Source organism: Argiope bruennichi, chromosome 9 (genome assembly GCF_947563725.1).
Source record: "Argiope bruennichi chromosome 9, qqArgBrue1.1, whole genome shotgun sequence".
Taxonomy (NCBI): domain Eukaryota; kingdom Metazoa; phylum Arthropoda; class Arachnida; order Araneae; family Araneidae; genus Argiope; species Argiope bruennichi.
This window is the reverse complement of record NC_079159.1, coordinates 71,504,409-71,648,587: the sequence shown is the minus strand read 5'-3', so window position 1 is coordinate 71,648,587 and position 144,179 is coordinate 71,504,409. Positions and strand designations below refer to the sequence as shown.

General features: G+C 29.7%; 6 protein-coding genes across 7 annotated transcripts in view; 2 read left to right on the top strand and 4 right to left on the bottom strand.

The window, feature by feature from the left end:
• The window catches only part of LOC129985135 (uncharacterized), a 21,140-nt gene extending 5,346 nt beyond the window's left edge, over positions 1-15,794 (bottom strand). The window contains exons 1-5 of the mRNA XM_056095052.1: positions 15,676-15,794; positions 11,282-11,721; positions 7,401-7,499; positions 5,060-5,122; positions 1-95 (exon numbers count right to left, since the gene is read on the bottom strand). The exon at positions 1-95 is cut by the window's left edge and continues 97 nt beyond it. Coding sequence (XP_055951027.1) covers positions 1-95; positions 5,060-5,122; positions 7,401-7,499; positions 11,282-11,660 — 636 coding nt within the window. The 5' untranslated portion in view covers positions 11,661-11,721; positions 15,676-15,794. The remainder of the gene's footprint in view (positions 96-5,059; positions 5,123-7,400; positions 7,500-11,281; positions 11,722-15,675) is intronic.
• A 19,150-nt stretch (positions 15,795-34,944) lies between these two features.
• LOC129984973 (uncharacterized) lies at positions 34,945-79,255 on the bottom strand. Its single transcript, XM_056094911.1, has 5 exons — positions 79,197-79,255; positions 44,118-44,238; positions 43,870-43,974; positions 41,936-41,995; positions 34,945-35,150 (listed from the first exon to the last, which is right to left on the bottom strand). The coding sequence occupies exons 2-5, from the start codon at positions 44,227-44,229 to the stop codon at positions 34,945-34,947; spliced, it is 483 nt and encodes a 160-aa protein (XP_055950886.1). The 5' UTR covers positions 44,230-44,238; positions 79,197-79,255.
• Positions 65,442-104,258, top strand: LOC129984530 (amiloride-sensitive sodium channel subunit alpha-like). Its single transcript, XM_056094431.1, has 12 exons — positions 65,442-65,920; positions 67,321-67,597; positions 71,446-71,585; positions 72,871-73,125; positions 82,856-83,077; positions 86,596-86,717; positions 93,048-93,307; positions 95,493-95,631; positions 98,489-98,561; positions 101,196-101,324; positions 103,887-103,959; positions 104,052-104,258. Exons 1-12 carry the CDS (start codon positions 65,832-65,834, stop codon positions 104,208-104,210), a joined length of 1,938 nt encoding a protein of 645 aa, XP_055950406.1. The 5' UTR covers positions 65,442-65,831; the 3' UTR covers positions 104,211-104,258.
• Positions 104,259-106,659: 2,401 nt separating this feature from the next.
• Positions 106,660-110,431, bottom strand: LOC129983854 (dnaJ homolog subfamily C member 16-like). The gene has a single exon (XM_056093519.1). It carries the CDS (start codon positions 110,429-110,431, stop codon positions 108,080-108,082), a length of 2,352 nt encoding a protein of 783 aa, XP_055949494.1. The 3' UTR covers positions 106,660-108,079.
• Positions 110,432-110,459: 28 nt separating this feature from the next.
• LOC129983855 (mediator of RNA polymerase II transcription subunit 31-like) lies at positions 110,460-122,665 on the bottom strand. 2 transcript variants are annotated; one of them, XM_056093521.1, is made up of 4 exons: positions 122,415-122,665; positions 115,079-115,153; positions 114,278-114,374; positions 110,460-110,798 (listed from the first exon to the last, which is right to left on the bottom strand). In XM_056093521.1, the coding sequence occupies exons 1-4, from the start codon at positions 122,425-122,427 to the stop codon at positions 110,576-110,578; spliced, it is 408 nt and encodes a 135-aa protein (XP_055949496.1). In that variant the 5' UTR covers positions 122,428-122,665; the 3' UTR covers positions 110,460-110,575. The 2 variants fall into 2 exon arrangements, with proteins under 2 accessions (XP_055949496.1, XP_055949495.1); XM_056093520.1 differs by lacking the exon at positions 122,415-122,665 and adding an exon at positions 121,748-121,802.
• A 427-nt stretch (positions 122,666-123,092) lies between these two features.
• On the top strand, positions 123,093-136,931 carry LOC129985313 (zinc finger protein GLIS1-like). Its single transcript, XM_056095297.1, has 4 exons — positions 123,093-123,608; positions 126,437-126,549; positions 130,918-130,996; positions 134,627-136,931. The coding sequence occupies exon 4, from the start codon at positions 134,721-134,723 to the stop codon at positions 136,581-136,583; it is 1,863 nt and encodes a 620-aa protein (XP_055951272.1). The 5' UTR covers positions 123,093-123,608; positions 126,437-126,549; positions 130,918-130,996; positions 134,627-134,720; the 3' UTR covers positions 136,584-136,931.
• The last annotated feature ends 7,248 nt before the right edge of the window (positions 136,932-144,179 follow it).

Here is a 144,179-nt window from a genome sequence, read left to right as displayed (position 1 = left end):
ACTTAACACGTTGACGACAGCATCGACAACGCCACTGACAACAATGATTACAGGAATGTTGGGTGAGACAGTGCAATCAGTCACTCGCGTCATACCTGTAGGGGATATAGAATATTATTAAATATTTTATTATAGACTTAGAAAGGAATGCTTAGTTAAAATAAGCAAGACACTTTCGGTAAGTACAAGACGGTTATCTTGAGACTGATATCTTGTTCATATGATAATCACAAATTGACGACTCCTACCCGCGCTAAAGCACACAAAATAAACAGAATGATCGGACCGCCACAACAGCAACACTGGCGGGAACTATGGTTGAGTCCTAAAGGCCATCACCGGCCGCGGTACAACCTTCCCCGTGGGAAGTATGTTCTCTTCATCGATAGGGGATAGTCACTCCTATTATTTCTGTACCCACCAGAGTGTCGAGAACCATTCACCATTCTTGAAGCTTCTCATCCTTAAGTCTGAGGTTCCTCCTATGATAGAATAAGGAATCTGCTTTCCTCTCCAAAGTTCCACTACGCACCTGCATTTGAGTTTTGACTTACCTGTGCTTCAAATTTGACTTGCCTTGAACAAATTTCTTACAGAAAAGTAATAATTTAATTGAATGTTTCTGTTTATTACTTTGCACAAATTGGTGTAATAAAAACTTGAAGAATATGTAGAAATAATTTTTAAATATTTATAAAATTAACGTTTCAGTTACATAAAAATTTGTTAATGATCTAAAAACAAATATAATCGCTTAATAAACTTATAAAATACAGTTTGATATGTACTTACTAGAGTAAGATGGAAATCTATGATTTTTATTTCATTTTTTTATATGTTTTATAGCAAATTCTTTATCATCATAATTTAATTTTTCAGCTCTCTTGTGTCTAATCGATAAAATGTTCATGGAGATAAATTGTTAAAGCGTTTTATCAAATAGTTTTGAATAACTTTTAAATCCTTATAAATATTTTACTGAAGTATGACATAACTGTTAAGATAATATCAATAATTTTGGTTTTATTGATCTTTAATTGATAAAACTCATTAAACTATTTGATTTTTTTACTTGAATTGTTTAAATGACGACGAAATTTTTGGTGCAAATTTGAAATAAAATCGATAACATCATTATTTATGCCCTGTTGAATCAATGTGCTCCTTGAATATAACCCAAATAATATTTTGGATAAGACAGCTCTGGTTAAAAATGGTTCCAAAAATGGTTTTTAAGAACGTTCAAAGATTTATCAATATTTGCTCAAATTCTTTGACAATTGTGATATTTTTACATTGTATACTTCCTATAGGAGAAACTAAGGAGGGAAGAAATAGGAATTGAATATCATACTGTACTTAAAACATTCTTTATCATGCCCATACATTAAATTAATATTTAGTATGCCAATTGATAGCATCTACTGGTTACAAACGGCATAAATAGACAAAAATTACATTCCTATACCACTGAAAGTTCGTAACATATATGCACATATCGTGGTCGGCATCCTTGCATAGGGGTAGCGCATCTTCCCCGTGATCTGGGCGTCCCGGGTTCGAATCCCGGTTCGGGCATGGTTGTTCGTCATCTGTGTTCTATCCGTGAGGTGTGTGAATGTGCCCCCCCCCCTGTAAAAAGGAGTTGTGCAAGCGAATGTGCGAGTTTCATCTTCATATGAGCTAGAAGTCAGACTTCTGCTCTCGGGTGCTCACTCTCCGAAGGTACTGCACCCCCTTTCCGTGGAACGCGGACACGACATCATCACCTCGGTCGTGACTGATCGGTTTCCACTTTGATTTGGACAGATGGGTGTCGGCTCTGGTGTTGAACTCGTCAACTGATCATGATTCATAGATATGAAATCCATAACAAATTAACTTTTGTATTGTTTCAAAATGAGTTATTAATCTAATTAAAGTCAACCTAACCGTTGTTAAATTTCATATATATTATTGGAATATCCTCGATTTTTTTTCTTTGGGAAAAGGTTTTTTTCTTTGTATTAATAATTAACAGCATTTACCAATGTCCACAAGGTAAATCTCATGTTGAAGATATTATAATATTAACTTTTTAATAAATTTCTATACTGTCAAAAATAAGTTAATTTTTTTTAAAAAATTATCACAAAAAATTATAAATATTTGGAACGATCAATATATTGTATACCACGATCTAATGGGTAAAATATCTCAGGAGTCCAAAATATTTAAATAATTTTAAAACTTTTAGTAATTAAAATTATTAAGTTAAAATATGATATAGTCATTCATATATAAATGATATATGGTATTTAAATTATTAAGGGGCCATTGTTCTTAAAATATGAAAAACTAGCAATTTAAGTCATTCAATAATATATTATTCTGGAATCAATCAGTGTATATTATGATATTTCTCCTCTTTTATGAGCCACTGATAGAAATCTAATTCAATTCAAGTAGACAGATTTTTCTTATAAAGTTCATTGGCCTTATCTATATAATAAGTTTCTATTTTATTCATGTAAATTCTATTTTATTCAATTCAATTCTATTTTATTCATGTAAATTCTATTTTATTCAATTCAATTCTATTTTATTCAATTCAATTCTATTTTATTCATGTAAATTCTATTTTATTCAATTAAATTCAAGTAGACAGATTTTTCTTATAAAGTTCATTGGCATTATCCATATAATAAGTTTCTATTTTATTCATGTAAAATATATAAAGCTTTTGCTTCGCTTTCGCATTAAATGAAAGGAAAACGAAAAAGACCTGAATATTTTACTTATTTATTTTAATGCAAACAAAACAAAACCACTTGCATTCTTAGAGATTTTATATAAGCTTATTTTCAAATTTCGAAACTAACAAATAGTTTTGTTATAATAAGTTTATTTTCAAGTTTCAAAACGAACAAATAGTTTTGTTATAATAGGCAAACCAGTTCAAAATGCTCCTTAACTATATTGCGGAAGCAACTATACAAAATAACCAATTTTTCTAATTAATTTTTTCCTATTTGAAACTAAAGCTATTCTACTACATTAAATAGAACAATATGAAAAGACTTCTAAATGTAACCTACATGAGCTGGTTTAGAGAATTTGACGATTATGAAAATAACACTAATAGAATCGAGTTTTATAATCATTTCTTGAAGTTATTTATTTCCAATAAAACCTTCCTTTTCATTTTTTTAAACATTTCTTCTTTATTTAAATTATTTCTTAATGAGTTTTTCTTGAAAAGGGTAAGATAATAATTTTTAATTTATAAATGAGTGATGATGGAGAGTAAAAATATATTGGAAAATTTTTTATTTGAAAAAATGAATTATTCAGAATGGTATTAAGTAATTGAATAACCATAACCACATCGAGTATTATGCTTAATCTTCGCGTATCTTTTTCATCGTTTCCTTTTCCCATCTTTTATTCTATTTTGCATATACATATACATGGGGTTGCCAGAATATAACAAGCATTTAAGTGCTAAATAAAGTATGAAAAAATAGGTAGAGAAGGGAAAATAGAAGCACAGTTATCCAGTCTATTTAATACTTTTTCGAGCTACATCTGTATAGTTGACACCTAATGACACATTTGAAAACTGAGTAAAGTTCGAAAACTCGATAATTTGAAATGGACTGCGCGCAGAAAATGAGAAGTAATGAGTAAGACATCGTTTCATAAAAACATTAAACATTCCCAATAAAACATAAGAGGATAGAGTAAATTATTTTGCAATGTTGGGAAATTTTGTTGAATCCAACCTTCGACGTATTGATTCCACACACACACACACACACACACACACACACACACACACACACACACAAACACACACACACACACACATATATATATATATATATATATATATATATATATATATATATATATATATATATATATATATATATATATATATATATATATATATATATATATATATATATATATATATATATATATATATATATATATATATATTTAAACTTTCATTTTAAATTTTTCTAGCTGGCAAACAAAGTTTTGGAGTTCGAACGATTTTGAGATGAAATAACAGCTATGATGTCATAGCTCTACGTCAACCTTTTAAAAACGTATCTGCTGTCAAAGAAGCATGCATAAAAATAATGCAATACTGGTATAAACAGATAAAATAATATATGCGATTAAAAGATGATGGTGAAAATTGCCATTTATGCTTTATTCATTGCCTACGCGATTTCTAGCTTCAAAGCCCCCTAACCAAAACAACATCATGTTCTCACATGATAATAATAATTTATTTAATATATATTGAAATATGAATTTTCCATTTAAAAGGTTATGCTGTACTTCGCTTGGTAAGTCCTGTAAAATAATAATTTTTAATGCAGTACTTGCTTGAAGTTTATATATTAAGTCCATATAATTTATCATAATAATTAAATCTTTATATTTGGAAACAAGGAAATTATTAAATTATAATTATAATTAATTCTTCAAGAATGTAAACTCTTTATTTCCATAATATACATACTAAAAAATGAATCATTAACATGTCGATTAAGTTCACAATTTCTAGATATATGAAATTAAACTGACCAGTTTTAAAAGAAGGATCTCATAAAGTTCACTGCCTGGGCGATGTCTGCAAGACAAAGCAGCAAAGTCTTCATCATAGTGACTATATAAAAGCTATAAAATTTCTAATCTATAAAATTCCTAAAGCTATAAAATTCCTATAAAAGCTATAAATTCCTAAATCTGCCATTGCGAACAATGACTTCCAGAAATATTTGTAATAATACACTGTTACCGAATGAGACCATTGATCCCATATAATTTTTAGCAAGAAAATAGGCTTGAGCAGTGTTAGAAATAAAAATAATAAACGCTTTGTACTTTTAAATGGTTCATAATGCATAAATTTTTTGTTTCTTATGCTCTTTTCATCATCTACGTTTCAAATAAGTCAATCAGTTCCACACTATCCTATACTAAACCAAAAAAAGAAGAAGAAAAAATGATTTACTTACCTTAGAACGGAATATGACTGGACAAGAAAAAAAAAGCTTACCTACTGATGCGACTCCAAGTGAGAATACGAGGAAGACTATATCCAAAAGCAGTATTTTCTCAACTACAAAATAAAATAGGGAATATGCTAGGATTCAAAAAATTTAACTTCTGTTAAGTCATATGTCAAGAAAGCCGCTTGATGAATCTTTACTGATATTTTTAAGAGAACAGAAATACTCTGCCTATTTTATTCTCACTTTATTGATTCAAATTTAGAATTATTTAAATATCAATACAGTGTATTGAGATAAATTAGTATAACATCGTGAAATTAACTTTTTTTGTATATAATAGAGGGTTATTTGAATCGTCATTTATTACAATACTAAGATTGAAACCAGTGGAACTTTCTCGCATAATCTCTAATAAGCTTGTCATGCCACGGAACGCATTACGCGGCATTGGCGTACAATAGTAACAAAAATTTACTTTTGGCGTGAATTTAGCATTTTTACTGAATCTACTGTTTTATCTTTGGCGAATTTTTTAGCAATTAATCCCTAGAATGCGGTAAACAGTATCCGAAAATAGAATTTCTGCTTTAGACATGTTTTTCTCAATCGATTGAAAAAACACTGATCTGAGATAAAATTGCACTTGTAGTCACAAAATTCAGTACCTATTTGATATATTTAGGCCAATGCGTTTACATGTTTCTTAAAGTGCAGACGAACAGACAGTGAACCCATTATTGGTTTTGACTCAAAATGTGTCATCTACACTATAGATGTTAAATCTGTGTATCAAATCTTAGCTATCTAACTCTCTTCGTTTTGTAGTTATCGTATTAATTTATTTTATCCATTAAAAAGTTCCTGTTCGTTATGGGCTTGTCATTTTCCTAACCTCTATTTCAGGAGTTCCCAAATTGTAGGTCGAGACAAACTAATCACTTTCTAATGTGGTGGATCGGGAGTAGTGTGTCAAGATAATATTTTGAATCGAGATGCATCTTTTCACAATTTGAAAAATGTGATGTTGGCTTAAAATCTTCATTCAGTCACATATCAGAAAGAATCTTCTTTTTGTATGATTATAATATCTTTAAACGAGCAATTCTTGTGTATCTATTTATTTCGTGTATCTCGGAAACGGTTCAAACAATTTGGATCAAATTTTATATTTAGATAAAATTTTGCTTTTTAAGTTTATCTATATAGGTGTCTTTCTTGAAAAAATTCGATTTTACACACAAAAACATTTTTATAACTAACTATTAGAATCCAAAAGATGGAGCCACCAGTTCAAGCTGAATCTAAACAAACCAAGGTAAACATCCGAGCTTCAGTAAAAATCTTGTAATTTTAAACGAGCAACTCTTGTATATACATAAATTTGTTTATTTCATGTATCGAAATGGTTCTAACATTTTTTTTTATAATTAACTATTAGAATCTTTTTCTATCTGCTCTCATGCTGACAATGTCAAATACTGCCAGGTCGGACATGATTTCATCATGTTAAAACTGAGTATAAATTCAAAAATATAAGTAATGATGGATAAACTGTAAAAAAGAATGCTGTAATATAGCAGATTGTTCCGAATAACATATTAAACTAAGTGCATACATGATTTTTTTTTATATGAAAGATTAGTTCATTTGTAGGTAAGATTGAAAAACATTCATATGTAATCAGTATGTGATTCGTATATAAATACTTTCTCGGGGGAAAAAAACACAATTTTACAGAAGAAAAAAAAAAAAAAAAAAAAAAAACGAGATAAGCTTACTCACACTGGTACTTATATTTAATAAAACATATTTTTCTTCACAAAAATTCCTTTTTTTTTAAGTCCATAAAACCTCTTTTGGAAATAAGATGTGTTGTTTGTCTCTGGAAAAATTCAATGTGTCGAAGATGAAGTGGGTCGTTACAAATTAATAAGAAGTGATTATATGTGTTTGGAAGTTTTGGAAATTCTTACTCTATCTCATTTGGACTGCATTTCAAATTTTGCATTTCTTTACTGTTATAGCTTGATTTTGTGCTTTCTAATTCCCTTCAAAATTTGTTTATTGAATTTTGGATCATCTCAAAGAATAAGTCCCATGATCTTATAGTACATCAATACAGTCATAAACATCATACAGTTATGATCACAGGAAAACCAATTTGCATTACTTGCACGATGATATCATCTGTCACAATATTACATCGTGAAATCACTCCAACATACTGCGATTTATTGGTGCTTTATAGAGCCATCCTTGGAATTTTTCGATATGTATTAGTGACTAAGAAGCATACATGATTAAGACACATACTGGATTAAAATTTCATTCAAAATACAAATAAATTCATAAATAAAAATCAAATCAAAAATTCGCTTTTTTTACCTTCTTGATAAACCTCTTCTGCGGCATAAAAAGCATATGCTATAAAGGGTAATCTTCGTTTCTTGATTTTCAGCCGGGTTCTTAAGCTCAGGATATCATCTGCAATATATGATAATCGAAATAAATATACAAGGCAATATAGATAACTGCAATAAATATGCACTGTAAACGATGCAATCTATACATGATATAGCCTAATATATACGCGTGAAAATACATTAAAAAACTATATTTAATAATGTTTGAGTCAAAAAACGTACTATTAAAGGAATTACGTAGACAAAATTTTTATACAGTCACTCGTCTATTAGTCATTAGTTCGATAAAATAATCTTCGGAGTAAAATTTTAAATTAAAAAAACCCAACTCTTGATCCGTCAAATCAAAGCAATTTCAAATTCTTTGAAAGTCATCTTTTTAAACCAATCACAGATTATTTCTAGGATATATGTTTAATAAGTTTTAATTGCAGGAAAATAAATAAAAAAATTGTTTAAAATTTGACCTGTTAAGGTTATTTTATTAAATAAATACGATATAGCGAACAATGTTTAATATGACCGTATGTAGTGTTATTATTCGCTTAATACGTATTATCAAACTCCTAAGCCAACATATTTAAATGTACACAAAAATATTATTTTATTATGATCACTATTTGTCCATTGCTATCAATTTTGAATTAAAGAATTAATTGATCATTCATTTTCAACCACCATTCACTACTGATGTTTGAAATTTCTTGCTTTGCTTGTAAGGAAATATCTGGGAGTCATTTTCCCTCATGGGATGGGGTTCATTTTCTTTTATCTGGACTAGAGCGTTCTGGATTGATTTAAACTGATAACTAAACTGACAGATCTCGTTTGAAATCTGAGCAATCATTCACCACTTCTATCTCCGATTTAATTACGAAATCCAAATGGATAAAAAGAATTGATTTAAGTATTAAAGATAAAAAAAATTTTGAAAAATTGTTATTTTTATTTATTTATTTATTTATTGAGCAAGAGCAAGAAATAAATGTCGATGATTCTCACGAGGACGAATGTGTTGAAGAAAATACTCCAACAAACACCAAAATGAATCAAGCTCTTGATATTTTAAAATGCGGAGTGCAATATCGTTCAACAAATTTTAAAAGTATAGTACAAGTAAATTGTGTATACATGTTAAAACATAAATGCCGACAAGCAAAAATTAAAGAATTTTTTGTGTGTTATTTTTGAAATACGTGAAAGATTGTCCTCAGTCAAGTGCTTTTATTCTTTTTGCTTGGTGTGATAAAAATACAGTTGAATTTACCTAATTCGGTTGTTGTTATCAATTGCTAAATGTTACCAATATTCTTGAGTTTCAAAATGATCACATTACTGTAATATTAATAAGACAAGGGAATGTATTAAAATTTAGATTTCATTATTAATTCAGCAGAAAATTTATTCAATTCAGTAACACATCTTATGTCATTAAAGCAGTTTTCCAATGGAAGCATATACCTAGTTTTAACAGATTAGAAATTACTTAATGGGCCACGATCAGAGTTACCACCTTGTATGAGTGAAGCATTATTTGTATGTCAAGGGACTTGCATAAAGCGACATAAAAATTGGAAAAGACAAATAAGTTGAATTAGAATAAGCATTCTGATCAAATTAAATCATTACAAATTTAATGCTACCAATACAAATTCAATTAAAATCAATGATTTTAAAATTCAAAAGTACAGCAGCTTTCTATTATTATGTAACATTTAAAAAATAATTAAATTTTAAAATTAATTACTTACAAAGTCATATTTTTAATGCATATCTTGAGATTTAATAGCACATTTCTTAATATCTACGATGTATGTGCATACAAGCAGGAATTTAATTAACACTAGAAGGAACTTTCAGTCATACTCTCGAATAAATGTCCTTGTTTGTTACTGACCGCATACCAATGGCGAACAAAAATCACGAGAGAATCTATCAGCATGCGTTGTTTGGTGGTAAATTGCTGCTATGCGGTTATTTCGCAAGCTCCAGAACACTGAATGTCCATTTTGGACGTCTTTTTTCCAACTGATTGAAATCAAAATTGGTCCAAAATTGCAGTTGTTGTCACAAGATAACATATAAAATTTCATTTATTTAAATCATCACGTTTTTGAGTTATCGCGTTTGCAATCTTGTGAAAGGACTTGGCCGATAGAGGTCGACTCCTTGACGGACTAGGTTTCAAATTTGATATATCTTCCCTTTAGGTGTTAATTCTGTACACTAAATATTATCATTTTTTTTTTGCCTTTGCTTTGTAGGTATTGTATTAACTTATAATCATCTATTTACAGTCGATAGAGGTCGACTCCTTGACGGACTAGGTTTCAAATTTGATATATCTTCCCTTTAGGTGTTAATTCTGTACACTAAATATTATCATTTTTTTTTTTTTTTGCCTTTGCTTTGTAGGTATTGTATTAACTTATAATCATCTATTTACAGTCAGTTATCCTCTCTCATTTGGTATCAAATTTTAATTTCAGTTAAACGAATTAATATTTAAATTCTGATTATATTAAAATAGTTTATTTCCTTTGATAACAAACAGTTGTACAAATTAATAGAATTCTCAGAAATCACGAAAAAAGAGTGAAACACCAACCATAGAATTTCTTCTTTAGAAACCTGAAACAAACCCAATTATAGTAATGGCAGTTGAAAGCCAAATGCCATTGGCTTAACCATTGACCAGCTTAAATTCAAAATTGCAATTTTTACGTATGAATAGAAGCAAATTTTTATTGATTTGCAATATGAACACATGGTTGTATCACCGTGTTTGCTATTGTATCATCCTTTAAAGCGATACTATTAGTCGCATCCATGAAATATGACAAAAATTTAATGCACGCTCATGGATCATATATGAGTTAGGTCCTTTCATATATCATCTATGCTATGGGCTATATCATCTATGCTTCGCTTTCATATATCATCTATGGGCTAGGTTAGTGAGCTTTCGTGGGATAGTCATGGGCTATGTCGGTGTGCTTTTGTGGGTCATCCATGGACTAGATGTGTGCGCTTTCATGGGTCATATATAGGCTAGGTTAGTGAGCTTTCGTGGGATAGCCATGGATTATGTCGGTGTGCTTTTGTGGGTCATCCATGGTCTAGATATGTGCGCTTTCATAGGTCATATATGGGCTATAATGGCGCACTTTCATCACTCACCAAGGAGAAAGCTGGTATGCTTTCGGGGACATCTATGGGCTAGGCTAGTGAACTTTCATGTGCCATCACTACAAATAAAAATATTGTTCCGAAATTTCCTGGGGGTTCGTTTGGATAATGGGAAGCGACAGAGTAGAGTCGTCGTGAATTGAGGAGTCACGAACCAGTGGAGTCGAAGAGTAGTCGGAAGCGAAAGAGTAGTCGTCGTCGTGAACCAGTGGTGGACAGAGAAGAATAGTGCGAGAATAGTCGGAAGCGACAGAGAAGAGTAGGCGGGATCGACGGTGAAGAGTAGTCGGAATCGACGGTAAAGAACTGGCCTTCCAGAGATAAGCGAGGCAGCGACGGAGTGAAGCTAGTGCTGAACTAAGCTGTGTGCTACTGTCTGCAGTAGAGTCTGTTTGTATGCTGCTGTGTATGCTGTTGTATGCTGCACGTCTCGGCTGAAGATAATCGTCTTCTGTGCTGTATATAGTTGTCGTCTTTGTGCTGTCCTGTGTGTCTTCGTGTAAATAAACGTCTTTGTTTTTTTTTCTACCACCGCCTGCTGGTTGAGCGTTCTCCACACCATATAACTCCCACTATCCAAACGAACCCCGGAAATTTCGTAACAATATATACAAATTATACGAGAAGAATGAATTATTTTTAAGCAATACCTACCTGATATATCACCATCGTATCCTATATTGTTCGCAAAACGGGGCTCTACATCTTCCTCCTGCGGACATCTGCCATGTATGAAATTTTCGTACTGAATGACTTCTGCGTCTTCTACAGTGCTGTACGTATGGAAAGTAGAGGCCTGCCTCGATGTGTAAGGTTCCTCATCGAAATGTGACCTTGATGTTGAAGGCCTTTGCATTCTCGCTTCTTCCATGGATATGTAAGTCCCAAATTCTGTTTCAGAAAACTGTGGCGGTGGCTTCAAAACTATTTCTTGCTGTTGCGCTTCGGATACAGTAGTGAGTTCTAGTATTTCTGAATACTCAACATCCGTTTCGAGGGTTACCAATGTATCAGGTTCTACTTCTTTGGACATGCCGGTACAAACAGGAATGACACTTTATTTTGGTGAATGGCGGTTGCAAATCAGTATCATTCTGAAAAGGTAAATTGAAGTCATAATTATTAAGAGTTTTATTGTGACTAACAATACAAGTTGTGGTATCTGCAAGTTGCAGAATATCATTACGTTCTGTTAACCCTAAAATCAAATCAAATGCTTATCATTTACAGCAAAAAAAAGTTTAAATTTTAATGAATTAAATGTCTTGTATACAATGGTGCAGTGATAGCATCCGAAATACTCTGATTTTAGTGATATTATTGAAGGGGAGAAAAGAATGGAATATGTGATAAGGAGGGTCAGCAGGAGAGTTAAAATTATTTCTGAAAATAAATTGAAACCAATAGTTTTAAATCAAAGAAACTTTATGATGGCAAAACAAAATAAAACAAGAAAAAAGTTCTCAGGTCAGAGGATTTTAAATGCTTATCTAAAGATTCATTTACAAGGATACAAAATATCTGAAAAAATATCAGATAAAATAACTGCCCTTAAGCAAATGAACTATGAGTAAAAACTGTCTTAAAATATCTCAAGGGTATTGGAAAAATTTTAAGATAACTTTTAAATCAGAGATCCGTCTCATTCACACGATGGATAATGCATTTTATTTTTTAAATGCGAAACCATCTATAAACAGTGCTAAATAGCATAACAATATATAGTTTATTTTGTTAAAAAAAATCTCTTTAGCATTTCTTAATTTTATATAAGCAAAATTAAGTTATATTAGGGCCTTGGGGCATTCTAAATTAGAAAGTGTTCTTATTCTCCTCTTCTCCAAATTGATTATTCTAATTTAAAATCCATATAAGCAGATTTTAGAAATAAATATTGAGGAAAATTAAAACGACAAAGCATTTCATTTCAGTTAGCATTCAAGAGAATTAAATACAGTACATACCGGGTATAAAAAAAATTAAAATTTTAAACGTAAAACAAAAATGATAAAAAAAAATTAATAAAACTTTTAAACTCATTATAAATACTTAAAAAAAAGAAGCGAAGGAATCGAAGATGTGACTTAAGTCAATCGATCAAAATTGAAAATTATTAAGAATATTGTTCTGAAATTTAAGTGACAATTATTTTTTATTCAAATATATTCGAGTATATAGCTCTTGTATATCAAATTAAAACATAAAATTATATTAGTCTGAAAAAAATACTTCCAAAATCGGGACCTTAAGGCTCTTAAAACATTACTGGGCTCCTAAATAGTTGCCTGCTTTAATTAATACTTAGTTGATAGTCAGATTCTGATTTTAGGTAGGGATCATGGACATGTCTGGACGAAACTGAAAACTGGATGTTAATCACTGCAAGTTTATAAATAACTTTGACACTTAAAAAAAGAGCTTGATTTAAGAACCTTTATGTAATTGTTTAAAATGTAAAAAAGATGAAAATTACAACTAGTAAAACTATGAAAGAATAAAATTTTGATACTGAAATTCGGTATGCTCGTATCATACTTTATCATTTATATTCATCTTATACTTCTTGATAAACTTAAATTTCGGGACTGAAGTATTAATTTATTCTCGGTGACATTTTCGCTCAATATGTTAAAAAATATGTGTGATTATTTATCTGAACGAATTAAAGATTCTAAACTGATATTTTTTAGAGACCAAAAATTATGAATACAACAATTGAGACTAGGATACTATAGCGGTATAGCGATGAGCGAGGATGGAACGTGGGGGACCTTGTGGTTCGCAGCCCAGTAACATGATCACCATACAAAAGCAATTGCTAGAGTAGCGTAGCCGTTAACTGGTTTATAAGCTTTCCCTACAAACTCTCCGTCCAGTGAGTCGGAGGTGAGACGAACAATATGGCTGTTGAGTGGTGATGTATTAACAGTTGATTCTAATGCGCCTGTACCCATTTGAGCTGCGGCGAGCATGTGTGGATGAGTGGTTGCTGATGCTGTTGCTGCATCAAGTGAGTCTGACGACTTTGGTTTGCTATGGGTAGATGGCGCTACAGCAGCTGTACGAAGATTGAAGGTTCATCGTCCGAGGTTACAAATGTGGCGAATTGGTATGAACGAGGATAGAACCTGGGACCATGTGGTTCACAACCTAGTAACATGACCACGATACAAAAGCAATTGCTCGGGTAGCGTAGCTGTTAACTGGTTTATAAGCTTTCACTACAATACAAACTGAAGGAAAAAATAATACAACCAGCAGAAATGGACTGCCCGAAGTATGCGTGCATACTTTCAAATAAAAATGTCATTCCTTCTCTCAGCCGCATAAAAGAATAGACCTTGGCCTAGGTTGCTTTTTTTTGTTTTATTTTATGAGCACGTTAGAATATGCATTTTTGATGCCTTTTCACGACCGACTGAAAAAATCCAAATAGCACACAATTTCAGTAATACAAACACATACCGAATTTCATTCATTTAAGTCGTTATGTTTTTGAATTATCGTTTTTATGCCCATGAAAGAGTACAGACAGGCAAACGATAAACACCTGATATGATTTGGTACTGAATTTGAAATAAATCAGCCTTTAGATGTCAAATTTTATTCATCTAGCTCTTTACGTTTTGTAGTTATCGAATTTATTCATGTGTGCTTGGACAGCCAGACAAATGACTTTTTTTCAGCGGATTTCCTTCAAAGTTTGGAATATATATGTGAAACATATATTTTGTTAGCAGTAGTGTGGCCGAATAGAAGAGGAAACTTTTGAATACTTTAAAACTTCTCCTTATTCCATCCCGGGAGGTATAATTTATGTACAAGAAGCGATGATGAAACTGACCTCCGTTCACAAACGATACAAGAGCAGGAGAGTGAAAGAAACTGAAATTTTTTCTTCGATTATTTTCATATGAGATTTTAATGGGGAATTCTTTAATACGTGTAGACTTAGGTAAGGGAAATTTAGGTATCTTTAAAAGAATGTTGCAAACATTAAGGATTTTTATCCCTTCACTCGGAGCGTGAGAACCCGCTGATTTCAGGAGTTTTGCAGAGCTGGAGTAGGATTAATTACATAAAAAAAGTGGAATTGGATTAGGAAATAAGAGACCATTTTAGAATGAAATTAATATGGGTTAAATTAAAATAAAAATCAAGAAATTAATTAGGATTTAAATTAGACTCAGAGATATCCATAATATATATATGTAACATATTTTGATTGATTGAAGTAGAATGCAGGTTCAAAACAGTGAAGAGACTTGGTATTTTTAATTTCGTTTTATTCTATTCCGAGTGGCAGGCATGATTATATACAAGAAAACGCAGCGCGGCACACGCAGAAGTAAGAAAAGGGAAAAAGGATGATCACTAGCCTTATATAACATTTTCTGGCCAGGCGCCAATTCAATACACGTGTGACCTTTGACATTTTTTGAAGGGTAAAAGTATCACTCATTTAATACGTAGTACTGATGGCGCATTATTTTTACAAAGGGATTAATTAAACCGAAAGTGGAATTGGATCACGAAATAAGAGAATATTTTAGAATGAAGTTACTATGGGCTAAATTAAGATAAAATCTTGGAAATTAATTAAATTGAAATTAGAATTAAAATATCATTACATATATATATATATATATATATATATATATATATATATATATATATATATATATATATATATATATATATATATATATATATATATATATATATATATATATATATATATAAATTTAGTGTAAAGACTACATCTAAAATTCTTCAACATGTTTTTGAGGCATAGTATTCACACACAGACAGATATAATTCTAAAAATATGTTTTTCGAACTCTAGCAGGTCTAAAATGCTGAAATTCGTCAAAATCTTGCGTTCGAATTTTTAATTTTTTTTGCGATTACAATAATATTTTCTCTTTTTATGGTTCGTACGAGAAAGTCCATAAAAATATAAATGCATTAAAAAACACTAAATGCATGTAGAAATTTTAGAAACTAACAAACGCAAATAAAATATATCAAAAAACGACATGTCTTACCATGTTTGCAATTCTGTATTATCCATTGCTCTTGTCAGGACAAATGCAAATTCTTGAGGAACTAATGAAGTAAACATCCGGAGGCAAATCGAGTTTTCTCGAAAATTCTATCGCAAAACGAACTCTTAAATCCAATCACGGCGAGCAAATTGAAATTGCTGAAATAAAATAACAAAAAAACAGACAGAAACGCTTTAATGGGAAAAAATAAATAGAGTTCAGCAAAGATTGCTCAACACTTTTCATGAAGAGTCGAGCATCCTTTAATTCGCGTACCAGGTTTATGGTGGTTTTCAGAATTCCCGGGCATTGCAGGCTCCGTCCAAGGTCATTTCATCTACAAAAGGGTGGTCTGGAAAAGAAAAGAAATAAAATATTCCTGCGAAAAACAAGCGCAAATTATTTCCGAGAACAAAGCATTTGTTTGTTTAATTTGTTAGATACTCGTGAGAGAATATCTTTGAAAGTTGGAATCAAAAATGGGTGAAAATAAATGATTTTAAAATACTCTAAAAGAAGAATTTAGAATTCTCCATTATAAACTAATTCGCAAGAATAAACGATTTTACAGACATCCGTATTTTAAAGGTTGCTTTTATTAAGTCAACATTGTTATTTTACTCTTATGAAGGGAAATTAGAAAACTATGAGATTCTCTTGCTGTAATACAATTTAGGACGTTTGTATTTCACTTCGTAAAGTACTAGAACCAATCGAGTAAGCGTTTTGGACGTCGCTTTTGTTGGTCGAGAGGGAGAAAAATATGACAAATTTGATGTAACTCTGTAATTTTGGTAATGAGAACATATAAAAAATTTTTATATTTTGTTCACTGTGTTTTTATTTTTTTTGAATCCAAAATGAATACATTATAATGTTTAAGAAAATTAAACTTATATTTTGACGAATTTGGTCTCCCCGAATTCGAAAAAACCGTTTTGGGAATTACAACTACCTCTGAACATAATAACTCAAAAATTCTTTGAATCAGACGAATGAAATTTCGCATGTAATCTTCACATCGAATTCATTGATTTCTGTTAAATTTTGAAAGAAGTCGAGGAAGTTTTTCTCTTTTACTATTACAGCTACAGATTTCTGACTCGACAATGTTTTTTATATGCTAATACATGTCATACAGATGTTCACAATGTAATTTATCAATTTTTCCCTTTTCAGTCAGAAATCTTATTTCCTTGTAAGTTCAACCATAGTCACCATTGGTTTATGCATTCTTGTCCCCTCCATTTAGTTATTACTTCCCCAAAAATTGAATACTTTCGTGTAGGATTTGACACCGATGGGATTCTCTCTGGAGATCCCTGGATGGTTTGTCGTCTCTTTCTTTCTTTTAACATTTTTTTCCCTTCCTTCCGTCTTGTGCTCTTCCATTTGGTTAGATAACTTAGTGTTATAAGCACCGGGGCTCAGGATGACATTATGTTATGTCTGTTCGAGTGCATGAAAACCTCATTAGTTAAATAAAATTTGATATACAGTTTACACGTAAACACTGATATATAATGCATGTGTCCAAAATTTTACATATAATAAAATGAGTTTTTTTAAATCAAATTTTGAGTCAAATCCATAAATGTGTTGACCGTCTATTTGGTCTATTCTTCGCATGAATATAAACGCGATGCACAAAAGCGTAACAATTAATCAAAACCAAATTTGGTATGTGATTCTGCGATTAAAATTGTAGTTCTATATCAGATGTTGGTTTCTATCGGCCCAAAAAACTCTCTAAAAGTGCAACATAAGTTTCCTTCACTATACCAAGAAGTAAAAACACTCATATGTGTAACTCTATAAATAAAAATATGAGTATTCATGGCGTTCACATCTTTGTTGAAGCTCCATAATTTGTATAAAGAAAGAGAGATTACACTTTAATTAGATTGCACTTGAAAAAAATTCAGAAGTTCCCACTGTTTGAATTAACATATTCACACATTCTAAATTTCCATCTATTAGCTATGGCATCAATGCACTGATGAATTTAGTAAAAAATTTAATACACATCTGCAAGTTTAGTTATAAATCTATATACTAAATTTTATCTATCTAGTTAATTTTGTTTTTCAATTATTGTATTTATATGCATATTTTTTATCGAAATATTTCATTCAAAATTTAATATAAACATAGCTTTGTGGTGTATATAACTACAATAGGGTGGATATTTAGACCATACTACATCATCACTAATACTTTCATTTCCATTCACGTTCGAACAAATGCAGAGGCATTATTCAAAATTGTTTTTCTTTCCTTAAGCGAGATTTAAACTCAGATATTTATCAAAATGTCGGGATTGAAATGATAATTGCAATAATTTCTCAAATAGAAGAAAGTAGTAAGTAACACACAGAAATTTGAATACACCGCCCCGCCCGAAGGCACATGAATAAAACTGAATGATTGGACCGCAGCGACAGCAACACTGGTGGGATTTGCAGTTGAGTCCTAACGGCCATGGCGCAACCCTTCTCTTGGGAAGTACGTCCCAAGGGAACCTCCCCGTCATCGCTGGGAGGTAGCCAACACCATCTTTCTCTGTACCCACCAAGGAGGCGAGAACCAACCACCAAACCGGAAGCTTCTCATTCTCATTTTTGAGGTACCCTTACTAGTGGGAGAGTAGTTAGTAGTAAATTAGCTTCAAATAATATTCGGAGGGAAAAAATGGATAAAACTAAAAAAACGTCATAATGTATAAACAATTATGCCTTGGCACTCAATAGAACAGATCGTACACTTATTAACTATGATAGAAATGTACTTTGAAGGATAAAAATTTTAAGTTTAAGCAAAGTTTTAAAATTTTAAATAATTAAGAAATTTAATTATCAACTAAATTTCAATGTGTCTTGCTGATAATTTTCGAAAATATTATTGCAAAATAATAATAATAATAATTTTCTCTCCACTTTAAAATTTGAAAAAATTGCCCTTTCATTAATGCCAATTCAGTTATCATAATTTTATACTATTTTTAGTGAACTTTAAAAAAACACTTTAATAGATAATTCTGCAACGGAACTTTTCGTCGTTGCAATAGAATTTAAGTAATTTTACTTGCTTCTACAAATATTGAAGAGCGTATTTCTTTTTCATTGTAGAAAATTATGGAATGATGTTTCTGTTGATTTTATTTTTATATTATTTGGCGATTTCGTAACGAATTCTACTTTCTTTTTTTTATTATTATTTTACCATTTTTGGGGGGAAATCAGTACTGTTTATTTCAATATTTCGAAATTACCATTTTTAGACCATTCTATCTCCCTAAGGGGTAAGATGGAAGGATGAGTGCATTTTTGGAATTCTTTGGTCTTGATTTCCGCCCCAAAAGATACTTTTTTGTTCAGTTGTTTTCCCATGTGTATGTGAGAATCGTGTTGTTTATGGCCGTACTATTTAATTTTAACTCAAAATTGCATATTGATTGCTTGTAAGGCTAGTCCAATTGGCAAAAAAGCTTTCAGAAGTGGCACAAAGTATGGGTACGAAACTTACAAATCCACTACTACTATTAAGTTCGTAAAGTCACCTGGTTCGCTTGTAGTGGGTGTATGGTGTGAAAACAATCAGCAGGCCTCTGTAGAGAATAACCACAGCGTTTAATAAACGCGAATACACAAACACAAAGACGACAAATATGTACAGACGACACGAATACACAGCAGCTCACTACAACACACAGTATCCCACAAGTAGAAATCGATAGCAATAACGACCACAACAAAGAAAGCGACCAGACAGAATTCAGCAGGAGATGGAATCTTCGTAGCTTCACCTTATGGTCTCTCCAAACGGCTGCAATTTTCCACTGTCTTCTCGTTTTAGCTGTATCCAACTGTCGACACACTACTACACGACTGGCTACTTCTCACAGGACTCAATGCTGCTTCCACAATAAACACCAGAACTAGGCACAGAGCTCAGAACAGCAATCGCTTAAGCTCCATACAACGCTTGTTCTTTGTTGCTTCGTTATCCTCTCGACGACTCGATACTTGTCTATGATTCCGATCGATTACGATTGAGACTGCCAGCCTTTTATAGTTCCCGGGAGACGGGTCGAGAAGGTTCTGGACCAAGACGGTTCTGGCAAATCTCGATTCCTATTGGCTGAATGCCTAAAATTCTTGAAGTTTCCAGTAATGTCTATTTTGCCACCAAAGTAGCCAAATTCATCACCAAGTCACCAAAGGGTCACCAAGTTTGTCGCCAAGCTCTGAGATCATTGACGCGGCACTCGATCAGCACTCAACAGAACTGATCATAAAATGGTCTTTCCACAGATTTAACTAACCATGCTGGGAAGCAACATTACTGGTTTGTAACAATATATATAATATCATTAAATGTGATCGAGATTATCTACCGTTGTTAATTTTAAAATATTATCAAAAGAATTCAATAACAAATAAAAAAGAGTGTTTAAACTTAAAAAGTTATTATTGTTTTGTAGAAAAGGATTGTTAAATTTTAAAAACTGAAGTCTTCCATTTATTCATTAAAATTTAATGTTTAGGCCTCTTACAGTAAATAAAAGTTGTTCTAAAGTATTTCATTGTAAATTAGAATAATTCTTCCACAACATTACGAGTTATCCGCAATTTTTTTGATTTCTAAATCCGCGAATAATTTGAGTTTACTTTATTGTTAAATGTAGACATCCCCTTATTTAATCTTCCCTCTCACCCCTATTTTGACTAAATAAACACATCCTTGCGCAAAACCTCGAAAGGTTTTTCGAGCCGTCAATGAACAACAGTAAACAAAACTCTCCGAGATATTAAGCGTATTATGGAAAAGTATCCGGAAAACTCAACATTATGATTACTACTCATTAATTCCTTTTATTAATTATTTTTGATTAGTCGAGTATTCAAAATATGTTTCACCATTTTAATGTTGGAATAAAATGTATATTTTGCACATTGAAGAAGCGCGTACGGTTGCATCACGTGACTTGAATCCATTAGGGATATTCATATAAACAATGAATAGAGCAGATGTAATGCTACTTAAATAACATGGCTTAAATATCTATCGAAATTGAAATATAATAGTACTCTTTGAAACAAACCATGAATATTAAATTATATATAATAGATTCAATTAAATTGAAATGTAATTAATAATCTTGATGAACTAACTGACTGGTGATCAAAAGAGATAATTTTCCATGTCAGTTCGATTTAGTGTTATTAAAAAAATATTTCGATTAAAGGAGTGTTTCGACAGTACTTATTCACTAACACATATAAATAGTTATTCATCTTTCCAGTTATAGAATGGCATATTTAACATATTTAAATAAAATTTTTCATAATATGTTTATTTCTTTCCCATTCTAAATAACAATTCATTCTCTTCTTTTTCTGCACATGAATAATCTGATAATGATAATTATGGGGAAAAAAGAAAATGCAAAATAACAAATACTATGCCAAGGGTGTTTCTTTTGAGCGAATATTCAAGATAAATAATGAAAATTAAACCCGAGATAGACATATGAGATATGAGAAGGCTGTACAAAATAAATAAAAAAAATAAAGGAGATAGATAGATTATTATTTTCCTTGTGATTCGGAATAGGTTGTTAAATATACAGTACCTGTATGAACATAAAAAAATACATACAGTGGGTTAAAAAATTTCCGTACGCAGCTATGACTGTTAATAAAAGTGTAATTTTTGGCACAAAATATTTTGTTATGAAAATGAAAATTTTAAAATTGATTTAACACAATTTCATTTATTATTTATGAATATTATAAAGGAAAAACTATGAAGAAAATTAAATACTTAAATTGAAAGGATAAAAAAATGCCACTAATAAGGAGCAAAAAAGTTTTCGTACGGTATTTACATAGTACATGAAAAACCTTTTTTATGCTGACCAACTTGCATTTAATGATAGGTAGGCCTTCCTTTGGCCTTTATCACTTCTCTCAAATGTTGTGGAATAACCCCGATCAGTTTTTTTGTTTTTTCTGGGGAAATAATACTCCAAATGTCTTGATTGACCCTTTTGTGTTCAACCTTTTTCTTTGTGTCATATTTTTTTAGTTCACGACCGATTTCTTCAAATAAATGTCTTATAAGGATTAAATAGGGAGACTGGAGAGGACTATGAAGCTGTTTTTTAACATTATAGAGACATTACTCTTGACAAATCTTGGAGGTGTGCTTAGGATCGTTGTCCTGTTGAAAAGTAAAGTCCATTCCAAGGGACAGTTTATCTGCATTGGTTAAAACGTTTTGTTTTAGAATGTCCAGATGCATGTACCTATCCATATTTCCATTTATAAAACATCAATATCCGACCCCAGCAGCACTTATACACCCCCATACCATATTCCAACCATCACTGTGCTACAAAGTTCCACATAAATTCTTAAGTAACATATGCTGTTTTGATTCCCTCCTGATCATAACTCGGCCATCTGACCCACGGATATTAAATTTTGATTCATCACTAAAAAGGACCGATTCCCAAAAAGACAGAGGCTTAGTTATATGCTTCTTTGTAAACTCGAGACGCTTTTTCTGTAGCAGAGACTTATAACTGGCTTCTTACGGGCCCCACATCCATTATAACCTTTTTTTAAAATGACATTTCTCACAATTTAAGATGCAAATTTAATGTTGTAAGTAACCATTAAATTAGTTGCAAGTTGAGGTGCACTAATCCGAGGGATTATCTTGCACCTTACACATAATATTTCTTTTATTTAAGCGATTTAGCTTCGGAGTTCTTCCGGATAGATCTCTATCCTCAAAAGTTTACACATCACGGTATCTTTCAATAATATATTGCACTGTAGACTCTGGTTTGTAAGTCATTTCACTGATTTTTTTTTCATAAATAATCCATTTTTTCGTAACCGAATCCTTAACTCACGAATGGATTTCTGAATTTCTATTTTTAGACGATCAGCGAAACATTGGAATTAAACAACTGTTGTTATGTCGTATTCTTCACTCTGACAAATCATCAAACTTCGAATATTTACTGTGGATTAGTTGTAGAGTATGTCAGGAGGAATTTGGATATTGCGTACGGAAACTTTTTTTGCATGATACTTCGCCATTTATCTTAAAAAATGCGAACGGACTTGCTGAGAGAGAAAGAGAAATTTATTATGAAACTGTCTTTTAAAGACTCATATTAACAATATAGTATAAGTAGTTTATAAAGATAAAAAGCAAAGATTAGAAATTATGTTAGTTTATTTTTATTTTAGTCTTCCGTACGAAAACTTTTTTTACCCACTGTATTCCCCTTTATTTAAGTATTATTTTACCATCCACGATAAGTTATTTCCACCACAGATTCAAAAGAACATCACAAATATTAATTAACACTCGTGGTGAGGCTTCTTTAATAAATGAATAAACAAATTATTGAAATATTATTACCACTTTGTAGTATTTACTGCAAACTACCACTATGTATTTTCACCTTTGGTCATTGGAAATATTAGTTGAGTATAATTTCAAATAAATATTACATGTATAACATAATGTGCATGACTAGCCGCTTTTGGCGACAAGTAGTTCGTTCCAGGTTATTGACTTTAAACTGTTAAATGGTTAATGTAGAATGAATTTTTGAAAAATTACACTTTGTAATTTGCTACGACTGTAAAAAGTAAATTTAATTTAGTCAATTTGCTGCGAATTATTGTGGATGCAATTAGAAGGAGTTACACACTGAGAAATAAAAAAGGAATTGAAGATATTTTTTCGGAGTTAAAGTTCGAAGGAATCAATTTTTTTAAATTTTGATTTTACCATTCGCGAAAACGCACAATTGAATATTTTGATGGATGAGTTTGAATTTCATTATAACATTAAAAGTATTGTTACAGAATGTATATTAAATTCATTTAAAACATTAATTAAAAATAAAGAAAAATGTACTAAAATGAAATTAATATAATAAAAAGATATTTTTTGAGTTTTAAAATTATGCAGAAAACATTTTTGTGAGATTATACTTTTGGAAAATATGGTTATCATTTTCCTTTGATAAGTTATAGTGATTACAGATCTGGTGACAATTAAACCTATTTTTACGCTTAATTAAATTTCCTGTTTCATGCCCATTTCTTGATTTCCAATACATCTGCTTTCCTCTAACCAAATGGAATTTTGGGGAACATGGCAAGCTCTCTCCAGAGCATTTCTAATAATATTTTGTTGCTCCATTCATTAGTGAAACGTTGAATTAAATGCAGCTGAAAAAAATGATTTGTACAATTATCATTAATGTTAAGTTCTGTTTTGTCTATTTTTATTAAAATAGTATTTAAATTTATTTATTAATTGAAACCATAACATAGCGGCAATGCTCGTGAGCTAATTCTAAAATGGTACTATTTGTTTGACTTCTTTATTTTTCCAATCAATTTCAACCAAAAAAGTTCTGTTGGCGAATTTTGAGGATCCTAAAACTTTACCGGCGTTTCAATTTGATTTGAAGGATCTGAAAAATTATTTACTGAGCTAGAGATGCAAATCCTTCATGGACGTTACCTCACCCACAACTAGTTCAATTCTATTGTTAGTGGAGTTGAAGAAAGTGGTTTTCTTCTTCGTATAACATCCTCTCTTCCATTTCAGGATTGTACGGAGCTTTTTTGGAAGGTGAAATGAGCATGACACCAATCATTGTTTATCTCGGTTAAATCCCAAGCCTGAATAAACCAGGTGAAATCATCATACAATAGTATAAAGGTTTATTTTAATCTGAGGATGAAATTCATTCTTTCATAGATGCTTCAAGATTTTCTCGAGTCGATAAAGATAGCAGCTTAACTTTTTAAGCAGCTATTTCCGTTGCCCAAATTTGATTAGGACTTTTGAATAATTGTTAGTAATTTTTACTGATATTAGTACCTTTCAAGCCTACCAATAAATCATTACTTTTATCCTTTGTTAAAACGATGGCTTTGACTAATAATTTGAAAATAATTACTCTAGAAACACACATTAACTCTAAATAACGCTACATATCCGCATTCAAATACATGCTGCTGTGCAATGCGTGGTCAAACACCTCGTTTCTTATTGCCTGTTCTAGTACGTAGGCTCAAATGGGAATTCATTTACATATAATTAACCTAAATAATCAAACTATGGAAACATCCGTTGAAATGTTTCATTAAGGAACATAATTACTCAACTTATTCTGTGTAAGATTATTAAATAAGATATTTGATTGAATTTTAATATTTGAATTTAATTGAATAGGAATTTAATTGAAGAGAACAAAAACTGGCCAGATAGATTTTTAATTAGCCGTCTTTGGCTACCAACCATTTTGTTACCGGAGTCAAATCTATAATATCATAGTTATATCAAAAATCTAACTGTTTTAGTTCAACAATCTTTTAATTTTCTCGTCACTTTAACTAATTATATTCCACATTTAAACTGTATAGATTTTAAACAGATATCTTTTTTCCTGGTTTTTAACAATGGAAGAAAATCACGCGATTAAAAATTTGATGAAATAATGAAAACAGGTTAAATTTGAAAACAACAGTCAAATATAATGTTTAACCCTTTCTAGGGCCGTGGGAGTATGCTTCTCACCAAATTTATCAATCTTTGTATGAAATTATGTAGGTTGGCATCAGTTCTGACAAATTTTTTTAGTAAGTCAGAAACTTAGATGCTTCAGTTTTTTATCTCAGACAAAATGATGTGTCTTGATTTGTTACTTAATTATTAATTAACTAAATTAATTAATTAATCAAATTAAATTTATCTAATAAGCTAAATGAATCCCTTTTCTTATTCTAATTTCAAGCTTAAAAATATTTTAACATAATATGACTAGAAAAAAATGGCCCTTTAAAGGGTTAAAGTTCTGGAAAAAAAACACATTAAAACTTGCCAAAATTAAAAAAAAAAAAAATCACGGAATTAAATTTGGTTTAAAATATGTATTCGGAAGTAATAATGGAAAAAAAACGCCAAAACTTTGCTTAATTTTTATTTAATTAAAGTGCCATGGACATCTCTTCAAAGTACATATATGTACTCCAAATTTGAGGGCTCAATACTAAACGTGTTTGTAGAGCGCCAACACTCACAAAAAAAAATTCATCCTTATTAAAAGTAGAAATTGATAATTTACTGTGCAAAATATTTGAGTATGTTGAATTTTAATCCTAATTTAATTCTTTTAATTATATTATGAATCGGAATTCTACTTTCGTTTTGGAATCATTTTTTTTTTTTTTTTTTTTTTTTTGCATAACACAAGACAGAAAATTTCTAGAGGCTATTTACATATGGATGATAGAAACTGGTCAAAGTATTTACAGATAAAGTAGAGTGAAATTCATCAAATTATCCGTGCATCAAAGAGATGAATAACGTAACGTAAAAATTCTTTTCTTAAAGTAAACACAACATAATTCTATTTAAATCAAAACTCAATTGCCAGATTCCAAGATGGAATAAGATGCGATGCAAACTCTAAACTGAAAACAAACAGGAAATATAAAACTTATTAGGAGTGGCAACAAATTGTTTATTATCATTTCCAAAACTTATTCTCGGTTATTTATTAATAAAAAAAAAGCTGCTTGCTAATCGTTTTATCGGCGTATGACTCTGCTTTTTAATGTGCAGATTGTAAACGCTCGATACATAAAATAAACATTTCTTATTTTAGGATATTACGACCAACGATTTAAAGTATTTTAAAGAAATTAAAATAAAAACACAAACTACGTCAAATCCAAGCAACGGCGAGCATCTCACTCGTTCTATTTATTTTTTACAATATAAATCTCGTTGCCAGATGCAACAGCAGAAAAAATAGTTTCATTTAACACAAAAATAATATATAAAATATTTTTGATGCAATTACTTCAAAAACAAACATGAACAATTATAACAATTAAACAAATACAAAACATTAATAATTATTTATAATATTTAGTTACGTGTGAACCACAATAACTTGCGATGATGAGTTGCGTTACTCCCAACCTGTTCCTACATCACTCCCTTGCCAGTAACGAAGTTACGTTAATTAGAAAAAAAATTGAAAATGACATTTAAATTTAATATGAATAGAATGCACTAGAACAACATTTTATGCATCGTCTGTAAAACGCACAGGTCGTTTTATTTTTCTTCCACAACGTGTTTGTGTGGTTAAAGCAGGCAGTTTCTCGTCCTTTATTGAATCACTTAATGCATTCTTATGTTGCATCCTTTCAGTTGAGCCACTTCTTTTGGGTTCACAAGATGCAGGACTGTTAACAGTTGATGGCAATGGAGCATCAGAAGTGTCAAAATATGTTAACTTATAGGCTGGTTTAATTCGATCAATAGAAATATTTACATGTTCACCTTTGATTAATAACGTGAAAAATTTTTGCGTTCGTTGTAATACTAAAAATGGTCCTTCATATGGCGGTTCTAAGGGTTTTTTTACGCGATCAATCCTAAGAAATACGTGAGTAGTTGTATTTAAATCTTGTGGAACAATAATGTGTTGTTTACATTTTTGCTTGGGTATTCTTGGTTTTATTAACTGCATCTGTTTTCGCAGATTATCAACAAAAGAATCTGTAATGGACACAGTTTTCGAATCTTCAAAAAATTCACCAGGTAATTTGATAGATTTACCAAATACCATTTCTGCTATTGTAAAACTACAATCGTCTCGAAGAGAAGCTCGTAAACCCATGAGAACCGTAGGCAACGACTCAGTCCATCGAATACTGTTGTGGCATCTAATGGCTGTTTTTAGCGTGCGATGTAGGCGTTCTATCTTTCCATTGCTTTGGGGATGATAAGACGTCGTATGCCGTAATTTTACACCACAAATGATTGCTAATTTTTTGAATAATTCTGAAGTAAACTGAGTTCCTCGATCCGTAACCACGAGAGAAGGTACTCCAAATCGTGTTATCCAGCATTCGTAAAAAGCTTGTGCAACAACTTCAGCAGTGATCTGTCGTAAAGGAACCACTTCCATCCAAGATGTGTGTCTATCGATGCATGTCAAACAATAGATGTATCCATCCGATGGAGAATACGGCCCAATCAAATCAATATGAATTACACTAAAACGATCATCTGGCGGTTTAAAAGTTCCAAATTCGGATTTTGTATGCCGCGAAATTTTATTTTTTTGGCAATGTAGACATGCTCGTGTCCAGTTACGAACTTCCTGTTTCAGTGAAGACCAAATGAATCGTGATGACATTTCTTTAACTGTTGTACGAATTCCAGGGTGAGATAAACAATGGATTTGTTGAAACATCCGCATACGGAAAGGCTTTGGAATAAAAGGTCTAACCTTTGATGTAGATGTGTCGCACCATAAAGATTTTCCGGATGGAAGTTGACACTGCTTAAATTTCAAGGATTTACTGTAAAGTCGCAGTTGTTTCAGTTCGTCATCATCAGTTTGGGCGTCAGCAATTTGATCATAGTCTATAGTTGGCAGGTTAACATTAGCAATTCTCGATAATGTATCTGCGACAATATTTTCCTGACCCTTTACATGACATATACTTGTGGTAAATTGAGAAATATACTGTAAATGTCTGAACTGTCTTGGCGACGCTTTGTCGTTCTTTTGCTTAAAAGCAAAAACCAAAGGTTTATGATCAGTGAAGATTTGGAAATCTCTACCTTCCAAATAATGCTTAAAATGTTTTACGGACAAATAAATAGCCAAAAGTTCACGATCGTACGTCGAATAATTGGTTTGTGCCTCATTTAACTTTTTTGAATAAAATGCGATAGGTTTCAACCCATCAGGTTCGTGTTGTTGCAAAACTGCTCCTATAGCCAAATCCGATGCGTCTGTGTGAAGAGACAGAGGATAATCGGAATTTGGATATGTCAACATTGCAACTTCTGCTATATCCATTTTGCATTTTTCAAATAATTTTACAGTTGCCTCACTCCAAGGCACTTTTCTCTGATCTTTCTTTTTGGCACCTTTTAAAAATTCATGAAGAGGGGCTTGAGTTGCCGCAGCATTTTTTATGTATGGACGATAGAAGTTTAGCATACCTAAAAATGTACGCAATTTTTGAAGGGTGTTTGGCAATGGATACTCTAATATGGCCTTTACTTTTTGCAGGCAGAGGCCTTGATCCTTTAGCCGAAATTTTATAGCCCAAAAATTCAAGTGAATCAACTCCGAAAACTGATTTGCTGACATTTATGCGAAGCCCGTAATCATTTAAGCGTTGAAAAACTATTTTGAGATGTGAACGATGTTCTTCTGGACTAGAAGAGGCAATCAATACATCATCTAAATAAGGAAACACAAAGTCTAAATTTCGAAATACTTCGTGAATAAATCTTTGGAATGTTGCCGGAGCATTCCGCAAACCAAAACTCATTCTGTTAAATTCGTAAAGTCCAAACGGAGTAATAATAGCTGTTTTTTTCTTGTCCTCCTCTGCAACAGGAATATGAAAATAGGCCTTAAAAAGATCAATTTTAGAAAATATGACTTTGTTTGGCAAAATGTGCTGAAAATCTTCGAGTCTAGGAATTGGATATCTATCTGGGAGTGTTTGGTCATTCAACCTTCTGTAGTCCCCGCATGGTCGGAAAGATCCATCTTTCTTCGAGACCATATGCAGTGGACTGGCCCACTCTGATTTAGATGGACGAATAATATTATTGTCCAGCATAAACTTAAATTCCTGTTTGGCAGTTTCTAATTTCTTCGGATCTAATCGTCTTGCCTTAGAGTACACTGGTGGTCCCCTAGTTTCTATGTGGTGTTTTATAGTATGCTTTACATCAGAAATAAAAAAATTAGGTTTTGTAATAGATGGGTACAAATACAATAAATCTGAATATTTACAGGCACTGTACATTGTATTTACACTGACGTTTAAGGCAGGTGCAACTTTACCTTCAGTAGAGAGGTTAGTTATTCCATCAATTAATGTTTTATTCTTAACGTCAACTAACAAATGGAAGCGATTTAGGAAATCTGCTCCTAAAATTGGCTGTTTGATATTTGCTATGACAAAAGGCCATTGGAATTCACGACGTAATCCCAAATCAAGGGTTAATACTTTCGTTCCATATGTTTCAATTTCAGTTCCATTTGCAGCATATAATTTATAATCACTAGTTGAAATTTGTTTTGCGGTATTGGGAAAAATGCTAACATCAGCTCCACTGTCCACAAGAAAACGCAAACCCGTTGTTTTGTCAAAAGACAAATAGACGATATTTACGGCAATCTTGATTTACTTCCGCAGCAGAACTCGCCGTTAAGTCTGCTGCTGATGCTAGTTTTCCGAATTTGCATTTTTCCACTCGCAAGGTTTCTTGCATTTATCGGGATGACATTTTGCTCCAAATTTATAATGATAAAAACAGTACTTACCAGCAGGATTAAATCGTTTACGAGACGCGCTGCGCCCCCGATTGTTTTGATTAGCAGCTCTGCTCCTTGAACGACTGCGTTCAAGTTGTAAGCGGTTGATTTTACGCTCTAAAGAAACAATCTGCGAACGTAAACTATTTATTTCACTATCCTGCTGTATATCACTTCTAGATGTAGCATATATTTCCCGATTCGGATGCATTTCTACAATACGGTCAGCCATTTCGGGAAGTTTCCGGATATCTTCATTGCTGACGATTAGGATATTTCGGATGGAATCCGGCATTTTTTGAAGAAATAGAGTTTTCAACACATTATCCGAAATCCCATCTGTCGCCAAACTACGCATTTTTTGAAGTAGTTGAGTTGGCCGTAAATCGCCCAACTCCATTTCTGACACGAGACGCTGAATACGTCTATTTTCGCTTTCTTTAAAGGTATTCAGCAATCTCTCCTTCGCAGCGGTATATTTATTTTCATTAGCATCAGTGACTATATCCCATAAATTTTCAACAAATCTTGGTTCCATCTGCGCAATTAAATAATGAAATTTTGTTTCCTCCGATTTAATACCACTAATGGAAAATTGCGCCTCCACTTGGTAAAACCAAATTTCTGGCTTTTCTGTCCAAAATGGAGGTATTTTTATACTAACCTTGGCTACTTCACTATTAGCTGCAGTTTCCGTTGCCCTTAGTTTCGGTTCGTGTTTTTCGCTGGTCGCCATTGCAGTTCTGTTTCCGGGTCACCACTTTATCGGCGTATGACTCTGCTTTTTAATGTGCAGATTGTAAACGCTCGATACATAAAATAAACATTTCTTATTTTAGGATATTACGACCAACGATTTAAAGTATTTTAAAGAAATTAAAATAAAAACACAAACTACGTCAAATCCAAGCAACGGCGAGCATCTCACTCGTTCTATTTATTTTTTACAATATAAATCTCGTTGCCAGATGCAACAGCAGAAAAAATAGTTTCATTTAACACAAAAATAATATATAAAATATTTTTGATGCAATTACTTCAAAAACAAACATGAACAATTATAACAATTAAACAAATACAAAACATTAATAATTATTTATAATATTTAGTTACGTGTGAACCACAATAACTTGCGATGATGAGTTGCGTTACTCACAACCTGTTCCTACAGTTTCATCAATCTGACGGAACTAATTCTTCATAGATAAGGAAAAATTCAGATGATGAAAATGAATTCCAGTTCGAAACAATAATCATTTTTTAATATTTCTTCATTCTTGAATTTTTATCTCAGAGAACAAAACGTAATTATCTTTACAAACATATATTTTGGATTGTTTTATTATATTTGATAAAAAATTTTAAAATTTATTCTTTTTGTACTAACTATTTTGCATCTGTTTTTCTTTTTAAGAAAGTTACTAAGAAAATTCTCAAATTTTAATTTTCTGTTTCAGAAAAAAAAATTGTTGGCTTCAATTGTCGTGACAATTGATTTTGGATTTTAATTTTATACATGTGAATCGGATTTATATCTTTGGTTTTATTTCTCTCTAAACTTTAAACAATGCACAATCGAATAACTAACTGCGAAGTATAATGATTTTTTTAACACTTGAAAGGATAGGAAATTAAAAGATTTCACTGAAATTGGAACTTAAATATTTTACTATGCAATGGATTGAAAGGGATTGAATTTTCCATGACAAATCGCGCACATAAACATGAATAACATTCGGTCATTCAGGTTTAGTTTGCAATAGTGAATCCAAAAAAAATCGTTACGAATTTGTAATATTGCTTATTTTCGCAGTTAGTTCCATTCTTAGGAATCCTGAATGGATGACCCCCGTCCTTGGCGACCATTTGAAGAATTTGGCGATTTAGCGATGAAAATAAAAGTTAAGAAAGTGCTGGAGTTTTGGTGGCATATCGAGTAAGAGCGATGTTACAATATGATTTTAGATTCTTTTTTATCCTGTCATGGAATCTATAAAAAGCAAAGACATAGATGAAAGGAGTGGGTTGAGGATAGCAGACGTGTCGAGAGACCTGAATAGTTGGGCGAAGTCTTTCTGTTGATACTTCTCTCTGTACTCTTTATACCGTTACGCTTATTTACTGCCGATTTGCAGCTTGTGTGCTGCTGTTTACTGCAAGTACTGATCTTGTATGTATTTCGGCTGTGTTTTGCTTTCTGCGTGTTCGTGTTTTCATCGTTTTTTGTCATTCTTATTGAGCCTGTTGAACATGAACGGATACAAACATGAACGGATTTTAGAATTTTCCGTAACAATATAAAGTGATCGTTACTTTTTATTTCATTTTCCATTCATTTATATTACTTAACTGTGTTTAAACTGAAACCGGAAGTACAATTTTTGGTGATTTCTTACTAGTAAAAGTGCTGAGACTTTTATGAAACAAATTACATTTTAATTTTAAAGTCTCAAATTAAAATCTAATAGTCCACATTGTGAAGAATTTTTTGGCTGTTTAAAGTTTTATTATTCTGTTTATTTATAATTCTTCTTTTAGGTTTATAAGTTTCAGATTTAATTACAACACAAAAATGTTTATACATATCCGAATATGTGCATATTTTCTTTTATATACAATATTAGTTTTTGAGAAGAAAATTTTCTAAGGACAAAAAAAGTACTTTATGCTTTCGGAAATTTAAAAGAAAAAGTAAATCCTATTTGTTAATAAAGCATTTAAAAAATAAAAATAGAATACATATAGAATAATAGAATTTATTATCTATTTCTATTGCAATTTCGGTAAGATCCATTGAAAAAGATTTACATAATAAATGTGAATACACAAAAAGATCATTAAAACATGTATATATCTATATGCTGATAAAATTTCAGACATTTTTAAAGTAACAATTAGTCAAATGTATATAGTGTTTTATGACTAACAATAAAACGTTTCTCAATACATGGTATGCTTTAATATTAATCAAAAATAGTTAGAATGCATCCCTTTATTCTGTTGACAACTTTACATCATATTTTATCCTACATTATACCCTTGATTTTCATATTAAGTAATACACAATAGACATCATTAATAAATTGAAGATAATTGCATAAACAGCGCCTGCACAGTGAAAGCAAAAAAATGCCAACCAGTACAAATTAAAATTACAAAAATATTCACTTTCTCGATCCATAAAATCTGTTCTGAAGATAGAGTACAGATGAAATAGTCCTAAAAATGCAGAAAAATATTCATTAAAATGAATTCAAACATAAAGACGCGGGAAAGAATTAATCTCCAGGGTTTTTTTATATTTGAAATGACATCAGAAAATTTCTAATAATGCCAATAATTCATCTCACGCCAAAGATGCTGAGCTCAATCAGTTTATGAATCTAATGCCAGGTTTACACTCAACCAGTAGGCATGCGCAGAAAGGGATTGATTTATGTTTGCCACAATTTCATAAGACTGGTTCAGGGATACCAGGCTTGGCTATAAATTACCTTTTTGGCGTCCCTGAATTTTTATTTTTCACTCCGTTTCACATTAAAATGATAGATACTTACACAAAGAAACGCGGTAAAATAAAAATAAAAAAAAGTCAGCATACTTAAATTTGAAAACTATTGAAAAAAATGGCAAATAAAACGAACAAAAAACACAACCTCGCACCAGAAAGAACAAAGAACAAAAATGTCGGAATTAATATATGATCAATTTTTTCGCGCCAAATAAAGCGCCAAATTCCACAAACGCATGCACAATAATAATAATAATAATAATAATAAAATACAGCAGCATGTTGTTTTCTCGTCGGGACAATTACTTGCCATCGACCGAACAACATTTTTCAGCCTTCCTAAGCATGCGCTACCTATTGGTCATCTTAAAACTAGCTGAGTGTAAACCCGGCATAATGCACATATTGCAGAAAAAAAAATAACTAAACATCACCACCTGCATAACATGCTGGTTTATATTTGTCACGTGACTACGATATCATCAGAATCGACTGCATTTTGTTGTAATTCTGATAAGAGTGTAATTAAATTCTTGTTTATATGAAATGGTACAAATTTATTCGATCATTTCTATTTTAAATCCTTCTTCTAAAATGCAAGACAACGAATGTTCAACTAAAACCTAAATAAACACGCGCAGTTATATTTTCATGTCATTCTGACTTCCTATGAATTGATTCTATTTTAAATAATCATTTTCTTTTTTCATAATTTAAAATATATTGTATAATGATAATTTATATTTCATAACTAAAAGCGCGTTGAGAAAAGTTATGAAACTAAATTGAATAATCTAACTTATTTGACAGCGCCTGTTACTTATAAATGATTGGAACAATATATTACTTATTATAATTAAATAACTATTTTTTTTTACTAATACGAAGTATCAATATGCCAGTGCTATATTTAAAAAAAATGTTGTAAGTTACTTTTAAATGAATTTTCATTGGTAGTTTTAAATTTGTATGATGAAATTTTTTTAATAATTTTCGAATATAGGTCTTTTAATTTATACGTCACCTCTGTCAGTCTCTTGAAAGCCGTATAAACGGAGCTTTCTAGTATGTTAAATCTTAAAATACATATCTTTTCATTACATCAAAAATTTTCCAAAAATCAATTAACGTACCTAATAAGATATTTCTTAACCCTTCTTTAATTTTTAAACTATTATTTATCCAAAATGATATTTTGTTTTTGATCACGGAATGCATAAATAGAAAACTAAAATAATTTTCCTGAATGTACAAAATATGCTGTCTAAAAAATTAACTATGCATATTTTTTAATGATACAAGAAGAAAAAAACACATTGGGTTTAATTGAGAAATATGGGTTCATTCACTTGCCTAAGAAGTTGTTAATAAAGAGTACTCCTTGAAGTAAATTTTTGCCTTTTTGAACCAACTTATTGCTTTTTCCGCTCACGAAATAAATGAGATTGATGGTGTTGACAATACATCCTAGAAAACCAGATTCGATGAGGCACAATGAGAGAAAAGGATCGGACAAACAATCTGCACCCCTTCTAATCTCATACTGAATACCTGGAATAAAATAACATATTATTTGTTTCTGAATAACAACGCAGGATGTTTCAAAACACTTATTATAAACTTTTTAACAGTGTCAAGATTTACCTAGATAAATAAACATAAATTATCTTGATATTACAGAAACACGTCTTTTAGACTGGATAACGGTCACTAGGGAAAGAATAACGACGCTTTATTCCACAAAAACAACGAAACACTGGTAGCAAAAATATAGTCGAGGCGTACATAGCAAACAGCACTTGTAGATACTAAAAGCATAAACAGACTACAAATCGCTAAATAAACTGAACGAACAATTAAAGAGTTCACTCTGCGATCAACACTCCAAAGAGAAAATTGATCGCTTCTGGGTTTTATGATTTCGCAACTGGGTAAAGACTTGCCTAGTAGAATCTTCGCACCTCGGGTCTTCATGGTGATATCACCATAATTCTTATATTTTCCAGAATTTTTCATTTTTTTTTTTTTTTTGCCAAATTGCCACCACAGTCAAAGGTTATTGACCAGATATCAATTTAATATCCCTCAAAAATATTTACAAATATCTTTTCCTTGCAAAAAGACTAACTGAGCACGGAAACAATATTCGTAACAATATAATGTATGATTTAAAAACAACTCTTAATGGTCAGAGCATATCTCCTACAATATTTTTTCCTGAAGTATCAAATAAATGAAAAATTTGTTTATGATGATATTTCAATCAATTCTGATGAAAATATAACAAGAATTAACCCGATTTGAGAAATGTCTAGTGTTTTTGCCGATCACTACGCCTACTACTTGAATTCTTCATCAATCATGGCAGTGTTTACTGCTTGTAAAAAAGATCAAGCAGTAAACATTGATGATTTCGAAAAGAACGAATATCTTGAAGAAAACTCTCCAACGAACGCCGAAATGAGTCAAACTCTTAAAATGTTGAAACGTGGAGTGCAACATCGGCCACAAATTTTAAGAACAATATAACTATGAGCAATATATAAGTGAACTGTTAAGGAATAGTTGCCGATAATCACTATTTAAATCCCTGTTTGTTTGTGTTTTTTTAATTTAGCGATTTTTTCATTCATCTCTTGCTACCGTTATTTTATCGTCATTCCAGTTTGCAGCAATCATCACTTCTTGACTAATGAGCATGCATTTTGTGGGGATTGGCCTTTATCTAATTTTTTAGATTATCTTTTTAAGTTCATACGAGAATTTTAAAACACTCTGTATTCAGCAGCAACTCAAGTTAACACTAAACAGAAAGCACCAAGCGAATGCATTACAACGTTGCATGACGTAATGCATTGCAACAATAGCACCATCTGGCGAAAAGGAAAAAAAAATCGAAGCTACCATGATTTAGTGGCAGTTTAGCGAGTCGGAGATTTTGATTGCGTGCTGACATCTTTGATATAATGGCAAACCCGCGATATATTTCCCTCGAATTTTTTTCGATTCTTATTTTAGTGGATGGATGGGTTCTTTCCGACTTCAGTTCTTAATCCACCCTAAAGATGTTGTGCTTGAAACACTACAGTATGAGTAATAAATTCATATAATAAAAAACAGCAATAGCTAAAAAAGCAAGGTAATAAATGAGGATAATAAACAGTTGGTCAATCAGTTGAAAATAGGTTTTAGATCATGATCCCATTGGTTAACTGTATTCTAGAACGAAATGGTTCTAGAACTACCGAGACTGCACAGCAAGTTGTAATAAAATACCGAGCAAAAGAACGTCGGGGAACAGAGAGGAATTAAGCTGAATAACGAATTAGAATTAAAATGGAAACTGAAACTGCAAGAATGTTGAATTCGTGATCGTTTATATTACTAGATCATTCCTATTACTTCTCTTTATTTCTTGCCCTCTCATTGCCACCATATTTCAATATTATGATATACGATTTTATGTTCTTGTCTGTATGCATTTTACCAGAGTGGTAAGTAAATAAAAGATTTACTTACACTTTTCTCCTTTACAGGAAAGGCTCTATAAAATAGAAAAGCTTTCGTTTCGAATTCATACTAATTTCAGTTCACAGACTATCAATTATCCGCAACGAAAGCTTTCAACGAAAATACCTAGTTTATTTTTGATTACATTAGCAGTATATCCAGGATTATTTTCTACATGCAATTATATTCTTAGCATTTTTTATACTATATACTTAAATCCCACTTCATATAGTAATACCTCATATACAGGGATGAGACGGTTTCAGTATGGTAATTGGTAATCGCTACCTGATTGGATACATTAATAGGATAGAATAGGATAGGATATCTCATACAGAGAAGTTATGTCGTGGTTAGTGATGGTCATTAGGACTCAACAAAGATTCCCACTTTCATAATATGACTATAATAATTGTGACTATAGTCATTGTAATTTATGTTTCTTAGCCATCTTAGACCTGCAGAAAAGCTTATAAAATCAAACAATCTTACCAGTCTAAAGCGTCATGATATATAAAAGATTTCTGAAACTGAGGAATTTCGCTTTGATTCAGAATTACGACAATAATAGCTTTGGATAACCAAAAACTCAGTTAATATAGATTGAACTTTAAACTTTGACTTTTTTCCTTCTTACAGAGATTTCCAAAATTATTCATTTGAAATTATAAAAATAAGTCCAAAAATACTACCACGTGTTAGCCAATGAATTGTTTGAGCAATTTTTTTCTTCTTGCAGTCATGAGAAGAGAAGAGAATACAAGACACATTACTAAAACAGTTAAAGGATCCATCTCTTATAAAAAACATCACAGAAAAAAAAGATTGCTGAATGATAGTAATTTTTGATGTTCGCTTCAAGTTTTTCAATTAGATTGTTTTCAAACGAATATTATTTTTCTTAATCGGCAATGCGGAATTTAACGACGCAATTAATGAGCTTTTTTTCAAGTAAATGATTGGAATTTGCTTACACCACTATTATTTAAATACTTAAGACTGAAATCATGTTTTTTATCATGTATATTACCAGTAAAGTTTGAAAAAATGCATTCTACAGAATGTTTAGAAATTCTATAGAATATCGAAACTAGCCGACAAGTATGGAACGATTCCTAGGCATGCTACAGAATGCCAAATGGCAAACCGGCAAAATATGAAATACATTTCCGATGACACTGTTTTACTTTATATATCTATTTATAACAAAGAGGAATGTGTGGTTCTGTCTATATACACGTGTAGAGAGTCTGGGTATATGTCTATCTGTCTGTGTATGCGTGTGTTAGAGAGTCTGGGTATATGTCTATCTGTCTGTGTATGCGTGTGTTAGAGAGTCTGGGTATATGTCTATCTGTCTGTGTATGCGTGTGTTAGGGGGACTGCGTATATGCATGCATATGTGTGTAAGGGGCAGTGTATGTATATATATATATATATATATATATATATATATCTGTTTGTGTATGTGCGTGTATGGGATCTGTTATTAGCGCTGTGCAGACTAAATCGTTTAATATAGAGCTGCCAAATTTCATATATATATAATTTAGAGGGCGGAAATACATATAAATTTTAATTAATTAAAAATTAAACATTTGTCGACAGTAACTTTCGGTACGGTTCAAAATCGGGTATAAAAATGATTTTTTCAACACCTTATGATTTAAAATATTATTCTTAAATGATATCTATTATTTTACTGCATAATTTTTTTCAATTTTTATGTATTAAAAAAAACATTTTAAGCAAATTTTCCAACAACATATTTCATATAAAATAGAAATTAAAAACTCTTTATGTTTACATGAAAAAATTTAGCTTTTATCAATACGCTGCCATGTTGGCAAAAGCCCAAATTATAAAATTAAGTTAATTCTTCCTGCAAACTAAACCTAGAAATTTGTAAATATTAGCACGTATCTATACGTAATAAAATAAATATGATTTAAAAAAATGAAATTTTTGTGTTAATTGACATTTAATCACCACCGTTTCAACTCAAAGTTCAAATTTTGGAAGAAACGACAGAGAATTAGTAAAATATGTAACATAATAAACAAAACGGGATATTGCATATTTTGTACAAAAGTTTTTTAATAGTACTCTTTCATTATTTTTTCAAAATAATATTTTTACTTTTGTGGAATAAACGTTTTATCATGATCTTTTTTTAATCATACTCTACCTAAATAGTATTTGTCATTTTAAAAATGTCCTAATTATTATCTGCAATACCTACAGAGACTATATAATACTTCATGTATTTTGTAGCTTGTCTAAAATCATCAAGCATTTTGTAAAATGCCTTAGATGCTCTATAGAATGGCGGCATTTCATGCATTGTCGGTAATATATATATACTAAATTACTTCTTAAGTTATAATAAATTATCTTTTAAATAACAATCTTTAGTAATATGCCTTTACATCAAAAATCGCCTCCAATATCAACTTTGATCATCTTTCCTGGAAAATTAGAGGACCATAATGAATTGGTAGCTAGTTTTCGGCTTCGTGGCCGGTAGATGCCAGGTTTGAAACCTGATTCCACCAAATAATCTTCGAATAAGTGAAACCGGTGCAAGTCAAATTCAACGGGGTAAAGTGTTTGCAGATGTGATACGAATGGCTGGATAGAAGGTTATCGATTCGGCGTCCTCTTTATTTAACAAGTCTCAAAATTACGACTACTGTTCCAGTGTCCTTGTGATACTTCAAAATTGGATGTAAATATAACAAAGATAACTCCAAAAGATTCTTTGACCTCATTAAAAATAAAAATGGGGCCCAATGAGGGAAATTAAGTCAAAGCAGTAATTAAACTAATCATCTTGTTATTAAATTATCATCTTGCTATTAAAGCGTAAATTTTCCTACCAAATTACCAATCGTTTGAAAAAGGAATTCTAAATGAATATCAGGTAAATTATCTACAATTTTGATGATTTTATTAATAAAAATAAAGTTTCAGGAAAATGCAAAAATTATGTCATATCTTTCCTAAGAAATGATATGAAGACTCTACTGGAAAATACCATTTGACACACGTCCTATCGGAAACCCTTTATAATTCGAGAGGTAAAGCGATTAAGTTTATTTTCTCTTTGAAGTATTGATCGCAAGACGAGCTCTCTATTGCTTATGCTGAGTGCTGTTGCTGTTTTCACTTTACCGATTTGTAATTTATTTACATTGTCGATACCTACAAATGTTGTTCTTTGTGTTTATATAGCTGCTGTTTTCTTGCTTGTGAAGCGAGCTTTTCGTATTATTTCTAGACGAGAGTGTCAATTATCATTATCCAGCTTGTTAAATTTATTTCATCGACACTCATCAGATTATTTTAGTAATTATATATAGGATTAATTAAAGAGACGTTATAGTATACTACATACTTCTTCATCTTCTGTCAGCATAAATTGTTTATTATATAAGAAAATAAAATGCAAAATAATCCGTAAAAATAAGCAAATAAGATCTAGAGAACAAAGATTCTAGAAATGCAAATTATAATAACTAGCTTGAAATAAAAAGATATGATTAATTATCGGGGCTTGGTAACTGGAATGAATGCTCGAAACAAACAGAGAAGACTTTGTGTTGGAGATGTGGCACTGGGAATGTAAACCAACAAAAGAGAGAAAATATGATTTATTATAGCAGGAGTGTAACTATAATTAATTATTAGAATTGCACATACAAGGTGGACTGTCAAAAAGTAAAACTAGAATAACTAATTTGACGTAAATGAATGATTTTCTGTTGGAGGGAAGAAAATTGATATATGAACTAAGAGATATCTTTGTAACAGCTTCTTGGCTTAAAGTTTGTGATTAATGTGTTATGTATAATTAAGTATCGAAGTAACGTTTCATCTGTCTTCAATGCAATGTGTTCGAAGAAAAAGGAAAAACAAAAAAATCAACATACACCTTCTTTTTTTTAGAATAGTAAATGTTAAATTCATAACACACTGCATCTAATATTATTTTTTACGCCATAAATTTAGTTTTTATTTATTAAATGCTTTATAAATTAAAAAATAATCTGGACTTTTATAAATAAATGTAGTTATAAATTTCAAATATCAATAATGAAGTTATTGTAGTTGCATATAATGAAGTTATTACAGTTATTAATTTTTAATATCAGTAATAAAGAAAAAAATGCCATATTATTATATAGGATAAAGCAATTTATTTAACATTGTTTAAAGAAACAAATTAAACAATAAAAAATATTTCCACAGTATTTATTTTTTGTTAGTGCAGTGAAATATTCAAATTATGATATTTAACAAGAAATTGCTGCTATTTAAATAAATTTAATTCTGCACTAAACTAATATAATTTTTATGTTATAATGCTGCACAAAACTGATTTTAGATTTTTTTTAATATCTTCTGCATAAAGGATATTAATTTTCATATTTTAGTTCCAAATTCTGATAGTGATAAAACGATAAGTACCAAACTCATAACGATGAAAATTGAACGTTTCTAATTAAGGAATACTTTTAAAATTACGAAAACTAAAGAGTTTATTTCTCTTTTTCTTTTTTGCTTATTTTGGTCTTAAAATTAGAAAACATATTTTTCCTATCTGTCTTGAGCAATTTGTCAATTTTCTTAAAAATCGGAAGGAATCAATGAGAGAGTGCTCAGAAATATCCAAATTTCACGATAACAAAGAACAAGAATAACAAAGAACAAAGATAACAAAGAACAAGAATTCTTCTTAATAATACAAGGTATCTTATTGGATTAAAACCTGTAAATTTTGAACCAAAATTATTCCCAACCCAAAAAATATTAATTCCACTCACCAACTATGAGCATCAACAGAAACAGCAGCAGATAAAAAGAACAAATGAATGTTGATTCAACTGCAAAAAACACAACAAAACTCATAAGAAAAAAAAGTAAAATAAAATGTTTTGAATAAGCAAAATGAGATATTTATTATATATTTCATATCTGTGTGGTTTACCAGAAGACTGAAAACAGCAAAATTACGATACTGTGAAATTTAAAAAATAAATGAATTAAACAACTATGTTTTTAAAAGCGATATAATATCATGGGCTTAGTCTCCATTAAGAAGGTTCAAGCACACAGTGATATTAGAACATACGTAAGATTCCTAAAATAACACCACTTTAATTTCTGACAATGACGGAATCATGAATATGAAGCAATATCTAAGAGATTTCATTGGGATTAAGTATAACCATTATTCTCAATTATCAATTGGTCGTTAAAAATTTACATTATATCAATTGGTCGTTAAAAATTTACATTATATCAATTGGTCGTTAAAAATTGACATTATATCAATTGGTCGTTAAAAATTGACATTATATCAATTGGTCGTTAAAAATGGCTAACGTATAATAATCCATTACTAGGGTGGCATCAACTATTTGTCTAGAACCGAAGTCCATAAATTTTAAAGCGAGCTTGTGCCTCTGAACAGCTTATAATCATTTTAAAGCCAGAAACAAGCAGTAAATTCCCAAGTTTCAGGAGAATTGAAATGGCCTGTCAACCGTGGATGATCAACAAAATGTCCGAAAAGAAATTCAAATCAGCACAAAAATACATTTGAACAGTTTTTATTTACAATAGGGGGCCTATACATATAATTATAATTTAATAAATATTATCAAATTTGTTAGTTGTACTTTTTACAGTTATATTTGGAATTAATAATCGTGGATGAACAACAATTGTGATATATCACAAATAAAAATATTTCTGTAATAATTACACTTAAAAAAATTATGAAATTATGAAACAAACAATTGCTTTTATCCATTTTAATCAGTTTAAACAATATTAATTTTTTGGAATATTAATTATAGCTACAGTAATTATGCAGATGAGGGCAAAAAATCGTTTTCATTCATTTTAATCGGACAGTCGTGTTTTTAAAGAAACATTTTTATGTCTTGTGCATACTCACTCCTATATTTCGAATTGAAGGTCGAACATATTACTTAGCTCTTAAATCATCGATATAGACTTGTCTGACGTCATTCTTTTCTTACGTTACAACGCGTACTCACAAGAGTTAAATAATAATCTATGCTCACTTCTTTCACCGACCTCTGTGCTAACTTGCCGGTATCTGTGTGAACAGTTTCAGATGAATCTGCCGGGGAAGACCGTCACGAAAAACAGCAAATATCCATCTGCTATAAATGCTTAATATTTGATACTGTTTCTTCAATTCTATTGAATACCTGTGTAGCGTCCATTGAGTATGTATTTTGTGTTTTTCTTAGTGTTTTCTGTATCAAGTTTTAATAAATGTTATGTGAAGGTATCTAATACTGATAGTAGCTTCTAATAGCTAAAAATCAATGGCGTTGGCTTTTCCTGTTTTCCAACATATTTGTATTTATTAACAATTGCTGTTCGTTTCAGTGTCCCGAAACGACCACTTTTCGACGATTCGATCTCACTAAGGGATGAAACACGGAAGGATGTTCGTATTTCCGGAATTAACTTTATTTCTAAATGTAAACATCCTCCCTTTTCATCTTTCCTCTCACCCTTATTTTGTCGATTTAAACTCCTCCTAACGCATGTGCAAAAGAGAGGTGGGTTTAGGGTTGGTAAACAATATACAGTGATGGATGTGTGGTTAATGTATTATGAATTTGCGTTTATAAAATTCCTGTCATTTATTAATAAAAACACAAAGGCTTATTTCGCCACAGTCACAATATTCAATTCATGACTTCATGACTTATACCTTCTCTGATAACTACTGATGAAGCAAATTCCAAATATCCGCAGAACTTAAGATCCTTCTTGGCCTTACGCAGCTTCCAGAATAGAGGTGTGAAGTCATCTATAGCTGAGAAAGAAATAGTATTTATTTAATACACAAAAAATTGCTTTCTTATTGTTTTGTGAAAAAGAATCAATCTTTTAATTTAAAGATTAACACTTTTTTTCTTAATCGTTGATCTTGGATCGTAACATTAAAATGTTACCTACCTTTCTCAGTAATTATTGGTTGATTTTTGTCTAAAATCAGCTGCCCAAGCAAATCTAGTTTATCTTTTATAAGGCCTTTGTTGTTAATTATCTTTGCTGTATTTTCATCCATCTTATTTATCTGGAAGAAAATCAAATATCAGTAAACATTACTGAAAATAAATTCTAAAAATATCATTTTTTAAACTCGCTGACGGAGTTACACAGTATAGAGTCCCAGATAAATATTCATTCTGGAACTCACGTTTCAATCTTAAAAAAATGGAAGTTACAATGTCTAATTTTCTATGCAATTCAATAGTTCCAAATTCTAGCATGGCCTGAATAAACAAGGTAAAAAATTATGTGAACTGTAAATAAATAAATAATCATGTAGTTTTATAGAAAATTAGGTTTTTTTTCTAAATTGCAACATATAAAAGGTAAGAACATTGTTGAAATTGAGGTTTACTTTCATAATCTTAACCTGAAAGTCTTGTCTTCTTTGCTACTATTTCTTCTATTTCCAAGTATATCTTGTCAGCAGGGATTAATTTTCAAATGAACATAAAATGAATGTCAACAGTTCTGAATCTAACATGAGATTTATTTTCTTTCAGAAGTGAAAATAATTCCTGCGCACTCCAAAGTACTTCCAAAAATGGAAATAAATTTGTACGAAATTTTTGAATGTTTTCAACCCAAGCTAGCAAATATAATTCAGGAATTCTAACTTCTATGAATCACACTGCATAGGATTTCGATATTGAAGAACATTGAAGGAAAAAGAAGAAAATTTGGTAAAATGTCTATGATTCGTCATTAATAATATTGTATATTAGGAATTTTAAAAACTAAGCTACGAAATTTTTATTGAAAATTTGGTTACATACCGTTATATTTACTGGACAGCCATGTTGTAATCCTTGAGGAAGTAAGTGTGCCTAATTCCGCGTCTCGTAACCAATTAAGATAGCAAATTTGGGTCGTTCTTTAGCCCTGCCACCTTATAGTGACTCTACTGATTTGATTTCAGATATGATTATTCAAACTGTAGTAAATATAGTAAAGCTGATTATTCTGCTCAAAACAATGTGATCTACTTTGGTCAATGCTCAGTTACGAATTTCTGATTGTGCATAGACTGGAGCGATACTTCTTTAGCTTCCAGTTTGAAACCCTAAATGAAAACGATTTGATGTAACACCATGACAAGGTCATTTGTTCATCATATTTTCCCAATCAACTCATCTTATAGCAGTTATTCCACTGATTTGGGTTATGTTCATACTGTCTACAGCAAGCATGGGATCAAAAAACACTTTTCTCAGAATTATGCGATGTGCAAAAGTCGGTATTCACTTTTTGTATCCCCAAATTACCATAAAGCTGGTAAAGAGTACTGCAAATTATATAGTGACTAGTGAACTCAATGTATAACGGTAATAAATAGCATGGCATTATTTTTTCGTCCTCTTAATATTTCTCTAAAAAAAAGACTTAAATGCTCTTAATTTTGTTTCTATGACGCCTTCTAAGAGTGGTGTCCGGGATTATAGATACCTCCTTCCTCTCAGTCCTCTACTCCTATAGCACTGAAACACTAAACCTCTTTATTTGCATCCCCAAATTACCATAAAGCTGGTAAATACCTCTTTCAAAAGGGATTACTGAAATTATCATTATTTCTGTAGATCTCGATTAATTTGAATGTTTTTTTATTCGAATTTATCGGTTATTTGAATTTTTGCCCAATCCCTCCAATTTCTCGCTGTTTTTTTTTTTTTTTTAATTAAACACTCTACATTTTTAGGTCCTCAATGACAGAAAACATATACATTTTTAAGGCATTTAATTCGTTGGCGAATTTAACTGTTGTTGGATGCATTCATTCACAACAGCAATGCAACAGTAATTTTCAAAATTCAAACATTGAGAACAACAGATTCTTTACATTATCCTGTCGGTTTATAATTAGTCTATTACCACTGCTATTCATTATTTTATTGTGCCTTTGTTGCATTAATTATTTGCTTATTAAAATGTGATTTATTTTAAATGCATCCAAGAAAATTTGTGCAAATGTACATTGATACATTTGCACAAATTTATATATATATGTAGTGTACGGAGCGTCCCCCTAGCGGCGTTAGCGGTATGGAGCGTCATCCTAGCGGCGTTCGCGGTACGGAGTGTCATCCTAACGGCGCTCGCGTCGTCTCTCAACAGCCAATAAGAAGCTATCTGATTCCCGCTCTAAGAACTGTGTTCGGTACTGTACTAGCGTCCCTCGATGTAAAGCGGTCCAGCCGTTCGTCTAGTTCATTAAATTTGTTTATGTTTAATTAGTGTGTGATTCTCTTAATATGAGCCATCTCTACGCATTAATCTCAATCGGGCTTTCCCCTAGGGCCCGTGAGAGATATTTAATTTGATATATTATCCGATTAGTAGAGGCATGTTTTTCGAGCCAGAGTTAACATACCTCTACATGTGGGGGCTCGGTCCGGAGTGCAATGACCTCGGAAATAGAAAAATAATCTTCGATCCTGTAAGAAGCTGGGAATTTCACCATTAGTTTTCGTCGAATTATCTTCGGATCGGCAGTGGCCGACAAAATATTTCAAGAAAAGTCTTCGGATCGGCAGTGGCCGACAAAAATTTTCAAGAAAATCTTCGGTTCGGCAGTGGTCGACAAATTTTTCAAGCAAGTCTTCGCTTCGGCAGTGGCCGACAAATTGTGAAGTTCCTGCATATTATCTCAACGGATATAATTGAAGAAGAACAGGTAGGAGAATTTTCTATATCATTTTGATTAAAGAATCTTGCAAGCATTTATTTTAAGATTTGTATATTTGTGAATGACTTTTTCAAGAAAAAGAAACTGCTTGAATGTGTTTATTTTAGAAATTTCTGTTTTGAAGAAATATTAGCATTATTGTTATTATCGTTATTATATTAGCATTTGTTATTAGGAAAAATAAAGGCATATTCAAAATGTTTAAAAATACAAAAAAGAAAGATTTAATTATTGTCGCTGAAGCAATAGGTGAGGTAGTTCCGGAAAAAACAAATATTGTGAAGCTTAAACAAATTATAGAAAATAGCCAAGCGGCTAAAGATGATTTGGAATTTGTTAAAGACATTATCATTTCAACTGTAGAGGAACGCGAAAAAATAGAAGCAGAGGAACGCGGAAAAATAGAGGCCGAACGAGCGCGTGAAGAGGCAGAAAGAGCGCGTGAAGAGGCAGAAAAAGCGCGTGAAAAGGAAAGACAGTTTGAATTAGAAAAATTAAAACTAACTTTAGCTCATGAAGAAAGTATGAGAAACGTTCAAGCGACCGGAATAAGTAGTCCTAACGGACCTCCTCAAGAAAATCATGCGGAGTCCATCGAACAAATAATTAAAAGCATCCGCATATTAACAATGCCAATACCAACTAAATCAGAAAATTTCAATTTGTTTTTCAATATTTTGGAACGTGCTTTCGAAACAAAACAGGTTAAAACTGAATACAAAGCCGAAGTCCTTCTAAATTTGTTAGGTGAGAAATGCCGACATGTTTTGTTATACGCGAACGAAAGCGAAATAAAAGATTATGACGAAATCAAAAGAATAGTGTTAAGAGAATTCCAACCATCTGCTAAAGAATGTTGGGATAACTTTCAAGCCGCCAAAAGATTTAAAGGGGAAAATCACGTGCAATTCGTCTCAAGATTAAAAGCAAATTTAGAATATTATTTGGAACTAAGAAAAGTGAAAGATTTCGCGACCCTTTGTGAACTAATTGTAACCGATAAATTAACCAGCACTCTTGACAAGGACACATCCGAGCACATTTTGATCAAACAAGGCTCCGACTGGTTAAAACCGCTGATGTTAGCAAAAGAAATAGACATTTACTTTCGCGCAAGAAATAAAAGTTTGTTTTGGGAAGAGAGTAGATATACACATGACTACAGCTCAAGGCCGCGCGTCAATAATTCCCGCCAAAATAATGATCATGTACACGGTGGAAATATTGATAGGAAAACTTGTTTTAAATGTAATTCTACATCGCATTTAATAAAATTCTGTCCCCAAAATGTTGATGCTAGACAACATAACAATCAGGGAAGATCCCATAACTCAAATCCTGTAAACTCCATGTTAAAATCAAATGAAATTCCACAAGAATTAATAATCGCTGAGTTGGAATACGCAGATATTATTGTAAACGACGTTCCTATTAAAGCTTTGGTTGATAGCGGAAGCGTATTAATGATTATTAATCCTAAATATGTAAAGAAATTAAATTATGTAGGACGTAGCACAAAAATTAAATTAGCGAACAGTTCAATTGTCAGTCTTCCGTTAGTGGCGATAGATATTAGTCATGTTAATAAAAAGTCAGTAACGAAAAGAGTTTTAGCAGCTGTTGATACTAATATTTCTTTTGAATGCATTTTACCATCTAATAGTTATTTAGATCTTAAAAATACTTTTCCCAATAAAAATGATAATAATTCAACTTCTCCCATAAATGAAAATAAAAAAGATTTCGATTATGAGATAGTACATCGCTCAGGTAGTCAAATGCGTCACGTTGATTCACTTAGTAGATACCCAACAGTCATGACTGCACTTTGTGATGATTTAACAGCGCGAGTGCAAGTGGCACAGATGTCAGATGAATACATAAAAAAATTGAAAGAATTATGTAAAGATAACAACCAAGTTGATTTCGTGGTACAAAATAACATTCTGTATAAATGTCAGGACAACCGTCGTTTGCTTGTAATACCTGATCTAATGAAACACGAAATAATTAAGAACGCGCATTCAAAAGGGCACTTCGCCGTGGAGAAAACTAAAAACATTATCGAACGTGACTATTTTTTCCCGAATATGCAAAAAAGTATTGAATCGGTAATACAGAACTGTGTCGAATGCATCCTAGTCAACCGGAAGCGTGGTAAACCTGAAGGGTTCTTACATCCTATTCCGAAGGAAAACTTTCCTATAAGTACTTACCATGTTGACTTTATTGGACCCTTAGTGTCAACCAATAAAAATTATAATCATATTCTTACTATAATAGATGCATTCTCAAAGTTTGTTTGGTTATATCCTGTTAAAGGTGTAACTGCAAATGATGCAATTACGAAACTGCAATTGCAGGAAGCAGTGTTCGGAAATCCTATGCGCATCATCACGGATAAAGGTTCCGCATTTACCTCCAAGGAATTTACAAACTATTGCGCGAATCAAAATATTAATCACATTCAAATCACCACAGGAATACCTCGAGGAAATGGACAAGTGGAAAGGGTTCATGGAACTCTTATCCCCCTGCTTGCCAAACTTTCCATCAATGATCCCACGAAATGGTACACTCATGTTCAAGCAGCACAACGTGTATTTAACTCTACTGCTCCACGGAGTACAAAATTTACTCCTTTCGAACTCATGATCGGTGTGCAAATGAGGCATAAAAATGACCAGAAAATTCTCGATATCCTACAGGAAGAATATGAGCAAATGGTCATCGACAGCCGCGAGGACATCCGCGAAGAAGCGCGACAGAATATCTTGCGCCTTCAAGAAGAGAATAAAAGAGCTTACAACAAGCGCAGGAAGAAAGCTACTCAATATAATCCAGGTGACTTAGTGGCCATACAGAGGACCCAATTCGGCAGTGGTTTGAAGCTTCGCCCGAAGTTCCATGGTCCCTATCGCATCACAGCGAAGAAGCCACACGAGAGGTACCTAGTGGAGAAAGTGGGAATCCACGAAGGCCCCAACCATACTTCTACAGCAGCAGATTATATGAAGCCTTGGTCTACAACTGCATAAAGCATCTACTTTACAAAATCTAAAAATTTTGCAAAAATCTAAAATTTTCTTTTTTGAGTTTTTCAGATTCTTTCTCAGATTGACGAGGACGTCAAGATCATCAGGACGGCCGATTGTAGTGTACGGAGCGTCCCCCTAGCGGCGTTAGCGGTATGGAGCGTCATCCTAGCGGCGTTCGCGGTACGGAGTGTCATCCTAACGGCTCTCGCGTCGTCTCTCAACAGCCAATAAGAAGCTATCTGATTCCCGCTCTAAGAACTGTGTTCGGTACTGTACTAGCGTCCCTCGATGTAAAGCGGTCCAGCCGTTCGTCTAGTTCATTAAATTTGTTTATGTTTAATTAGTGTGTGATTCTCTTAATATGAGCCATCTCTACGCATTAATCTCAATCGGGCTTTCCCCTAGGGCCCGTGAGAGATATTTAATTTGATATATTATCCGATTAGTAGAGGCATGTTTTTCGAGCCAGAGTTAACATACCTCTACATATATATATATATATTTTAAATTTTTAGATAAAAAATAAGAATACTTGTTTCTGTTTGAACATAACCTCCAAATGATATTAGACACCACGTTTCAATACTTATGCATATCAATTACTTAAATAAATATTTGTTTTGTTAGTCGGCAAAACATATTATTAGAGTTTAGTTTCTTTCTTCCCCCCAAGGTGTAAGATGCTCGGAACGTTTGATGACTAATCTCCACAAATTCGGCTTATTTTCTCATAAGTGTTACGCCTGTGGAAGCGAAGAACAGCATTTTGTTAGTCTAACAAAAATATTTCATTTCATCAAACCCAGCATGAGATTGATTCGTTGCTAAAATGTTTCTAAGAAATAAAAGATCATAGTATCAATAGTGAATATTATGAAGCTTTTATTAAAGCGAAAAAAGGATATCGTCTTTGATTAAAAATGACTTTAAATGTCTTCAATGAACCACAAACATTGTATTTTAATAACATTACAACGTTCACTTTTTTTAGTACACGCTATATGGTTACCTTTCTTTTTCGGAGTCTTTTCTTTCTTATATCCTGGATTTTCCCTATGCCGAGAAGGCATTGTTTGGTTATAAACATTATCAGATCGGTTTCCTCTCCTTGGTTCAATAATGATTATGTTAATACTTGATTAATGATGTTTATAAAGAATTTGTTTTAATGAAAAGAAATTAATTAAACGAAGCTATTGAAATCAATGGCATCTTTAAAAATTATTTTTAACTAGAATACTATTTTTTTTTTAAATCTGAAAAAAAAATCACTAGAAAAAAAGATTCATTGTTAAAGGATAATTTAAAAACTTTCGACTTTTCAAACTTATGTAAATTATACAATTCTATAATCAGTGAAATATATTTTATTAGATCAGTATTTTATTAAATTAAAATTGAAAAATCAACTTTTTGAAAGTACAAATGTTACCTGCTCTCATCAGATTACCTGATTAATGATATTTATAAAGAATAAATTTTAATGAAAATATTAATTAAAGGAAGCTATTAGATCAAAGAAACATTTAAAACTTATTTTTGTCTAGAATATTTTTAAAAGATCTAAAAAAATGATCATAAGATTTGATGATTTCTATATGTTTCCTTGATATCGCACTTGGAGTTTTTAAGCATTGATTTAAATCTTTGAACAAAACCAATAAAGATAAACTGGCTTTAATGAAACTGCCGTCCAAATATAAATGCCATTTCCTATGAATAAAAAATGTGATGATCTATTCAAAGCTGTATGATATTGGGTGGTTTGACCCAAATGGTGAAATATCACACTGCTCCTCTGGATTTTGTTTGCCTGCAATAAGTGAATCAAGTTTTACAAATAAATATACATACATATCATCTAAGACTTTAATATGCCTTTTCTCAGAATTGGAAGTGGCAATTCATTTACATAACTGTTTGTTAAAAAAAAAAAAAAAAAAAAAAAAAAAAAAAACCCTAAGAAATTTAACGACTAGTCTCAATAATATAAATCAGTTTTGTCTTAAGTCTGATAGTTATAGATAGTCAATTAACTATCTGCAGCTATCAAATATCCTGCAAGCCATTTTTCAAAAAGCAGTTGCTGTCTTCAGTTTGAAATATTCCAATCAATAATTTACGTAGATTTCTCTTTAAATTATTGCAATATGCGTGAAAAATAATAAAAAGAAATGGGCTTTTATTAATATCTGACATATAGATAACAATATTTTCTTAAACATGATAAATTATATTTCAGTTATTTTCCATGCCATGTCGTTGATCACGTTTATGGATAACGCTATTTTTTCCCAGCATATTAGAATATAGACATTATGCATGGAATGGTGCTTTTTACAGCTTAAAGATACGTTCACATGCCACGCCCATCTGTATTCAAAACACGAAATTGGTATGCGATAATCTCAGAACAATTGATGAAGCCGTCAGACATTGATCATGATTGATGAAGGATTAAACATAGATCAACAGTGCTTCATCAGGAAGATGATCAAGTTTTTATACTTACATTAAAAGATAAGAAAGCCTCTCTTTAATCATTTGTGGGAAAATTGAAGTCTAATATTTATTCAGCTATTGGTTTTAATTAGAATTTTAATGAAAATAAAGCTTAAGTGAATCAAAATGGCAAATTGATAAAGAGAATTTTTATCAAACAACCGTCTTTTCCGTATCTCTCTGTTCTCTGTTATTTTGATTATCGTCTGTCAAATTGTATCTCTTAAAAACGGATACATCTTATTACTTTAAATAAAAAGTTATTGGTCTTTGCAAAATTTTTATCCGAAATTGAGAATCTGTCATCCAAGATAAAAATGTTTTTAGAAACTTATCTACCTTTATATTATTTTTAAAAATTTATTCTTTAGGTTTAGGAAAGATGACGTATTAACAAAATTTATATTTATTATAGATACAACGTACTTATGTATAAATGCAATTATAAAACAAAAAAGGGTTTTGTTGTAAAACGTACTTCAAAATATTTTGAAAAATTTATTTAAATTTAAAAAAATTGTATGAAAATTAAATTAAATTTTTAAAGTGATATAAAAATGGTTTTTGTGTTATAAAATGTTCCGAAATTAACGAATGTTCCGAAATTGTTGTAAAACTTGCTTCAAAATATTTTGAAAAATTTATTTAAAATAGAAAAAGTTGTACGAAAATAAAATAAAAAATTTAAGTGATATAAAAATGGTAAACATTAACATTTTGATTAATTTTTTATTAGAAACCTAATTAAATTAAGAATTTTTTTTAGTGAATGCTAAATCTCCATGAAAAAAATGCTAGCAAAATTTAATAGGTCTTGCTGCATATATATTCTCTATAAAATGTTTTAGACAGCTATTAAATATGCATTTTAAAAGCAGAAATTAGTTTTAAAAAGTAGAAATTACTGTAAAATTCAATACTAAATTTCATAATTGGTAACAGTTATAAATTTATAATTTTCCGAAATACATAATTTCACATAAGGTTATTTTCGGAGAAAAAAAAATTACTTAAAAAAAATTTTAACGCACATTTTTAAAACTTTTGAAGCCACATCTTTGAAATTTTTTTCATTGCTGTATTAATTTTTTTCAATACATTGAATTTACGGTCAATTTTGCTCATCAAGGTTTGGTACTGAAAACTGAATAATTAACTGAAAATTCATAACAAAGTACTTAGTCCATGTTGCGCAAAGTTGATTTACTGATTATATTTTATAATATTAATATCTAAGTATTACAAATTAAGAAATGTATCATAACATGAGGACATTTGAAAGCTTTCACTCTGTCTAGAATTACAATATGCATGCACGAAATCCATTCAAGAAACTGTACATGTAATTGCAGGGCAGAAAAGATTACTCCCTTTGATTTAAAGTTACCAAATTTGAACTTATTTCTTGGGTAATTAAAAACATTCAAAAGTTTAATTAAATTTATAATTAGGAATCGGTCAAAATTCTGACGTTTCCCACAAAAGTTTCAAATATTATTACACAAAGATCATTTTTACGGCGATTTAAATTTTGAAGTTAATCATTGATATTAATTTTATTTTTGTGCTATTTTTCATTGTTTTTCTTATTGGATTTATACCAGCATGCACTGCAACTATGTTAATTCATTTTTTATGCACTTCAGTTTTGTTATATAATTACAGCAAATTTTAAAAATAAAATAAAGTACATGAATAAAGCATAAAGCATAATCATGTTACTATAATTCAGACAAGGGGTCATTCAGACAATTCAGTCTCTTCAAAAAAAATTTATAATAATATTTCCAAATGTTTTACTTTAAGAAATATGTTTTATGATTTCATCTGTTTAATGATTATTTCCCATGAATTATTAAAAAAGAAATTTGGTAGCAACTTACTTGGTTTTTACTTGAGAAAATAAATACAGCTGAATCTTTCAGAGATTCGGAAACGAATGGAAATAAAATTTTACCAATCTCAACAGAAAGCTCAAAATATCCCAACACATTAAGCCAAAAATTTCTCAGAAATGAAACGCTAATGAATAACGAAATAGTCGCAATCTAATGTAAATATTACTCAAATCAAATTAAATGAGCATTTCAATATTTCATAACGACATTTTTTTACCTAAAAGTTCAGTTTAATTGATTTTGTTTTGTTTGCTTGATCAAATAAAGCCCATTGTATCGCTGCTCATTATGCAAAAATGAATGCAATATTTTCGTGCTAAAATTACTTCCTCTCTTTCATTATTCCAGGATATTGTCAAGTTGCTTTTATTATTTCGTAAGAGAAGGAGAAATTTTGTGATTGTAAAAAAATTCAACCTCTGGTTTTCAATTAAGCTCTCTGTTTTAGACTTTTCCAAAAAGTATTTTTGAAAATATGGGTGATTGAGAATGGTACATTCAAGCCAAATTTAAAAATTGTTAAGCGATTTCTTCACCCCATTTTTGCTAAATTTCGGTAAAAATCTATCTGAACATGTATACCAATGCATGGCAACATGATGATTCAAAAAACACAACAAAACTGTTGATTGAATTTTTTCATGTGATATTTACACCACAATTATGTGTCTGTATCGTATTTTAAAAACCAACAGGAGTAATTTCACCGAAATTTTTTCGTATATTTTTAATAAAGATCTGCCCCCCCCCCTAAAAAACAATAAGATTGAGTTCGCTAGGCAAGGCTGTGAAAACCACAAGTGCTCAGTTTTATTTGAGTCTTGTATTTTCTGATGGAGAAAAGATCTTTACTCTATCAGAAAATACAATAACAGAAAAGAACAAGTAAAGTTTATCCAAAAACTTTACTTATGTATCAAATTCATTACATTGTTGAACAACAGAAATGAAATATTGAACTTTTTAGGAAAAGGACTATAATTAGAGTGAATGTACTGAATCTAGGGTGTGATATTTGGGGATTCTATTACGAAAATTAATTGTTGGTATGCAATTAATGCACAAATACTAGAAAATTAAATAAATATTTTGGGCATTTTTTTTCAACCGACTGAAACAAAAAATAGGACACAGAACTACAATTGCAGTCACAAAATCGTAGACTAAATTTCATTTATTCAAACCTTTCAATATTTTGTGTCATTGCATTTGACTGCATACAAAAATACAGGACTACAGAACAGTTTAGATGGATTCGCTTTAAAATTTGATACTTATCTACAAGTATCAAATTTGTAGATAAGTATCAAATAGTGTGCAAATTAATTGGAACAAGCCTCATTTTTCATAAAATTCGCCTTTTCATAAACCTTTCATAAGGATTTCCTATCTGAAGCAATTTAAGCTGCATTTTTTTTACGAAGCGAATTGTCCTAAATTAACCAAAAATGGTTTAATCAAATGATCATCACACGTATAGCATTTTCGCATCAGATACATTTCAATTACTGTTAGAAGTGGTTCATTAAGTTAGTTGTCTGATTTTCATGTTTTGGTAAAGACAAGAATTATTACCCTAAGTTAGTATACCTTTATGATTGTGAGGATTATAACTGCGGCAGTTGAAGTTTGAAAAGCCGGTACGTCTTTGCCAACTTTAGGAAAAGAGACTCTGGCTTTTTGGTGTATTGGTGTACAGAGCTTTGCGTTTTGTACTTACCGATGTTCAATTCGATGCGCCTTCAGTCGATGCACCAAATTTCATCCGCAAAGCTCAAAACTCTTGTTCATAGACAGATTGATATAATGACAAAAATTTGTTTTTCGATCTCAGGATTCAGTAGATAGTACATTTTTAAATATTTTTCCTTTAATTTTCATGGTGATTCGCAAGAATTTCGAGTTTGAGTTGTTTTTTGGCAATCAAAATACTTCCTCTATACTTCATAGACGAGAAAGTAAAATCGGGTCTAGTACAAATTTTAACTCGCATCCCATCTAAATTACCAAGTGTATCACGTTTTCGAGGTGACTACGTTGTAAAGTCGATTTTTGGCAAAAGTATCGATTCTTTTATTTTTTATTTTTTTTATTCACTCTATTTTATTTCTGGGCATTTTTTTTATAACGACTTTTGAAACTTGTTTCTAGGTACATTCCTTATGTAGCTAAATTCTTCTTATTTGCATAATCTCTATTTTAAAGCCATTTTACATCTTTTGTTTTTTTTAAATTTCAAATTTGGGTAAAATCTTCTTAAGTTTAATTTCACATTTTGTACAAGAATTTCTTAATATGTTCTGTTATTCATAAGTTGCAAAATAAGCAAAAATCATTTTTTTTTAATTTACAATTGTTCTAACGTTTCACACTGCGAAAGAAATTGATTATTTCCTGGATTTTATCAATCAAATCTTAGTATTTTTTTAAGGATGGATAGAAATAAAACTTATTTCTTAATTCAGGAACCAAAAATTATATTTCTATCTGCAAAATTTTGGGAGAAAAAAATCAGTTGACGAGCTTTCAAATTACAATGTTTTTGCTTTATACCGCCTTTTTAGATTAAAAAAAAATTCAATTTTAAAAATACTTTTAGTTTTTAACTGATAAACTTTTGCTTCATAGTTGTAGTTTTTGAAATTTTTAAGTAAAAATTTAAATATATATATATATATATATATATATATATATATATATATGTTACGTTTTTCGAAAAATTCATCCCGAAAATAATCACATATTTTAACCTTAGTGAGTGGGATCTATTAAAGAGAACAATGAGTAATTTTAGATCTAAAGCTCTTAATGGAGTATGTAAAGAAGTAGAAAAGAAACTGTGGAAAGTGAGTAGGAGTAACTACTAGATTAATCTTACAAATATTATTAACAAAATATATATTAGTGTAGAAAGTTAGTTAAGAAGAAAATTATCAAAAGGAAAGTTTCATAAATTACATTTTAAAACAATAGTTTATGTAAAAATCTTACTTGTGTTATGTCAAAATCATTTAAAAACGTGCGAATAGCTACAGTATTTTAGATTTATTTTTTAAAATTTATTTGATGATCTTCTCAAATTTAAGCTTGGATTAAAAAAATGATGGATATTTGAAATAGTAAGATTACGCTACTAATTTTATCTGCTTCGTTGATTATAACTTAATTTTTGTAGAGCTAATCGACAGACCGTTGAACTTCTCTGCCTTATGCTTCAGTTGTTGCGGAGTGTACTTTCTTGCGGCAACATTGCACACGCAAATAAAACTTCACCTATGAATTTAAATCTCAAAATAAATGAACTTTATATTGAAGTTTCGGTGTGAAAAATATAGATAAACATTTGGAAACTTCCACCTGATTTTCAGTGCTAAGTAGTATTTAACCTTTCTTCGCTTAGAGCATTTTTACAGTAAGCTATAGTAAATAAACGAAAACATATCTTAAAACGTTATCAGATTTTATATGACTATTATATTTAATAACTTTCGCTTATAATAACCCTTATAAAACTATTTTTAATTCTAAAATTGTGAAATTTCTACTCATATATTTGATAATATCTAAATATAAAATTACTTTTTTTATTTATCAATAGCGATAATACAATAAACCGATATGATTTTATTTAACAGAATAACGGTATAGACAGTTTACAATTTCCACCAAAGAAGTATTGCGATTAAAATTCCATGATTTTTTAGTTTCTAGACCTCTTGATTATCGAGAATTCAGTCCTCAATTTTTGGGGATTATATCTACTTCCATGTCTCTCCAACGAAGATTATAATTCAATAAGATTAATAAAAACAGTTTTTTATTTTATTATTATTCAAAAAAGGTAAAAATTCATTTTTATTTTAATAATATTTACTTTTTTTACTCTTTAATTTATAATTCATTATTATTAATATAACGGAAGTCCGAAATCAATTTTTCTTCTATTCAGTATAATGACTTAGTATACTAATTTTTAATTTTTAGACCTCCTGATTTTCAAGAATCTAATCAGGAGGCATATGTTTGAGATTATATCTGCTTGCATATTTGTCCAGCGAACATTACAATTCAATAAATTTAATAAAAACATTTTTTTTTAAATTTTATTAGTATACAAAAAAAAATTCATTTTTTAAAAATATTTTTTTACTTTTTTCGTCTTTAAATTATAATTCATTATTATGAATATAATGGAATTCTGAAATAATTTTTTCTAATGTTCAGTATAATAACTTAGCATGGTAATAATAATTTAGTTCAGAAAAAATGCTATTAGATCGAACATTTTTTTAAAAACTGTCTTTACATTTTTAATATTAATTATACGTCTCTGAAATCCATCTAAAATGTGTAAATGTGTAAATACTTCTGTAATTTTAAAATTGAGTTTTTTTTTTTTAAATAAGTAAAGCAAAAAAAAAAGTATTTTGTGCACTTAAAAGGATGGAAGTTTCGAACCTTACAGAAAACAAACAACCTTTACTTCATAAATTCTAGTGTAAAAATATTTTTGGGGCAGATTTCCTGAACTAAATCTTACACGAGTTATAAGTAATAACATCTGCGTATTACTTCTAAAATATCAGATGGTATTTGTTCATCCAAAGCAAGTTTAAAAGTCATACACAATTTTTTTCATACTCCTTTCTTGGCTAAGAAATAAAACATATATGCCTTTAACAATTCATGAAGAATAAAAAAATACCTATCGGCCGTTCTTTGAGAAGCATAAAATGATTGACTTATAATTCTTTCAATCATAAAAAATACTTTTCTTTAATTCAATATGTTTTATTTTTTGACAACCACCATTATCTTTTTCTTCTTCAACTCTCACCTTTTAACACTATCAAGTGGGGAAAAAAACTTTCTCATTCTCATCAAATGTCTTTGGAATTCTTTCTTAGCCATCATTTGCTTGGAACAGAAAGTTCAAAGACATTTTATCCTCAAGAATGAAAGAGAAAAGAATGAACAAATCTGTTTTTAAAATCGGTACAAAACGGCCATTTCTTCATACCGAACTCTGCCCCAGAGGGTATACGGTATCTTCGATCCCACAACCTTTCAAGATAGATCCAAATTAAAATTAATGTGATTCAATCTCTGGATCATCAATCTTTTCATTCTTTTTTTTTTCTAGAAGAGATGTTTCGATCTCTGTTTTAGAAGAAAAAAAATTCCCCTAGGGAGCAATTCGGACAGTAGAAAAGGGGCCTTGTGGGGTTCGATGTCAACGATCGGATTACAGTTAAAAAATTTCTCACCACAATAAAGCCTACCGTTCTTTTTTTTATTCGCTAGCCAAACAGGAAAAGGTTCAGTTTTAATCACCGTACCCTCGGCGAACCGCGTAAGTGAAGTAGCAACAAGTAGGCAAGAATGGAAATGAAAAAAAAAAAAAAAAAAAAGAGGCGAAACAACAGGTATTAAGAGGTGGTTGTTTAAAAGAACTTGATGCATGATGGCGGTTCAGATCTTGTGGCGCAGATGAAACATTACGGCGAGAGTGAAAATTAGTCGATGATATCGATGTAATTGAGTGAAAAGTAATTTTTTTTTTCATCATCATCTCACGTTAGAATGCGTTTAGGTTCTCTCTTCCTGAACAAAGGCTTATCAGAGGGGTTGATATGAGGTTTCTCAACAGTAAGAATAGGAAGTGAGAGTGTAACGTTAGATTCCTTCGACCTGCTTGAATGTATATGTATTTCTCATTGTATTTTTTTTATGTATAGTTGTTAATACAACAAAAAAATAAATTTGGCTTAACAAAAGGTCACTCTTTATTTCTTACATGAGTATATCTAAAGTACCCCCCCCCCTCTTCTGTTAAGAATAGAAGAATGGCTGAAGTAGTAAGATAGTGAAAATAGTTTCGGAAACGTTATTTTCCTTTAACTTGTTTGGATACTTTTGTATTTCATAATTGTGTTGTTATATGAAGTTGTTGATCAAGGAAACAAACAATTTAAATTTTATGAAAGGTCATTATTTAATTGCTATATTATTTTATATAATGTTTCAAAAGGCAAACAGAGTAGAATTGTTATTCAAATATCAGTTTTCTTCAACCTCATTTTTTACTTTGTCGTAGAAAATAACCCCCGGCAGCGGGGCACCTCGTAATGAGGATGAGATGCTTCCGGTATGATGTTGGATCTCGCTACTGTGGTGGGTACACAAAAAGGTGGGGGATTTGGCTCCTCTCATCAATGATGGGACAAACTTCCTTAGGGAAGGGTTGTACCGTGGCTGGTGATGGCTCTTAGGACTCACCCACAGTTCCAGCCAGTGTTGCTGTTGCAGCGGTCCGGTCATTCAGTAATTTTATCCGTGGGCCTTCGGGCGGGGCGGAGAGTCAATGATATGACTTAACGTAGAAAGTACCCCCGAGGGGAGCACATAGAAATGAGGATTAAATTCTTTCGGCATGGTGGTTGGATCTCACCATCCTGGAGGGTGCACGAAAAGATAGGGGTCTGGCTAGTCCCATCGATGATGGGACGTACTTCCTTAGGGTGAAGTTGTACAGTGGCCGGTGATGGTCCTTAGGATTCAACTACAGTCCCCACCAATGCTGCTGTTGCGGCGATCAGGTCATTCAGTATTTATTATCCGTGCGCTTTCGGACGGGTCGGAGAGTCAGTGATATGACTTAACGTAGAAAGTATTGTAATTGTCAAAAAAATTCAATATCGAGATTTTGACGAATCTACGTTTCGGTACTTCCTGAATTCAAAAAATATATATTTGGAATTAGGAATCTTATCTTATATCTTTGAGCTAGGCGAATGAAACTCGCAATGCGGTTTTTACAGCAAATTCGTAAATTTGCTTAAAATGTTGAACGAAATCTATTTAGAGGAAGTCTGTTTGGCTGTTTGAACGTAAATTAACACAATAGAGAGATGAATTGAATAAGATTTGTACTCAGATTTAACATCTAAATATCCACATTAAATTTGGAACGAAATTCGTCCACGGATTAATGATTGTCAGCCTGCATTTTTTCATACATATATACACAATAATTCAAAAAGGTTTGAACTTAAATTAAGGAAATTTGATTCACAATTTTAATATCTAAAGTGTTGATTTTTATAAAATTTTGAGCTGCATCTCATGTGAACCATATGTCGATTTGTACATTTATAAGCCTGTAAAAAAATAGCTCAAGAATGCAATGACTTAAATATTTGAAATTTAATATATGATTTTGTGATTATATTTTCAGTTCTCTGTTTAATTTTGGTTTAATTGGTCAGAAAAATTACGTCCGAAAATCATATTTGGTTTTCTGATGCTTGTGTGTTAGCTGCATTCCGACAATTTATTGCCTTTCCCCTTAAAACTCGCTGAAGGTGGCACATCAATAGGCTCTTTAGTAGTTATTGTTCATCAATTGCATGCGATTATAAATATACGAGTCACCTATGATGACCAGCTTGTTTGCCTGGAATATTGCCGTTCCTGGAAGTTAAATTATTAATATGGAATACATTTATTTAAATTCTCACCTTGCTATTTGATAAGACAGAAAAATATGAATTCCTCGCTTGTTAAGCTATTAATATGGAATGAATATATTTAAATTCGCACCTTGCTATTTGATAAGACTAAAAAATATGAATTCTTCGCTTGTTAAGCTATTAATATGGAATGAGTGTATTTAAATTCCCATGTTGCCGTTTGAAATGTATGAATTCTCGCTGTACAAGTATTTAAAAATATGAATTCCTCGCTGTTAAGTTTTAATATGAAATGCATTTTTTAAAATCTTTTTAATATGGAATGCATTTATTTAAATCCTCATCTTGTTGTTTGATAAAACTGGAAAATATGAAATTGTTGGAATTAATCACCAACAAAAAAAAATGCACGTGCAAATTAAAAAACATACATTCTTTAACATAAAAGAGGTAGTAGAAATTTTACTTCAAAGTTACATAGAAAGCAATTTCTTATCTTAATTTTAACACCGACAAAAACACATGATAGAATTCTTTAATGAAATGAGGAAAACACATTTCTTTAGTACTTAACAAAATGTAGAATTTTGTATTTTTTTAAGAGAAAAAGAAAATCAGTATGCATTTTGGAGCTCTTCCCTTTGATCGATTGGGCCCAATATTTGATGCAGGTCTGGAGCTTGGCTGTCAAAATAAAAATTAAATTTCATTTATCTTGCTTGTTTGTTTTTAAGTTATCGTGGACTTGGAGTAACATACATACTTCCAAGTAGCGCTAAAATTCGATAGAAATCTACAAATTTGGTAAATGCATTCTAAATTTCATCCAATCATTTTTAGCTATCATGTCTTCAATCAAACTAACAATGATTTACTTCTAAATTATTATTATTATTATTTTTAAATTTGGGGAAGACGCGAAGATTTTTTATAATCTCAAGGCCAAAACTGTTTAATGATTATAATTTGTATTTTTCCTACAATATAGCCTTGAATATCCAGATCATTATTAATTGAAATTTCACACACACAAAAAAAGAACTATGTTTTTAATTAAAAAAAAAACATCTAATTTTTCGTTTAAGGTAATAAATTTTGTATTAGAATAGTTTTTTAACAATGAAAAGCCTTGTTTAAGAGATCGTTCTGAGGAGGTGATCTTTTATAATACAGGAAGTTATTTAGAGAGAAAAAAAATGTTTTTTAATCATTCTTGAGCTTTTTATTTGTAATGTAAACTAATTTTACGTATTTTCTTAATAAAATGGCACTATAAATGAGGCAAAAATATTACACTGTTGAGAAAGAGAAAATATTTCATAGAAAATTTACTAACTAATACTTGCAGCCTGATTTTTATAATTTCAAACTAACAGCTTTTAACCACCAGCTATTTTTCAATCGTATTAATAGATTTTAATTAATAATAAGAATCCATTAATTTGTCAAATGTATCAACAACTTTGATTAACTACATCTTATCACATCAAATAAAAAAAAATATTTGAAATCATACTTTTGCAGTAAGCATACAGCCTTGCCATTGGTTTATGTCTATGCTCAAACTAACGATATTAATTTTCGAATCAGTTCTAGTTGTTGAGGTGTGGGGGCTTGTCAAGGTTTTATTTTGCAATATCTCTCAAAAAGGAAGGACAGTAGGGAAAGTAAATGACCACTAATGATAGATATTCAAAGATATCAAATGATATAAAAATTGTGAAAATCAAATCAATAACTAAGGCTGGAGAACTGGTTTCCTGGAATTTCAATTATTTTAAATATATAGATAAACAATTTTGGAATACCGTGTTAACAGAAAAGAGGTTACAGTTTAAAATTTGATTTCTACTAAGCCAGTTTTCGATTATCTGACAATAAGCCCGGACGATCGATATTCTACTTCATATATAATATACCAGAAAGTAAAAATAGTCTGCATAACAAGATTATATCAAATTTATTGAAATTCATTAAAAACTAGTTATTACTGAATAAGATTAAATTAGATCATAAAAAAAACAAGTGAAACAAGAAAAATCTATAAATGTTTTATGGTATCTCCATTATTGATGTAGAAATATTTTGGGAGTTTCTTTTAACAAGAAAAAAAAATAGAATAACCTTATTAACTAATCTTGGAATTGTCACGTGATGCAAATATATATATATATATATATATATATATATATATATATATATATATATATATATATATATATATATATATATATATCAAACTGACTTGAAATTTGTTGAATGGCGAATGGAACTCTACCTTCTTTTGCCTACAATGGTGCGTTTGTAGTTGTTTTTAATTGAGTTTCCTAACTCATTCATCAAAAAAATGGAGGTAACTTCCTTTTGGAATGACTTCGCGAAAACACCCATTTCTTAGACACCATTCACGAAGTTTTTAATCATTTTTATCAATTATTTGCATTTCTGTCTCTCTTCTAATGAATGTGAGAGTCGCGTGATGTAACACAAAATTGTTTGTGAGGCAATCAATAAATATCAAATGGCGCGAGGAATACTGATATAAAGCAAATCAAAATGTATTGTCATCAGTAAAGCTTGATTATTTCTTTGATAAAAATGCATATAGAAGCAAATATTTTGGTCATTTTAATTAATCAGAAATTAGATAAAACATGGCAGCTTTTTCCATAATAATTACCACATATATTGTCGCACAAAAATTATTTTTGCATTTTTCTTAAAACTCAAGAAAGCTATCTTTGCAACTTGCTGTTGATTACGCCTGCTTTACTTTTGGAATTGTCATAAAATATTTTTATTTTCTAATGAATGAAAAGAAATTATACAAATATTGTATAGTGTAACACAGAGAAAGTATTATTTGAACTCGAAATTTTGACCAATCTCTACGTTTGGGATCTCTCTGAATTCGAAAAAGACCTTTTTGGAACTATGCCTACTTGACTATTATTCTATAAACACAATTACTTAAAAATATTTGAATCAAGACATGGAATTCGGTATATAGTCTCTAATTCAAATCTATAGATTTCTATTAATTTTTCAACAAAATCCAGTCAGACGAAATAAGCTTCTCCAGTTGTCCAAATAAAATTTAATACGATAACTACAAAATGAAGAGAGTTAAAAGGATAAAATTTGTTGCACAAATTTTGACATCTAAAGTGCAGACATGTACCTAAATTGGAACAATTCCATCTAAGAGTTGATTGCCTATAAGTCTATATTTTTATGAGCATGCAAATGTGATAACTTTGCATGCTCATAATAAGATAAGAATTAAATATTTAAAATTGGATAAGTGAATTTTGTTACTACAACAATAATTCTGTGCCAGATTAAGCTTTTAATCAATGCACCTAAAATACATATTTTGTGTTATGGTGTTTAACCTTACCCCGGCAATTCATCACCAAAACTCGCACTCTAGTAGTCCCTTTCATAAATATTATTTGCCAGCAAAATGTGATTGATAATACACAAGTACATTTATTCGAGCATATGCGAGATGATTTCAGAGAGACCATTCCCGCTTATGTATTTGTACTTATACTTATTTATTGTACTTATTTTCAAAATGCAATATATAGATATATTAATTTGTTTTTATCTTTTCAGAATATAATATTTCTTGCTGTCTAATTCTTAACCATTATTACATTAAACATGGTTTAAATTCGAGAAAGAATCCATTCATGTAGTATCATTGTCATTTGAAAACTTAATTATGCATTTTTTACATTGTCCTGTAATTTCATATGGGCTAAGGATTCCAAATTCAAACTGCCAAACCACATTTTGACTAAGTCACGTAAGCATGAAATAACTCCACTTGACTCGGAAACACTTATGCCATTTTTCCATTGATAATCTTAGTTTCATTCGTCTTGAGTTGTTTGGCACACAGGAATTGGCATTCTCTTCTGAAGCATCACAATTGCTCAAACGAAACGTATCTTTATGATTTGCATGTGATATCTTTTACGAGAATAGAAATTCCTTGAAAAGAGCTTTGTGCCCTTATGGAGTATGAAAGACAAGAAAGATTATTTCCTTCTATTCCATTTTCAGTAGAATCTCAGAAACATCATTCGACGTTTGTTTCACGAAGGTAATTTTTTTTATTTCGATAATTTTCTTAAATATAATATTTTGAGGAAAAAAATATCTTAAATATTTTACAATATCAGTAAAAGGTGCGTAACTATTAGTAATGAAGCGGTAAGAAATTTCAATAAATAACGTGATAATTACATCATTTCTTTAGTTTTTATTTTGCTTGTTAAGAGACAATTTCGTAAAAAAGAGAAAAAAAATTCTTAGACATTTATATGGCTTATTTATTATGCACTCAAAAAGTGGGAAGTAAAATTCGATGCAATTAAGCAATCTAAAATCACACTGCGTATTTCGCTTTCTGTATTACATACTGAAACAAAAATATGTTTAATAAATTAATTTAATAGTTAAACAGAAAGAAATATGTTTTTATCTACCACTGCTGTAAAAATAATGTTTAAAGAGGAAAAATGTTTTACTTGATACTTTATAATATACTTTATTTGATATTTTTGTTATTTGATACTTAATAATTTTGAGGAATAATATATAATCATTAATAAGTAATCAATAATTAATTTTAATAAATAAAGCGATAATTTTTTACATAACAATTATATTTTCGCTTTTTTATTTTGCCTTTAATAGTAATTAATATAATCATTATTATTATTTCGCAGTTTTAAAAAATAATAATTGTCCTATGGATGTTTGATTCATTACTTCATGTTGCACTAAAAATTTACTAAGAAACTTTAATAAGTTAAGTCAAAATAATTTTATTTTATATTTCCCTTTTAATTTTTTTTATTTTTGAAGATAGTTGTTTGAGCGAAAAAAAAAGAATATTTTATTGGACTTTTGCATAATTTAGAATATACCAAAAAAATGTAAATTTAAATAAAAGCAGCTTAGAAATCTAGAATTAGTCTTTTGTTTTTACTTCGAATTTATTAAAATAAATTCGACTTACAGACAATATTTAAGAATTATATTAAAAGGAAATTCAAAAGTTCCCTTGTAGTAACTTTTTGTTTTTGTTCCATTGTTATTTATTTTTTAAAGCTGCTGCTTCTTAATATGAGTGCTTTTTGGCTGATTTCAAGTTGTATAGCTGCATCTAATCAACAGTCTGTTATTTGAATTCTGAAATATGATCATTTTTCTATTATTAGTACGTTTTGAATTAATACATTTTTGCTCCACTTAAGACTCATTATAAAAAATTGGAAGTATGTATGAAGATGTGAGATCGAACATGCAAGAAAATATTAAAATAATTTCTTGTTTCAATTTACTAAATCAGTTAAACACCGACTGTCGAATAAAGTTGTCAAAATAAATAAATAAAAGAATTAATCAGATCTGAAAAGAATTCTTATGTTTTTTAATGCATTTTGTGTTTCTTGATTTATGGAAGCGACACATTTCACAGTTTTATTTTCTCCCAAGGTCAAAAGTCGTTAGCAATTTCCACAGACCACCCCGACAGGGAAAACTACGCAAAAAACGCAGCAATGGAACTAGCAAGCGAAATCAAGATCTGCAGCAGGTGTTCGTGGGAGGTCGTTTGTCAGCTGCAGGTATCAGCCGAATTTATAGTTCTTTCGGCAAATGGCGAAAAGTCACGTGGTCGCTTATCGTCTGCGCAGCATTCCTATCCATGTGCTACATGACGTGCAAAGTTGTCATGGAATATTTCGAATACAAAAAAATAGTCGAACAAACGGTAATAACTTTTTTTCTTTTCTTTTTTAGTGATTTTGTAAATAAAATTCTTCAATTTTCTAATGGATTCAACAAATGTAGCATCACAAATACAAGAAAAACGTATCACTATTATTACACTGTTCATTAACTTGAACTTGTTTAGGAAACCCAACACTGAAATTCCTGGAGGTCTCTCTGAAAACATCCCAACTGTATGTTTATACATATTGAGTTGTTAATCACCACAATGAATGCATTTAATCATTAAAATTACATTAATAATAGACATTGAATGACTTAATTTTCATAGTTATTTTGTTTTTTGTTGATAACTAAGAAGCTTTAAATTTTTGCAATTTTATTATTGTATCTTAAATGTTAAATTAAGATTGAGGAAATGGTGCATAAAAAAATGCAAATGATTCTTTTTTGGCAAAATAATTTTAACCAATTAATGACCAAATAATTATTTTTTCTCAACAGCATTTAATGTCGTAAATCTCAAAAGGAGATTTAATTTAATTTTTAATATTGAAATATGACAAAATATCAATAGGATGTGACTAATAAAAAAACATTTTAAAAAATTCTCCAATTCAATGCCCCTTGCACATGCCTACCGCATTTTTTCTTTAATCTTAACCTGATCATTTGATATGTTAAGCTGTGATAATGACGTAACTTTAGAAAGATAAAACTGATAAATTTCAGCATGATAAAACCTATGGAAGTACACACTTGAGAAGTTAAAAATTAGGGTTGACCTGTGAACCTCAGGTCACCCTTTTTTCAATGTACAAATGCTGAGTTATTGTCCACTTTAAAATTATGAAATTGATATGCACACATAGCACTAAATTCTACCCATTGGAATCAGTATGACGTTACAAATTAGGGTTGGCCTGTGAACCTCAGGTCACCTTTTTTTCAATGTACAAATGCTGAGTTATTGTCCCCTTTAAAATTATGAAATTGATATGCACACATAGCACTAAATTCTACCCATTGGAATCAGTATGACGTTACAAATTAGGGTTGACCTGTGAACCTCAGGTCACCTTTTTTTCAATGTACAAATGCTGAGTTATTGTCCCCTTTAAAATTATGAAATTGATATGCACACATAGCACTAAATTCTACCCATTGGAATCAGTATGACGTTACAAATTAGGGTTGACCTGTCAACCTCAGGTCACCCTTTTTTCAATGTACAAATGCTGAGTTATTGTCCCCTTTAAAATTATGAAATTGATATGCACACATAGCACTAAATTCTACCCATTGGAATCAGTATGACGTTACAAATTAGGGTTGACCTGTAAACCTCAGGTCACCTTTTTTTCAATGTACAAATGCTGAGTTATTGTCCCCTTTAAAATTATGAAATTGATATGCACACATAGCACTAAATTCTACCCATTGGAATCAGTATGAAGTTACAAATTAGGGTTGACCTGTGAACCTCAGGTCACCTTTTTTTCAATGTACAAATGCTGAGTTATTGTCCACTTTAAAATTATGAAATTGATATGCACACATAGCACTAAATTCTACCCATTGGAATCAGTATGAAGTTACAAATTAGGGTTGACCTGTGAACCTCAGGTCACCCTTTTTTCAATGTACAAATGCTGAGTTATTGTCCACTTTAAAATTATGAAATTGATATGCACACATAGCACTGAATTCTACCCATTGGAATCAGTATGAAGTTACAAATTAGGGTTGACCTGTGAACCTCAGGTCACCCTTTTTTCAATGTACAAATGCTGAGTTATTGTCCACTTTAAAATTATGAAATTGATATGCACACATAGCACTAAATTCTACCCATTGGAATCAGTATGACGTTACAAATTAGGGTTGACCTGTGAACCTCAGGTCACCTTTTTTCAATGTACAAATGCTGAGTTATTGTCCCCTTTAAAATTATGAAATTGATATGCACACATAGCACTAAATTCTACCCATTGGAATCAGTATGACGTTACAAATTAGGGTTGACCTGTGAACCTCAGGTCACCCTTTTTTCAATGTACAAATGCTGAGTTATTGTCCCCTTTAAAATTATGAAATTGATATGCACACATAGCACTAAATTCTACCCATTGGAATCAGTATGACGTTACAAATTAGGGTTGACCTGTAAACCTCAGGTCACCTTTTTTTCAATGTACAAATGCTGAGTTATTGTCCCCTTTAAAATTATGAAATTGATATGCACACATAGCACTAAATTCTACCCATTGGAATCAGTATGAAGTTACAAATTAGGGTTGACCTGTGAACCTCAGGTCACCTTTTTTTCAATGTACAAATGCTGAGTTATTGTCCACTTTAAAATTATGAAATTGATATGCACACATAGCACTAAATTCTACCCATTGGAATCAGTATGAAGTTACAAATTAGGGTTGACCTGTGAACCTCAGGTCACCCTTTTTTCAATGTACAAATGCTGAGTTATTGTCCACTTTAAAATTATGAAATTGATATGCACACATAGCACTAAATTCTACCCATTGGAATCAGTATGACGTTACAAATTAGGGTTGACCTGTGAACCTCAGGTCACCTTTTTTTCAATGTACAAATGCTGAGTTATTGTCCACTTTAAAATTATGAAATTGATATGCACACATAGCACTGAATTCTACCCATTGGAATCAGTATGAAGTTACAAATTAGGGTTGACCTGTGAACCTCAGGTCACCCTTTTTTCAATGTACAAATGCTGAGTTATTGTCCACTTTAAAATTATGAAATTGATATGCACACATAGCACTAAATTCTACCCATTGGAATCAGTATGACGTTACAAATTAGGGTTGACCTGTAAACCTCAGGTCACCTTTTTTTCAATGTACAAATGCTGAGTTATTGTCCCCTTTAAAATTATGAAATTGATATGCACACATAGCACTAAATTCTACCCATTGGAATCAGTATGAAGTTACAAATTAGGGTTGACCTGTGAACCTCAGGTCACCTTTTTTTCAATGTACAAATGCTGAGTTATTGTCCACTTTAAAATTATGAAATTGATATGCACACATAGCACTAAATTCTACCCATTGGAATCAGTATGAAGTTACAAATTAGGGTTGACCTGTGAACCTCAGGTCACCCTTTTTTCAATGTACAAATGCTGAGTTATTGTCCACTTTAAAATTATGAAATTGATATGCACACATAGCACTAAATTCTACCCATTGGAATCAGTATGACGTTACAAATTAGGGTTGAACTGTGAACCTCAGGTCACCTTTTTTTCAATGTACAAATGCTGAGTTATTGTCCACTTTAAAATTATGAAATTGATATGCACACATAGCACTGAATTCTACCCATTGGAATCAGTATGAAGTTACAAATTAGGGTTGACCTGTGAACCTCAGGTCACCCTTTTTTCAATGTACAAATGCTGAGTTATTGTCCACTTTAAAATTATGAAATTGATATGCACACATAGCACTGAATTCTACCCATTGGAATCAGTATGAAGTTACAAATTAGGGTTGACCTGTGAACCTCAGGTCACCTTTTTTTCAATGTACAAATGCTGAGTTATTGTCCACTTTAAAATTACGAAATTGATATGCACACATAGCACTAAATTCTACCTAATTCTAATATTTTATGAATATGTATTTTAAATAGTTATTATATGATAAATAGATGTACAACCTGATATTTGCTAAATTATTAGCAAATTGCAAGCATTTTCATAAGTTATTCAAACATAATAATAAATGTATTACCTGTATTCAATTACCTGCATAAATGTATTCAAATAAATATACTAGAAGGTCAAGTAAAGAACTCACCGATCTTCTCTCAACATCATTTTTATTGGCATATTTTCAGGGAGTAATTTTAGGTAAATTGGAATTTCCAGCCGTCACCATCTGTAGTCCTGCAGCCATACCTAAATCCCCTACGGATATTGTTGGAGTCGAAAGTCTCTTGAAACTTCAGTACTTCTTGGAATCTACTGGAAAACTGAGGTATTGATTGATTGATATTTCATTTCTTGCAGGGAAAGCAATCTGCAATATGTGGATGATAGTCTTTTTTTACGATGCTTATAAACAAGGGGTTATCAAAAAGTTTTCCAAATCAAATTTTATTTCTTTTGTCAAGAAACTACTTTCTTTATTTAAGTGAGTATTCTAACATAGTCAAAACAGCCATTTTGTCCCGCATTCTTGCCAGCTTGTCTGAATGTATCAGACAAGACATAAATTCAAATGATAAAAAACTTATTATTACCAATATATTACCAAATCAGCTATAAAATATGTAAGAAATTGAAACAAAAAAAATCATATACTGCAGTAATTCACATGTCAAATTAAAGGTTTATAAAACAATCATTTTTTTTTAATTCATCAACTATTATTTTTGTGATTGAAATGTTAATTTTATGAAAATAATTTAATTATTTATTATTTCCTTGTATCCCTTCAGTCCCTTTTAGACCAAGTCATGCAATATAATAAATAGCAGAATGCACTAAATTATGTTATAATGATATATATTGTATATAGTAGAATTTAATTTTTATAAGGAATTTATTTATTTGCCTACAAAAAGCATTAACTTTTTCATAACTACTTAGATTATAAGAAGTTTTAGAATATTTTCAAACATTTTATATTAAGATAAAGTTTGAGTTTATGTTTGTTAAAGGGTTAAAATAAACAGAAAAAATTCAAAAAAAATATTTATAGCAATTGTTACGGAAAAATTCCGTCTACAGAGTGAAAAGTTCAGCAGGCTCATTTATGAATAGCAACACTTTTTTCTTAACAAAAACGCGAAGCTTTCATAAAACAGAAACGAAACATACACAAAGTAGCACTTTGAGATATCAGCAAAATACAAGCTGCAAATCGTTATCAAGCAATCACAACAGTATGAATCTTGTAGAAGCGTGTCCTGAAAAATCAACAATCCAAAGAAAGAACTCACTCGACTATTCGTCTGAGCTCAACTCTAATGACTTTAGATCTTTCTCACAGCTTGTTATAATGGAGTTTCTAGATGGATATTGTATCTTCGCTTCTAATCTAAATATCACCATAACTCCAGTAGTTTCTGGATTTTTTTTCTTTTTAACCAATGTTGGGGATCATTAACACGGCATGCATTCAGCATCCATTAGAGCTATTCATTAAACTTTTTTCCTTACAATGAAATTAACCTCACTGGGAAACTTTAATTCAAAATCGTATCATTATTAACAATTTCCATAATAGTTTCAAATTTATTTATTTACTTTATCCTAAGGTTTCCTACAGAAGCAAGGAATGCTTGCGACTACCATCCGGCTTGTGAATGGTCCTGGTTCCATAATCGCTGCAGATGCAGTTCAAATCCCTGTGAAGCCGAATTCTGTGATAATGAAGTTCCGTTGTGCTCCTGTGCCCACTTGATGTGCGAGTATTATCCACAAGTGTGTTTTAGTTATCAAAATAGTTCAGTAGCAGAGGCTGAAGAATCATGTTTTTGCCAGAATGCCGGAAATGACAGTCACAATCCTTTGTAAAAGACTCTTTTTATTCGAAATAACATGTTGCTTTCCAGATACATAGAGAGTCCACTCTAATCGAAACACAATATCTAATTTTTAAACCGTTACATTTATCCATATATTTCCAAATGTAAAGGTGTTGTAAATGACGTAAAAAAATATATTTTATATTATTTGAGCTAATAACTGCATTAATGAAAAAATCACGATGTTTACATTTTCTTATTCTGCTCCAATTCTATTTGCAATTTTTAATGAAACATTTTGAGCACACTAATATTTAAAAAAAAAAAAAAAAAAAAAAAAAGCTCCATTCTTCTGTCGCTAAAACTGACCGATTTGTGAAGCATTATTGAATCATTAAATTCCAGATAGTTAGCGTATCAACGCATAGCACCTTCTCGAAGGAGCCTTTGGTTGGTCAAAGATAATGAAATTCAAACCTTCATAACTCGGCCAGATTTTGTAGTAGCTGAGAGAAACATGTTTTACACGTTATACGTCGAAAATATTTTACTAAATAGAATTCATAGGACACCGAGGGACGAGGATACAAAACTATTTAGATTTCATAATTTTTTTCATCAGAACATTTATTTCATTTCATTATTTAGAGTATTTTTTTCAACTGGAAGTAATCACTACCAATTATGAATTAGTTTTAGTGCCACGATTAGAGTGGATTCTCTTTATATTTAGTTAATGCCAAGATCTGAAATAAGAATTCTTGTTTTTATTCATTTAAACTATAATATATAATAATGTAATTGTATATTATGCTAAAATATACAATAATTTTATTTCTATCTTTATAAAGGCTATTCGCAGTTTTAATCATGTGAACATGATATTGTTTTCGCTTTAGGTTTTTGGAACCTAATGTGAAAGCAACAAATTGTTGAAACCTCAAAATGTGAAGGCAACAAATTTGCTGATAATCTCTTTTTTTTTTTTTTTTTTTTTTGGAGTCGGCTTTCACACTATAGCTTTTGAAATATCTATCGTCTGCTAATGAAGTTTTATTTTGGAGTCGGCTTTCATAGTATAGTTTTTCCATTATCTATCTTCTGCTAATGTAATATTTCCCTTGGAAATCACAGTGTTATTGCCTAACTCGCGCAAAGTTTTTAAAAAATAAACCAAACTAGTTAAAATATAGTTTGTTTAATCAATAAAGATTGTTGTTTCAAGGATAATTTCAACTAATTAAAATAGGGTTATTAAAAAAATGCAGAAGGTTGTCACTTTTGGCGATTCATTGCCAACTAAAGTTACAACTTAATTTCCAAATTATACTTTCTCTGAATTCTTACGAATTGCCTTAATTAATTTAAATAATTAACCAGTTTAAACCGGTTTGAAACAATTATGAGACTATCAGATTACGCATGCGTTGATATTTAAAAAAACGATGGGTTTTTTCATCTCAAAATCGGTTAAGCTCCAAAACTGTTTGCCAGCTAGAAAAATTGAAAGTGAAAGTTTATATATATATATATATATATATGTGTGTGTGTGTGTGTGTGTGTGTGTGGGAAAAGGCAACGACCAGCATTAATATGTGAAATATATTTGTTAAGATTAAAGTACAAAGGACAAAACATTACTACATAGAACATAAAAGATACATGAGCGTGAGCTACACGTCTTGCAGTCTCACTGCCTAACTCTCGTCTGCCAATAATGGCGGGAAAGCATCACGTGATTAATGACGTGACGCAACATGGCCAGCATGGCGCCATACAGGATACGGGATCTGTCAGCGCTTCCCACATCGGCCATCATGACAGGATAGGCGACCTCGCCTTATGGTATACAGTACAATGAAGCAAATATATAAAACAAACAGCAAATACAGGAAAATAATTTGTAAAATTGAAATATTCACAAGATAAAACAAATAAAATAGTCATACCATCCGTGACAGCATAAGTATATAGCAATACAATAGCGTGCACTGGAAATATCGAATAACTAACTAAAAATAAAAATAATATTAGTGTTGAACATATAAAAATATAAAAACACAAAATAAACAGAGAAAAAAAAATCAAAGTCTATATCGTCCAAATATACACACACAAAAAGAAGGAAAATAGTTCTCTTTCTCTTTAAGTAGTGTTCAGTGTTTTCTTTTGAAACACAATTCAAGTGATATGTTCTATATTGCTGGACCATGGTTTCATATATTCTTCACAAGTTGAAGTTTTTGATGGTCCATCGAAGAAATCATACTTTTCAACATCGTATGTGTCGTTTGCTTTAATTTTGATCACTTTATATGGTCCGAGAAATTTTTGTTTCAATTTCAGACCAGGGCCAAATTGAGTGCGCTTGATTGCGACGAGATCATTCAATTGAAATTTTTGAGCATGTTTCCTACGCAGATTGTAGGTACGGCGATTTTCTTCTTGGATTTTGAGGATTTGTTGTTTTGCATCTTTACGGAGCTCATCACGCTGTTGGAGAAATGCAGACTGGATCTCTTCGTTGACGATTTCGAGGATTTTTATATCATGCTCAGATTTCATTTTAGTTCCAAACAGAATTTCGAATGGAGTAGAATTGATACTTCGTTGAAATGTAGAATTAATAATTTGCTGAACGGAAGCAACATGGCTATACCATTTCTCAGGGTTTTCTATGGATAGCTTGGTGAGTACAGATATGATAGTAGAATTTAGTCTTTCTACCTGACCGTTTGATCTAGGAAGTCCAGCTGTAATATGCTCATCTGTCTGTTGAGCTTTGAAAATGTGAAGATTGACACAGTCTTGAATGATCATGCAGCATGGGCTTCGGCTAAGAGCGTCGACATGAGTCATCTTTGAACCGGTTCGATGCTCTATTTCGTAGTCAAAATCCTGAAGGTATAATGCCCATCGCGAAATGCGGGAATTCATTTCTTTTTTATTTAACGTTTTGACGAATGCATTACAGTCAGTGATAATTTTAAAGTGTGATCCGAGGATGTAAATTCGGAATTTTTTAAGAGCTTCTACAATGGCGAGTACCTCCAGTTCATAGCTGGTGTATTTTCTTTCGCTGTCAGACGTTTTCTTGGACATATAATACACTGGATGGAATTTGTTATCATCTTTGGATTTTTGTAGTAGGACTGCCCCCAAGCCATCAATTGACGCGTCTGTATGAATTTCAATGGGACTGCCTTGATTAAAAATAGTTAAAACGGGTTTATCAGAAAGTAACTGTTTTAAGAGTAAAAACGCAGTTTTTTGCTGAGCTTGAAATAGAAAGGGGCTGTCCTTACGAAGAAGATCACTAAGTGGTTTTAGTAGAGTATGAGGGAATAAATTTTCTAAAGTATCCCGTAAGACCTAGAAAACGTTGTACGTCTTTTGCATTTTTTAACTCAGGATAATTAAGAACGGCTTTAGTTTTGGAGGGTGAAGGGAGCAATTTGCCGTGTTCTACTACGTGACCCAAAAATTCAATCTGACTATGCAAAAATTGACATTTTTTAAAGTTTATATCTAGTCCATAATCGCGAGCTACTTTTAGAACAGTGTTAAGGCGTTCGAGAGCCTCAGATTCATTATTTGCGGGAATGACGATGTCATCCATATACGGGAGGACAATGCCTTTTGCAATAAGATCACGAAAAACGGCATTTATGTATCGCATAAAGACAGGAGGACATGAACTTAAACCGAATGGCATATAACGGAATTGAAATTGACCTGTATTTGTGACGAAACTGGTGTAACAACGACTTTTTTCTTTTACCGGCACATGAAAAAATCCGTTACGCAAATCGAGAGTACTGAAAATTTTAGCATTTTGAAGACGATCTAAAATGTCATCAATTAATGGTAGTGGATAATGGTCTTTAACTAATTTACGATTTAATTTTCTATAATCTATACAGACTCTATGTTTTCCATCTTTCTTACGAACTACGACAACTTGACTAGCATAGGGTGAAGAACATGGTTCTATAATTCCATTTTTTAACCACTCGTCTATCTGCGCATTTACTATATCACGTTCGGCAAAGGGTAAACGTCGAGGAGAGTGGAAAATTGGCTCATCGTCAGTAAGCGTTATATCAAGTGCGATGTTCGTGGTTTTAGTTTTGTTAGGTTTATAGGCTAACAAAATCTGTTCAACCTCATTGCGAGTTTGTTTAGAAATATTCGGACCTATATCAAACGTGGGAGTTTCGGCAGAAATAGCCATTATAAAACTGTCAGTTTCAACAGGATCATCAGATTTAGAAATTTTGGAAAATACAACACCGTCAGGTTTAATTGTCAAATTTGCCTGATTTATTACGTCGCAACCTATTATTAGGTCATAAGTAGTACAATTATTAGGTACCACAGAAATAAAAACAGGAAAACTTTGTTTGTCAATAATAATTTCAGATTCAAAGGAACCTATTATTTTAGTTTGGGAAAAACCGAATCCAGTTAGTGTCATCTTGTTATTCGTCAACGGCGGCGATCCTAGTTTAATCCATGCAGAATGTTTGAGAAGTGTCGAAAAACTACCAGTATCGACTAATCCGGAAAGTGTATTATTAAGAATAACAACCTCTTTATGCATATTCGACGGAGAATGCAATAAATGTAAAGTGTTGACATTATCACGTGGGGTAGAACTGTCATTCCGAGTAGTACGGTGACAATCGGAAGATTTATGTCCGAAAAGATTACAAGAAAGACATTTAGGACCACGATTACGATTAGGGCAAGACTTTGAAATATATCCAAAATCGTTACAATTAAAACAACGCATGTTACTGTTAGTCGGATTACTAAAATTCGATTTTGATTCTCTTTGTTGGACAGGGATTTTATGTATTGTATCACGTCTTTGGCCGTCATTAGCATATCTAGAATACGACATCTTTGAATTATTTGCGTTCATTGCACTTACGATAGTTTCGAAAATTCGTAATTTTTCTTTAAACTCAGAATAACATTTTGCACCATAAAGAATAATTTTATCAGAAGGGGAACCCTGTATCCCATTTATTGTGTATTGAATAACAGAACATTCATCAATAAGAGTTTCAGACTGATTCGCAATTTCACGCATGGCAATAAAATATTGCATAAAAGTTTCATTCGAGCGCATTTTACGTCTTTCTAGTTGTTTATGTATTTCAATCGAAGTTACTTTATCGGAAAATTCATTAATTAATGCCCTTTTAAAAGCTTGATAGGAATTTAGATTTCTTTGGGAGAATAAAAAAGATTTAGCAGTACCGGAAACTAACCTCTTTGCAAAGATTAATTTTTGTTGTTCGCTTAAAGAAGGAAAAAGCGAAAAATTCTCTTCAACATCACAAAAAAAACTTTTAATCGAATAGGGATCATTTCCTGTGAAGTTTCTACAACTAACACAGAGATCGCGTAATAAAAAACAAAACTGAAGGTTTATTTCATTCATCGTTTGTTTATTCGAGGGATCATTTTCGAGTGATTCCCTTTTGGCGCCAGTAATTAATGCCTGACTGTTATTTATTAATGTTTCGTCTGAAGTTACGGGGATGGGGAAGGAAGAATTATTACCCGTATTACTCATAGAGTTGTTATTAATAGATGAACTTTCGGTTTGAGAAACCTTTTGAGGAGACAAAGGTTTTTCTTCTGTTTCCGATAAAAAACTAGTATCTAGCGAGTTCTGAAATTCATTTAAATTTGTTAGGGCTTTAAAAATATTTTCACACATAGCATCTTTGTCGGTCTCAGTTACTTCTAAGTGTAATAAATTAGAAACGGAGATAAAATCAGATAAAGAAAAAATCTTCAGCAATTCTTGTTTATGTTTTTCTACATCTAAATTTTCAAATCTTTCAAAATTTCTCATTCTTTTTCGAGAAGAATGGTCAAAATTACTGTAACCTAACACAGAGTTAAGCAATTTTACGGAATTAGTTTTTGCATATTTAAGGGAGTTAGCGATTAATTCAATATCGCCTAGTTTTAAAGACATTGTAATGAATTAAAACAGAACTAATGCACATTCACTCGGGATTAAAATTTAAAGGGAGAATGGAATAAAGTAACGTACTATACTATAAATTACAAACTTGGGAAAAAATTGCGCCTACCTGGTTGGGAGCAGTCGAATTATTCACTCTTAAAAGTTCCTTTTTTTTAAAGCAGCCAGTATATGTCAGCACAGTTGCACAAGAACACGAAGTACTTGAACCTTTAACGTTTCCACTTGAATCATATCCATCCAAAACGTGCACTAACGTCCATTCACCAGTCCAGTAAAATATCCACGGCAAAAATCCACTCTTATCAAAATTTTTAGTATCAATTTAACGTCTTAAATTGTACTAACGTCCACAGCTCTTTCAACAATTTGGCGGGATTTGCTAGAGGTATTCACGAGAAAGGCCGAGCCCCCAAAAATGTGGGAAAAGGCAACGACCAGCATTAATATGTGAAATATATTTGTTAAGATTAAAGTACAAAGGACAAAACATTACTACATAGAACATAAAAGATACATGAGCGTGAGCTACACGTCTTGCAGTCTCACTGCCTAACTCTCGTCTGCCAATAATGGCGGGAAAGCATCACGTGATTAATGACGTGACGCAACATGGCCAGCATGGCGCCATACAGGATACGGGATCTGTCAGCGCTTCCCACATATATATATATATATATATATATATAGAGAGAGAGAGAGAGAGAGAGAGAGGGGGGGGGGAGAGACAAAAGTCTCGTGATTGTTTCAAACCGGTTTAAACTGGTTAATGATTTAAATTAATTAAGAAAAATGATAACTTAAAAAATAATATTGTTCTCACATGATAACTTGAAATTTGCGATAGTAGATTTCATTTTTTTATAATGTTTTTATGAAACACATAAGCGTTTGGCCGAAATATTTTCCAGTCCTTATTAAATTGTACTTATTAAATTATGTAGAAAGTATTTTTTAAATTACGCTTTACAGTACTTATTCAATTATGCAACTATGCCTTCGCAATTTAATTATGAAACAGCGAGAGCAATAAACAAGAAATAAATTTTTAGATTACTAATCGATTGTTGGATTTTTCCCCAAAATCGGTTTTTGAAAATAATCCTATTCTCTGATGTTCTAAATCCATGGAATCACTATGTTTAATACCGAACAAATAAAACTGTTAATAGTGATGGGGAAAATATTCAAAATTTTTCAATTAATTAAAAAAGGAGTCCCTAAAATATCTTTAAAAAATGTTGAACTCGATGTTTTAATTTTTTACGAGAAATATTTATTTCTAATAATTGTAACAAAAACTATTTTTCAGAGTTTCTTTTGAAATCTATAAGCACATAGGAGCACCTGTTACATAAGTAATCATTAGTATAGTCGTCTGTACCATTTTATATAGTGTCAAAATTAGTTGTCAATAGCTTTAGTGTCAGAATCATTAATTTCATTTTTATTAGCAGCAAATATTTGAATCTTATACCTTTGATAAATTCTACACTATAAATCTTATATGCTTGACTTTCCTTTTACATGCTTTTTCCTCACTTATTGTAAATTTTGAATTTTTTTTTTTATCGTTTTATTTCTTGATGTAATAGAATTCAGAAGTTGCATTTGCTTGAATAATTTCGTTGTTAATATAATTTTTTTAATTCTTTAATGGTCAATTAAATTTTGTTTCTGTATTAGAAACGCTTTCAGTCATTGAATTTGAAAAAAAAAAATATTACAAAATTCCTTTACATTTATAATAAGCTATGAAATACATTAAAGAATGAAAAGCAGAGAGTAATAAGCCTGTTTTTATCATAAAATATCTTTTTTCTAAAATCAGAATGTGAAAATCTCAAAAGAATAATTCGTTGAAAATAATATTATGGGGAAATCGAGCTATATTAAATACTAGCCGCCTTTGGCGACCAGCCGGTTCGCCAATCTTAATGTTCGTTTAAATTTTAATAATTAAATAGGTTGAACCGGAGTTTAACCCCCTTCTTCGCCAAGTTGCGATAACGCGCCAAAGCTGGCAATCTTTATTATGCACTATAATTGAACATTTGCTCCTTTGCTTTTGAATATTTCGCAAGGCCGTTGTTGGCGATTTTTAAAAATTGCTCCTAGCAGGGGGTTAAACTCCGGTCATACCATTAAATATTTTACGCAATTTCAACTTTAATAGATTCTTCAGCAAAATATTTTAAAACTTCAAATTTTGATAGTCATATAATGCACTCCTAATATTATAAAGGCCTTCAGTCATAACGTGATATGTATCTCTCTCATTTTCTGTAACCCCTCGTAGAATTTATGCTTTAAATTAAAGTGTAAATGATTAATCTGCAATTAATATAATAATATTTTTTACTGAAACAAAGCATTTTTTTTAATAATATGATTACTGATAATAGAGTCACTGAGCGTTTAAACTTTATGGGCACTAAAGAATATCTTTCTTAATTTATGTAATATCTCAAGAATTTGTCAACAAAAATTTCTCAGATTCATCATGAACAGATCGATTCATTAATAATGTTTAATTTTAAATGCACCAAACACTAAGAAAATAAAATGAATCGTTTAAAATAATCGGTCGAAAACAGATTTAAAAAAACTACTTAAAAAACGATGTACTTAAAACTATAAGCATATACAAAAAAAGTATATGACTAACATAAATACAATTTAATTACAAAAGCATGCAATTAACCTAAAAATAATTTAAATCATCCGTTCGTTGTCATGTCAACAGTCAGAAAACAATGCGCATGCGTGAATTTTCTTCGCCAGTTACGTTAACGCAAATGCATGAATTTTTCTACGCCAGTTGGGGTAACGCTATGCAGATTATACATTTTTAATTTCCTTTATTCTGTGTTATTTTAATTCAAAAGTACTTCAGAATGAATCTGAAACATGGATTAATTAACAATGTTTAATTTTAAATGCATAAAACATGAAGAAAATAAACAGAATCGTTTGAAATAATCCGCCGAAAAATGTTAACCCTAGCCTAATTCTGTTGGGAGAAAAAAATAACTGAAGCCTTACTCATTTGGCGGTGTGGAAAATGGAAGATTTTTTTGGCGGGAAAGTTAGTTTTTAACTAATAATTGAAATTCTAATTAAAATTTCAAAAAAAGGGACCCCAGGTGCACATTCCCGACCTCTAAGGTATACATGTGCCAAATTTGATAGCTGTATGTCAAATGACCTGGCCTGTAGAACGCCAACACACACACACACACACATTGAGCTTTATTATAAGTATAGATTACAAGACAGGAAATTCCCAAACATTCATTAAAAATTAAAAATGTAATATAAATGTGATTAAAATTCCAATTTACGTATAGATTTCTATCAATATCTCGTGCTTTTACTATCTTTATATCACCATCAGATTTTTTTATAAAATATTTTCTCCTACTTTATAGTATCCTAGCAAAATCCAATAACTTTAATGTCTATAAATAATTTATCAATTTAAAACATCATTATTTCTTTAATTTTCACAATTTCCCTTCGAGCTTTTTTTTATTAAATATTGCGAAGTAAAATCTTTATTATATTTGTCATATTACATAACAAAAAATCATTAATTTAATTATATGAAATATTTTTTTAAATATATCTCGACAATAATGATTTTATTTTTGTGGAAATTTAATTATATTCCAGATATTGAATGAATTATTGAATGTCAAATTGTTTTGTCTTTCTTTCTCAAATTCATTATAAAGATATTTTAATATACATTCGTTAATTTTGTAGCTTGACAATTCCATTTTTTTCGAAAAGCGATTCCGTGCTGAGTTATATAGAAGACGCAGCTGTGAGAAATATGTTAGAAATAATCAGAAGCGCCGAAGTCGAAGACCTGGTAGATGTTGAATGGGCTTTCCAACCTAATATGTGGAGCATGGCCAATTTCGGAACAACCTTTGATAATCTTATTATCAGCTGCAGCTTTAACAAGAAACGCTGTGACCAAAGGTAGAATACACCATAAAATATTTGCTAAACTTTGGTGAATATGGAATTTCAAATAGTAATAAATGGATGTTTTAATGGAATAAACAGAATGTACGAGCGTATATCAGTATTTACCTGCTTTTATATTAGAACAGTAGGTAAACAATGTTTGCCATTGAATAAGAACAACATTTCTTTACAAAATTCCTTATCTCTGCGATGCAATTAATCAAGTGACTCACAATTTTTTTTATTACTTGAGGGAAAAGGGTTTGGGAATTGGTCGCCAAATATTGATGCATTGCATCTTTTATATCTGTTCCGTAAAAAGCAATGTTTTCGTAATTCATCTTTAGAAATTACTGGAGTTAATATAGGTTATGAATCGTTGATGATTTGCATCTTACATATTCTATTTTGCAGAAACGCGACTGTCCTATAATACGTCTTTTGAGATATTCAAAGAAATGACGGATGAAATCTTGACTACCAACCATTGATGCATTGTATTGTGTATGATCTGTACCATAAAGAGGTCATGCTCATATAATGCATCTTTTGAGGGTTTTAAAGAAATGGGTGGAGTGAATTCTGACTTGTCAGCCACTATGAATTACATCTTACACGTCCTGTTCCCCAGAAAAGTGACGATCTTATAATACTCTCTTCTGAGAGATTCAGAGAAAAAGACTAGGTGAAATCTTGGCTACCAAACATTGATGCGTTGTATCATGCTCACCTTATTCGATAGAAAAATGATGAGTATATAATGCATTTTTTGAGAATTTTAAAAAAATAAATGGAGTGAAATCTGCGTTATTATCCATTGATGAACTACATACGCCCTATTCAGCAGAAAAGCAACGATCCTGTAATGCATTTTTTGAGGGATTCAGAGGAAAGGACTGGGTGAAATTTGGATAGACACTAACTGATGCAATGTATTTGATACATCTTAAGTGATCTCATATGTTAATTTTAACCTGAAATAATTACAGTAATCTAAAATTAGAATTAAAAAAATGACAACAGCGATATCTGAGAGTGAACAATATTTTTTTTTTGTGCGACAGGGAAGCAATCAATCTGATATACTAATTTTTGTGCAATTTATTTCTTTTCACAAGTCATATACAGTATTCTGATTCTAATGGTTATATTACAGAAATACGTTTCTAGTTTCTAATTAAACTCTTCTTTGGAATGGCATAATGCATTTTCCTATCTGGAAACCATTATAGTTTTGACAAATTTTTTGACACTAAGCATATCCTTATATTTGGAGGATCGTTGAGAAATTTTCTAATAACCCACCATGCTCTGAAAAAACAGATATCGTAACCGGTCAGGTGTTACAGAATAAACTGAATATTCTTCTTCAGGACCAAAACTATACGTAAAAGAAAGGTTAAAGGTAAGGGAAGATAGCTAAGAAAGGCTAAAGGTGAAAAGATGTCCCCACCTTCATATCTGGCCAGGAGTCAAAAACGAATTATTCTGGTATTTTTCATATTCTTACAACACATTTTATTCACCAGAGAAGCGATGCTCATTTAATGCAACTTTGGTGGCTTTCAAATATATAAACTATTTGAAATCCAAGATGTAGGAAGAATGTTCCGTGAATTTGAAACCACTACTAATGGCTGAAAGGTTGGGCCTAGCAGTGAATGGGCCAGCATTAACATGAATCCCAACATTCGACATGGAATGCAAATTTCTCTACTTGATATTGTGGAAGGTATCCAACCGCCTGACTGGAATAAGTAGATAATTCCTCTGTTGCCTTTCTTTATATTTACTGCTAGATGTATAACCATTTTTGCTATAGAAAGGAAACAACTCTGTATCGATCAAATTTTGCTCATGTGACCTCAGATGTACAAATTCTACGCTCTCATCTTAATAGTAAATCTTCCTATTATAACTACATTTCTTGTTGAAGTGCTGACATTTTCGACTCATTGAAGTAAGTTCTATCACCTAATTAAATTAATATTTATCTATTGTTATCAAATGTTCAAGAGCAAATTTACTCTAAAAAAACAATAATAAATACTTTTCCCACTTGCTCAGTGATATCAGCATTATTAACAATAATAAAACAAGTATCGAGGAATATAGAAATTTAGAAGGAGCATAATGAGCCCACCATTTATCCCTCAACCGCAGGCTACACAGAAATCATAAATATTTCATATAAATTGGCGATTTTCACTATTAAAACATCAAGAATATGAAGTGATTAAAAACTAATATAAAGAAAAAAATAAAAATTATTAAAAAAAAGGGAAAAATTGGAAGAGAGATGCTGCTCTTTACTTAAAGTCATCGAGAACTCTTTCATCATTCGTTCCAAAAATAAAAGCGCCATCAAACATTGAAATTACATTGTTATTTGGCAACAGCAGAGAAAAAAAAAAGAAAAAAAATGAGATCTTGTGGCTTTATCATATGTAACGAGATCAGTGCCAATGTACTGTAATTATATGGAGCTGAACTGCGCTATGTGATCCTGTTTTGTCTTAGTGCTTTCTGTCAACTTTGCACTTTCTGAACAATTTCACTGACTTTTGAATCATATTCTAAAAAGCATGAGAAAACATTTTTGTATAAGAAAGAGAGATATTGTTTCTGTTTTTTTTTAATTTCGTTCTCATATTTATACGAGTGTAGAAGATAAACATTTTTCTATCAGTAAGTGTTTGAATCCTTAAATCAAACAATGTAAACCTTGTGGAAGTTGGGTCTATTGAATTCTAAAATGTTTAAAAATTATTTAATAGCTCTGAATTACCCACGGATAAATTTGTAACATTAATTTCAAAAACATACAAAACAAAAAAATGGATAATTATTCGGTACCAGCATACTGGTTTCTGACTTGATTCTGACAAATACACAGCTCTAAAGATAGTTGATTACGTTGCCTGGGGTAATCAGTTACAGTTAATGTTACCAGAGAGAGTACCAACTTTTCCTCTGACTTCAGTTAATGCCTTTTTTAATTACAAATAAATATTAAATTGTTATCCGAATCCTCCGAATTTTCTATTATTTACTAACCACAAAATGCCCGCTTAAATATCATCCATTTAAGTATTTGCAATCATAAGTGTTTATTGTCATTCTAAATGTTCTCCTCCCATTGATTTTACTGCAATTTATAGACCGCGCTACTGAAAAATGTTGCATTCTTATTAATATCTCATATTTTCTTCTAGGAATTTTACTATTGTTTTAACACCAACCAGCGGAAAATATTATGCATTCTTGTCATTCTAAATGTTCTCCTCCTTTTGATTCTACTGCAATTTATAGACCACGCCACTGAAAAATGTTGCATTCTTATTAATATTTCACATTTTCTTCTAGGAATTTTACTATTGTTTTTACACCAATCAGCGGAAAATGTTATACATTCTTGGCACACATTTTTGTCATTCTAAATGTTCTCCTCCTTTTGATTTTACTGCAATTTATAGACCACGCCACTGAAAAATGTTGCATTCTTATTAATATTTCCTATTTTCTTCAAGGAATTTTACTGTTGTTTTTACACCAACCCATGGAAAATGTTATACATTTAATTATGCAGGGAAAACATCCAAAGGCCGAGCAAGAGCTGCAATATCTACCCAACGTTATGGCTGGAACAGTGGTAAATTCATACTTTGTAATAAATATCTTTTAAACTGAATTCTAAATAGCATTGTTCTAAGTGGAAGTTGTGAAAACATTCAACTAATGTATTCTTTCTTTGACTTTTTTGTTTACTTATATATTATAATATGCTTTGCATTTAGATGTTTAGTAAAGTGTAAATAATAGAGGCCGTCTTACCTTTGACTGAATGAGAAATATACAGTTTTAGTGACTAAGCCACACTCAAAATTTCATTTATTTCTCTTGGATTTTTATTAATTATCTCGTTCACTAGCACACGGATCGACAAACCAATAGATAGTTAATCCTTTAATCTGGCCCAAAATTTGATGTGAGTCAACAATTTTGGTGACAAAATCCTATACTAAATTTCACTCATCTTGTTGCTGCGTTTATGATTTACCGCATTCACGTACAGAAGAACAGACAAACACATGGACTGTATTTTGATAGATCTTGCTAATGTTATCGTATCTTCTTCGATAAATGACTGTCTTAATAGATTTAAAAGCCCGATGAAATGCATTAGAAGCTTTTTATTTAAGTTAAATATGAATGAAAAGCAGATGTAAAATAATTTTAAAGTGAAAATCACCCATTGTTTGAATATGTTTTGCAAATTTATATTTCTTGACGTGAATTACTTTTATTTATTTTTAATATATTTATTTTTATTCTTGATTCTTTATATTATTTCTTTTCTTCTTGTTTTAATTGATCATTAATATGATGTTCTTAATCTAGCAACAAATTTCACATTCGTTTATGTTTTACTTGTATTAATGCTTATGACAATAGTTTGTTCATTTCAAAAAGAATTCTTCGCTACTTAAAGCTGTGGACTTTTCTTATTCATAAAACTTTTGTATTCTATGCAGAAATTAAATTATATTTTTGTAAGAAATTTAATTCTGTAGTTCAAGTCAAATATCTATATTCATAATTTTTGCACGGGATTTAAAAAGAACCAATGTGGATTTGTAATGGCATCCAATAGGAATCCTTAATAAAACAGTCAATCGGCTTTAATTTAAACTAACCGCCTTTGGCAACAGTTGCTTTTTCGGGTGAATTGGTTTTGTATTTAATTTGCATCAAATCTATTAATAAATCTATCCAAACTATTATTTAATCTAATCTATTACTTGATGTTCATGGTTCCTTCAACAAAGCATTTTTAAACTGATGCATCAAAAATATTGGCCTGTCTTTAATTTCAATTAAATTTCTTATACATAATCTGATTCTCATGATTCACCTAATATAATATTTTTAGTCATCAAGCTGAAACAAGAATTAAAGCCGTCTTCTATATCTATATCTATACTTATAATAAAGCTCAATGTGTGTGTGTGTGTGTGTGTGTGTGTGTGTGTGTGTGTGTGTGTGTGTGTGTGTGTGTGTGTGTGTGTGTGTGTGTGTGTGTGTTGGCGCTCTACAGGCCAGGTCATTTGACATACAGCTATCAAATTTGGTACATGTATACCTTAGAGGTCGGGAATGTGCACCTGGGGTCCCTTTTTTGAAATTTTAATTACAATTTTAATTATTAATTAAAAACTAACTTTCCCGCCAAAAAAATCTTCCATTTTCCCCACCGCCAACTTTTCCGCCAAAAAATATCTTCCATTTTCCCCACCGCCAAATGAGTAAGGCTTCAGTTTCTTTTTTCTCCCAACAGTAATGAGGCTAGGGTTAATATTTTTCGGAGGATTATATTAAACGATTCTGTTTATTTTCTTAATGTTTTATGCATTTAAAATTAAACATTGTTAATTAATCCATGCTTCAGATTCATTCTGAAGTACTTTTGAATTAAAATGACACAGAATAAAGGAAATTAAAAATGTATAATCTGCATAGCGTTACCCCAACTGGCGTAGAAAAATTCACTCATTTGCGTTACCTAACTGGCGAAGAAAATTCACGCATGCGCATTGTTCTGATTGTTGTCATGACAACCACTTTCAACGGACGATTTAAATTATTTTTAGGTTAGTTGCATGCTTTTGTAAGTAAACTGTATTTATGTGAGTTATATATTTTTTGTATATGCTTATAGTTTTAAGTACATCGTTTTTTAAGTAGTTTTTTTTAACCTGTTTTCAATGATTTCAATTATTTTTAGGTTAGTTGCATGCTTTTGTAATTAAATTGTATTTATGTTAGTTATATATATTTTTTGTATATGCTTATAGTTTTAAGTACATCGTTTTTTAAGAAGTTTTTATAAACCTGTTTTAGACCGATTATTTTAAACGATTCATTTTATTTTCTTAGTGTTTAATGCATTTTAAAATGAAACATTGTTCATTAATCGATCTGTTCATGATGAATCTGAGAAAATTTTGTTGACAAATTCTTGAGATATTACATAAATTAAGAAAGATATTCTTTAGTGCCCATAAAGTTTAAACGCTCAGTGACTCTATTATCAGTAATCATATTATTAAAAAAAATGCTTTGTTTCAGTAAAAAATATTATTATATTAATTGCAGATTAATCATTTACACTTTAATTTAAAGCATAAATTCTACGAGGGGTTACAGAAAATGAGAGAGATACATATCACGTTATGACTGAAGGCCTTTATAATATTATGAGTGAATTATATGACTATCAAAATTTGAAGTTTTAAAATATTTTGGTGAAGAATCTATTAAAGTTGGAATTGCCTAAAATATTTAAATATTAAAATTTTAACGAACATTAAGATTGGCGAACCGGCTGGTCGCCAAAGGCGGCTAGTATTTTAATAACTTAACACTTTCTCTTTTTATTGTGTACATAATCTTCCCTAATAAAGTCAAGCTCGATAAATTATATCACCATTAAAAATTTTAGTGTCTGAAAAATCACTTTAAAATTTCTTTTTTCATTTCACTTTCTTATTACTTATGTAAACTGCCACATCAAAAGATTGTAAATAGAATCGATCTTCTTCAGCTTTCAACAATGGAAAAATTCTGCGATTAAATATTTGAGGAAATAATGAAAGCCTTTGGAGTTTCATAACAATAATTAAATTTATTGTTAAAAATTGTGCAAAAAAATATTTCCAAAAAACAGAAAAAAATCCCGGAAAAATAAAATTGGTATGCTAATAAAATTGGTATAATAAAAAAAGGACATTCTTTTTTCAAATTTAAAATAGTACAAAAATCAGTGCTGCCTTATAATATTTTCGGAAAGTGTAACGGAAAACATCAGTTTCGTTTGATTTTTAATTAATAAAAATTAAAATTTCAAAAAAAGTCTCAAAAAATTCTCACAAATATATTTTAATTTTCTAAAATATGTCTGTGCCAAATTTGGTAGCTTTTGGTCAAATAATCTGCTTTGTAAAACGCCAAAATCTACATATATTAGAAGAAAGGACATGATGGTGTTGAAATAAAGTGATGTAGAATAAATTATATTAATCTAACAAATTTTTTTTAATTTCCAAAATTTTATACAGAATTCCAATTCTGGTGTATATGTTATAGTCTAAATTTCAATCATTAAGCTTTCTGTGTTTTTGTTTACTAGTTTATCTCACATACACTTCATCAAATAGATATAATACGATTTTTCTCTCCGATTCAAAAGGATCTGAAGCGTAAAGATTCATAAAAATCCCAAAATCAAAATTTTCGACCATTATAATGCTTTCTCTGTGTGCTTTTTATAGAAGAATGTAATATATGGATAAATATATAGAGGACACGAAAACTTTAGAATCAAAACAAGTATAAATCTGTCGTGTCAAAGAAAAATTAAAGAACATTTAATTATCAGATAATTGTTGTGTTTAAAACATAATTTCTTTATCCTCATCCTTTAAACTTCACTTTTTTTCGCTTTTAAGGTATCCCATAAACCAGAAACGATAAGCATTATTGCTTTTACTGGACACTTTTATAGCTTCTTCATTCTTAAAGCACGAAGTATGTGAGCCATCAAACCATTAGAAAGATAACGTTTCATCGAAAGCGGGCAATTTCAGATGTCTCTTCCCAGGTTCTATTAAGGAGATGTTCCATTCATTGCAACATTATTGCGTAGGTAGAGATATTTTATGGCATGTGCTATGAAAACATACAAAAAAAGATGCTGGTGCTATGGACAAATATCTTTGCAAAAGCAACTGCCTATATGTGTACATCGATTTCAGTTGCAACATCCCATAACCTCTTTAATGAATCTCTGAATTGTTGTTTCAGTTTTAAAGAACTCGAATCAACAAATTTCTCTCAATGACAATTCTATTTCAACAGTTTTATTTACAAAGATTACTATTATTGTATCCTTTCCAAGTTAATAGATTTTGATGATGATCTTTTTGAGATGACTTAGATATTTCAGTTATATTTTTTTTAAATTAATTAAATTATTATCAGTTATCAAAATGTAAAAACTCCAAAGAATGTTAATTTATGAATTATTTACACAAGCCAGATGTTCCTACTTTTTATTTCCACACGTATCCTTTCTTCAGTCTTTGTTTCTTTTCTGAGTACCCTCTCTGGCATCATGCAACATCCCAACAATCTCTTCGCATCAAGAAATTTTTATAAAGAAAATATAAAAAAATAATCATTACATTATTAATGAAAAGCGCTTAAGCTACGTTAAAAGTCAAACGGTCTCGAATCAATTTAATAACATTTGTAGGATTTATTTTTGATTATCCATTTTTTTACTTTTTCTAATGTGAAGTATACAAAGAAAGTATTGCAATCGTCAAAAAATTCGCACTCAAGATTTTGACGAATCTTCACGTTTCAGACTTCGCTGAGACCGAAAAATACATTTTTGGAATGCTATTTGACTATTTATTTGTGAACACGATAGGTCAAAACCTCTTTGGGTTGGACGGATGAAATTTGGTACATGGTCTTTACCTCAATTTTGTAGATTGCTGTCAAGTTTTGAACAAAATCCATTGAGAGGAAATCTGTCTGCATGGCTGTCTGAATACAAGTGAACCAATTCCTACAAAATGTAATAGACCAGTCAAATAAAATTTCATACACATATCAAATATTTGAAGCGTAGATCAGTCACAAATTTGGTACCAAATACATTAAGAGGTAGTTCTGAACTTTCGAACGCTTGTTAATGCAATAACCTAAATCTATAATTGCTTCGTATGTTGTAATTTTAAAGGATGCCATTAAGACGTATCAACAGATAAGTTCGAGGAACATATAAAGGGATGAAAAAACGAAAGAACACTCCAAGAAACGTTTTTCCAGATGATGATTGTGGAGAAGAAATTAAAAATTATGTTTTGTCTTAAAAGTTATCTGATATCCTACGCTTTCAGTTAGGGCTAAATTTATATCAGATTTGGCTGTATTAGATACAGATTGTCGATAATACCTAATGATTTTACCTCATACTTTTATACCTGATACTGCTGTACTTTTATATGAGATTTTTAAAAATATTTGGTTCTAAAAATTGTACCTGATGTAGCCGATAACCGTTCTCTTTTATGAGCAAATAACCAGCTCTGGAATGATATCGGATCTCCCATTTTCGTCGAGACTGCTAACTGATACTAATATGATTCCAAATTGGTGTTTCGCTTCTTTGAAAAAAAATAATAATGTACCAGTGGTCTTGGTTTTGTATCAGCTGAATCTAAAAATTGATACCGAGTAACTGACACTCTAAGTCTGTGTCAATTTTAGTTGCTTGATATTTTTACTTATCTGATACAAATTGCGTATACAATATCACCCCTTCCAACACGGAATTCTATTCATGGTTTTACATGAAATTGAATGGATGCTAAATGAAGGATCCAGTGATCTCCGACTTTGACGACAAAAATGAAGTTTGAAAATGACCCCAATTTCATTAGAAACCGAGATCTAAAGAATTTTCTGCAGAATTCCATGTGATATAGCGCCCTAGCAAAAAAAAAAAAAAAGTTATATGAAAGGTAAAAATGATAAATTCAATCTTTTTCTGGAATTGTATTCGTAGAGGCGTGCTTTTTAACTGATATTTGCCGAGTGCTATTGCTAATGCTGCTGGAATTTTTTTAACTAGCGATTTGTTGTTTTCTTGTGTTGTTAATTTCTACAATACTCTTTTTGAGTATCTTAGATGTGTTATTATCACCTGTCCTTCGTGTTTTTTGAATTTTTCGTGAGCTAAAATGTCGGCTTATATTATTCAACTCATTGGACGTCATTCGTCGTCCACCTATAGGAGACGATTTCCGTAGCAATACCAATTCTGAACAGTTATTTCCATAATAATTATCTGTAGAAATTCGACATACCCTGCAAACTATTGAAATATTTAATAAATAATTAATCTTTTTAGGTCTGCAGCTGTACATGCAGCTTGATCCGAACCACATGATCAACGTTTTAAACAAAGATATTGGAGTCCGTGTAGTTGTGCACGATCCACTGCAGCCGCCGTACGTCGCTGAGTATGGAATGAGCATCCGTCCTGGAGATTCGACTGCTCTACAGATAGAGAAATATCAAATCAATAGGCTTGGAGAACCTTGGGGCAGGTGCCTGATGTCAGGAAAACATTTGCCATTTTTTAAGTCCACTTTCCCTTATTCTCAGCTGGTAAGAGAAAATAACTAATTTATTTAAACATTTAGAAGTTTGAAATTCTAACTCAACCATCTATCTCTACAATTATTAAAGGTGTGTGTGTGTTGTGTGTGTGTGCGTGCGTGCGTGTGTGTTTGCGTTTTGCGTGCGTGTGTACGTGAGAGAGTGTTTTGGATCTCTACTAGTCAGACGTTTGACCGAGAGCTATCAAAACTTGGCACATGCATACTTTGGACGGTGAGAATATCTACAATTATTAAAGGTGTGTGTGTGTGTGCGTGCGTGCGTGTGTGTTTGCGTTTTGCGTGCGTGTGTACGTGAGAGAGAGAGAGTGTTTTGGAGCTCTACTAGTCAGACGTTTGACCGAGAGCTATCAAAACTTGGCACATGCATACTTTGGACGGTGAGAATATCTACAATTATTAAAGGTGTGTGTGTGTGTGTTGTGTGTGTGTGCGTGCGTGCGTGTGTGTTTGCGTTTTGCGTGCGTGTGTACGTGAGAGAGAGAGTGTTTTGGAGCTCTACTAGTCAGACGTTTGACCGAGAGCTATCAAAACTTGGCACATGCATACTTTGGACGGTGAGAATATACACAATTATTAAAGGTGTGTGTGTGTGTTGTGTGTGTGTGCGTGCGTGCGTGCGTGCGTGCGTGCGTGCGTGTGTACGTGAGAGAGAGAGTGTTTTGGAGCTCTACTAGTCAGACGTTTGACCGAGAGCTATCAAAACTTGGCACATGCATACTTTGGACGGTGAGAATATACACACTGGAGCAAACTAAGCATTAATGAAAATTTATAACTTTAAAACATCTAAACTTATTTTATGTCTAAAATTTACTCCAAATTGTATAGCAGAGATCACGCGCGCACCAAAAAAAAAATGTGTTTAATATCATTGCAATGCGCATGAGTAACAAAGAAAAACATTATTGTAAATAAAATTAAAAAATAATAAATAAATAAATAACAGTAGTGGTCTCGCAGAAATTTTCTCTCCTACTCTTTTATAGAGAATTTATTACAGAGAATGTCTTGCGTAACATTATCATACAATAAATAGTTACTAAATATTAACTTTTGGCGTGAATTACGCATTTTTATTGAATATTTTGTGATCCTCGGCTAGTTTTTTGGCGATTAATCACTGACATGCAATTAAAAATATCCGAAAATCGAATTTGGATTTGAAAGCGTCCTTCCTAATAGATTGAAACAAAAATTCTGACCCAAAACTACACTTGTAGTGACAAAATCCTGTACTAAATTTAATATATTTAAGTCGTTGCGATTTTGAGTTATCACATTTACATGTTTCTGAAAGTCCAGATCAACAAACAGCCAACTCGTTGACGGATTTATTTCTAAATTTTGTAGCTGATCACACTAGGCGTTAAATAGGTGTATTGAATTTTATGTATTTAGCTCTCTTCATTTTATACTAAGCATTTAACTTATATTCAGACATCTGGATAGACAGACTTCTTCAGAACGGATTTTGCTTGAAATTTAATAGAAATTTACAAATTAGGTGTAAAGATCGTATACTGTAACAACTATCATGCATCTATCTAAAAGCGTTTTTGAATAATTTTCGTCACAAACAAAGACAGACAGACATTTTCCAAAAATATATATTTCAAACTCAGGGAAGTCTAAAACATGGAAATTCATCAAAATGTCGAGTTCAAATTTTTCGACAATTACAATACTTACTCTATACTTCATGTACGAGAAAGTAATATATTTAAAAGATATTTTTTTTAATAGAAGAGAAAAATTTATGTAATTAAAATGGATACCACTTGAAAGCTTATTTTTTTTAATTTTGAAATACTGTACAAATTATTTTGGTGCTTCGAAGTTATAAAGGAAAATCTCAATTATTTCTTAACTAAGAAAACTAATAAAAAGTTTTAAAATCTTTCATCGCGAGTATTTATTACTGAAAAATTAACTACGTATCAAATTTGATAGCTCCAAGTCCAACGTTCGATCTTACAGAACATTTTAAACAACTTTCTCCATAGTGTATGTCAATATTTACATGCTTGCCAACCCAATAACATTATAAAAATGAAAACTATATAAAACTTTAAATTTTCTTATTAAATATTTGAAGTTGAGTATAATAAAAATATAATAATACAAATCTTAAATTTTGAAGGTATGAAATTTCTGATTTCCTTTCCACCTAGGGATGCCGAAGGGATTGTCAAAACTTTTATATCAAGCAACGATGCAACTGTGTCAAGCGGGGTCTTCTGCCACCATCTTTCACGAGACCTAGTAAGAAAAAGCTAGATTCGATATGCAACTTCACGAATCCGATGCAAAGTAAGCTATTCAAAACCTATCATTTTAATGCCAAGTTTACACTTGGCCAGTTATAAGCTGGCTAGTAGACAGTGCATGCGTAGAAAGGAAGAAGAATGCTGTTTAGTCAAATGGCAAGTAATTGTCCCGATGGGACAGCAACATGATGCTGTATTGTATTTTTTTTCCTTACTGAGCATACGTTTGTAGAATTTGGCGGTTTTTTTTGCGCGTAAAAATTGATCACTTATCATAGATTAATTCAAACATTTTTTGCTGTTTGTTCTTTCTGATGCGAAGTTGTTGTTTTTTAAATTTTATTTGTCCTTTTTTTTTTATATAACTTTCCAAATTTAAGTATGCTGATCTTTTTTTATTATCATTATTTTATCTTGTTTCTTTTTGAAAATATCTATGAAAAAGAAACATTCAGGAATGCCAAAACGTCAATTTATAGCCAAGCATAGAATGCCTGAATCTAACTTATGAAATTGTGGCAAACATAAATCAGTCCCTTTCTACGCATGAGCTGCCTACTGTTCGTCTTATCACTGGCCGAGGGTAAACTCGGCATAAGATTATATGCTCCGCGTTAACTTATAGCTAATTTCACTTTTAGTTGTAAGTTTACTCGAGTAAACTAATAACTGAAATAAGACTTAAGATATTCCATGTCATGATCATTGTTACGTTTGCATTTCAAATGCATTAATTTTTTTGTTCTTTAGTAATTAGCGAAGAAAATGGAATCAATTCTAGTTAAATTACGTCATGAGCAAGTCATCGAAGTCATGGATGCACGTCGTTTTAATGCTTTGATATAACGACAATTTCTTCTGGAAATGAGCAATCAGCTCCAAAGTTATATAGAAAACAATACATAACCATTAATTGATTACATTATTAAAGGAAATAAGTAATTAAAACATGGGAGTTGATATCTTTTCCTATACATGTTAGCGGTAGAGAATTACTAAACGTTAAAACGGTTTAAACAAATGATAATTATACACAAATACATGTATTTATTGCATTAAAGATCCAGACTGAATTTCATTAAATATCCGGCTGAGCGAAAATTTCTTGTTGTAGCTTACAGCTTAAATTAACTATATATACAAGTATATATTTTTAAAAAAAAGATAAGCCATGTGACAGATTTTGAAAATGTGAAGACACAGGCACAACATTGTTTTGACCTCTCTTCTTCTATTCATCGCCGTTGTGGTGAAAGCTTATAAGCCGGTTAACAGCTAAGCTACCCGAGCAATTGCTTTTGTATTGTGGTCATGTTACTGGGTTGAGAACCATAAGGTTCCAGGTTCTATCCTGGCGCATCTCAATTTGCCACATTGGTGACCCGGATGTGATATTGCCTACTGCTTAACATTGTGATGAAAGGCGAATAGTTTATGAGCTCTACCAGAGTCTCGAGATACGAGGTAAGAACCTCTATTTCCTGTGCGTAAAATTATTACTGATCATTCCACTACAAATAATCAGCGGGAGTAGTCTCCCTAAAACTTTCTGGCATATTTTCTAACAAGCATGTCATTCCAGAGAACGCCTTTTCATGGCTTTGGCGTACAGTACTTACGAAATATTTTTTTGACGTGAATTTGGCATTTTTATTGAATCTATCGTGTCATCCTTGGCGAGTGTCTTGGCGATTAATACCTGGCATACGTTAATAGCATTCAAAAAATCGAATTTCTGTTTTACACATGTTCTCAACCGATTGAAACGAAAATTTGACACAAAACTACATTTATAGTAACAAAATCCCTTACAAAATTTGATATATTTACGTCATTGAGTTTTGAATTACCACGTTTACATGTTTCTAAAAGAATAGACCGACAAACTGTCAACTGATTGTTGGCTTTGGTTCAAAATTTGACAGGTGTTTACACATGTTAAATCGTGTTAATTTATATTCGTGCTGTTAATAAGTTATCGTGTTAATTTATATTCGAACAGCTGAACAGAAGAACTTCCTTTGAACAGACTTTACTCAAAATTTGATGGAAATCTGCAAATGTGGTGTAAAAACAGTACACAAATTTCAACTGTCTAGCTCAAAACGTTGTTGAGTTATCTTTGTCACAGACAGACAGACAGACACTTCCCAAAAATGTATTTTTCGATCTCAGGGAAGTCTAAAACATGTAGATTCATCAAAATCTCGAGTTCAAATTTTTTTTGACAATCACTATACTTTCCCTACACTACGTGCACGGGAAAGTAATAAAAAGTTTAGTTTAGTTTAGTTATATTAACGTCCCGTTGTAAAGCACCATTAGGGCTATTTTGGGACAGACCTCGTAATTTTGAACCGCGGTCAGATGACGAGGACGACACCTGAGCTGGCACCCCCCTCTCCACACCAGCGGGAGGACGTTTGGCATGACGGATTTAACATGCAACAGACCCCCTTACACGACGATTCCTCGGTGGAATCGGGTCTCGAACCTGAAACCCTACGGCTCACAAGCCGAGACCTTACCACCAGGCCACCGCGGCGACGAGAAAGTAAATTTACCTGAATTCATTAGATAAGGTTTAACCGATAATTTACATTCCCCATTCTAGTGATCCAAAACTTTCATTTTTATGAAAGTTAATTTTTTAATTTAATTTTTGAAATTGACAGATTTAATAGTGATATTATAAAGGAGAAAATATCGAAAAAACTTGAGGACTGCTGAAAATAAAATAGAGAATAAATTTACATTAAAGATTCATTATTCAATTTTAGCATACTAATTTAAGGGTCCATTTCAAACATTTCGAAATAAATACCATAGTTAGTAAATTTTCAAATAAAAACAATTTATGCTGTATATATTTTAAATTTTTTATCTTTTTTGCTTAAAAGGATATTGTGCAGATGAAGTAGTGGAACTAATCGAAAATGAAACAATCCGATGTAACTGTTTCCAAGCTTGCAAGTACGTTATTTTGTTCATTTATGATTTCATTCAGTTTCCTTTCTTCTCCATTTTCAGATCAGAAGTGAAGTATTTTCAGCTAATCTTTCTGTTTAAAGACTGATTTGAAGCATGAATATTCCTCATTGGAAAACTTTGTTTCATTTCTTTCTCTCTCTCTTTCTTTGTTTGCCTTGTATATGGTAATGTTTATATGTTTTGTAGGATTATGATGATATGCTATTTACTAAAAATTTAGATCGGTGTACCATTTGTAAATGACATAATACTCCATGTATGATGAAAAAAAAAAAACATTTAAAACGGTATGTAGGACAGATCATTGGTCTTAGAATTATCCGATTTGGCACTTAATAACTTCTTGGGTAGTAGATGTTCCAATCACAAAAGGCTTATTAAAAAGTATATTAGATTTTTAAATAAAAATGAATCTAATTTTTCTTTCTCAACAACTTTGAAGCATATCATTGCTAAAAATTATTTTTACAATACATTAAAATTGAAAATAATAATAATTATAAATTTTTAATCAATAGCTAATTTTATCTTTGTACATTTTTCTCTCTAATGTTTAAAAATATTTTAAGTAAATTTTACAATAAATTTCATTATTTTAATTTCTGGATTTATATTTCAGAACATTGCGACTTTATTAAAAATGTGGCAGTTGCATTTCTCTATCTTCTCTTTTCGATAATAGAAAAAAGTATGAATTAACCCTTTCTAGGGCCGTGGGAAGTATGCTTCCCGCCAAAATTTATCAATCTTTGTATGAAATTATGTAGGTTGGCATAAGTTCTGACAGATTATTTTAGTAAGTCAGAAACTTAGATGCTTCAGTTCTTTATCTCTGACAAAATGATGTGTCTTGATTTGTTACTTAATTATTAATTAACCAAATTAAATAATTAATCAAATTAAATTTATCTAATAAGCTAAATGAGGCAATCCCTTTTCTTATTCTAATTTCAAGCCTAAAAATATTGAAATGACTAGATATGACTAGAAAAAAATGGCCCTTTAAAGGGTTAAACAGTCACTGTATAGAAAAAATTATCAAAATTACAGCCCCAATTGCCTTTCATATATTTTTATATAAGTAAAAAACATTAGCGTATGATTTTTCCAAACACAATTTAAGAAGTATAATGCCAGGATAAAATTAAATGTAATATATAGGGAAACAAATCTGAAGAGAAAGTCAGTACCTTATAGTATATATGACCTTAACACATTTTAGCAACCAGTTCTTTAATGGCCGATATATCTTTGCGGTTAACTTGAGAGACGAGGTTTTTTTTTTTTTTTTTTTTTTTTAGACTTTCATTGGCATGATTCAGTTGAAGTTTCAGTTTGCTTTTAAGACAGGCGCCTCCATCTCAGGAGACACCTGAGCACAAGTCGAATCGGATTGGTTAGTTCGATCACATGACTTAAAACTATAAGTCATGGAAAATCATCTGTTGGCTATTTATCTTTCCTTTTGGCAATTAGATGCGTGTTTTGGCGAAATTAATTTGGGAATAGATATCAGTACTGTAGTATTTTGTTTTACAATTCAGGTTATTAAAACTTTACACTCACATCTGTTTTATAATAAAGCTGATATAGAAGAAATCAGGGTCTGCTACATGTTTCTAAGTGTGCTCTCATTTCTATATTTGAAAAGAAAATATTATGAACTGTTATTATATAGGTTTATAAATGTTGTCTTTCAATAAAAATGAAATGCACAGATCTACAAAACTCTCACTGGATTCATTTTAAATATGTGTTCGGAACTTAAGGCAATAACTTCACAGGGAGAAGCTCTTATTTCTATATTTGAAAAGACAATATTATGAATTGTTTTTTTATAAAATGCGTTTAAAATAACTGCGTTTTTTATAAATTTCAGTGCCGCATAATGCACATTTGAATTCCATGTTTATTCCTTATCCTTGCAATACGAAACAATGCTTACCTTTTCGCAGATAAAAATTGGTTACTGTAAAATTGGCAGAAAACGAATTTGGCGGTTTTCCATTCACTGATCTGACAAACCAATCAGATTCGACTTGTGCTCGAGTGTCTCCTGAGATTGAGGCGCCTGTGCTTTTAAGCATCAGTTACATTGGTAGTGAAAGATTAATTTTGTTTACAAGATTCAGATATAGAAGAAATTTCTGGAGCTTTATTTATTTATTTATTTTTGTGAATATTTCTCTGCAACTTAAGAATACCCGATAGAGCGTGGAGAGATGTGCAGCAAGCAAAATTTGTATTTTCTCTCTGCGATCTCCTACCGTGTGATAATAAATTGCAGTTATTATTATTATTGTTATAAAAGCTGAAAAAAGACGAGGAGGGAAAAAAACCGAGAAAACCGTGGTTTCGCGGAAGTATCACATCTGGGAATATAATAAAATTTGACAAAAGTATGGCCCTATTTCTATTAAAAATTTCAAAACTTTATAATAAATACGTTATATATAAGAAATACAATCACCAAATACTTAGAAATCAATACAAGAATGTTTCAATATATTCTTGTTAATCAATGTTTTTTTTTTGTTTTTTTTTTGTTTTTTTTTAGTAATAGCTTTCCCTGTTTAAATTATAAGATATTTAGAAATTTTATTTGTTTGTTTTCAGTGAAAATTCTTACTACACATCTTTATCAGCCAGCGCAATCAATAATAAATATTTTCACCTCGTGAAATCAGCGAATACAATTGTGAGACTTGACAACGGAACTTATAAAACATCACACCAATCCAACAGGTAAGAAGTAAGAAAATAGCAAATTAATAGTGACAACCATTTAATTACAACCGATATAACATCGGTACTAACTAGATGCCTTTATAATCCTTCCTTGTGACTTTATGTGCAGCTTGTTATAAATGATGTGGAAATCAGAGAATTTTAGAAGTAATACAAATTATCAGATGAAACAATGCCTCATAGTACAGTGTCGCTCTGTTTCTAGAAAAATTCAGTAGTGAACCAGCTATCCTAAAGCGAAAATTTCGTCATCACAGGAGTCAAAATAAAATCACAAAGAGCTTACATCCGGATAAATTAGCAGGCAACTCCATAATACAACGGACGCACAAATTAACCCCAAAATGTTCAATATCCGATCTATAGTGATGGGCGGGTTTTGTAGAAAATGTTGCCGATTTTTTCCTTAAGCTGCTGGCAAAGTATGTTTCAACAGAATAATACGGTGTACTGGCAGTTTGTACTTATGGTATGAAATAATTTTTCAATATCCATCAATTTGGAATGAATGTTGGCCGTTGGTGAATGTATGCGGAGGAAGGATGTGGCGTACTGTAGTAAGGCATGAGCTAATACGGAAAGAAGACACATTTTGTAGGAAGATATCTTACAAAAGAAATTCGTTCAAAATTTGATCAACATCTGCATTTTTGATGCCTAATTACAGTTCAGATTTCATCCATTGCATTTGAACTATTGCGTTCAAAAAAATGTTTTCTTTCACTCTGACTGAGAGAGATCTAAATCATGGAGATTTGTTAGATTCTAGAGGTGTATTTGATAGATCATTGTAGTATTTTTTCTTGTGTATTTCATATGTTAAAATGTAAGAAAAAAAAGTACTTAAATTCTTCAACTCAATTTTTCATCATTTGAAAATGATGTTCAGAGCATGTACCTTGCCTGATCCCAATCTAGTTACATCATTAAAAGCTGGCTCTGCCACTAAGTTAACTTGAAACTGGAATATTAGTGATTGGAATATCTACTTGATGTTTCAGAACAGTTAGATAAAACTGCATAGCAAGAGACAACATCCTCCAACAATCAGTTAAAACTCAAGTTAATAAAACAGAGAAAACAATGGACATATAACAATATGCCTAAATAAATATTCCTAGTAGTAAATTATATATATAAGCAAATATTACAAATAAAACTGTGCCATCCAAGGTAGACAGTATCAGAATAAGGAAGAAAAACGAAACTTTTATTTGAATGATTAAACTCAAAAAGACCAAAGGGGACTTTTATGTCAGCTAAATACTGACTTTATATGGAGGCTCCAGGGGACATCAGGTAGTTTCTTTAGCAAGGATTCTTGCTGCATGTGTAGCTAAAAAATTGGAATATGTGGTGGTACTGCAAAGTGAGACAAATAACAGCAAAGCATAATAGATACTTTAAAGAAATGAGATGCTCAACAGATCGAATAAGAGTAATATGAAGAAAATATTTCAAGGACTCCTAACAACTGAATAGGTTTCAAAATTGAATCGCCAGGTTATTTTGTTATACGAATATGTAAATGAGTCCATTACCAGTATTGCCTGAAAATGGCTGTGCTGCTTCACAAAGGTTTCATTTATTTTGTATGGCATCGATCGGGCCGGAATTAAACCAGAATACAAAAGTTTTCTATAATGTAAGTAAAGAAATATATTAAGTGCGAATGTTACTTAATTTCATTAAATTATTTTTGTCACCTTAAGAAGCATAGATCTGGCCATTTTTAAGAATTATCTGGTCTTTGGAAAAGAAGTCAGGGCATAGGCACAGGGTCCATTTGAAAACACTTTCTAGTAAATTTGCACAGCATGATTCTTTAATCCCTTCTTTTTCAATTTGAAATATACATTTAAAAAAAATGTGGGATTAAAAAATAAAAATAACGCAAAATGGAAATTTCTTTGGCATATTCATTTTTATATTCCTTTAAAAATGAGTTAAGTCTATTTTATTTTTAATGTAATCTGTCAGCGTAGAATTTTGACTTATTCTAATAATAAATAATGCAATATAAATATGTATTGGGAAAATAAGAATAGGTGATTTAGATCAATGTAACAAGAGCCTAAGTTCAGACAGTTAAAAAAGATCACGAATTCAAAATTTCTATGGGAAAAAAAAAGTTTTTTTTTTTTTTTTTTTTTTTTTTTTTAATTTTTAAAAATTTTGAGATTTTTGTAATGCATGCCATGGCTCCACGGAAATTACATCACTGAACTGAACTAAGAGCATACTGCACTTGGAATCCGGGCCCATTTGGTAATAATTAATCCAATCAGCAGGAGACCAACTTTAAAAAGCATAAACTTCCATTTTCTATGCGATAAACCTTTCCTATACTTCGTATTCCTGCTTAAATACTAGTTCAAAATGGTTGAAAATTTCATATTTGATAGAAAAGTTTCTATTTGCTTACTCCTATATTAAAGTTCCTATTATTTTTCCCTTTATCGATCTTCCGATATGATTTAAAAAAAAATTGTTTAAAAAATCCCGTTGTGATTTTTTATGCGTCTTCAATATATTTAATACAATTCTTTAATTGTGCAGAACTCTGTTGGGGCTCAAGGTATACTACAGAACGCTATCTTTGGAAAATATCACAGAAAGGCCAGCCTACAGTGTAAGTTTCCATTTGTATTTATTTTCAAAAATTATAATTTTCTGCATTTCATTGAAATTTTAATATAAATATTTACTTTTTTTTTTTTTCAGTGGGAAACTCTTGTAGCTAACATAGGAGGCAATCTTGGATTTTTCATGGGCTTAACCATCATAACATTTGTGGAACTAGTAGAATTGTTATATGATATCCTTATTGTATTGATAAAACATCACACAACAAAAAGTATTTCTCACACTGAAACTTTTTAAAGCTCTAAATGTGACAATTTTAAATTCATTAAAAACATTTTTTTTAAATATTTTTACATTTTTTTATAGTTTTAAGATATTAGTGCATATACTTTGAATTTTATTTTCCTATGCAATTAATGCTAATTATCATATAAACAGATAAAGTAAATGCTTTTAATTGATAATTTTATGCACACATGCATCTTTTTTTATTAAGACTTATAATTATCTTTTAATGAATAACCTTTTACAATTTTTTCAAAGTTTTCAGCTATGGAATAGATATGCCACCATTAAGCCTACTTAGACCTGGATTTCTACAAGTTATCTGATTTTAAAAAAGGATTAAGTTTTTGATGGCTAATTGAATTCAACAACAAAACAATTCTGAAGTGATGAAATTATATATTTACTTGAATTGAATTTTGTGTACCCAGTTATTTAAATTAATCAAATTAATTAATTGCAAGTCAATCTGATGATCACTGTAACAATTTAATAAACTTGCACATGACTATATACTCAAAAATTGTTACATTTTAATATTTCAATACAAATTCCCCCTAAAAGATATTTTTATCCTCAACTTTTTATTAAAATATATTCAAATCTGCTAAACAAATTTGAAAATATCTGCTTTCTTGATTCAGATTTTTGCTATAAGCATCAAAACTCAATATCCAAGAAAAACTAAATGAAGTTTTAATTAGATTCCTAGTTTTTTATACAAATCTTTTAAAGATCTCGTGCAGTTTTTTTTTTTTTTTTTTTTTTTGAATATTGCGACTTTTCTTGAGATACACAATTGTTTTCTAAAACTACTATTCAATTTTTTCAATTTAATGAATTTAAGATAGTACTAGCAGCCTCTCTAAGCTTATTGCACCAAGAACACTTTATATCTAGATCAAAAACTATTATAAGATTTACTTCTTGAATTCCCAATTCCTTCCCTCTCAAAAAATAAAACAAATGAAAATAAAAATACTTGCACAAAAGGCGGGAGATGCTAACTTCAGTGGTGTTATTCAAATAAGATGCAAAGATATCAAATATAATTATCAACATTTTAAATTATGCATTATAAATTTGATCATTTGAAATATTCTTATAGTGAATAACATAAAAAAACTATTAAGATTCATAATAGCACAGAAAGAAATTGAAATCTTGTTTTTCATACCCAGTAAATAATAATTAAAAAAATAAGAACAAATAAATTTTACTGAAGTTAAAACATAATAATAAAAAATTATAGTAATTTCATCTTGTATTAATGTATAATAAGTTATATTTTACTATTCAGATAATAAATGTTCCTTTTTTTGTATTAAAAACTAAATATTTATTTATTCACTTCATTTATTAGGGAAAGTGACTCGCACCACATTTGAACTGGGAACTCTAAAATTAAAAAGGCGATTCTATATAGCATTGCTTTAAAAAAATTTTAAAGCAATTCTCAAAACAGTATTCCAGAAAATTGTTTCTTTGTCTAAAATTAAATTTTAAACAACCCAAAAAAACAGTACACACGGTATAACTTAAATCTCATCTCTGAAACATTGGATTGAAAATTATCCTATCACCAATGAGCAGAACCTGTATTTGCAAAATATTTATATATCAATCAAGCATAACCAGACAAATGCACATGATATGTCTAATGAACCATGTTTATAGAGATCTATACATTGTCTCATTCCTTTTTTTCAAGTGCTGCTTTACAAGCGAATTTGTTACTTATAGTGAAACTTAATTGGAGCTATGAGTTATTGCTAAAAATTTTTGTTTATAATAAAGTAAATAATTTGCAGTCCTATTTTTATAATCATGACATTTTATGCCTATCATGTCATTTTATCTTCCGGCAAAAATAAATATATATGTATTATTTTCATTAAAATTTTTCTTGATAACTTTTATGTGTATTAAGAAATTTATAAAGGCAATTTTTGATTACAATTTTATAATAAAAGCACCTGTCTTGTTACCAGATATTTTAAATACAGAAAATTGAGAAATTAGTAGCAGTAACATAGATACCCCCCAGAAAGTAAGAAAAAGCAAGCTGCAGCATTAATATGGATAATTTCTGCTTTATAAGAAGCAAATATATTTAATTTAAAATTAAGTTTATTTATTTATTTGTTTAATTTCATTTAAGCAGCAGAATCAACATAACTTAGTATGAATTTGTTCAATTCATTGCATATTATTTTTACAAAATGAAATATAGATTCTAATAGCAGAATTTCAATCTGCATAGCATTAGCAAGAGGGACAAACTGGCCATATAACTGAAGGCAAATCTATATATACAAATAAAAATCTCACTGCGTCCATTCTAAATATATGTTTTTTTCGGCAAATTTTCCTTGAACAAATTAAAATTTTTCAAAACAAATGCATATCTTGATCACTTTAGAAAAAAAAAGAAGAGAGAAAAAGGAAACAAGAAATGAGATATTCTTATTAACAGTTTTATTCATCTCAAAAGGACAAACAACTGCAATATTGCACTAATGCAGTCAGATATACAGGAAAGAGAGAACACAACCAAATTTTTTCTCCCCAGTATAATTAATGAGTGACACATTCCACCAACCACCAAGCATTAATTCTTAAAAGAAATGCATGCAATTTTAAGTATGGAAACAGGATTCATATCTAATGACAAATCTACATGCAAAATATTTGAGACTACCACATTCTTTTCTTTGCTACATTTACATGATTAAACATAATAAGTATTAAATTAAGCATTTTGAGTTCAAAGTTTTTTTTTAAATCAAATCCTTTAACTGGCATATTACATTATAGTTTGATAAGAACAAGTGCACTGAAAAAACTCTGTATTCTAGTTTGGAAGATAATAATTATTAACATTTGTGCACAAAAAGGCCAGATCAAATGAAGGATAGAGAAAAATGCTTTAAAGAAATAGAAATATATTTTTTGAAAAAAAACATTAAAAAGAAATCAGGATATTTTCTTTCTGAAAATATTAATTTGAAAGAGAACATATTAAACACTTGCATAAAAACAAATAGAAAAATAAAAATAGCAGAAACCTTCGTAAAGCCTTATAAAAGAAAAATTATTAATCATATCACAATTGATCTTTAGAATCATAATTTTGATTACTTGAATATATAAAGTGATAGCCATTGTTTAAGTGAAAAGAAAATAACATATTGATAGTGAAAAACGTCAAATTAGTCTAGAAATAGTAACAGAAGAAGTGATACAATTCAGTATTTAGAAAAGAAAATGCAGAATGAAATATCCATTAATAGTTTAAGTAGATTTTTTTATGTTGAATAATATAACACTATCCTTTTAAAATTCTACCAAAGGATTAATATGTTCTCTCATTGTTATATTTATAAAAGGAAATAAAGAATTCATTTGAATACTATTATATACATAGATGGAAAAAAAGTTTAATATAATTTTTCATTTATGATTAATTTCCCCATTTCAACTTTTGTTTTAGTTTTAAAATATGTTATTCAAATATTTAGAAGCGACAAAATTTGATTTCATTCAATTGATTTGGCAACTGAAAGGAATCACATGATTTTATTTTAAAATAAACCTAAGAAAACGTATTCTAAATTTAGAAAATCCACAAGGAATTAAAACAGGAGGAGTGGCCTTTTTCTAAGATGCCCATCTCTAAACTAAAATCCTCTTTTAAAAATATTATTTTCTTTCCAAAAATTACAAATAAAAAAGAAAAATCCTATATTTGATCTGACCCAATGAAGTCCAATACAAAACTGCAAAATGAGTTCAAGACTAGAATAACCACATGTGGTGATGAGTTTAAATGGAAAATACAAAGATAAAATAAATAAATTTCAGATCTATATTGAACAAGTTCATTTCATATTATCTGGCCAATACTGAATATAATATCTTCGAGTGGATCCTTCAAATAGTCGGTCTAACCAATTTGGGAGACCATCCAATAAATGTTCTTCAAAAAGAATGCTTCCATAAATGTCACAATCATTCTTGCTGAGTTTTGCAGCTTCAACATCACTATTCTCTGAATCGCTATTACTTTCATCAAATCCGATGAATTCGCCAACAGAACCTTCCCCCTTTTTAACCTTAGCCTCTCGTCTGCGTGAATTTGGTTCAGCATGTTTGGCATGGTAAACACAAAAATACTTTCGATGTCCATTTAAAGACAGAACAGTACCAATACAGTTTTTAGGGTTTATGTTTAATTCTCTTTGCTCTCCAAGAGTTTGTAGCAATAAGTGACGATACCATTCCAAATTCTTCTCCACCATAAGAAAAGCAAACATTAATGTTTTATTTTTCCTATACGGATAAACAATTTTATAATATATTGGCAGTAGCTTCATCTTTGATTCATTATCCACCAAAAGCACCAATGTTCGGCATCCAGGTTTAAGAAGTCTAACAAGACCATTATAAGTTTCGCCTCGAAGCTCATGAATGTGTAAATGATATTCAGGTTTACTCTTGTTAGGCATTCCTGGTACTTGTTTGCCCTCTCTCTGGTATTTCTGCTGAATGCTTTGTTCTTCTAATTGAACCAAATAAGACATTATGTATCCTACTAAAATTATGAACCCTATAGAAAGTACAACAGAGATAGCAGGTAATATTTCTTGACGCGTAAGGTTGTCCCATATGACATCTCCCATGAGAATCATGCGATTGAGAACTCTTGAAAACAAACCTAAAGCATGTTCATCAGCCAGAATTGAAACACGAGCATCATAAGGCAAAGTCTCTGTACTCTGCATGAGGTGTTTAACAGCTGCATTGAGCTCCTCTTTGGTTACATTTACAATATCATCACTAATATCCCATTTATGATCCAACCATTGGTATTTAACTCGATCATGTTCTTTTCTCCAGATTAAAACTACATGGAGAATAGGATCTTCTGGTGCTCCCATCCCAGATGTTAACGCTTTAACAAATTCTTTTTGTTTTTCTTCAAAAAGAAACATAAATCTTACCCGATCATTGGGCAGATCTACATGTTGAATAAATTCACGCATAAGAGCTCGATATGGATCATGCTCTTTAACGTTCTTTGTGATGAGTATAACACAAAGATACTTTCTTGATCGCTTGGCTTCTGTGGGACATAACTGGTCAAATAAATTTTGAGATGATAATCTAGGCAGAAGCAAAAATTTATTTGCTTCAATTACATCTATCATAGTCTGAGGAGATAATTCTGTCATACTCAAAGTGGCAATAGGTTTAGTAGAATCTTCATTAAAAATAAGCAAAGACTCCATTTTTGGCTGCACATTATATTTTTTACAAATAACTTCAGTATCAGAACTGCCCAAACGTATATGACCAATAGCTGCATTGTTTCGAAATCGATAGGCTACAAGCAAATAGCGCAGACGGATAGATTCTGCTTTGCTAAAAATTAAAACTCTCACACGATTGTCATGCCATCCTTGTAGAAAATCATCAGCACTGTAATCTGATAGAGAGACTACAGTTCTAGATGGGATAATTCTCCTACAAAAGTCAACAACTTTTATAAAGCTCAGCTGATGATCTTTGTAATGGACTGCTCTACCATCTATGACTCCAATCAAATAAGGAAGAGAACTTACACCTATTTTATGAGTTAAAGAAGGTTCTTGTTGTGCATGTATAGCTGCAAAACCCACACCTAGAGGCTCAAGTTCTTGTATCAGTTTTCTCCATATTGGTTCAGCATTAATACAAGCAAAACAAAGTTCTCCATAGAATAAGACTAGATATGGCTGAAAATTACTATTCGGTATTATATGATTTTCAAAAGCTTTAGCTGTAATAGTTTGTCTATGGTAAAAAGATCCTTGAGAAAATTTGTACTGGAAATTAAATCCACCTTGACTGAACAGATGTTCAAATGGATCACCTTCAAAACGTCTAAATTGAGAATAATCAGGGTAATGGCGAAAATTTGGTGTATCTTCTGTAACACCAGATCGATCAAAAAGTCTTTTGCGTTCTGGGTCAGTCAAAAGTTCATAAGCTTTATTAATTTCAATGAATTTTGTTTCAGCATCAGGATCTTTATTTTTATCAGGATGCCACTCTCTAGCCAGTCGTTTATAGGCTTGCTTAATTTCTGTAATTGAAGCTGATCGGGGAACACCCAACGTTGCATAAGGATCTTTTAAAGATAATATAGTATGAAAAGTCATTAAAAATATAAAGAGCTTTAAGGAGCACATGATGAAAGCAGTTTTCTTACAAACAAACTAATTTACATATATATTTATTTAAAAATCAAAACAGGTATTAAAGCCATTTGTAAATATTCATAATATGTTAAAGAGAGAATACAGAAAAAAAATTTCCAACAATTAACATGTAAGTCATGTTGGTTTCTGAGGAGGTTGGGCAGTTGGAGGTGGGGGTACAGCTAGGGGTGCTATTGCTTCAGACTGTGGCTGCAAAAATCTAGTACGTTTCCTAGTGTAATGTTGCCAATGCAGAATCTGTTGATCATCAATAAATTTAGCACACTGTGTACTTGCTATTTCTCTTCTGAAATGCTCATATTGAAGTAATTCCAAAAAATGTAAGCACATAGGATATCTGAAAAATAGTACAGGATATTTAAAAGAAAGTAACAATTATAATGTTTTAAGGTAAATTTAAGAAAAATTGTAAGCATGAACAAAATTGTAATTTGTAATGTTTATATACCTGTAGCTAAAATTTTTAATATGCAAAGTTTACAACATAACACTGATATATAAATTGTGGTCTTAGACATTCTCATTCAATACGATATTGTTTTGAAAATATAAAAATGATAACTCTCTCTTTTGCACATACATAATCAGAGAAAAGAATTTTCATTTTAGTATAATACAAAATATGTACTTTTTTTTTTTTTTACACAATGCTCCAAATATATAAGAAGTGAACTGAAAGATATAATATTGATGTATCTTTACTTATGTGTGTTAGTGCTAAAAAGAAATCATACATGGACCTATTTTACCAATTTAGGACAAATATACTTCAGAAAATAAACAATGTGCACCTCAGAACAATTTTTCAGAAATTAGAATTTTCATTCACGAAAAATGAAGTAAAATCTTGATAGATTTTTGATGATGACATTAGAAAATATTTTCACACAAATAAATATTTAATGCAGACTTAAAATTCAAGCATTAATTCTTTTAATTATAAAAAATTACCATTAACCTTTTTTTCAATTTCAATACAATTTTTTTTAATTATCTTCATGTGAAATTTGCAACAACACTTTTTAAAGTTAAAATGAAACTTTAATCTTCTTTTTTTTATTATTATTATTATTATAATTGCAGTTACATTGTATCTTCTAAATAAAAGATTCAGAATAATAATTTTTTGAAAATTTCCATTATTCTATTAGATGATACCATTTGAAAAGTTTCACACCTAATCAAGATTTCATAAAGCATAATTATATACTTGGAGAGTTTAAGAACACACTTATTCTGATGTTAAATTTTGAACTAATTATACAAATATTACAGATTCTTAACTTCCATATTTAAACAGTTTTAAATTTGTAAATTCATAATACCAAGAACACTAAGTAGCCAATTATTTTTTAGACAGTTTCCCAAAAATGCCACACATATGTTATTTTCAAAACTTCATATTTATAATTTATTTTCACAATATATATGTAAAATATCTTTTTAAAATGTTTGTTCAGAAATTTATTCATCTTTAAAAAAAATATTTCTTATTCGGCATTTACTGCCAGTTTGCTTTTGTTTTTATTACAACACTAATCTACATGTAATTTATGCAGGATTTTATACAACATCATTGTAAGATTCCAGATATAAATAAATTGTATAAAATACTCATAAATTTTCAATTCTGCAAAATTGCTATTGTCTTATTTGTTCCACTACATTAAAGAAAAATCATGCATTTGAAATCATAGGTAAATTGAGATTAAAGAATAATTCATCTCTTTAGAAATTATTTTACACAGGTGGAAACTTAATATTTATTTATTTTGATATAATGGATCTTACTAAATATGATTGTGGTTTCAATCGATCTATATAGTAAAAATCCTCTGGTCCAAAACCATTGTATATAAATAGATCCAAGAGTAATTGTTTATCATTATATTATTTAATTTTATTAGTTTTGAGGTACATTATTCAATAATCCTTCATCTTCAACAAATATTAATAATTGATGCTAATGGAATTACTGGCTCAGCTTATAATTAAATCATTGAGAATAATTATTTTCCTGCAAAGGGTTTCACATCATTTAGTCTGAAATAGAACAATTTGGTTTCATTTAAATCAAATGCTATGCTGCAAGATTCTGGCTTGAAATTTATTCAATAGTCCTGCAAACCACTATTGCCTGTGATTGAATTACGAAAGCAAAACACATCAACAAACTGATTTGAGACTTAAAGATAAAATCGGCATTCTTTACCAGTATGAAAGCCTACCTATAATTAACCAATACAACAACTGTGATACAATTGAAAATTTTTCAACCTGGTTGTAAAATTTTGAAAAATCATGAGCTTTTTAAGGACAAGATTAAGCAATAAATGTTAATGGCTTCGATAGAAATGAATGCAGAGCAAAGCTTTTTTCACAAATGCCAAAAACTAAATATTTTAAAACATGGAATATCACTAAGCATATTTTAAAATACAAATATTAATAATTTATAAGTGAACTGATCTATGATGCTTCGTATGTTTATAATGTATAATATATCAAAGGTAATCAATTGAAAGAAATGTTCAGTTATCCTTAATGATAAGCAAAATGACCACTAATAATAAAAGAAATATTTTGATAATTCATATAATTTGAAATCAAAATCTACTTTTTTGATAAAGATAAATTATATAATTTCCTTTTAAATATGCAACATAAAATAAAGGGGAAAAAATTAAAATAACGAAGGAAAGGAGATAGCATATCTACCAAAAATAGTCATTCCCAAAGAATATCTTACAGGTGAATAAATTCTAATTCTATATGTATTCTAACATATCAAATTAAAATCTGTTATTCAAAATAAAAAGACTTCCAATTTAATTATATGTGAAATATAACAAAGTGAACATAACAAAAGAAGCCTTAAAAAAAATGTATTCTCCTAAAAATATAATCTCAACACAGAAAATTGTGAAGTCAAATAAATTATCAGCAAATAAGTATGTCTTAAGATCAAATCAGGAAAGTAAAATACAATTATGTTTAATAGAATAAATGTTTTGAAAATATATGCACCATCAATACTTCAAAATTTATTTAATTCAATATCTTCCAAATTTGTTTTAACCAAAAATAATATATAAGCAAATAAATTTTAAGATGGAGAAACTCGCAAACATGTGCATACAGAATTAAGTGAAAAGGAATTCAACAAATCAAATTCCTTCACTTAAACCATTGTTATGGAAAGGACATTCATATTTAAAAAGAAATACAAACAATCAAGTTCAGAAACAAAGTTTTCAACAATATTTATCTCAAAGTGAAATGCTTAAAAATGAGAAGACATTCATTGCTCATTTAAAATTTTAAATAGGAGAAAGAATAAGATTGAATTGTTAATTAACACATTCATTCTATAATAATTGAGACAAAAGGAAATTTAGAGCTTCGAAAAGAGATTAAGACTCTCCTTAAAAAAAGGGGGGGGGGGGAATTTCCTCACAAAAAAATGGGATTTCTCATTCTGCTTTTGGGCTGAAGAAAGGTTAAATACTCAATGGATTTAGATATTAAAGCAAAAAGTAAATGAAAACGTAATTAGATTTATAGATTCAAAAAAGCTGGGAAAGCTACAGTCTCGCTGTGGATGCAAATTGTAAATTATATAACACAAGTCGTCCTTGCCTTTTACAATGATGTGAACTTTACTACTATTGATTTAGCAATATAACCATTCTTTAAATATCAAATCAACAAATTTACATAAATATTTAATGTTATTCAATCTGTAAACCGAAATATAATTAAGAATCTAGCAAATATAATTTTTGACAATTTTAATATAAAAAGCATTTTACTTACTTTATAAATTTAGCATATTCAGGCCGCTTCCAGTACTGAAGATACTTTAAGTAATTTATAAAAGCTTTATCCTTTAAGTAGTTCCTCTGAGCTAAAACTTAAATTTTTAAACCAATTAGAAAGTTGACATTTTATTTTTATAAAACACAAATTCATTGAAACATTAAAAATAAATTCAAAACAGTGAATTTTGTTTGATATTTATTGTCACAGGGAATTCAAAAAGAAACTAAAGAATGAAATTTGCAAGAATCTGTTAAAATAACAATAAGAAAGAAAAAATATTTTGAAATTAATATTTGACATTCTTACATGTATGAATATGAAACAAAAACTGTATACAATATAATAAAATAAGAAAAATATTATTTATTCTATAAAATGTATTTCCTTTTTAGGCGTCATTAAATTCAATTTAAAAAAAGAGTTTTGATAACAATTTATATTAATTCAGTTAGTATTTAAATCATTAAGTGCGAAATTTCAGATATAAATAAACCAATAGATTTGGGAATAATTTTTATGAATAAAATGTTAACTGCTATAAGATTTCAATTTAAAGGCAGAAAAATTAAACTATTATAATTTACTATGAATATGTCAATGGCGAATATGAAAGTTTTTTTTTTTTTTTTTCAAATTTTAATTGTATTTTTATTGAATTTTAGAGTTTAGGAAGAATGTTTGAAATTAACAAAGCTTTTATAAAATAAGAATAGAAGCAGAATTATGTAGACTTTTCATAAATAATGAAAAAAGTTTATGTAAAGATATCACAAATTTTCTAGTAGTAATTCTTACAGTTCAAATAATTTGGATTAGCAAGACACTGGATGAATTCCAATTCAATTTGAAATCTCAGACGCTCATCATTTTCTGTAAAATAAAAAAAAATTACTAGCAAATTAATTTGCATGATTTCATTAAAATATATCCAAACAAACCTAATAGAAATCTCATTTTCATTTCTTTTTTTATATAAACTGCAAATAAAAGATTAGAATTCAAAGTGGTCAATTTTAAACAGTATTTTAATACAAAAAGGGGGAGGGGAGTACAACATTTTCTGTTAATGTAAATGTTATTGTTAACTTGAAATTTATACACTAGCATTTTCATGAATTTGTACTCATTGTACAAATTCATGAATTAACACAACATCAAAAGTTAATCTTTATTTCTAATAAATCAGAGATTCAATTATTATTTTTCTAATATCAATGTTTCAAGTGACATTAAGTTAAGGGTATCAGGTTAAAATTCATGACTAAAATTTGGTGACAAAATTTATCGGTTTTATTTATTTAGCAGAGGGAGGAAGGAATAGAATTAATGCAATTATTTTTTTAAAACTGTAATGCATGTATTTTGAATTTAGAAATCTGAACTAATTCCAAATTTAATTAAAACTCTATTCAACTAGTTGAAATACTCCAATTTCTTCATATACAAATTCGGAAAGTAAGAAAAGCTTAAAACTTTATTTTTAAATCTATTTACATCACTAAAGCTTCTTAAAATGCGATTCATGACTCCAAAATGAGTCGCACACAAAAAATACTGAAAGACAAAAATAAACAAACTACCACTTCTATTTTGCATTTTTATAGAGAAAAATAGTTACAAAAATCTTACATTGAAGAATTTTATCAAAATTTGCAGCATAACTATTTTTTCAATAAATTTCCTCTCAATTATCAAACTGTGCTTAATTTTCCTATGCTACTACTCAAATTTGTGATTGCAGAAATGGGTATTGCAATTCCACCTTCCTCACCAATCCAAAAGCGTTTAGTTGTACAAAAAGTTTAGATATAATATGTAAATAAAAAATCATTTTAAAACAATTTTTATGGATGCCTGAAATAGAAAAGCCAATATCACTCTTTTTCATAAATATTAATAAAAAATGAACACATTTAAATTCCTCTTGCCCTTCTATAAATTATTACAATATTTAGATTCCACACCATAAACAATGCATGAAAAATACCATCCTAAAATGTCTATTAACTCATTAATTGCAAAGTAACATACAATTTTTTTTATATATATAATTGCAGTTGACATCTGAAGGCTGAAATAAAAATGACTGAGATAATAACCAACATAAATTTACAAATTAAACAATATTAAGATATTGCACAAATAAAATATGCATTTTGTTTATACTATTTGAGCTTAAAGTAAAATGTTACAAAATATTGAAATTTTATTTTTATAAAGTGAAGGGATAAAGTTTTAATCTTAAATAAAAAAAGAAAAAAAAAAGAAAACTAAGCTTCATTTATTGGTGCTTTTATTCATAAATTGTAATGGACCATATAAAAACAATAGCAATAAGCAAACCTTTGACACTAATAGATAATGGTCAATTCCCTCCTTTTTCCTCTAAAACAATATAAAAATTAAATTATGAAAAATATCAGTAAAAATTCATAATTTCTTTATATTAACAATAAATGCATTGGTAGTTCATGCTAAATCCTCATAGAATTACTATAAGTACTCGATATTGTGTAGATATAATTTAAATAATGAATTATTCTATTTTTACTTGCTGCTAACTATTTTTAATACAGAATTTTAATTACAAAATATAAATTTTAAAATAAATCTATACTTATAATAAAGCTCAATGTGTGTGTGTGTGTTGGCGCTCTACAGGCCAGACCGTTTGACATACAGCTACCAAATTTGGTACATGTATACCTTGGAGGTTGAGAATGTGCACCTGGGGTTTCTTTTTTCGAATTTTTAATTAGAATTTTAATTATTAATTAAAAACTAACTTTCCCGCCAAAAAAATCTTCCATTTTCCCCACCGCCAACTTTTCAGCCAAAAAAATCTTACATTATCCCCAGCGCCAAACGAGAAAGGCTTCAGTTTTTTTTTCTCCCAACAGTAATGAGGCTAGGGTTAAAATTTTTCGGCGGATTATTTCAATCGGTTCTGTTTATTTTCTTAATGTTTGATGCATTTAAAATTAAACATTGTTAATGAATCAATCTTTCAGATTCATTCTGAAGTACTTTTGAATTAAAATAAAACAGAATAAAGGAAATTAAAAATTTCTAATCCGCATAGCGTTACCCCAACTGGCGTAGAAAAAATCACGTATTTGCGTTACGTAACCGGCGAAGAAAATTCACGCATGCGCATTCTGTTCCGATTGTTGCCATGACAACGTTATCAATGGATGATTTAAATTATTTTTGGGTTAGTTGCATGCTTTTGTAAGTAAATTGTATTTATGTTAGTTATATATTTTTTGTATATGCTTATAGTTTTAAGTACATCGTTTTTTAAGTAGTTTTTTTAAAACCTGTTTTTAACCGTTTATTTTAAACGATTCGTTTTATTTTCTTAGTGTTTGATGCATTTAAATTTAAACATTGTTTATTAATCGATCTGCTCATAATGAATCTAAGAAAATTTTGTTGACCAACTCTTGAGATATTACATAAATTAAGAAAGATATTCTTTAGTGCCCATAAAGTTTAAACGCTGAGTGACTCTATTTTCAGTAATCAGATTATAAAAAAATGCTTTGTTTCAGTAAAAAATATTATTATATTAATTGAAGATAAATTCTTTCCACTTTAATTTAAAGCATAAATTCTACCGTTTTCAACCGTTTATTTTAAACGATTCGTTTTATTTTCTTAGTGTTTGATGCATTTAAATTTAAACATTGTTAATGAATCGATCTGCTCATAATGAATCTAAGAAAATTTTGTTGACCAACTCTTGAGATATTACGTAAATTTAAAAAGATATTCTTTAGTGCCCATAAAGTTTAAACGCTGAGTGACTCTATTTTCAGTAATCAGATTATAAAAAAATGCTTTGTTTCAGTAAAAAATATTATTATATTAATTGAAGATAAATTCTTTCCACTTTAATTTAAAGCATAAATTCTACGGGTGCTAACAGAAAATGAGAGAGATACATATTACGTTATGACTGAAGGCCTTTATAATATTATGAATGAATTATATGATAATCAAAATTTGAAGTTCTAAAATATTTTGATGAAGAAGCTATTAAAGTAGAAATTGCATAAAATATTTAATTATTAAAATTTTAACGAACATTAAGATTGGCGAACCGGCTGGTCGCCAAAGGCGGCTAGTATTCAATATTTTTGATAGATTATTTAACCTTGTTTATCTTACAGCTGAACACTACAAAAATTCATTGAAAATAACAAGTTGAAATAAATATGTACATATTTTCAAGTATTAATAGAACGACTCAAGAGTGAAATCTATTTTTTCCAATTCTATTTCCAGAGATAACATCAACAAATCTCACCTTAATATTTGAGCAATTATCAAATGACATGAAGATGCACAGAGATAGATAAAATCCCATAAATGGATACCCAAAATTTAATACAGATCTGCAATTTTGATGTTTAGACTCAATATTTAATTCTATTTCTCCTGTTATATTGACTTTTGAATTATCATGTGCATATACTGATAATTCCTTAATCCGTAAAATCCTGAAGTTGAAAATTCTGGTAATAACAACACTTAAAGTATACTTCAAAACCAAGGTGAGAAAAAATCATGCAGTTATGCCTCTTTCTTGCTGTAGTGAAACTTTTCAAAGTGAATGCACATATAGATACTCTTTAGAAAGTTACATTCATTCGAATTTCCTACATTTTGTTCCAAGTAAATATCTTATATGTTCCTTGAAACCATCTATGTATTTTCGCCTTTCTGTCAGACTTCCTTATTCACAACTTTAAATAGAATAATATAAAATATGCAAGTGACTAAATTTAAAACTTTAAAGATTTTTTTTTCAATATTATAAGTAAAAAGTGCTGAAAATATTGCAAAAAAAAATTATTTCAATATTATATATCATTTTTTTATTATTTCCTTCTAAATAAAAACATTTTCCATAACATGGAAAAGATTCAAAATTTATTTTTTAAAAAGATAAGTACTGTGCTCTTTGCATAATATTTCTTAATTAAATGTCAATTAGAAAAGGGAAAAAACAAACAATGAAAACACACTATGAATGTGCATGCTCAGTTGAAGGAAACTGAGATAAAGGAAAATCACAGCATTCAGAGAAAAATTAAGATTCTACTGGAAAAGAACTTGTAAAATAATTATTTCATGTTTCTTTGCTGCCCATTTCCACATACTCTACTTTTCAACTAATAAAAATACTGAAAAACTATTGAAGAATACTAATATTATATGTGAAATCAAATAAATAAAAGATTGAATTTGTAGCAGAAATAATTGAGGCGAAAGAGTTCAATAATTCTTCTATATAAGCCATCCCTGATAATAGATACACACTTATAAAAGATTTCCATCAATGAAGTATTCCCTACTCCTTGTCAAAATCAAATACAAACTAAGAAATACACTTAAACATTCGAAAATTATGGAGCAATGAACAATTTTTAACATTGTAAAGAAATTACCAAAATCTTATATATTCCAAGTAATAAGCATGATTCAACAGCATTTAATCATCTTTTGAGTAAACTTTTCTTTTTTACAAATTTTCGATGTTTCCAATATATTTAAAAAGTGAAAGGAAGGTATATAATAAAATAAAAATGGCATAACTACGGAATTTCTAACATATATTACTTTTGAAACCATATTTTTATACGTTTCCTGGATGAACAGAATTTTTTAAATCTCTTCTTTCAGAAATTTTTTAAATAAATATTGATTTTATTATAATAAAAACCTCATTCATTTAATCTATTATTTACAAATCTTTACATGTGACATTTTATGCTTTGAAATTTTTCATCTCAAGCTTAATTCCTTTCCATTCCCCCCCCCCTTTTTTCACAATGATTGAAAGATTACCTAACATAATCCAAACACAGATGAATGCTCTACTTTAAAGAGCTTTTAACATAATACTTAACTAATAATATGACAAAATAAGACCTCTTCCATAGCAGCAGTTTTAATAGTAGTTAAAGTTGTAGCATTTATTTTAAGTCAAATATAAAGTAAGAATTACCTTCATAAAAAAAGTTTTCAAAAACTTAATTTGTACAGTAATATTGCTCAACTAAAATTTCTTTGACAATAGCTCCCCATGTGCGATTAATAATATATTTTTTCCTTAGACGTAATTTTATTAAAACTGGTAAAAATTCTGCACCATACACTTAATTCATTTTTTTAAGTATGTATGATTTCTAAAACAGAATGAAAAAACTACATAGTTCTCTCGATAAAATACTTTAAGATGGAAAAAGAAAACAAATATAAATATACAAAATTTTACAAACGTACAATGGGATTACAAACCAACTGATGTAATAGAAGAAAATGATGAAAACAAATTTCTTTACAAAATGAAACAAAGAGTAGAATAGAGTTTACCATGACAAAAAATACTGCAATACATGTATACCACATAGAAATAAATACTATAATCAACTTATTAATAAAAATCCTTACAATAAAAGGATTATTATTTCTATGAATCAGTAGTAAAACAATCATCTCATCTAAATAAATATGTAAAGATGTTTTACTAATTATTTCTTGAAAACCAATTAGCACTACAGCTGGGAATGGAACCATAATATGCAAACCTTTGAGATTTCTCTTTTGGTATAAAGTTTAGGGACAAATTACTAAACCTTCACAAATTATAAGGTATTTCACTTTTATATCAATTTTTCTACATAAAAATGAAATGCCAATTTTTGTGAGCACTATAAAATTCAAACAAACTGAATAGATTTCTTCATACTTTACTATAAAGTACAAAGAAGATTTAAAAAATTTCCCTAACAATTAAAAATAACCATTTTATTGATTCAAACAATGTTTAAACTCTGAATTCAAATTTTCTTAAAGAAAATAATGCATAGTAAAAGAAGTATATTTCATTGTAATAATGGAATTTAAAACCATTTCATTATTTAATCAAATATAATTAATTTAGTTGATTTTGCTCATTACCCAAACAATTCTTATGAGGAGTTTGAAAGTAAAACAGCATTAAAGAGAATATGCAATAGATTACACAGACACTCGAGATTTTTTTTATAGCATAACACTGTTATGGAACTCCTATAGGAGCAATCATGTATACACTAGATACATACAAGTTATTAAAATAAAACAGCTTTAATATTCGTTGCAACTTAATGCTTATAAATGAGGAAACCATGAACATTAAGTCATCATTGAAGATTTAATAAAAGTGAAAAAAAATATTTCCTGTGATCAGCTTGTCAACAAAGATGGCAAAAATTAGAGAGCATTCATCAAATGTTCTTAAAAATATTTTTATTTTTTATCACTACACTGAATCAAGGATAAGAGAAAATTTCTAAGATTAGAACCTTACTTTACAAATAATTAAAGTTAATTACAACATTAACTATCTTTATTAATATTTATTACAATTTTTTTTTTATTTCCTTTAGACACCCGTAAAGTGCTCCTTACCAAGTTCAATACATAGAATCGTTGAATGGCTGATATTCATCTTTGACAGATTATTCTCCAATTAAGATATAGATGCGAATATAAAACAAACTTCATACCTATAGCAGTATAAAGATATTCTTCACAAATTTCGTAATTTATATTGGTTGTCGAAAAATACCATTATGCATATACAATTTGGCAGTTAAATTTTGAAATAGAACAAGCATTCATCTATAAAAAACATTTCCAAACGAATTCTAAAGAGAATTTTAAAACATAAATGTTTTGCTTTTAGAAACAGAATAAATTACAAATTAATTGCACTTGAATTGATCAATTCTACTTTTTAAAAAATTATGGCATGAAACAAAAAAAAAAGGGGGGGGCTACGAAAGAAGCGTAAGCAAAATCTCAAACGCATGGAAATGAAGTAGAGTAAAAAAAGGAAATTAAAAATATGACACAACTATTAAACCAAACATAATTCATAGATATGTACTCCTTTCAAGTAATAATCAAAATTAGTATCCCGCATCCATTTGTTTTAATAAATAAATTCATAGATTGTCTTTCATACAAAAAAAAAGTGTAGCTTTCTTCAAAATATCGGTAATGAATATACTGAATTATAAGCTTATAAACTTCTTAAATAATAATTCAATGCGAAAAATTAAATGGATCGTACCTTTACCCGACATAATTCGATGAAATCAGTACATGGCGGTACATGCTGCCATTAACTATATACATCAAGCATTGAGATGACGAGAAGAAAAAAAAAGGAGAGAAAGAAAGATGGGGAAGAAACAGCGAAAAAAAAAGCTAAATAGTTTAAAATGATTTTTTGCAAATTAGACACAAGTATCCATTGTAATTTATTTACTGGATTAAGTCATTTTCTTTGATTGAAGCTTCGGTATACTTAAAATTTTGTGAATAATGAACAGAAAATGGATGTAAATGGTAGAGTAACAGTAGTAAAGAAGGAAAGATATTTAAAAGGAGAATGAAATATATTAGTTTAAGAAATGTTTTATAGGAAGAAAAAACATATTTTTACAATATTGTTTCCACAGCAATAAACTGTTATACCACAAGAAATTATTTCAATTTATTTATTCTTTTTTATATTCTTTGTGGAAACACTGATTTTTGTTCTTGATTTCCCCCCCCCCCCCCTCTTCGACATTTCAAGAAACCTGTTTTTGCAAGTTCAAGAATGAAAAAAAAATTAATTGAAATTATTATCCTTTATCTTTCTTTATATCATATTTATTTATTTCAATTTAAACACTGGCAAAAGATAAGATACATTGTTCTCAAATGTAGCAGAAAAAAAAAGCATGTTTTTATTTTTCCCGTTAGGTGGTAAAACTTAACAAAACAAAAACAAATTTAAAGCCGCCATCGCCAGGACGTTTTTTTTTCTGTAATTTTTTTTCTACGTGCTTTTAATAAAATATATAGCAAAATTTAATTGAAATTGTGGCTTAATTTCAAAAAGATTAGTAACTAAATTTTATCTTTTTGTTTTGTTTTTGTATAATGTTGTAGCATGACTTATATTTTAAGTGAAATATTATTACACGATATCGTAACATCCAGACAGCGGTTTTTTATTGTATGTCTGCCTAGACCTTTTTTTTTACCACAGCTGTTTGACTTATGCATTCCGTCTGACTGTGACGGTTAATACGGTAGCAACGCTGTCAAAGTTTGACAGGTTTTCTTTTTAGAATGGCGGCTTTAGATCGTTACAAGAAATTATTGGACTTAGATGGAAGATTTTAAAATTGCTTCAGAATTCCACTGGCCTTCCAAGTCTTCAAAGTAGCTAAATTCTATTGCTGTGTACAATCGCAAGATAATTACACGAAAAGTAAGTACGAAACTAGTTTCTTTTAAATGTCTTAAAATCCTACAAGGTTTTGCAAATCTCTATCATTCAGGTTCTTGCAATCGGGAATCACATTTAGGCCTATTTAAATGGTTAACGTAACTAATACATCAGACGCAAAAAAAAAAGTCAATGTAAGGAATTCGTTAAAATGGGATTTCGATTGATTTAATATTTTTAAATTAAAATAGTGAGAACATAATCAAATATTTTAAATATATTGTATGTAATAATATCAATATTTTTTTTTACTTGTCAAATACTGTTATCTTTTAGTTAAGAAATTTATGGACAGATATTGAACTTAACATTCTCTTGCAAATTTTATAAATATTTTATGATTTTAAAATTTATATTTTGTAGTAAAGTGTCCTTATTTATCATATTACTTATTGTCAAAGTTCATATTCCTCAATTTACTTTTTTTTTATTGTATTAAATTTTTGCTATTTGCATACTCTCAAATCAAGGTCACATAATACTTGCTGGGATTATGTATTTTTCTCTGTTTCCGAAATATTTAAATAAAAAGGAAGTTTAACATTTAATGTTAGACATGTTAATTTCATAAAATATTTCTTTTGTATATTGAGATTATTTTTATATTAGAAATTTACTGAATGAAAGATAAATCTTTTTTTTTTATTTAAAGATCTCTGGAATTTGTTAATTTTATATGCAATAAATAAACTGGAAAATGTTCAAATTGAAATTCTTCTATTGTTTTTTTAAAGACATACTTTTTTATGCAAATTATTATTTAAAATTATTTAAATCCTAACTAGTAATTGATATTTTTCAGGTATTCTCCTAATGATTATATACATTTCATTGCAATTAAAATTATAAATTATTTTACTAAAATTTTAGTGTAAGTTCATAAAGAAAGTGCAATCCATGAATTTTTCTACATTTTTCATATCTTTGATATTTTTTATCACTGATATAGTAATTAATAATAGTTAAAAAAGATGATTATGTGATCATGGCCTGTGTGAAGATAAAAATTTTGTATAAGATTGTGTTGAAATCCTTTGTGTTTGTAATAAATGTTTTATAAAATAATAAGAACTTGTAAATGATTATAAATTTTTCTGTTTTATTTGATTTTATAAATTAAAACATTTTGAATTTTTTAATCCATTTGATATAGGAAAAATATATATGAATATTTAACTTTTTAGAATCTAGATATAACTTAATGAGAAATAAATTTGGGTTAGAAAAATCAACATGTAACATGTCAAGATTGACTTCTGTTTTGCAATGTGATTAAGTAATATACATATTGTTGCATTATTATTTGTAAATCTTATGTATTTTTTATTCAAATTATTTTTGTTTTGGCATTGTCAAGTCTCAGTTCACTCTAGTTGCAGAATTTTATTTTCAAACCATTTCTGTGAATTTTTTTCTTTATGACATTTAATTTAATCACAATCTTTATTATTTATATAAGTATTTTATATTTACATCTAGAAATTATGTATTCAAAGGTTTACTCTAAATTCTCTCTAAAGTTAGGCATTGCATATTAAAGCAGAAACATGTTCAGTGTTTTTGAAATGGAATTTTATTATTTTTGACATCATTTCATTTTTTTTTTTTTTTTTGTAATAATTTTACAATATTTCTAATAACTCAAGTACTCTTCGTATAAATTCATTTTATTATTCAATTATTCATACTTATTTTTCTTTCAGTGTTTATATTTGTAACACTTCATTATTTTATGGAGTTCAGTTTTTTTATTCAGTGCCTGTAAAATAAATGAATTATTTGCATCTTCCTCATGAGTATAAAATTCTTAAGTAACTTATGTTTTCTACATTAAGTTAGGGGGAAGGGTAACTTGGGACTTTAAAATTTATGATAATAAAATTATTCAGAACAAAATATTTTTCACTTTAGAAATTGTGTTAAATAAATATTATCTAAAATTCCTGAATTACAACATTAAAAGATAATCCTAATTTAAATAAACCTGCCATCGTTGTAACTTAGCTTTTATTTTCAACAAATTTATACTGCCTATATTATTAGTTTTTGTCTGGCCATTTCTAGTTTTTAAATCTTTGATATGTACTTGTACATTTTGTGAAATGTTCAGTTCCTTATTGTTTTTAATGCTCTTTTTATTCATTAATTTTTTTTATAATTCCATCTGCATTTTATAGTGCATTGCTTTAATTTTCAAAATTTATATTTCATTATTATATGAGGACTTTCTTGTCAGTTTATTGTTGAAATGCCAGAAAAAAAATATTTAATATGTGAAGGATATTTTTCCAGTTTTGAAGTAGAGTTCTGCATTTATGAATGTGAAAAAAAAAACTAAAGATTTTAAGATTTTTTTTTTATATTTGTATACATATGCAATTTAATATTTTGAATAGAATTATAATTTATTCAAGATTATTTGTATTATATTTAATGTGTATTTTACTTTACTGCAGGAAACAATTTATGTGCCCCCCCCCCCCTTTATTGCTTTCCTCTTATTATTGATTTACTAATTAATACATTTATTATTAACATAAAATTTTAACTCTTAACCTACTATTTATAATTTGCTATTTTACTTAATACAGAGCTTTGACTCATTGATTTGACTATTTACTTTTTTAAGTTACAAGAGAAGGATGAAAACGTTTCAAATTATCTAATTTAGGCATGTTGTTGATAAGCAGTTAAAACTTGTTTTAACTATAAACTTTTGGACTTCTGATTATAATCACTTATTTTTAAAAAATTAAATATATTTGGACTGTTTTACATCTTTGTTGTAACAATGTTATTCTTTTATGTAGATTTGAAAAAGACTCGCTTTGTATGATGCAGCAATATCAGTGATAGTATATTTGCATCTTTAAAATGCGAAAGCCTTTTCTTGCACTTGTGTTGTATTTTTGAGTCCAAAAAGGTAATGGAGCATGAATTTGATATCTTATCTCGTATTCTTATTGAATAAATATTTTTTTTTCTATTGTTTATATGAGCATTTTGTGCTGTTATAAGTAATATCAACATTTTTTTAAATTTATACTCATTTTAAGTTCTAGTTAGCATTAATGAATATCAAAATTTTGAATCGAATCCATCACCAAACTGGTCTTTTATTGGTCTTTATATTTGCATGCATGTAATTAATGTTTAGTTAAAATTATGCATTGAATAACTTGTAAACGTATATATGAATTCCAAAGAAAGAATGATTAATTATTTGATAATTGCTCATAGTATGTACCATCCTTAAAAGTCCTTAAAAACTGTTTATTTTTTAAGGTCCTTGTATAAGGGCCTTAGAAATGTTTTTCCTTTTTGTGCAGATGCTTATGTTTTCCTTTTGGTTAAAAATAATAATCATATTTTACCATACTAAGTCCATCTGAACATAGATTGCACTTTCTTTTTGGTGTCGGATCTTTCAGTGCGTAATGGATTTCAATGAATCTGGAGGTCAGTGGAAAAAGTGTTATCACAGTGTGGGAAATACTGATATAAAGGGGGGAAATATATCCACATTTTGGGGAAATACTGATAGAATGGGGGAAATGTATCCTTTTCATCTATTTGACTCTTCTTTCATCTTCTTTTGCTTGTTTAAACAGAAGGGAAAATCTCTACTTTTTATAGATAATTCTATGCATTCAAATAAAACTGCTAGTGCTGGTTTTTAACAGTTAATAGGTGTTTTTCTCGATGTCATTATTTATTTGTAGAGCATTTGTTAGTTATATTTCATTATAATTTAGTGACTCACCACTAGTGAATTTTTGAAATATTTTTATTTCAAACAATTTTTGTGCAAAAGTTTAGAATTTTTTAACTGTATGACGGAAAACATGTGTTTCTTTCATTTCTAAAAGTGGTGAATGAAACACCAAATGATTCAAGGCTTCCAAAAATGAATGTGAAGCAAAATGTGCATGATTCTCCAAAGTTATTTTTAGGTCATTTCTTATTCTTGCCAAAAGATAACAAAAATAAATTAATACCAATAAAATTCCTTTTTTTACTTTTACATATACTAACTAGTAAAAAAGAAATGCAATTGACAAAACATTTGAACTCAAGATTTTCTGCAATCATCTTGATTTAAACCTCTGAATAAAACATTTTTGGAATTATACCTATTTTTGAACAAGATAATGCAAAAAGTTTTGAGCTGGAATTCATTAACATCCAAATTGTAGGTTTTTATCAAATTTTGAACAAAATCAAAATGAATATCAAAATTTTGAATCGAATCTGTCACCAAATTGGTCTTTATATTCGCATGCATGTAAATGCCGTAACAGGGAAAATACAGCAACTTAGATAAATGAAGTTTACCAAATAATCTTGTTTCAAAAATTGTAGTTTTATTATTTTAAATTAAATTGGCTAAGCAAAAATTTTGTAGTATACTTGACAGTTTTTTTACTCTATGGGCCTCTAAAAATAAAAATCTGTGTACTCTTGACTTTCTCAGAATGCTCAAGGTTCCTACTTTTTAGGGCAGAGGAGAAAGTGATAATAACTTTTTAGGGACTCTATTTGGGGACTAACTATTTAGGGACTCTATTTTGTATATTGTAGAGATATATTCAGTTGGTTTGACATGTACATCAGAATGATAATCCATTTTTGTTTTTTTAATGCATCTGTTATTCATAAATTAGTAAAACTATAATTGAGTAACCTCAGCCCATTTGAAACAATCAGATTTATTTTTGTAGAATCAGACCGCAAAAGAAATAGTTGACAATGGTATAAAGTTGGAATCTGATTTGATGTCTTTACGAAAAAATTTCTTTTAGAAAGGGAAATTTCTAAAAGTGAATATAAAGCTTGTGCCTTTGTTTGGTAATCCAGAAACTTTTCGCTACTTACAAAATAAATAATGTAATGAGTATGGAAAAGTTTTTTATGAGAAAATTGAACAAATTGAAAAAGTTAGAAAAATCTCTAAAAGAAAATAACCTTATATTTACATATTTAATAAAATTAGTATGATTTTTATTCAAGTTCTTTATCTTATTTATGTAAAATTGGATTGTTAATAAAAAGCAGGTGTTTCCCCTCCCCCTCCTTTATACTGCTAGCTGTAGTATGATAAAATAAGTTAATGTGATAGAAGTCTTATTAAGATTTTTCAAATGAAACTTGCATAAAGAAAGAGCATTTTAAATAACTTTGCTTCAATGTTAGTGAAAAAATATTTGGTTATTTTTGGTTTATTATTCTATGTTTATATTTGTGTAGATATTTGTAATTAGATATTTACTTAGTTAAATACCTAACATAATTTATTTCATTGAATTCTTAGTTCTATAACAAAGGAAAATTACCTTTTGGTTGGTTCTTATTTTTTCTCTAAAATTACTTATGTTTATTTTTTAAGATAAAATTAGTCCATGCACCACATTATTACTGTAAATTGCCAATTGACATTCCAACTTGCTACTAAATTTAGTTTGCTAAACTGTATCCTAACTACTGTACTAACTTTTAACTTTCTATTTAAGCCACCCTTCTTATATTCACTAAAAGAAAGCATTATCATTTGTATATTTTATATATAGAAATAGATAGAGAGATTTGAATATAGTGCTTACAAGATTTCAACCATTTGAATGTTTCACAATATATTATCTTTATATCTCTATTGCTATAAACATTATTTTTACTTTATTTTTTATAAAGAATCTGAAATGCTGTATTCATCAAAATTTTTACTTAATTTGTCCTATTCAAAGGAATTTTTGCTGTTAAGCTATGTTTTTCTTGCTCTCTGACAATCAGTAATGTAAATTTTGAATACTGTTTTGTCTATAGATATAAAACAAATGGTTAATATATTAAATTTACCAAAGCTAATACAAACTTTTGAAATATTTAAGAAGGGAATTAAATTGATTAATATTTTAATTTTTGTTTATAATTATTATCTAAATATTATAATTCTTGTAAATTAAAGGATTTAGGCTATTTTATTATATTTCTTATGTCTACTGTTAAAGTTTACTTCTCAGATATCTATTTTTATATAATTACTGAATTCATTTATCAAATAAGTATTTGTTTCATTGCTCAGATTTTTTTTTCTGATAATTTTAGTATTTGTTATAATTTGTCTAATTAATATTTATTTCTGAAGCGTTTACTGTACAGCACTTTGTTTTTTATAAATTATGCAACCTTCCATTTTGCTAAGATAGTGAATATTCATATTTAGCATTATGTGAATTAGATGAATATCTTACCGTTTCTTCCATTTGGCTAATAAAAATATGAAACAATTTAAATAGAGCTTAAATCATTTGGTTCAAACAAATGCATATTTGTCTTTGTGAATTTTTAAAAGTAGAAATTTTTCATATTTGGTGTGTAATTGCAGTATTGTTTAATATGTACTACCTTCAAGTATATATGTATTTTTGTTATGTGAACTTCCTACTTTTAGCTGTATGAAAGAATTTGCTGCTTACTTGAAAAATGATTCTTAATACCATGCTGTTTGAATTTTTCTAAATTATTTAATTTAATGTTCAAAGAATAATGGAATTGTTGTTAACTTAATTATTTTATGTTCATTAATTAAAATCATATGGTTAATATTTGAATTTTAAATTGTATCTTAATAACTAATGAACATTTCATTAATATTTTTATTTAATGATACATTCACATTAATGAAATGGGTGTGGAATCCTTTGAAGAATATAAAATTTTAATTGACTGAAACTAAAACAATTTATAGCATAAGCATTTATAAAAGTATTGTATTATAACATAGAGAATTTTGTTGTATTATACATGAATTATATAAATATATTACTAATATACTGCATAATTATCATTTCTGGTTCTTTCTGGGATCAATACATTGTCTTTAACTTCATAATAATTATATAAATTTTCTCACAATATTATCTATGTTAATATTTTGTAAACTTCATTTGGGACAAGTTCTATTTTTAAAAATGTGGATTAGTTTTATGTATCATTACAATAAAACTATTCATCAAATGAGTTAAGTAAGTTGTTATATTTTAGGATTGAATTCTTTAAAATATATTGTTCGTATAATCTCCACCCTCAAAATATTTCTTTCCATCTTATTAAATAATTATCAATATGAATTATTACAAAATATCCCCCCCCCTATTTTCAACATTGTATGTTTTAGAATCTGAATTAGAAGTGATAACATAAAAATAAAATTTTAATATGGAATGAGTGAATCATTTATTTCATATTTTAAAATTATAATTCCATTATCATTTATTTATTTATACTCTCTTAGAAAAAGTGAGTGTTTGGAAGTTGTCTTGTATCTGTGAACTGCAGTTTGCTTTATCACGCCTTATTTATCATAAAAATGGGTAAGTAATTTTATGTCTTTAAAAGTGTTTGTAATCATTGTATGTGTTTCTTAATATTATTTGCATATTTTATGATAAAATATCTATATGCACATTCTTTACTCTTGTTATTATTATTTTTTTAAAAAAATTTTAAATACAAAAATTTGGTTAACTTTGTAGTTTGCAGATGTATGTGCCCTTCAAACACTAATTTCTTAACATTATAAGTTCCAGTGATGCTCACAATAATTTGTACCTTATACAAAGTTTTATTTCCAGTGATTACTGGAAATAAAACTTTGTATAAGGTACAAATTATTATGAGCATCTACAATGTTAATTTCTATTATTGTTACATAGAAAGTATTATTTCAGAATTTTTCATATAAATATAATCTGCGCTCTAACAATTTTTATTTCATTCTTTGTAGTATTTATTATATAAGACAAAAGATTTTAAATTTGGTATTCATGTTTTTCATCTTTTTCTTTTCTTAGCAAGTACTTTCAGAAATTTGATTACTTATTAAGTGTTAAGTAAGATTATTTATTATTAAAAAAAACTTGGTCATTGTTTTATTGAAACTTCTTATCAAATACTTAGTTTTTGTGTTTGACTAATGGAAAATTTTCTTTACGGATACCATTTTTATGATTGAAAAACATTTAATGAGGAAATTATAATGATACTTTTTTTGGAAATATTTAATATTATGTTATTAGTATGTTGTACATAAAATTAAGCTATGGAAATATATTGAACAGCTCTGTTCACATATTATTAAGAATTTAGAAATGTTTTGCTATTTTTCTAGATTAATTGCTGCAATAAATATATATATTCATTTTAAAAATTCACAATCCTATCATGAAAGTTACGCGTCTTAAGTTATGCATCTGTGTTAAAGCTGAATATCTAAAAGTAATCAAATAGAAATATGGTGAGTAGTATTTTCTGTTTCAGACACTTTTAAAATAATGAATATTTTGTTTTGCAATCTATGTATTATGCTTGAAAACAATTAATATGTAGTGTGTAAGAAATATGAATTTGTTCAAAGAAATGATATATTTGATTTTACCAGAAATGATATTTTAACATGTAATTTTAAAATTCTCTGATTATGATTTTTATTTTATTTAATATTATAAGTAAAAATGTAGATGTGACTTTTCTTGGAATAATACTTTTTTCCCTCCTTTGATCCTTTTTTTTTTGTGTGTGTATGTGTGTGTGTGTTATATGAATATAAAATTTAATATCTAATATTTAAACTTAAAATTATACTATCAAAGGGTTAATAATTTGTGTCTTTTGGGAAAGAAAAGCACATGGAATTTTATGTAAATATTCACCCCTGACAGCAATAATTTAAGAAATACTAGTTTTTATATCTTATAGCAGTTCCCAAATTTTATTGCCAAGTAAATAAGGTTTGTAACTAAGATGGTTACATTCTATAGGATAGAGCTTAATGTAATCTGAAAAAAAATTACCTAATAGTCCTTTAAGCTGCTATAAGATGCTTGTACCAAGATATTATAATATCAGTTTATTTTGTTAATATGATTGCTCAATGCAGACAATTGTGATTAGTTGTCAACAGATTTTTCAGTATTCTCCACTAATAATAAAGATTCATATGCGTATTGGTACTCTACAGGCTAGACCATTTGATCCACAGCTATTAAATTTGGTATATGTATGATTTGGAGGTCAGAAATGTTGCAACTGAAAATTTTAATTAATTAAAAATTGAATGAAAAAAATGATTAGCTTAATTTGGCATTTCCCCACAATTTCTTCCAAAAATATGAATAGTCTTTTTAATGATGTCAGCTTAATAAACATAGGAAATTTTACAGAATTTAGGTAGTATTTAAAAAAAAAAAAAAATTGTTATATCTGATAATAGATTGCATTGTTGCCTTGAAATTCAAACCATTTTCATTATTTCATCAAATATTTAACCATGTAATTTTCAGCGATTGTTGAAAGCTTAAGGAAGAATGGTTTTGTTTAATATCTGCATCTGTGCAGTTTACAAGATATATTTTTAAAAAGTGGTTGCAATATCAAAAATTTAGATGATAGATGAACAGGATTTTTACTTTTTAAATAACTGTATGATGTTATAGGACTGTCACTATGGGAAAGGCTCATATAGACAAGAAATAGAACTAAAGTAAGACAATTTAAAAAACAATACTTTAATATTAAACAAATTTACAGAATCATGAACATGAAGTCGTATCTAAATGTTTCATCTGAAAGCAAATATAACTAATATTTCTGGCAAACTAGCTAATCGTCTGAGGAGGCTAGTAATAAATATAAATTATTAGTGTTTTTTTTTGTAACTTAATTTGTTTTAAACAGTTATTTAAAATATCATGAAAGCTCTCTTCAAGCAAATTATGATTTCCTATTCATTTGTTGATTACATACTCTTCAAAGTATATAATAGTTTTTTTTTATGTGTTAATAAATATTTTATGAAAAATAAGTGAGGAGTAATGAGATGATATATATATATATATATAAAATCTATAAATTTTATTTGAAATCTTATTGATTTGAAGTCAGTGTTTAGATAATGTTATGTCAAAATCTAGTTTAATTAATTATAATAAAAATTATTACTTCTAAAGTAAAATTCTGTACAATCTGAATGTCTTAAAGTTAAATCACTTTGTTTTAATAAATTTTCTCTCCAAAGGAGATTTATTTTAAGTGTTCCCTGTATTATATATAGACTTAAAACCAGACTTTAATAAATTGGGGGCAAAGCTAGAATTTAAAGATATTTCACACTTTGTTGCAAAAGTTATTCATGGTTTTGCATTTATCAGAAACATAATACATGGTATCCTGAAAATCCTATCCAGATTTTCAGGATACCATGTATTATGTTGCTGATAAATGCTATGATACCATGTATATGTTTCCGAAATATTATTCAGTAATGAATAATATTTCCTTAAATGATTATTCATTACTGAAAAATATAATATCAGATCTTTGGAATTTTTTAAAATTTGTTTGAGTCATTTCATCAAATGAAAAGATAAAATTCATGTTTAGATAAAAATATTTTTTCTTGTTCATTTTTCTTCTCAAAGTTAAACTACCATTACACCCAGTGTTTTAATTCATTCAAGTGTTTAAAAAAAAAAAAAAAAAAAAAAACTTTTTAAGTTTTTAAAAAATATTGAGCCAGCTATTTCTTATTTCAATTAGGGGTATTTTTCCTTGTGAAAATAATAATAATTCTGTCTTTGATTTAAGTATTATCCTTCTACAGTTAGGAATTCAGCATTGATATGCATATTTTCATAACTAGTATTCCTTTAATAGTCATTAGATTTAGATTAGACTTAAATAAATTTCCATCTAAAAAAGTTAACACAGTAAGTTTTGAATTTCAAGCCTTAAGAAATAATGCAAAAAAGAACGACCTTCTTTGAAAAACTGTTGTTAAACAGCATATTTCTAAAACTTTTTTTATGTACTTAATTAGATGGTTATTTCGAAACTTTTAAATAAATGTTTTCTTTTATTAGTTAAAGTCACTGTAGAATTTTATAATGCTTTAATTATGTATATGTTGTTTCTTTACATATATCTCACTACTGTGTTTTTTCCAGATAAAAGCATTTTGCTCAAACTCAAACTTGGCTCTCTGAGATAAGTTTGATTCCTTCATTTTCTCTCGAAAAGTTTGGAAAATAAAGATTAGCCATGCAGAACGGTACATATCCTTGGATGGCTTCCTCTTCTATTGCCCAGAAGAGTTGGCCTCCTGGCTATCAAGCCAGTTTAACAGATCTTTTCTTGAAGAAGAATCACCTACATTTTGGAACGGGCATTTCTCAACTCGCAGCTGCATCTAATTATATAGAAAAAATGTCAACTATTAATGAACCACCTGCAAAATGCCCTCATCCTGATTCCAAAGATAAACCATATCCATGTGAAATTTGTCAACAGTACTTAACTATTTTTCGAAATGATGGTACATCAGGAAATGTAACCCGACCAACTAATAGTCCAGTGATGACAAATTCACCCTCTGAACGAAAACCAATGAATCTTATACCTAATGGCCCTCCCCCAAATGTTGTTCCGACAAGTGGTATGCCAACCTCCATGGGCATGCCTCCAGGAATGCCACCAGGCATGCAAAATTCAAAGCCCAGACCAATACCCACCAAGCAGTTTCCCTGCCCTGTTTGTCATAAATTGTTTACGCAAAAAGGAAATCTTAAGACTCACATGATGATTCACACTGGGGAAAAGCCTTATGCATGCCAAGCTTGTGGTAAAAGCTTCACACAGAAAGGTAATGTTGATACTCACATGAAGATACATACTGGTGAAAGAGAATATGGCTGTGATTCATGTGGCAAGCGATTTACTCAAAAGGGTAACCTTAAAACTCACATCCGAAGTGTTCATACGAAAGAAAAGCCTTTTGCATGTGGTTTATGTGGGAAATGTTTTTCCCAAAAGGGTAACATGCAGACTCACTTAAGAACACATAATAAAGACGACCGTTTTCCGTGTACACTTTGCGGAAAAACATTCTCCCAGAAAGGAAATTTGAAAACTCATATGGCTCGTCATGCGGGACAAATACCCACCAAGCGTCAGTTTGGCTCTCGTCTGGCAAATAGAACTTATATTGGGCAGTTGGTGAAAGCTGGACAGCCAACAGTGCCTCGCATGCAGCCATTTCCAATCCAGCCGTCGCCGGTGTCTTCTCAAGCATCAACAACTTCTCCATTGAATTCTCCAACCACACCACAGCCCTTACCGACTCCGGTTCAAAATAATCATCCTGACATACGTAGTCCCCATCAGGGAATGGGGAATCCATATTCCGAATCTCCCATTGACTTGAAACCTCCCCTGAATTGTCATTTACCGCTCTCTAGACCAATGTCATGTAATCAGCCCCCTAATATGAATAATTCCCCTAGTCCCCATCCTTCTCATTTATCAAGCCCTTCACCTGAAGATGAGCCAAACCCTCGTCCTTTTATTCACAGTAAGTTGTTCCAGCATGCAAATAGTATGCATAGTCCAAATTATATGAATGATCAAATGCAAGAAATACATACCAGTAGTGGATTAATTAATTCCCAACAATCTAGGATTACTAGCCCCCTACCTGTTGGAACTCCTGGTCATTTGCAAAATCATGATCGAGATTCTCGACCATTTTATTCAGCTCCCCCTACTCCTATTCCAACTCCCTTGACTCCTGTTTCCAGATGGCTGCCTCATGGCACAACTCGCCACTATGATTCATTTCAGTCCCCAGGAGGACTTGGCTGCTATGGTTCTATAGCTGCACACACTACACCTCTGTCACGTTTATCTCTTTTAGCATCTGGGTCTATGAATTCTCAGAACCATAATAATCATCAACAACTAGAAAACAGTGATGAAATGGAGTCTAATAAAGATACTGATTCTGTTAGACAACAGCAGCAGCAGCAACAACAACAGCAACAGCAGCAGCCACCGCCACAACAGCAACATTCACAGGAGCATTTCCATTCCCCCACTAATCCAGATTTCTCTCAATTACTTGATTGAACATTTTTATTGATCTAATAATATCTAGGCTTGAATAATTCCCTGTGTACAGTGTAAGTTATTAGTATTTACCAACTTACATGTACATAAATTTTAATATTGTGATGCTTTTGTCAAATTTTGAGTGTTCCTTTTGCTTTTCAAGCAGTTTTATTTGAATGGAGTTTTGTTTTGAACTTAAGTGCCACAATGATCTAGATGAATATACTGTGATTTATAATTATGGTAGAAAATTGGATGTATGTAAATAAATTTACAACCTGGGTTTGGTATAGGTTTATATATTTATATATATAATATTATCACTATCTTTATTTTTTTAAAAAAATTGAGTGTACTACAAAATCTTGAAAGTTATTGCAACTTTAATTGATTATTTTGGAAATCGTATGCAATTTTTGTTAACAAATCAGTTTGAATTTATAAAGTGTTTTTTTTAAAGAAAAATTATTTTTACATTTATTCTATTTATGTCTATATGATAAAATTATTTAAAAATTGACTGGAGACTAATGAATTTAGTGTCGGATATCTTTTTAAAGCTGTTCTATCATTACTGATTAAAATTTTTATCTTATTATTTTAAAAATATCATTGGACATTTTAAAATTTACTATAAAGTTTATATTGCTTTGAGCTATATTAAGTTGTTTAAAATTTTATATGTTGTTATAATATGGAACATAGTGGCAATCCTAAATATTCCATTCTAGTATGTCTGATATTTATTTAAAAACTGCATTTTAGCTATATATTTATATTTTTGTTGTCATTGCTCTGTTGCTTTTATATTAAAAATTAAAGAGCGCGTGTGTGTGGGGGGGGGGGTCTTAATCCATTTCATTTTTTTCAGGCTGTATATTATAAGAGTTTTTTTATATATTTTTAAAAAAATTACTGGTTCTTTAAACATATTGAGAATTAATTTTGCCAATTTCAGATTGCATTTTAAAATTATTTTCCGAGCATGAGCACCTATGGCTCTCTAAATATTATGTTTTGGATTTGGTAATAAGATTAAAATGTGGCATTAGTCTTAGTTACATACACATCTTAGAAGTTATGTGATATTGTAAAGAAGAAAGGCAAAGCATATACTCTGAAATACTGCATTTATAAACATAAATATCATATCCCTTTATGCTTTTTCATCCATAAGATATATATATTTTGTACAATATACATTAATAAGTTCAGCTTTTTTTTTTTTTTTTTTTTTTTTTTTAATCATTGGCTTATGATGGAAATTTGTCATGATTGTGTAACAAAGCATATGGGGTAATTTTACTGAAGTTAAAATAAACATTCTGCATTTCAAAAAAATTATGTACTTGCAGAATGATATGTTATATAATACTATTAAATTATGTGCCCTTAAAAGTAAATACATATTCATGACTAATGCCAAAATTCTTTAAAATACAGATACAATAAAAAAAAATTATAGAAAGTATTTCTCATTTTAAAAAGTTAAGAGTTCTAGCAAATTTAAACCAAAATTTTCTATATTTTCTGATATAAATTACTCTTTAATTAAAGTATCTTCAAAGTATATTTTATGTATACTCGAATGCCTAATTATATTTGTTTTTGCTGATAATTAAACTTTAATTTATTTTGCAGATAATTAACTTTATGTTTAGGATCCATGTTTAAAATAGAACAAAATACATGAAATTCTTAAAAATGAATTTAAAAAGTTATAGTACTTAGAAAAGACAGTTCCTTACTCCAAAAATAGATACATTTTTTTTATGGGTGTTTTAATACTGTGTGATCATACTAAAAGATAGTTATATGTAGTATGCACCTGTATTGTGGGAGGGGAGGTAGATTGTTCCTCATTTAAAAAAAACAACAATATAATAAATAACTCTTGAGTTACACTTAGCAATTCAATTTAAAAAGCCAGGAAAAATATGAAATCTGAATTTTATACCAGCAATTCGATAAAATGTTTTATTTTTGAAGTATTTTTTTCATTTTAATTTTTAAATTCATGATATATATAATATATTGTTATTTCTTCATATTTTATTAGCTGATATGTTTCTGTTAGCTGTTGTAAAGACATAGTTAGATGCATTTCTTTATCCAAACTGTATACTGTAATTCCTCTTATATAATATTGCATCTTATAAATTTTTTTTTTAACTTGCAACTTTTTTTTTTTTTTTTTGAATTATTCATTTTTATTGTATGTATATATGTTTTCTACTTAGACAATTCTACTTATTTTTCAATACTATATTGATCAAATGTATTTTAGTTCTTGTTTCTGCATAATATTTATGGACGAATTTTTTTGTGTGATTGTTTAAATATTTTCTTTATTTATAATAATGACAATTTCAATTTTACACTCAACTGTTATAAATTAAAAGTTTATTTTATATCATTGATAATTTTATATGAATGAGTAATTATTAATCTAATTGAAATTTTTTAAAATTTAATTTACATGTACCTAACCCAGGTTGTGAATCGATAATCAAATGATTTTTTAAAAATAAAATCATAAGATTTTTTGAAGCTATGTGAAAATGTAAGTTTGAACTGTGTGAAGTATATTTCCTTCTTATTTTTTCCATTGTTTAAGATTTTATAGTATTCATGCTGGCATTTTTAAATTCCATGCAACTTTCATGAGAAGAAATGGTCAAAATGTATTGTTGTTTGAAGGTTTATTGGTAATTGTGATTTATTTTATTTGTTATTGCTTCTAGTATGCTTATTATTTCTTTTGCTAATCCTTTGTGTTATCAAGCTTTTAGTTCCTATTTAATTAATTTAATATTTGAATATATTACAAATGTAATGTTTTTAAACATGTTTTGGAAATGGTTTAAGATATATATACATATATAATTATATATATCCTGTCTCTGAGCTTTGCTTTGTGTAGTTAAAATCGTTTCAAATGATTTTGTCCTTGTTGAATTTTCATTTTAAATCTTAGAATTTGTGAATTGCAATATGTGTTGCCTCTAAGGCTTTTGAAGTTTTTATTTGTATATATGTGATGTAAAGATCAAAAGGAAAAGTGGAACTCAATGTAAATTTAAAGCATATAGGGTTTGCAGGGTATTTCTGTTGATTTCTTGTGGGTTTTATAGATATAGTAAAATACTAAATTGAAACTCTATAGGTGCACATAATACTTTGCTGCACATTATTAATTAGTGATAGCTGGTTGAAAAAAAAAAAAAAAAAAAAAACTCTAGATTTACTCTAGAAATTTTTAAATTTGTATAAATGTTCATATTGATGCTGAGATACCCAAAAAAAGAAAGAAAATATCTGAGCATAAATTTTAAAATTCATAAATTTGTTTCTCCATTCCAATGGATGACATTATGCAGTTAATGTGCAATGAAATTGTAATATGTGTTCTTTTTAGCATATTGAAATGAGCTTTTGTCTTTTTACATCCCTTCTTCAATTTGATTTTTACATTTTTTATTCTTGAAAGTTATATGTGACAAGTCTTGACTGAAACTGACTGAGATTAATTTTTTATTGTTGTGTTATATGAGACAGTTCTTGTTTATCTGTTATTAGTTTTGCATTTTATTTCAACGAAAATACTTCAGTGGGGAAAATCTTATTCTTTTATTAAACATATTTTATTTAGCTTGTTAGTAATTATTTTAACATGCATAAAGTTTATCTGAAACATTTATATGAATGATTATTGCTATTAACTTCCCTCTGTAAATGAGCAATTAAGCCTTTTTATATTTTAAATCTTAAACTAAGATACTAGTTTTGCTGAATTCAGCTAAAAATATGTTGCATTTTAGTAAAATTGTTTTCTGCCCTTTAATATCTGTCATCCTGATAAGGTTTCATTTTAAAATTGAGGTTTTTGTAACTATATTCCATTTCTAACAATTTTCAGAAGGGGGAGAAACAATAAGATAATAGTTTGTGAAATACTTAATGGTTTACTTTTAAGTTAAAATAAAATGTTTAAATAAAGTTCTATTACATTAAATTTACATTTGTAAAAATGTTTGCAAAATTTTTATTTAATATTTTTATGAAAACTATAGCATGCTTAGTGAGTTGAACTCTAATTATGAATAAATTGATGGCTAATAATATATTTGCACATAAAATTGAAAACAGTATTTCAAATTTTAATAACTGCCAGAATATAGTTCAGCTGTATTAGCAATTTAATTCATGCATTCTACCAGTTGTATAATTTCTTTTCCAAGATTTTCACCTGAAATAGATTTGATGTATTTGTTTTTTAATGTAATTCAAATAACAATATAAAAATTTTTCATTTATAATCAAAAAGCTCTCGGTTATCAAATCTTTTTAAATAATATTATATTTTACATTAAATAAGTTTGATCATGCTCTTTCACCATACAGTTTCTAAATCTATTCTCCATTTCAGGATTTAACTATTCAATTGAATTTTCATTTTTGTTTTATGAATATTTTGACTGAGCAAATAATAAAACAGTATTGTATTATACGTATAAAGATTCATTCAGTGTATATTTTGTACATTGTTATTAATCAATGAAATGATTATATAATTGTATTTTTGCTATAATTTTGCATGCTGCTGTATTTACAAAAGGATTTAAAAAAAGAAGTGACTAATGCTTCATTGTTATAGCTGTCCTTTTTGCAACATGTTAAATGTCAGTTCATATGACGTGACAAAGGTTGTGCGTCATCTTAATATCTAATTGCATGTTTTTCTTAAAATTGTGCTCCTGTAAAATGTGTAATGAATTTTTTTTAAAAATGTAATTGGTGCCACACATTTCATGTGAGCATGGATTGACCTCATTACCTTTTATTGTAATCCACAAGCAATACAATTCTCACACAGCTATTGACTTGTTAAATTTTTTTTTAAATGCTATACATTTATTATGTTTTAAATGTAGTCAAATTTGATATCCTTGTAACTGTTCATTTATATTCTTGCTATTTTTTTATGAATCTTGAATGCCTTTCAATAATATTTTTTATTGGTGTGTTGGACATTACAATTCTCATTGTTGATCTTATCAACTCATAAACCGGTGAAAAAAAAGTGTACAGAAATTATTATATGTATCATCCCAATAATATTGTTGATAATCATGCATTGTGTTAAAAGCAGGAATATTTTGTTTTGAAGGTGTACAAAGTTTGATCAGTGGTCACATAGTAATTATTGTTTTATGCTTTTTTTTTTTTACAATTTATCAACTTATACTAAAAGATATTTATCTTTATTTGATACTTTATAAATGTTAACTTCAAGTTATTATATTAGTAGAAAATAAATGAGGCTAAGGTACACTGAAAAGAATATAAGTGCTTAAGACTTGAAATTGAATTTGCTTTACTAGTAAGGCAAAAATAAAATCTGTGATTATTTTTGAAATGTGACTTCTAGAGGCAATAATTTTGAAAACTAGTTTTTATTGGGAAGGAATAAGAGTTCAGTTTTAGTTGTTTGGGGTTCATTTGCATTCCATACAAAAAGTTTTAAATTTTTGAAGAATGAAACATACAGTGAGTATTTCCTTCACTGTATAAGTTTAAATTTTATTCTTGTTTATTATCGCTTGTAATACAATGTATGAAAAAATGTTTTCTCTCCTTCTATTTAATATCCTGTTCTTTTAATTCTTGTGGTGTTGTAAGATGTTAAAAATACTCTTAAATGTTATTGAAATGGTTTTTAAATGAACAGATAAATACTTATTCATGAGCTTCAAGCTGAGTATTTGTGGTTAAAGAATGTGTTATGATTCGTTTTTTAAATCAAAAACTGATATTGCATACTTATTTTTTTGTGTGTTTAATTCACTGCAATTTTCATATCAAGCTGTGCTTTGTATTTGCCCTTTGTGCCAATCATGCTAGTCTAGGGTGCAGTTCCATATTTTTTCCCTGTTTAATTCTACAGACAGTATGAGCAAAAGTAGATAATTGTTTGCCAAATTCAAGAGTATGTGATTCAAGTCCTGTATTTTTATATATGACATTGTGAGATTTTTTTTTAATCATCTGTGATGATAAATTTAGTGTTGAGAGCTGTGCTTGGAAAGTGCTTAAGTATTAACTCGAAAGACAGAATTATATTTGCATTCATATTGTATATTTGTTATATTCGTTTAATTAAAAGTTAAGATAACCTTTTATCTTTATACCTTATTATAAAATTATTATTGTATAAAAAAAGTTGAAACAAGTAGAATACTTTTTATCTTAGTTATTAGAAAATTTTAAACACTGTAAATGCGTGTAAAATTTAAAACTAAGATGAAATAACATAGGAAAATAAACTTATTGCTGCATTTTTCAATATTGCTGACCATGTAATAGTATTAACTGTAATAAATTCAATAAAATGTGTATGAGCTTAGTTGTTCCATTTGTCAAATGTTTTGTCCATAACTCTTTAATTCTAGCTCTAAAATTAAAAGATGTATTTCACACCACAAATTTCAAAATAATTTGAATAGATAAAAATAATATAATTAAAGAAAGTTAAAAAAATATATGTGTTGTAACAACAATATATTGCTTAAGAGCATAATTTGTATTTTCTTCGCCACTGGGGACAAAACAATTTTCCTTATCAACTACATTAGCAAATTGATTTATCCAAATATCTTTAAACTTAGGTGCTTGTGAAACTAAAGTCAAATCACAACCATTAAGTTTTATATTTTAATTTACCAGCATGGATAATATTCGTACTTTCCAAGATATATTGTAAGTTCCTGTTTAGCTTAGTAGAATTTCAGTCAGAATAGAACTTTTTCAAATTTCGTCACTATTCTTGAAACAAGTTAAACTGACTAAAAGCTGTGATTCTCCTATTTAAATGTGCATGAGAATTTTTGTATATTCCCCCTGCTTTTGCTCATATTGTTCTGCAAAATTGACCATTTTCAATTGCAGCTTGTGATTTAAATTTTACGTCTGTCTTTGGTTATTTGAAGATGTTTTTAATTTGGTGTATTAGTTCCTCTAATTGATATGTTTAGCTTGTTAATTTTTTTAGCTAATTCTGTAATCTTTTATGTTTCTGTGAGATGATTATATTATTTGTTCTTGTTGAAAAATTTGTTGCTTTTGGTAAATCAAATATTTTCAAATTCATTTGTGCTTTTTAACTATAAATTTTATGCTACTCTTATTGAAGCAGAAAAAGAAATTAAACTTTAGTATAGTTTTTCTTCCTTCAAGATTAACTTATTTTTTATAGTTTGTTTAAATATTATATTTTAAAATGTATTGTTTTGTTCCTATAAAGTTTGTAAATTGCATTTTTTATTTTTTTTTCTTGTGCATTTTTTCTTTCATTTTTAATAAATAAAAGTTTTATATTTATTGTGACTTAATAAAAATTCAGAATCCATGTTTGAAATGATTTTTTTTCTTCATTTTTTGGGGATTAAAAAAAAACAAGAATTATTTAAATAATTGGTATATTGTTTTCCAGTTCATATAATTTATCATATTTTTTACCGTTTTGTTTAAAAAGCATTGTAAAATTTTTATTGTTGAAACATGACCTGTTATGAAAAATTATTTTGTTAATCTAATTTTAACCATGGCAAAAAC

What these genes read in the sequence shown, in the direction of transcription:
- LOC129984973 (XM_056094911.1), bottom strand. Translation starts at nt 44,229, where the DNA reads ATGGATGAAAATACAGCAAAGATAATTAACAACAAAGGCCTTATAAAA. An exon ending in ACCAATAATTACTGAGAAAG is followed by an intron (nt 43,975 to 44,117) that starts GTAGGTAACATT and finishes TTTCTTTCTCAG; the next exon opens with CTATAGATGACTTCACACCT. An exon ending in TCTGTTGATGCTCATAGTTG is followed by an intron (nt 35,151 to 41,935) that starts GTGAGTGGAATT and finishes ATTTTATTCCAG; the next exon opens with GTATTCAGTATGAGATTAGA.
- LOC129983855 (XM_056093520.1), bottom strand. Translation starts at nt 121,787, where the DNA reads ATGAATATCAGCCATTCAACGATTCTATGTATTGAACTTG. An exon ending in GATTCTATGTATTGAACTTG is followed by an intron (nt 115,154 to 121,747) that starts GTAAGGAGCACT and finishes TTTATTTTACAG; the next exon opens with AAAATGATGAGCGTCTGAGA. An exon ending in GAATATGCTAAATTTATAAA is followed by an intron (nt 110,799 to 114,277) that starts GTAAGTAAAATG and finishes ACTATTTTTCAG; the next exon opens with ATATCCTATGTGCTTACATT.
- LOC129983854 (XM_056093519.1), bottom strand. Translation starts at nt 110,431, where the DNA reads ATGTGCTCCTTAAAGCTCTTTATATTTTTAATGACTTTTCATACTATA.
- LOC129985313 (XM_056095297.1), top strand. Translation starts at nt 134,721, where the DNA reads ATGCAGAACGGTACATATCCTTGGATGGCTTCCTCTTCTATTGCCCAG.
- LOC129984530 (XM_056094431.1), top strand. Translation starts at nt 65,832, where the DNA reads ATGGAGTATGAAAGACAAGAAAGATTATTTCCTTCTATTCCATTTTCA. An exon ending in GAATCTACTGGAAAACTGAG is followed by an intron (nt 71,586 to 72,870) that starts GTATTGATTGAT and finishes CTTTATCCTAAG; the next exon opens with GTTTCCTACAGAAGCAAGGA. An exon ending in ACATCACACCAATCCAACAG is followed by an intron (nt 101,325 to 103,886) that starts GTAAGAAGTAAG and finishes TTAATTGTGCAG; the next exon opens with AACTCTGTTGGGGCTCAAGG.